General features: G+C 43.5%; 6 protein-coding genes and 3 non-coding genes across 13 annotated transcripts; 5 read left to right on the top strand and 4 right to left on the bottom strand.

The window, feature by feature from the left end:
- Positions 1-40,565: 40,565 nt before the first annotated feature.
- LOC133165806 (coiled-coil domain-containing protein 39-like) lies at positions 40,566-63,223 on the bottom strand. The gene is made up of 19 exons (XM_061295701.1): positions 63,158-63,223; positions 61,146-61,265; positions 60,913-61,059; positions 60,675-60,833; positions 60,514-60,606; positions 60,298-60,426; positions 59,459-59,650; positions 59,259-59,362; positions 59,039-59,171; positions 45,502-45,696; positions 45,253-45,420; positions 45,042-45,179; positions 44,537-44,745; positions 43,989-44,118; positions 43,765-43,924; positions 43,420-43,526; positions 42,909-43,070; positions 42,508-42,587; positions 40,566-42,292 (listed from the first exon to the last, which is right to left on the bottom strand). The coding sequence occupies exons 1-19, from the start codon at positions 63,221-63,223 to the stop codon at positions 42,202-42,204; spliced, it is 2,583 nt and encodes an 860-aa protein (XP_061151685.1). The 3' UTR covers positions 40,566-42,201.
- A 680-nt stretch (positions 63,224-63,903) lies between these two features.
- On the bottom strand, positions 63,904-68,011 carry dcun1d1 (DCN1, defective in cullin neddylation 1, domain containing 1 (S. cerevisiae)). The gene is made up of 8 exons (XM_061295411.1): positions 67,871-68,011; positions 67,468-67,510; positions 66,532-66,745; positions 66,224-66,392; positions 65,716-65,846; positions 65,541-65,623; positions 65,222-65,318; positions 63,904-64,777 (listed from the first exon to the last, which is right to left on the bottom strand). Exons 2-8 carry the CDS (start codon positions 67,468-67,470, stop codon positions 64,701-64,703), a joined length of 774 nt encoding a protein of 257 aa, XP_061151395.1. The 5' UTR covers positions 67,471-67,510; positions 67,871-68,011; the 3' UTR covers positions 63,904-64,700.
- On the top strand, positions 67,740-68,666 carry setd9 (SET domain containing 9). Its single transcript, XM_061295410.1, has one exon. It carries the CDS (start codon positions 67,807-67,809, stop codon positions 68,659-68,661), a length of 855 nt encoding a protein of 284 aa, XP_061151394.1. The 5' UTR covers positions 67,740-67,806; the 3' UTR covers positions 68,662-68,666.
- Positions 68,667-72,090: 3,424 nt separating this feature from the next.
- On the top strand, positions 72,091-78,977 carry eif4a2 (eukaryotic translation initiation factor 4A2). Its single transcript, XM_061295409.1, has 11 exons — positions 72,091-72,230; positions 73,128-73,173; positions 73,258-73,390; positions 73,739-73,878; positions 74,282-74,450; positions 74,661-74,770; positions 74,850-74,993; positions 75,280-75,417; positions 76,766-76,855; positions 77,355-77,434; positions 77,500-78,977. Exons 1-11 carry the CDS (start codon positions 72,202-72,204, stop codon positions 77,642-77,644), a joined length of 1,224 nt encoding a protein of 407 aa, XP_061151393.1. The 5' UTR covers positions 72,091-72,201; the 3' UTR covers positions 77,645-78,977.
- LOC133166307 (small nucleolar RNA SNORD2) lies at positions 73,436-73,513 on the top strand. The gene has a single exon (XR_009717777.1). It is a non-coding gene; the product is annotated as a small nucleolar RNA SNORD2 (small nucleolar RNA).
- On the top strand, positions 74,123-74,194 carry LOC133166306 (small nucleolar RNA SNORD2). Its single transcript, XR_009717776.1, has one exon. It is a non-coding gene; the product is annotated as a small nucleolar RNA SNORD2 (small nucleolar RNA).
- Positions 75,030-75,215, top strand: LOC133166305 (small nucleolar RNA SNORA81). Its single transcript, XR_009717775.1, has one exon. It is a non-coding gene; the product is annotated as a small nucleolar RNA SNORA81 (small nucleolar RNA).
- Positions 77,774-92,599, bottom strand: LOC133165612 (lactosylceramide 1,3-N-acetyl-beta-D-glucosaminyltransferase A-like). 4 transcript variants are annotated; one of them, XM_061295406.1, is made up of 3 exons: positions 82,345-88,082; positions 82,099-82,199; positions 77,774-81,363 (listed from the first exon to the last, which is right to left on the bottom strand). In XM_061295406.1, exon 3 carries the CDS (start codon positions 80,800-80,802, stop codon positions 79,672-79,674), a length of 1,131 nt encoding a protein of 376 aa, XP_061151390.1. In that variant the 5' UTR covers positions 80,803-81,363; positions 82,099-82,199; positions 82,345-88,082; the 3' UTR covers positions 77,774-79,671. The 4 variants fall into 4 exon arrangements, 1 of the variants encoding a protein (XP_061151390.1); XR_009717634.1 differs by having other exon boundaries at positions 80,841-81,363; positions 82,099-82,223; positions 82,345-92,599; XR_009717635.1 differs by having other exon boundaries at positions 80,841-80,990; positions 82,345-92,599.
- Positions 92,600-92,933: 334 nt separating this feature from the next.
- LOC133165613 (F-box-like/WD repeat-containing protein TBL1XR1) lies at positions 92,934-131,431 on the bottom strand. Of its 2 annotated transcripts, none has more exons than XM_061295407.1 (16): positions 131,215-131,431; positions 129,916-129,982; positions 125,660-125,763; positions 125,398-125,543; positions 125,022-125,244; positions 123,665-123,797; positions 120,660-120,801; positions 117,535-117,598; positions 117,352-117,449; positions 115,619-115,679; positions 96,967-97,088; positions 96,792-96,866; positions 96,570-96,697; positions 96,119-96,284; positions 95,907-96,008; positions 92,934-95,323 (listed from the first exon to the last, which is right to left on the bottom strand). In XM_061295407.1, exons 3-16 carry the CDS (start codon positions 125,715-125,717, stop codon positions 95,297-95,299), a joined length of 1,545 nt encoding a protein of 514 aa, XP_061151391.1. In that variant the 5' UTR covers positions 125,718-125,763; positions 129,916-129,982; positions 131,215-131,431; the 3' UTR covers positions 92,934-95,296. The 2 variants fall into 2 exon arrangements, with proteins under 2 accessions (XP_061151391.1, XP_061151392.1); XM_061295408.1 differs by lacking the exon at positions 131,215-131,431 and adding an exon at positions 130,811-131,014.
- Positions 131,432-143,363: the final 11,932 nt, after the last annotated feature.

Raw genomic sequence — 143,363 nt, 5'->3', positions numbered from 1 at the left:
ATTGAGTCTGTTCTACTGAAGTTGTGTTTCTTTGGATATAGAGCCAGTATAAACAGCGAGGGCTCCAAAGTAAGCTCTTTTGATATTATTTTCTCTATTTGATCCTTTACTTCTAACCAAAAACGTTTTATCTGACTGCATTCCCACATACAATGTATCAACGTTCCTTTTAAGCCACACTTTACACAGACATCCGGAATATCCTTATTGTATTTATTCAATTTAACCGGTGTCGTGTACACTCGCTGTAACCATTTAAATTGTATTACTCTTACTATTAATAGATATTTCTTGTGATTTTTTGCAAACTCTTCCCCATTCTTGCTCACTGATTTTAGTATTCAGATCATTGTTCCAGGATAATAATTTACTTCTTGAGTTTTCATTTGAATTTGTTTGTAGTAGGATGTAAAATTCTGAGATTATGCCTTTTCGTAATTTATTCTTCAACAGCAAGTTTTCCAGCCGTGTTAATGGGATCCGTCGTAGGTCACTTTGATACCCTTTTACAAAACTTCTCAGTTGCAGGTATTTAAAGTAGTGTTTTTTGTCAAGATTGAATTCAACCTCGAGTTCTCCAAAGGTCATAAAGTCATCAGACTGTGGAGGGTAGAGATTCCCAACTGTCCCCAGCCCCTTAGTCGCCCATATTTTGAAAGTGGCATCTGCTCTCCCAGGAGTAAACAACTGGTTACCCCATATCGGACTTAGTTGCGATAATGTTTGTGTATCTCTGAGATACTTTCTAACATCATACCATACTTGCACCATGTGTTTCAAAAGAGGATTTGTTATTTGTTTTAATAATCGTTTTTTTGTGTCAGAATAAAAAAACGTGTGCAGGGGTAATTTCAAATTTTGACCTTCCATTTCCACCCAATGCGGGTTATTGTTATCGTTATTGAAATAGAAAGTCATGGAGCGCAGTTGCGCAGCCCAGTAGTACCACAAGAAATTGGGACATCTTAACCCTCCCCCATCGAATGGCATGTATAAAAGAGAGAGACGAATCCTTGATCTTCCATTGTTCCATATCAAACTCAAAATAATTTTTCTTATCCAGGTAAACAAGTCAGTGGGAGGGGGCAAAGCAATATTTTGAAATAAGTATAACAATTTTGGCAATATAATCATTTTTAAAGTACTTATTCTTCCCATAATCGATAGAGGCAATGACTTCCATCGGTCCACAGATGTTCTGATTTCTTCTTTAAGCCTGCCATAATTAGCCTCAACCATTTTTTCTGTGTTTGGTAATATTAGAATTCCCAGATATTCGAATTGGTCTATCATTTTGAATCTGTAAGCTGTAATTTGGGCATTGGGATGCTTTCTTTCTATTGTGTTTAACAGTAACATTGAAGACTTTGTTTCATTTACTTTATATCCTGAGATAGTCCCAAATAATTTTATTACTTCCAAAACTGCCGGGATTGAGGACGTAAGTTTTGATAGAAATAGTATGACGTCATCGGCAAACAGTGCGATCTTATGTTCATGCTGGCCTATTTTTATTCCTGATATTTGCGGCTGAGAGCGTATTGCCGTTGCAAAAGGCTCTATCGCTAAGGAGAAAAGCAGGGGAGACAGAGGGCAGCCCTGACGACAGCCTCTTTTTATTTGAATTGGTTTTGAAAAATGTCTGTTAGTTAAAATTTCTGCTGTTGGATTTCTGTAAAGTATTTTTATCCACTTTGTAAAATTGCTTCCAAGGCCAAATCTATCTAAAATATTGAAAAGATAGGGCCATTCCACCCTATCGAAGGCCTTTTCTGCGTCAAGAGAAAGGAGTGCACAGTCTTTTTCCTCTTTCTTGTAATGCAGAACATTTATAACCCTCCTCACATTGTGAAAGCCTTGTCTTCCACTTATGAACCCATTTTGATCGTTACTTATTACCGTAGGGAGGATAGTCTGAAGCCGCCTTGCCAATATTTTACAGATTATCTTGAGGTCAGAGTTTAAAAGACTGATAGGTCTCAGGTTTTCACATTTCGTCGGGGGTTTACCGGGTTTTGGCAGTAGAACTATTGACGCTTCATTCAAGGACAGCGGGAGGCAATTTCTTTCAAATGCTTCTGTTATCATATCTAACAAAGGCGCCAGAAGTTTATCTTTAAATTTCCTGTAGATATCAATAGGAATGCCATCCGGGCCCGCCCGTTTACCTAACTTCATTGCGTCAATGGCACTTGCAATATCTTCTTTTGTTATTTCTAATTCCAGTACGTTTTTTTGTTCATCTGAGATAGTCGGAACATTTAACCTATCCAAGACTTCATCCATGGTCTGAATATTACAGTTTGTTTCTGTGTTGTACAAATTTTGATAGTATTCTTTAAACGCATCATTAATCTCTTTTGGGTTAACTATTGTTTGACCTCTATTTTCTAAAGTAGTAATTGCTGTTTTCGATTCAAGTTGCTTTATTTGCCACGCTAATAGCCTTCCAGCCCTGTCCCCTTGTTCGTAGAATGACTGCTTTAGCCGTAAGAGACTGGATGCAGCCTTAAGGCTGGATTGTTTTTCATATTCTGCTCTCAGGAGTAGAAGTTCTTTTGCCGCCACAGGATCGTTGTTCTGAAATACTCTCTCCTGGGCTTTGTTGATATTATTTTCCAGGAGTTTTAGTTCTTGTTTAGCTTTCTTAGCTTTTCGGCCAGTATAACTAATTATATGTCCTCTGAGGAATGCTTTAAAAGCGTCCCATCTGACTCCTGCAGATGTTTGATTCCCATTAAATAAAAAATACTCATCAATTTGATTTCCTATAAATTGTATGAATTCTTCATCTTGTAACCACTTGTGCTGAAACCTCCATCTCGGTGGATCACAGGTGATATCATCATCTCGATAAACTAGCTTACAAGGCGCATGATCTGATATAGCAATATTATCATATGCACAACTTTCAATTTTTGATACCAAATCTGCTGAAATTAAATAATAATCGATACGTGAATATGTTTGGAATGTTGCAGAATAACATGAATATGATTTACTTTGTGGATTCTGTGTTCTCCAAATATCTGTTAATTTCAGGTCCTTCATGAATTGCTTTATAGTCGATCTACAGTTATTATGAGACTGGTCCACTCCCGTTGAGCGGTCCCACCCTGGTTCTAACGTACAATTGTAGTCCCCTGCTATTATATGATGTCCCGACAGAGATGGAAGCATAAGAAACAAGTCTTCAAAGAAAGAGGAGTCATCAATATTAGGACCATACACATTTACTAAATTTATGCTTTCTGTTAATAGCGACCCCTGAATTATTAAGTATCGGCCCCTCTTATCTTTAATAACATTGTTTACCTGGAATGGAACAGTTTCATGAATGGGTATCATTACTCCCCTTGCGCGAGAGGTAAATGCAGATGTATATATATTACCCCGCCACCTTCTTCTGATCCTTTTTTCATCGCCCTCCATTAGATGAGTTTCTTGTAAAAACACCACTTTAGCATCCATATTTTTCAGTTTGCTCATGACCTGCTTAACCTTTTTATAACGTTGGAGCCCCCTGCAGTTCCAAGTTACAAAATTAAGATTTACACCTTGCGCCATGTTAACACTCTAAAAAGTTAGCCATAAAACAAAAGTATCAGCGCAACCTTCTTGTGAACAGTTGTTGCCAAATTACCAGTAAACATAAATAAGATTTTGAGAGAAGCATAACATTGAACACAACAAACCCGTGTATAACACCCCAAAACAAAATTACACCCCAACCCCCGCGCCCGTGGGCACCCCTCCCCCCTTGATGCAGCCTCCGTCATCGCCTGCGATTGATCCACACTGCGTGAGGAGCAGTCTAACCTTCCTCTTGTCCCAAAAACATATGCAAACCGCTGCTATATGCGCTTCTGTTCGTATTAGTATATCCCAGCTGCTGTCCTTTGGTTGTATTAAATGTAGAGCAGTGATAAAGTAGTCATTTAACTTAAAATAAGTAGCCAACCATGACACACTACTTATAAACTTAACAAATACTGATATAAATTACAACCCTACGCTTCTTCACCATTCTGGGTCTTACGTATGAATTTCCAAGCCTCCGCTGGCGTCTTGAAAGCAAAAGTCTTTCCATCTTGGGTCACCAGTAGCTTTGCCGGGTGTACTATTCCATGTCTCAGTCCCAATTTGCGCAACTCTTCTCGGACAGGATCAAACAGTTTGCGTTGCTGGTGTATCTCCGCGGCAAGATCAGGGTAGAAGCGTAATTGTTGCCCCTCGTAGTGAATGTTCCCTTTTGCTCTCGCTGCAGTAACTGTAGCCATCTTATCCCGACAGTTAAGGAATTTCATGATCAGAACACGGGGCAATTCGTTGTTATCTCGTCTCGGGCCAATCCTGTGGGCTCTCTCGATGATAAAGGGAGTAGCATAAATTCCACGACCAAATGTCTCCGGCAGCCATTTTTCCAAAAACTTACAGGGGTCTCGCCCTTCAGATCCTTCTGGCAGAAACGCGAGTCTTAAGTTGTTGCGCCTGGACCGCGATTCCAAGTCCAGCATCTTTTCCTCGAGCACTTTCTGTTTCGCTTCCATAGTAGATGTTTTAGCCCGCAGGATCTCCACTTCGTCTTCCGCGTTAGAAATGCGGGTTTCGGCTTCGTTGACTCTTTTGACACAATCCTTTATCTCCTCACGGATATTGTCCAAGTCTGTCTTGATAGTAGTGACAATATCAAGGATTTTATCCACCTTACCGTCCTGAGTTTTTCCCTCCGCGCCTGTAGCCCCAGCTAGCTGCGCAGTATTGCTGCTGTCGCCAGCCTTAGCTTTTACCTGGTCACGAAGAGTGTAGTCCATTAGCTTGGATTGTTTTGTCTTTTCGTTGGCATCCTGCGGAGTTTTTATTGCTTTTGGAGGCATCTTAAAGAGTTAGGAGTGGTAATGAATCACACTTTGCAGCTAAGGAAAACTTTTTGCATCAGAAATTAGCGCAAATAGCGGAGCGGCGAAAAAACACGTCTTCTCACATGGCCGCCATAACCGGAACCCTTAATAAGCATTTTTAATTTTATTGCTTAAATCGCATTTTCTCGGCGAGCTGAGCACTTTTTCTGAATTGTGCCGCTCCCGTCACTCTGGTTAGGTTGGCATCGAAAAAAACGCTCTCGGGTGCTTTAGAGTGCCGAGTTTATTACTGCGCATTAAGAAATGACCACCTCCAACGTTTGGTTTATGTTTTATAAGCATTTTTAATTTTATTGCTTAAATCGCATTTTCTCGGCGAGCTGAGCACTTTTTCTGAATTGTGCCGCTCCCGTCACTCTGGTTAGGTTGGCATAGAAAAAAACGCTCTCGGGTGCTTTAGAGTGCCGAGTTAATCACTGCGCATGAAGAAATGACCACCTCCAACGTTTGGTTTATGTTTTATAAGCATTTTTAATTTTATTGCTTAAATCGCATTTTCTCGGCGAGCTGAGCGCTTTTTCTGAATTGTGCCGCTCCCGTCACTCTGGTTAGGTTGGCATCGAAAAAAACGCACTCGGGTTCTTTAGAGTGCCGAGTTTATCACTGCGCACGAAGAAATGACCACCTCCAACGTTTGGTTTATGTTTTATAAGCATTTTTAATTTTATTGCTTAAATCGCATTTTCTCGGCGAGTTGAGCGCTTTTTCTGAATTGTGCCGCTCCCGTCACTCTGGTTAGGTTGGCATCGAAAAAAACGCTCTCGGGTGCTTTAGAGTGCCGAGTTTATCACTGCGCATGAAGAAATGACCACCTCCAACGTTTGGTTTATGTTTTATAAGCATTTTTATTTTTATTGCTTAAATCGCATTTTCTCGGCGAGCTGAGCACTTTTTCTGAATTGTGCCGCTCCCGTCACTCTGGTTAGGTTGGCATCGAAAAAAACGCTCTCGGGTGCTTTAGAGTGCCGAGTTTATCACTGCGCATGAAGAAATGACCACCTCCAACGTTTGGTTAATGTTTAATAAACATTTTTAATTTTATTGCTTAAATCGCATTTTCTCGGCGAGCTGAGCACTTTTTCTGAATTGTGCCGCTCCCGTCACTCTGGTTAGGTTGGCATCGAAAAAAACGCTCTCGGGTGCTTTAGAGTGCCGAGTTATTCACTGCGCATGAAGAAATGACCACGTTTAATAAGCATTTTTAATTTTATTGCTTAAATCGCATTTTCTCGGCGAGCTGAGCACTTTTTCTGAATTGTGCCGCTCCCGTCACTCTGGTTAGGTTGGCATCGAAAAAAACGCTCTCGGGTGCTTTAGAGTGCCGAGTTATTCACTGCGCATGAAGAAACGACCACCTCCAACGTTTGGTTTATGTTTTATAAGCATTTTTAATTTTATTGGTTAAATCGCATTTTCTCGGCGAGCTGAGCACTTTTTCTGAATTGTGCCGCTCCCGTCACTCTGGTTAGGTTGGCATCGAAAAAAACGCTCTCGGGTGCTTTAGAGTGCCGAGTTTATCACTGCGCATGAAGAAATGACCACCTCCAACGTTTGGTTTATGTTTTATAAGCATTTTTAATTTTATTGCTTAAATCGCATTTTCTCGGCGAGCTGAGCGCTTTTTCTGAATTGTGCCGCTCCCGTCACTCTGGTTAGGTTGGCATCGAAAAAAACGCTCTCGGGTGCTTTAGAGTGCCGAGTTTATCACTGCGCATGAAGAAATGACCACCTCCAACGTTTGGTTTATGTTTTATAAGCATTTTTAATTTTATTGCTTAAATCGCATTTTCTCGGCGAGCTGAGCGCTTTTTCTGAATTGTGCCGCTCCCGTCACTCTGGTTAGGTTGGCATCGAAAAAAACGCTCTCGGGTGCTTTAGAGTGCCGAGTTTATCACTGCGCATGAAGAAATGACCACCTCCAACGTTTGGTTTATGTTTTATAAGCATTTTTATTTTTATTGCTTAAATCGCATTTTCTCGGCGAGCTGAGCACTTTTTCTGAATTATGCCGCTCCCGTCACTCTGGTTAGGTTGGCATCGAAAAAAACGCTCTCGGGTGCTTTAGAGTGCCGAGTTTATCACTGCGCATGAAGAAATGACCACCTCCAACGTTTGGTTAATGTTTAATAAGCATTTTTAATTTTATTGCTTAAATCGCATTTTCTCGGCGAGCTGAGCACTTTTTCTGAATTGTGCCGCTCCCGTCACTCTGGTTAGGTTGGCATCGAAAAAAACGCTCTCGGGTGCTTTAGAGTGCCGAGTTATTCACTGCGCATGAAGAAATGACCACCTCCAACGTTTGGTTTATGTTTTATAAGCATTTTTAATTTTATTGCTTAAATCGCATTTTCTCGGCGAGCTGAGCACTTTTTCTGAATTGTGCCGCTCCCGTCACTCTGGTTAGGTTGGCATCGAAAAGAACGCTCTCGGGTGCTTTAGAGTGCCGAGTTTATCACTGCGCATGAAGAAATGACCACCTCCAACGTTTGGTTTATGTTTTATAAGCATTTTTAATTTTATTGCTTAAATCGCATTTTCTCGGCGAGCTGAGCACTTTTTCTGAATTGTGCCGCTCCCGTCACTCTGGTTAGGTTGGCATCGAAAAAAACGCTCTCGGGTGCTTTAGAGTGCCGAGTTATTCACTGCGCATGAAGAAATGACCACCTCCAACGTTTGGTTTATGTTTTATAAGCATTTTTAATTTTATTGCTTAAATCGCATTTTCTCGGCGAGCTGAGCACTTTTTCTGAATTGTGCCGCTCCCGTCACTCTGGTTAGGTTGGCATCGAAAAAAACGCTCTCGGGTGCTTTAGAGTGCCGAGTTATTCACTGCGCATGAAGAAATTACCACCTCCAACGTTTGGTTTATGTTTTATAAGCATTTTTAATTTTATTGCTTAAATCGCATTTTCTCGGCGAGCTGAGCACTTTTTCTGAATTGTGCCGCTCCCGTCACTCTGGTTAGGTTGGCATCGAAAAAAACGCTCTCGGGTGCTTTAGAGTGCCGAGTTTATCACTGCGCATGACGAAATGACCACCTCCAACGTTTGGTTTATGTTTTATAAGCATTTTTAATTTTATTGCTTAAATTGCATTTTCTCGGCGAGCTGAGCACTTTTTCTGAATTGTGCCGCTCCCGTCACTCTGGTTAGGTTGGCATCGAAAAAAACGCTCTTGGGTGCTTTAGAGTGCCGAGTTTATCACTGCGCATGAAGAAATGACCACCTCCAACGTTTGGTTTATGTTTAATAAGCATTTTTAATTTTATTGCTTTAATCGCATTTTCTCGGCGAGCTGAGCACTTTTTCTGAATTGTGCCGCTCCCGTCACTCTGGTTAGGTTGGCATCGAAAAAAACGCTCTCGGGTGCTTTAGAGTGCCGAGTTTATCACTGCGCATGAAGAAATGACCACCTCCAACGTTTGGTTTATGTTTTATAAGCATTTTTAATTTTATTGCTTAAATCGCATTTTCTCGGCGAGCTGAGCACTTTTTCTGAATTGTGCCGCTCCCGTCACTCTGGTTAGGTTGGCATCGAACAAAACGCTCTCGGGTGCTTTAGAGTGCCGAGTTTATTACTGCGCATTAAGAAATGACCACCTCCAACGTTTGGTTTATGTTTTATAAGCATTTTTAATTTTATTGCTTAAATCGCATTTTCTCGGCGAGCTGAGCACTTTTTCTGAATTGTGCCGCTCCCGTCACTCTGGTTAGGTTGGCATCGAAAAAAACGCTCTCGGGTGCTTTAGAGTGCCGAGTTATTCACTGCGCATGAAGAAATGACCACCTCCAACGTTTGGTTTATGTTTTATAAGCATTTTTAATTTTATTGCTTAAATCGCATTTTCTCGGCGAGCTGAGCACTTTTTCTGAATTGTGCCGCTCCCGTCACTCTGGTTAGGTTGGCATCGAAAAAAACGCTCTCGGGTGCTTTAGAGTGCCGAGTTTATCACTGCGCATGAAGAAATGACCACCTCCAACGTTTGGTTTATGTTTTATAAGCATTTTTAATTTTATTGCTTAAATCGCATTTTCTCGGCGAGCTGAGCGCTTTTTCTGAATTGTGCCGCTCCCGTCACTCTGGTTAGGTTGGCATCGAAAAAAACGCTCTCGGGTGCTTTAGAGTGCCGAGTTTATCACTGCGCATGAAGAAATGACCACCTCCAACGTTTGGTTTATGTTTTATAAGCATTTTTAATTTTATTGCTTAAATCGCATTTTCTCGGCGAGCTGAGCGCTTTTTCTGAATTGTGCCGCTCCCGTCACTCTGGTTAGGTTGGCATCGAAAAAAACGCTCTCGGGTGCTTTAGAGTGCCGAGTTTATCACTGCGCATGAAGAAATGACCACCTCCAACGTTTGGTTTATGTTTTATAAGCATTTTTAATTTTATTGCTTAAATCGCATTTTCTCGGCGAGCTGAGCGCTTTTTCTGAATTGTGCCGCTCCCGTCACTCTGGTTAGGTTGGCATCGAAAAAAACGCTCTCGGGTGCTTTAGAGTGCCGAGTTTATCACTGCGCATGAAGAAATGACCACCTCCAACGTTTGGTTTATGTTTTATAAGCATTTTTATTTTTATTGCTTAAATCGCATTTTCTCGGCGAGCTGAGCACTTTTTCTGAATTGTGCCGCTCCCGTCACTCTGGTTAGGTTGGCATCGAAAAAAACGCTCTCGGGTGCTTTAGAGTGCCGAGTTTATCACTGCGCATGAAGAAATGACCACCTCCAACGTTTGGTTAATGTTTAATAAGCATTTTTAATTTTATTGCTTAAATCGCATTTTCTCGGCGAGCTGAGCACTTTTTCTGAATTGTGCCGCTCCCGTCACTCTGGTTAGGTTGGCATCGAAAAAAACGCTCTCGGGTGCTTTAGAGTGCCGAGTTATTCACTGCGCATGAAGAAATGACCACGTTTAATAAGCATTTTTAATTTTATTGCTTAAATCGCATTTTCTCGGCGAGCTGAGCACTTTTTCTGAATTGTGCCGCTCCCGTCACTCTGGTTAGGTTGGCATCGAAAAAAACGCTCTCGGGTGCTTTAGAGTGCCGAGTTATTCACTGCGCATGAAGAAACGACCACCTCCAACGTTTGGTTTATGTTTTATAAGCATTTTTAATTTTATTGCTTAAATCGCATTTTCTCGGCGAGCTGAGCACTTTTTCTGAATTGTGCCGCTCCCGTCACTCTGGTTAGGTTGGCATCGAAAAAAACGCTCTCGGGTGCTTTAGAGTGCCGAGTTTATCACTGCGCATGAAGAAATGACCACCTCCAACGTTTGGTTTATGTTTTATAAGCATTTTTAATTTTATTGCTTAAATCGCATTTTCTCGGCGAGCTGAGCGCTTTTTCTGAATTGTGCCGCTCCCGTCACTCTGGTTAGGTTGGCATCGAAAAAAACGCTCTCGGGTGCTTTAGAGTGCCGAGTTTATCACTGCGCATGAAGAAATGACCACCTCCAACGTTTGGTTTATGTTTTATAAGCATTTTTAATTTTATTGCTTAAATCGCATTTTCTCGGCGAGCTGAGCGCTTTTTCTGAATTGTGCCGCTCCCGTCACTCTGGTTAGGTTGGCATCGAAAAAAACGCTCTCGGGTGCTTTAGAGTGCCGAGTTTATCACTGCGCATGAAGAAATGACCACCTCCAACGTTTGGTTTATGTTTTATAAGCATTTTTATTTTTATTGCTTAAATCGCATTTTCTCGGCGAGCTGAGCACTTTTTCTGAATTGTGCCGCTCCCGTCACTCTGGTTAGGTTGGCATCGAAAAAAACGCTCTCGGGTGCTTTAGAGTGCCGAGTTTATCACTGCGCATGAAGAAATGACCACCTCCAACGTTTGGTTAATGTTTAATAAGCATTTTTAATTTTATTGCTTAAATCGCATTTTCTCGGCGAGCTGAGCACTTTTTCTGAATTGTGCCGCTCCCGTCACTCTGGTTAGGTTGGCATCGAAAAAAACGCTCTCGGGTGCTTTAGAGTGCCGAGTTATTCACTGCGCATGAAGAAATGACCACCTCCAACGTTTGGTTTATGTTTTATAAGCATTTTTAATTTTATTGCTTAAATCGCATTTTCTCGGCGAGCTGAGCACTTTTTCTGAATTGTGCCGCTCCCGTCACTCTGGTTAGGTTGGCATCGAAAAGAACGCTCTCGGGTGCTTTAGAGTGCCGAGTTTATCACTGCGCATGAAGAAATGACCACCTCCAACGTTTGGTTTATGTTTTATAAGCATTTTTAATTTTATTGCTTAAATCGCATTTTCTCGGCGAGCTGAGCACTTTTTCTGAATTGTGCCGCTCCCGTCACTCTGGTTAGGTTGGCATCGAAAAAAACGCTCTCGGGTGCTTTAGAGTGCCGAGTTATTCACTGCGCATGAAGAAATGACCACCTCCAACGTTTGGTTTATGTTTTATAAGCATTTTTAATTTTATTGCTTAAATCGCATTTTCTCGGCGAGCTGAGCACTTTTTCTGAATTGTGCCGCTCCCGTCACTCTGGTTAGGTTGGCATCGAAAAAAACGCTCTCGGGTGCTTTAGAGTGCCGAGTTATTCACTGCGCATGAAGAAATGACCACCTCCAACGTTTGGTTTATGTTTTATAAGCATTTTTAATTTTATTGCTTAAATCGCATTTTCTCGGCGAGCTGAGCACTTTTTCTGAATTGTGCCGCTCCCGTCACTCTGGTTAGGTTGGCATCGAAAAAAACGCTCTCGGGTGCTTTAGAGTGCCGAGTTTATCACTGCGCATGACGAAATGACCACCTCCAACGTTTGGTTTATGTTTTATAAGCATTTTTAATTTTATTGCTTAAATTGCATTTTCTCGGCGAGCTGAGCACTTTTTCTGAATTGTGCCGCTCCCGTCACTCTGGTTAGGTTGGCATCGAAAAAAACGCTCTTGGGTGCTTTAGAGTGCCGAGTTTATCACTGCGCATGAAGAAATGACCACCTCCAACGTTTGGTTTATGTTTAATAAGCATTTTTAATTTTATTGCTTTAATCGCATTTTCTCGGCGAGCTGAGCACTTTTTCTGAATTGTGCCGCTCCCGTCACTCTGGTTAGGTTGGCATCGAAAAAAACGCTCTCGGGTGCTTTAGAGTGCCGAGTTTATCACTGCGCATGAAGAAATGACCACCTCCAACGTTTGGTTTATGTTTTATAAGCATTTTTAATTTTATTGCTTAAATCGCATTTTCTCGGCGAGCTGAGCACTTTTTCTGAATTGTGCGAGCTGAGCACTTTTTCTGAATTGTGCCGCTCCCGTCACTCTGGTTAGGTTGGCATAGAAAAAAACGCTCTCGGGTGCTTTAGAGTGCCGAGTTTATCACTGCGCATGAAGAAATGACCACCTCCAACGTTTGGTTTATGTTTTATAAGCATTTTTAATTTTATTGCTTAAATCGGATTTTCTCGGCGAGCTGAGCACTTTTTCTGAATTGTGCCGCTCCCGTCACTCTGGTTAGGTTGGCATAGAAAAAAACGCTCTCGGGTGCTTTAGAGTGCCGAGTTTATCACTGCGCATGAAGAAATGACCACCTCCAACGTTTGGTTTATGTTTTATAAGCATTTTTAATTTTATTGCTTAAATCGCATTTTCTCGGCGAGCTGAGCACTTTTTCTGAATTGTGCCGCTCCCGTCACTCTGGTTAGGTTGGCATAGAAAAAAACGCTCTCGGGTGCTTTAGAGTGCCGAGTTTATCACTGCGCATGAAGAAATGACCACCTCCAACGTTTGGTTTACTGTTTATAAGCATTTTCATTTTATTGCTTAAATCGCATTTTCTCGGCGAGCTGAGCACTTTTTCTGAATTGTGCCGCTCCCGTCACTCTGGTTAGGTTGGCATAGAAAAAAACGCTCTCGGGTGCTTTAGAGTGCCGAGTTTATCACTGCGCATGAAGAAATGACCACCTCCAACGTTTGGTTTATGTTTTATAAGCATTTTTAATTTTATTGCTTAAATCGCATTTTCTCGGCGAGCTGAGCACTTTTCTGAATTGTGCCGCTCCCGTCACTCTGGTTAGGTTGGCATAGAAAAAAACGCTCTCGGGTGCTTTAGAGTGCCGAGTTTATCACTGCGCATGAAGAAATGACCACCTCCAACGTTTGGTTTATGTTTTATAAGCATTTTTAATTTTATTGCTTAAATCGCATTTTCTCGGCGAGCTGAGCACTTTTTCTGAATTGTGCCGCTCCCGTCACTCTGGTTAGGTTGGCATGGAAAAAAACGCTCTCGGGTGCTTTAGAGTGCCGAGTTTATCACTGCGCATGAAGAAATGACCACCTCCAACGTTTGGTTTATGTTTTATAAGCATTTTTAATTCTATTGCTTAAATCGCATTTTCTCGGCGAGCTGAGCACTTTTTCTGAATTGTGCCGCTCCCGTCACTCTGGTTAGGTTGGCATGGAAAAAAACGCTCTCGGGTGCTTTAGAGTGCCGAGTTTATCACTGCGCATGAAGAAATGACCACCTCCAACGTTTGGTTTATGTTTTATAAGCATTTTTAATTTTATTGCTTAAATCGCATTTTCTCGGCGAGCTGAGCACTTTTTCTGAATTGTGCCGCTCCCGTCACTCTGGTTAGGTTGGCATAGAAAAAAACGCTCTCGGGTGCTTTAGAGTGCCGAGTTTAATCACTGCGCATGAAGAAATGACCACCTCCAACGTTTGGTTTATGTTTTATAAGCATTTTTAATTTTATTGCTTAAATCGCATTTCTCGGCGAGCTGAGCACTTTTTCTGAATTGTGCGCTCCCGTCACTCTGGTTAGGTTGGCATGGAAAAAAAACGCTCTCGGGTGCTTTAGAGTGCCGAGTTTATCACTGCGCATGAAGAAATGACCACCTCCAACGTTTGGTTTATGTTTTATAAGCATTTTTAATTTTATTGCTTAAATCGCATTTTCTCGGCGAGCTGAGCACTTTTTCTGAATTGTGCCGCTCCCGTCACTCTGGTTAGGTTGGCATGGGAAAAAACGCTCTCGGGTGCTTTAGAGTGCCGAGTTTATCACTGCGCATGAAGAAATGACCACCTCCAACGTTTGGTTTATGTTTTATAAGCATTTTTAATTTTATTGCTTAAATCGCATTTCTCGGCGAGCTGAGCACTTTTTCTGAATTGTGCCGCTCCCGTCACTCTGGTTAGGTTGGCATAGAAAAAAAACGCTCTCGGGTGCTTTAGAGTGCCGAGTTTATCACTGCGCATGAAGAAATGACCACCTCCAACGTTTGGTTTATGTTTTATAAGCATTTTTAATTTTATTGCTTAAATCGCATTTTCTCGGCGAGCTGAGCACTTTTTCTGATTGTGCCGCTCCCGTCACTCTGGTTAGGTTGGCATAGAAAAAAACGCTCTCGGTGCTTTAGAGTGCCGAGTTTATCACTGCGCATGAAGAAATGACCACCTCCAACGTTTGGTTTATGTTTTATAAGCATTTTTCATTTTATTGCTTAAATCGCATTTTCTCGGCGAGCTGAGCACTTTTTCTGAATTGTGCCGCTCCCGTCACTCTGGTTAGGTTGGCATAGAAAAAAACGCTCTCGGGTGCTTTAGAGTGCCGAGTTTATCACTGCGCATGAAGAAATGACCACCTCCAACGTTTGGTTTATGTTTTATAAGCATTTTTAATTTTATTGCTTAAATCGCATTTTCTCGGCGAGCTGAGCACTTTTTCTGAATTGTGCCGCTCCCGTCACTCTGGTTAGGTTGGCATAGAAAAAAACGCTCTCGGGTGCTTTAGAGTGCCGAGTTTATCACTGCGCATGAAGAAATGACCACCTCCAACGTTTGGTTTATGTTTTATAAGCATTTTTAATTTTATTGCTTAAATCGCATTTTCTCGGCGAGCTGAGCACTTTTTCTGAATTGTGCCGCTCCCGTCACTCTGGTTAGGTTGGCATGGAAAAAAACGCTCTCGGGTGCTTTAGAGTGCCGAGTTTATCACTGCGCATGAAGAAATGACCACCTCCAACGTTTGGTTTATGTTTTATAAGCATTTTTAATTCTATTGCTTAAATCGCATTTTCTCGGCGAGCTGAGCACTTTTTCTGAATTGTGCCGCTCCCGTCACTCTGGTTAGGTTGGCATGGAAAAAAACGCTCTCGGGTGCTTTAGAGTGCCGAGTTTATCACTGCGCATGAAGAAATGACCACCTCCAACGTTTGGTTTATGTTTTATAAGCATTTTTAATTTTATTGCTTAAATCGCATTTTCTCGGCGAGCTGAGCACTTTTTCTGAATTGTGCCGCTCCCGTCACTCTGGTTAGGTTGGCATAGAAAAAAACGCTCTCGGGTGCTTTAGAGTGCCGAGTTTATCACTGCGCATGAAGAAATGACCACCTCCAACGTTTGGTTTATGTTTTATAAGCATTTTTAATTTTATTGCTTAAATCGCATTTTCTCGGCGAGCTGAGCACTTTTTCTGAATTGTGCCGCTCCCGTCACTCTGGTTAGGTTGGCATGGAAAAAAACGCTCTCGGGTGCTTTAGAGTGCCGAGTTTATCACTGCGCATGAAGAAATGACCACCTCCAACGTTTGGTTTATGTTTTATAAGCATTTTTAATTTTATTGCTTAAATCGCATTTTCTCGGCGAGCTGAGCACTTTTTCTGAATTGTGCCGCTCCCGTCACTCTGGTTAGGTTGGCATGGGAAAAAACGCTCTCGGGTGCTTTAGAGTGCCGAGTTTATCACTGCGCATGAAGAAATGACCACCTCCAACGTTTGGTTTATGTTTTATAAGCATTTTTAATTTTATTGCTTAAATCGCATTTTCTCGGCGAGCTGAGCACTTTTTCTGAATTGTGCCGCTCCCGTCACTCTGGTTAGGTTGGCATAGAAAAAAACGCTCTCGGGTGCTTTAGAGTGCCGAGTTTATCACTGCGCATGAAGAAATGACCACCTCCAACGTTTGGTTTATGTTTTATAAGCATTTTTCATTTTATTGCTTAAATCGGATTTTCTCGGCGAGCTGAGCACTTTTTCTGAATTGTGCCGCTCCCGTCACTCTGGTTAGGTTGGCATAGAAAAAAACGCTCTCGGGTGCTTTAGAGTGCCGAGTTTATCACTGCGCATGAAGAAATGACCACCTCCAACGTTTGGTTTATGTTTTATAAGCATTTTTCATTTTATTGCTTAAATCGCATTTTCTCGGCGAGCTGAGCACTTTTTCTGAATTGTGCCGCTCCCGTCACTCTGGTTAGGTTGGCATAGAAAAAAACGCTCTCGGGTGCTTTAGAGTGCCGAGTTTATCACTGCGCATGAAGAAATGACCACCTCCAACGTTTGGTTTATGTTTTATAAGCATTTTTCATTTTATTGCTTAAATCGCATTTTCTCGGCGAGCTGAGCACTTTTTCTGAATTGTGCCGCTCCCGTCACTCTGGTTAGGTTGGCATAGAAAAAAACGCTCTCGGGTGCTTTAGAGTGCCGAGTTTATCACTGCGCATGAAGAAATGACCACCTCCAACGTTTGGTTTATGTTTTATAAGCATTTTTAATTTTATTGCTTAAATCGCATTTTCTCGGCGAGCTGAGCACTTTTTCTGAATTGTGCCGCTCCCGTCACTCTGGTTAGGTTGGCATAGAAAAAAACGCTCTCGGGTGCTTTAGAGTGCCGAGTTTATCACTGCGCATGAAGAAATGACCACCTCCAACGTTTGGTTTATGTTTTATAAGCATTTTTAATTTTATTGCTTAAATCGCATTTTCTCGGCGAGCTGAGCACTTTTTCTGAATTGTGCCGCTCCCGTCACTCTGGTTAGGTTGGCATGGAAAAAAACGCTCTCGGGTGCTTTAGAGTGCCGAGTTTATCACTGCGCATGAAGAAATGACCACCTCCAACGTTTGGTTTATGTTTTATAAGCATTTTTAATTCTATTGCTTAAATCGCATTTTCTCGGCGAGCTGAGCACTTTTTCTGAATTGTGCCGCTCCCGTCACTCTGGTTAGGTTGGCATGGAAAAAAACGCTCTCGGGTGCTTTAGAGTGCCGAGTTTATCACTGCGCATGAAGAAATGACCACCTCCAACGTTTGGTTTATGTTTTATAAGCATTTTTAATTTTATTGCTTAAATCGCATTTTCTCGGCGAGCTGAGCACTTTTTCTGAATTGTGCCGCTCCCGTCACTCTGGTTAGGTTGGCATAGAAAAAAACGCTCTCGGGTGCTTTAGAGTGCCGAGTTTATCACTGCGCATGAAGAAATGACCACCTCCAACGTTTGGTTTATGTTTTATAAGCATTTTTAATTTTATTGCTTAAATCGCATTTTCTCGGCGAGCTGAGCACTTTTTCTGAATTGTGCCGCTCCCGTCACTCTGGTTAGGTTGGCATGGAAAAAAACGCTCTCGGGTGCTTTAGAGTGCCGAGTTTATCACTGCGCATGAAGAAATGACCACCTCCAACGTTTGGTTTATGTTTTATAAGCATTTTTAATTTTATTGCTTAAATCGCATTTTCTCGGTGAGCTGAGCACTTTTTCTGAATTGTGCCGCTCCCGTCACTCTGGTTAGGTTGGCATAGAAAAAAACGCTCTCGGGTGCTTTAGAGTGCCGAGTTTATCACTGCGCATGAAGAAATGACCACCTCCAACGTTTGGTTTATGTTTTATAAGCATTTTTAATTTTGTTGCTTAAATCGCATTTTCTCGGCGAGCTGAGCACTTTTTCTGAATTGTGCCGCTCCCGTCACTCTGGTTAGGTTGGCATGGAAAAAAACGCTCTCGGGTGCTTTAGAGTGCCGAGTTTATCACTGCGCATGAAGAAATGACCACCTCCAACGTTTGGTTTATGTTTTATAAGCATTTTTAATTTTATTGCTTAAATTGCATTTTCTCGGCGAGCTGAGCACTTTTTCTGAATTGTGCCGCTCCCGTCACTCTGGTTAGGTTGGCATGGAAAAAAACGCTCTCGGGTGCTTTAGAGTGCCGAGTTTATCACTGCGCATGAAGAAATGACCACCTCCAACGTTTGGTTCATGTTTTATAAGCATTTTTAATTTTATTGCTTAAATCGCATTTTCTCGGCGAGCTGAGCACTTTTTCTGAATTGTACCGCTCCCGTCACTCTGGTTAGGTTGGCATGGAAAAAAACGCTCTCGGGTGCTTTAGAGTGCCGAGTTTATCACTGCGTATGAAGAAATGACCACCTCCAACGTTTGGTTTATGTTTTATAAGCATTTTTAATTTTATTGCTTAAATCGCATTTTCTCGGCGAGCTGAGCACTTTTTCTGAATTGTGCCGCTCCCGTCACTCTGGTTAGGTTGGCATAGAAAAAAACGCTCTCGGGTGCTTTAGAGTGCCGAGTTTATCACTGCGCATGAAGAAATGACCACCTCCAACGTTTGGTTTATGTTTTATAAGCATTTTTAATTTTATTGCTTAAATCGCATTTTCTCGGCGAGCTGAGCACTTTTTCTGAATTGTGCCGCTCCCGTCACTCTGGTTAGGTTGGCATGGAAAAAAACGCTCTCGGGTGCTTTAGAGTGCCGAGTTTATCACTGCGCATGAAGAAATGACCACCTCCAACGTTTGGTTTATGTTTTATAAGCATTTTTAATTTTATTGCTTAAATCGCATTTTCTCGGTGAGCTGAGCACTTTTTCTGAATTGTGCCGCTCCCGTCACTCTGGTTAGGTTGGCATAGAAAAAAACGCTCTCGGGTGCTTTAGAGTGCCGAGTTTATCACTGCGCATGAAGAAATGACCACCTCCAACGTTTGGTTTATGTTTTATAAGCATTTTTAATTTTATTGCTTAAATCGCATTTTCTCGGCGAGCTGAGCACTTTTTCTGAATTGTGCCGCTCCCGTCACTCTGGTTAGGTTGGCATCGAAAAAAACGCTCTCGGGTGCTTTAGAGTGCCGAGTTTATCACTGCGCATGAAGAAATGACCACCTCCAACGTTTGGTTTATGTTTTATAAGCATTTTTAATTTTATTGCTTAAATTGCATTTTCTCGGCGAGCTGAGCACTTTTTCTGAATTGTGACGCTCCCGTCAATCTGGTTAGGTTGGCATGGAAAAAAACGCTCTCGGGTGCTTTAGAGTGCCGAGTTTATCACTGCGCATGAAGAAATGACCACCTCCAACGTTTGGTTCATGTTTTATAAGCATTTTTAATTTTATTGCTTAAATCGCATTTTCTCGGCGAGCTGAGCACTTTTTCTGAATTGTACCGCTCCCGTCACTCTGGTTAGGTTGGCATGGAAAAAAACGCTCTCGGGTGCTTTAGAGTGCCGAGTTTATCACTGCGTATGAAGAAATGACCACCTCCAACGTTTGGTTTATGTTTTATAAGCATTTTTAATTTTATTGCTTAAATCGCATTTTCTCGGCGAGCTGAGCACTTTTTCTGAATTGTGCCGCTCCCGTCACTCTGGTTAGGTTGGCATGGAAAAAAACGCTCTCGGGTGCTTGAGAGTGCCGAGTTTATCACTGCGCATGAAGAAATGACCACCTCCAACGTTTGGTTTATGTTTTATAAGCATTTTTAATTTTATTGCTTAAATCGCATTTTCTCGGCGAGCTGAGCACTTTTTCTGAATTGTGCCGCTCCCGTCACTCTGGTTAGGTTGGCATGGAAAAAAACGCTCTCGGGTGCTTTAGAGTCTTGGCAACCTTGCTTCAAGCAGAAATCACCGGAAACAGATGTTTCCTGTTTTGCTCGTTCTTTACTTTTAGTATTAGCCCTTAAGTCTCCTCTCAACTTAATGCATTCAGGTATGGATGGAACACCAATGTTAAATACAGGTTGGACAAAACATTGCAACATGAATCACATATATCTTGTCTAATAAAGATCAATCTCAACACATAATAGTACTTAACACAATAATGGGTTCTTCCAACCTAAACACATATATTGATATTGCTCAAGCTGTTGCATCTTAAAATTATGGCACAGCAAATTCATATTCCAAAATTGTGCGTATCTACGTGTTTGAACAGGTCGTGTCCTCCCAATTGCTAACTATTTAATTTGTTAGATTTGTTCATTTCCATCAGGTCACCCCTATGTCAAGCTTTAACACCATCTCCTGGTGAAATTTTGAACTACTACATGTTTTGGGATAGCCAATGTGCCTGGGCCAAATTCACTACCAAAGTTTACACCATCTCGTACCACCATGTCACTTGACAACCCCTCCTTGAATTTCGGGACAGGCAACATAACCCCCCCACCACAGTTGGGAGCCACTTTGGCATCTCGTCCTCGGAAAAATAAATAAATAAAATTATATGTCCAACTTCTCCAGCAGAGGAATCAGGGAGTAGTTCGTCGGGCGGGCTGAGGCAGCCCTATCCTGCAAGCCCCTCCCGGGTCCGAAGCAAGCGCTCCACGCGGTCCTGAATGAACAGGCCGCCGTGACGGACGCTGATGTCGTCGTCGCTGCCGTTGCCATTGTTGTCGATGTTGTCGTTGACGTCGACGCCCCCCTCAGTGATGGCTTGAAGAAGAAGCCGTCACCGGACCAATGTCCGAGGCAAGGTCCTCCGCACCGAGGGGAGGGTCACACAGCCACGACAGGAGCAGCATCGGGTCCCTCTACTCGGGTGTAGAAGTCTTTGGACACAGGACGATGAGCCAGGCTAACAGCCACACACCGGCCACACCGCCAGTGGGACGTGAAGCATTGTGAACCGTCCAGGTGGCCCTAAGCCATGTGAACCAGAGGCCAGATGGTGCGACAGGATATCACTCTGTCTCAAAACGAGGACAACCCATGGTCTCGGTGGGCCGTGGGACGTCTCGAGTTGCGTTGCTGAAGTCATCAGGTCAGAGTAGCCACCCCATCTAAGGCGCTCCACTCAGCCTGCTCTCCTTGCTTGACATTAGGGGCAAGCCATTTAAAGACGGCGGGGATGGGGGAAAGCCACAGCTCACCACAACCTTCCGACCGTCCAGTCAAATTTCGACAGATTCAATCTACTAAGAATGCACCTGGGTGCATTCAAAACACGTACTTGTCTGAAACACATAGACGCACAAGTTTAGAACATAGAACGGTCAATCCCTCCGCATGGCAGAGGGACTGGCCAGCAGGTGTTTTGCTCACATTTGCTTCCAAAATAAAACACAAAAATAAAATGGAAGTTGCTATTACAAAACCTTTCTACATTATACTTTGACACTCTCTGACAAATGCTTTCCTAAACAGGCTTTTTGGAGCCCTGTTAAAAAGACGTTTACAATTTGAAAAGGAGGAAGTTATCATTACTAACTCCTTCAAAATTATAAAATCAGGACTTATTCTATCTAATTCTTTTTGACACTCTCCAATGCCTTCCTAGACAGGCTTTTTGGAGCCCTGTTAAGACGTTTACAATTTAAAAAAGGGGAGGAAGTTGGGGCCGGGGATTCAAATTCCTCCAGTATTTCCCTTTTAGTTTTTTGCTTTCTTCTCTCAATAATTGCTGAATTTAGTCTTGGGTAACGGGACACTAGGCATTGCTGTACCATTGTGCTTGACTCTCCCCATCCTGGAAGAGAGACTTCTTCGAACAAATTTATCCTCCACTTACATTTGCAAATCAAATATAATGTAAGATTAGCAAAGTTGGCCGGTGCGTTAAAACCAAATTTACCTGTCTAAATTTGCACCATTCTATATCACCGTTGCTGAGGAGTTACCCCATCAACTCAACATCGCTGGGACAGTAAGCCTACACACTCACTGGTCACCTATTTATCTTGCAAAACATCTGGAGACCCGGGGCCGCAGAGGCTCCGGGAGTCGCCAAAGGTCAGTCCACGTCACGTGTCTTGCCTCCGAAGCACCGATGTCGTCTTCCTCCTGAAGGCTTGGGTCTTTACTTCAGACTCCTTCCACTTGACGATGCTCACAAATGCTCACACGGTGTTTTGTCGTCCCTGTTCCAATAAAAAGAGTCACATCGCCTAGGGACACAGCCCCGTGTGGCTCTTCTAAGCAGGTCCAGGGCCCGACCGGCCATTTTTCCGTTCTGTTTTCTTCGTATGATAACCGCACCTTTGCATGTGGCCAAACACACCGAGGCGGGGACAGCTAAATTGTCAGCTGTAATCTGGTTCTTTTGGTTACATCTTAGCTCGAATCGGGTCAGCTGGCAATGGTTTCAACTGCTCACCCTCTGGATTTTATTTTTCAAGCGTCTTGATCACGCTCACGATTCCTGTTGGCGTCGGCTCTTCTCACCGCTTCCAGGCCTTCATGTCTTGACAAGGAGTCCACAAGCACACCTCTTGTGCTGTCAACTCATATGGGTCTAGCGACATACTGGCCCCCATGGCACAGTGCTTCAAAGTCAAACCGTCTGTTCGCTGTCCTCTACGACCTGTGCTGTACCTGTTACACAGTTCATGCAAGGCAGCGCGAATTGCACTTTCGAAAATCCAGAGCTCCAGCTTCTCCAACTCCTTTCCGTGTAAGCACGGCTCTTCCGTGCCCTATGGCTTCATGTACGGCCGTTACCACATTCTTCACGGACTCACATATGGGACCACTTTCCGCGAGGGGTCTTGTCCCATTTCTCAACTCCTACAACTATAATTATCCTTTTTTGGACGTTTCGATGAACCTTCATTCTTCCAGCAGGCCCCCTCTTAGGGCCCATCCGGTCTTCCTTTCACACCCCCGTAGTCATGTTCTTCCCAAATGTCCAGAACGTCTATGAGGGCTTCTTCACCATAACCGCTGTTGGTTATGACTCTCACGCTCCCTGCGTGTCTGTTCACAACCTCCAACAGTCTTTCCAGCACTGTGGGAGCAATTTCTCTTGCCTGTGCGTCACCGGGCGTTCTTCCCCAACGTCGGTAACCCCTCTTAGGGATGAAGCCCCAATGAGCTTTCAGGTCTCCATCCTTTCTTGATCCGTCTCTTTTCGCAGTGTCTGCTTCTGCGGGCCTGTCTGCAACTCGTTTCCTTTTGACATCTCATCAGTCTTGTGTGTGTTTGTGTGCTGGACACATGCATATAGCTTTCTTTTTGTGGCGATTAGACTGCCTCCACAACATTTTTTGCTGGCAAATCTTCTTCAGTCACTTTTCAATAATCTCCTGATTGTTCACAGCAAAAATGTTTACAATTTTGAAGAAAGAAAAAAAAAGAAAAACTTCAAAAATGTTCAGCTTCTTCTAAGTCAGCCAGCCTCAGAGGTCTTACTCAAGGCTGTCGACAGTTCCCTTTTTCGAGACAGCTGTTTCCTCTTTTTCCTCTCTCAAAGATTCTGATAACTCACTTCCCCAAAAAGAAAAGAAAATAGATTAAAAATAAAACGGCTGCCAATAGATTAATCAAAATTCTTGCTGCCTCAACTTTATATAACCTAATCTCTCTTATTTTCCTGTACAAAAACTTGTATAGTCTTGACGCAGCCAATCAACTAGTTCTCCTGACTTTAGGATTGTAATGTCTTTATTTCATAATTTTGCTTCAGCCTATTTCAGACAGAAAGCTCTCTGTCCTAAAAAAAAAAAAAGGGGGAAAAAAAAAAAATCAAAAATCCTATTAGGGCTAGACCAGTTCCTGTAAACAACTAATGCCGGGCACTTTTTAGCGAAGTGCCTCCGGCTCCCCAGTAACGGGTTCAATAAGCCGGGGCAAAGGGACTCGTCCGTAGCTGACCACCCGAGTTAAATTAATTCTACCAGAATCAATCTAACTTCTATACGACGCCAACCCCTTTCAAGTCATCCGACGCGCAAGCCGAGTAACTCAATTCGAGACAAGTCGCCGGTTTGACCGCACCGTAATGATGGCTCCCTTCGGTTGTTTGATGCTGGTATTACGTTACGGATATTTTTTAGATGCCTTTGTTAAGACCTCAAGGATTCGTTAATTCACTAGAGCGCCCTCGCCCTAGCTGAGCTCAAGATAACTACTTCGAACCAGATCTGACAATTCCTGATGTTAAGGATTAAAGCTGTCTTCACTTTAAAAAGAATTGAACGGATTTAAAGAATGACTATGATAGGGAAATAAAGACATTTTAAAGTTGTAATTACCGCATAAGTTTACACCATCTCGTACCACCATTTCACTTGACAGTTGGCATAGTAAAAATCGCTCTTGGGTCCTTCAAAATGCCGAATTTATCACTGCGCATGAAGAAATTACCACCTGCAACGTTTGGTTTATGTTTTATAAGCATTTTTAATTTTATGGCTCTAATCGCATTTTCTCGACGAACTGAGCATGTTTTCTGAATGGTGCCTCTCCTGTCACTCTGGTTAGGTTGGCATAGTAAAAAGCGCTCTTGGGTGCTTCAGAGTGCCGAGTTTATCACTGCGCATGAAGAAATGACCACCTGCAACATTTGGTTTATGTTTTATAAGCATTTTTAATTTTATTGCTCTAATCGCATTTTCTCGACGAGCTGAGCACGTTTTCTGAATGGTGCCTCTCCCGTCACTCTGGTTAGCTTGGCATAGTAAAAAGCGCTCTTGGGTGCTTCAGAGTACCGAGTTTATCACTGCGCATGAAAAAATGACCACCGGCAACGTTTGGTTTATGTTTTATAAGAATTTTTAATTTTATTGCTTAAATCGCATTTTCTCGACGAGCTGAGCACGTTTTCTGAATGGTGCCTCTCCCGTCACTCTGGTTAGGTTGGCATAGTAAAAATCGCTCTTGGGTGCTTCATAGTACCGAGTATATCACTGCGCATGAAGAAATGACCACCTGCAACGTTTGGCTTATGTTTTATAAGCATTATTAATTTTATTGCTTAAATCGCAGTTTCTCGATGAGCTGAGCACGTTTTCTGAATAGTGCCTCTCCTGTCACTCTGGTTGGGTTGGCATAGTAAAAAACGCTCTTCGGTGCTTCAGAGTGCAGAGTTTATCACTGCGCATGAACAAATGACCACCTGCACCGTTTGCTAACCAGCTGAACAAGTTCTACTGCAGGTTTGATCGGTCCTCCCACACAACGGGACTTCCTGTAGCACGATCTACATACTCACCTCTCCCCACAACTGCTCTGTCCATACCTCTATTATCGTTGTCACCAACTCTCTCTCTTGCAGAGGCCGCGCCCGCACTCCAGGTCCGCGAGGAGGAAGTGCGCCAGATGTTCCGGAGACAAAAGACCAGGAAGGCACCGGGTCCAGACGGCGTGTCACCTTCCTGCTTGAAAGTCTGCGCTGAACAGCTGGCGCCCACCTTTGCACGGATCTTCAACCGTTCTCTGGAGCGGTGTGAAGTGCCCTCGTGCTTCAAGAGCTCCACCATCGTTCCAGTGGCCAAGAAGCCCGCCATCACAGGTTTGAATGACTATAGACCCGTCGCACTGACATCTGTGGTCATGAAATCTTTCGAGAGGTTAGTGCTGAACCACCTGAAGGAGGTCACGGGCTTGACCCCCTCCAGTTTGCCTACCGGGCAAACAGGTCAGTGGATGATGGGGTCAATATGGGACTGCACTACATACTGCACCGCCTGGACACCCCAGGAACGTACGCCAGGATCCTGTTTGTGGACTTCAGCTCGGCGTTCAACACCAACGCTCCTGACATCCTCCAACAGAAGCTCATCCACCAATACTGGAGCCCCTCAGGGGTGCGTCCTCTCCCCACTGTTCTTCTCTCTCTACACCAATGATTTCTTCTCAGGTGACTCTCCTGTGAAGCTCCTGAAGTATGCAGACGACACCACTCTCATCGGACTGATCCAGGACGGTGATGAGACTGCGTACAGACAGGAGGTGGAGCGGCTGGTCCACTGGTGCAGTCAAAACCATCTGGATCTGAACCCGCTCAAGACCGTGGAGATGACAGTGGATTTCAGGCGAGACCCTTCACCACTTTTACCCCTCATTATCCGCAGTAATACTATTCTCTCATGAGACACCTTCAAGTTCCTGGGAACCACAATCTCTCGGGACCTGAAATGGACCGGCCACATAGACTCTGTCCGGAAGAAGGCCCAGCAGAGGCTGTACGTCCTGAGACAGCTCAAGAAGTTCAACCTGGCGCGAGAGCTTCTGAAGACCTTCTACACTGCCATCATCCAGTCTGTCCTCTGCACCTCCATCACTGTCTGGTTTGGATCGGCCTCCAAACAAGACAAGCACAGACTGCAACGGACAATCGGGACTACAGAAAAGATCATTGGAATCAACCTCCCATCTATCCAAGAATTGTACCTGTCCAGGACCAGGAAACGTGCAAGGAACATCTCTACAGACCTGTTAGGGTGGTGCTCACTCGAACTTATTTTGCAAGAACCACACTGGAGACAAGTTAGTCGTTTCAGACACCTGCAGGTGGAGAGTTCATTCGTCGCTGTGCTTACAGCGATGGTCAAATGAGATCTCTCTCAGGTCTCATCAGGTGCATATTTATTGAGAGAAACAGAGTGGGGTTGAAAGTGGGGGTGTGGGAAGGCAGGATGGGGTGAAGCAGCTTCCCTGCTGATCAAAGCATAGCAGGGGCCCTTTTACGACGTTGTGTAAACAAAGCAACTTTGATTGCTTCCTCTGCAGCTAGTCAATCAGTTGAAAAGACCTTAGCACTTTGTTCTACTACTTTTGTTAAGACAGGACAAGCTAGGTAAATTATTACAGGTTACATCCCAACATAATCATACGATGAAGATATTCTGCAAACCCTAACAAGACCCTTCTCACCCAGGTTGCAGTCTGTTTGAACTACTCCCCTCCGGATGGCGTTGCAGAGCTCGGTACGCCAAAACCAGCAGACACAGAGACAGCTTCTTCCCCTAGGCTGTTGCTCTGATGAACTCACACCACTCTTAGAGTCTCAGAGTCATTACTGTGCAATAACATCCTGCTCTCCACACCTTTTTTTAATTTGTCTACACTGTTTGTACTATGTGTCCTTTCTGCATCCATTGCAGCCTGGTCATCCTGGAAGAGGGACCTTCCCATCTGTGGTCTCTTCTCAAGGTTTCTCATTTCCCCTAGCTGGAGTTTTGAGTTTTTCCTTGCCCTTTTGGGAGTTTAAGATCAGGGGATGTTTGAAAATATTTGCCATTTTTCACATGTCCTGAGTGTTGTTAGTCACCTAAATGTTGACCAGAGGGTGTGATTTACCGAAGTCAAATTCCTTGTTTGGCACGCTCAAACTAAAAACTCTTGAATCTTGAATCTTCTCGGCGAGCTGAGCACGTTTTCTGAATGGGGCCTCTCCCTTCACTCTGGTTAGGTTGGCATAGTAAAAAGCGCTCTTGGGGACTTCAGAGTGCCGAGTTTATCACTGCGCATGAAGAAATGACCACCTGCAACGTTTGGTTTATGTTTTATAAGCATTTTGAATTGTATTGCTTAAATCGCATTTTCTCGACGAGCTGAGCACGTTTTCTGAATGGGGCCTCTCCCGTCACTCTGGTTAGGTTGGCATAGTAAAAAGCGCTCTTGGCTGCGCCAGAGTGCCGAGTTAATCACTGCATATGAAGAAATGACCACCTGCACCGTTTGGTTTATGTTTTAAAAACAGGGCTGTGGACTCGGTCGGATTTTTGCACCGAGTCCAGCCTCTTGACCACGAGTCCGAGTCCGGCTGTCCATTTTTTCTGTTAATTCATGTGACTGCTTAGTCTTTATTCAAGGCTAATTTAGATCAGAATTTAAATAATTACAACAATTTTGTGATGGCTTTGTCTTTATTAAACATATAAACGAATACAATAAACAGATACTTTCAAGTTTTAATCATTAATTACACCGTTATAGCTCAGACATTTATCTAAACACAAGTAATTTGTGACGACCCCACAATTATCGAAACACATCAATGATATAAGCTGGGTGACATAATCGTCCTTGACATTGTTACATAATGTAAACCTAAGCCTAAGTGCAACTCAACGTGGCCGCATTGATCAAAACTTACGCTCCGTTTCCCCCCCAAATCTAGAGGCAAAACATTGTTCTCTCGCTGCTCTGTTCTTCCATCTTGACTGCGCGCAGGGCATTGTGGGTCTTGTACGTGCATGCACGCAGGCAGGCAGGCGCGGGCGCGCACGCAACAACTAAATTTGTCTTCATAACAAGCAAGCAGGGCTGTGGACAGTATTCCTACGCGCATTCTCACCAGCATGATGAAAATAAAATTGAACGTATTTTTTTTTTTATTGTCGGACTCTGTGGACTCGGTCAAAATCAGCACCGAGTCCGAGTGCCGAGTTTATCACTGCGCATGAAAAAATGACCACCTGCAACGTTTGGTTTATGTTTCATAAGCATTTTTAATTTTATTGCTTAGATCGCATTTTCTCGACGAGCTGAGCACGTTTTCTCGTAAAAAGCGCTCGTGGGTGCTTCAGAGTGCCGAGTTTATCACTGCGCATGAAAAAATGACCACCTGCAACGTTTGGTTTATGTTTCATTTGCATTTTTAATTTTATTGCTTAGATCGCATTTTCTCGACGAGCTGAGCACGTTTTCTCGTAAAAAGCACTCGTGGGTGCTTCAGAGTGCAGAGTTTATCACTGCGCATGAAGAAATGACAACCTGCAACGTTTGGTTTATGTTTTATAAGCATTTTTAATTTTAAAATCGCATTTTCTCGACGAGCTGAGCACGTTTTCTAATAAAAAGCGCTCTCGGGTGCTTCAGAGTGGCGAGTTTATCACTGCGCATGAAGAAATGACCACCTGCAACGTTTGGTTTATGTTTTATAAGCATGAATAAGCATTCATTGAAGGTGCGCCTTATAGTCCGTAAAATACGGTACATGTATTTTTGACTGGCGATCTCATAAATTGATGAACACAGATCTAGAGATTCAGTCCCACTATATTCCAACCTCACGCGAGCATTTTAAACTGATGTTATGCGAGATAATTGAGGACAAGTCGTCTCCCTCCGTGGCTGCCGGCTACTGCCAAATTGAGTTTTTAACAGAAACACGAGTGGCATTTGTCACCCAGTAGAAACATATAGGGCAGTAGTTCTCAAACCTTTCATACCAAGTACGACCTCAAAATGTGCTTAGCTCTACAAGTACTCCTATAATGACCACAGATAAAGTATAGCAATTGTTTATCATGCTGAACATGCTTCTGTGTTTTTCAAGATAGCTGCCGGTATTGTTTGCTCCTAGTCTTGCCTGCAATTTAAGAGTGTTTTTAGTGTTTTTTTGAGAACTTTATAACCTTTTATCAAATGCAAGTGTACCACCATTGTAAAGGTTAGTTAGAAAACCAATTTTGTTTTATCTGTGGACTATTCTCTTTTATGGAGCATGTGCTCTGGTATGCTAGCAGCCTTGCTAGCACTAGCCAGCTTTGCTAGCCTTGCTACCTGTTAGCCGTGCTAGCCACTATCAGCCTACACAGCAGCCCACCTACCATCTGGCTACTGCAGCCTACAGTAGCTACCACCAGACTGCAGAGGCCCAGCTACCACCAGGCTACTGCAGCCTGCAGCCTATAGCTACCACCAGGCTACTGCAGCCTGCAGTAGCTACCACCAGACTACAGAAGCCCAGCTACCACCAAGGTGCTGTAGACTACAGTATTTAACTTCAGACTACAGAAGCCCTGCTACCACCAGTAGCCTACAGTAGCTACCCCCAGACTGCAGAGCCCACCAGGCTACTGCAGCCTACAGAAGGAGTGTCCTCAAATCTCTCCAACATGTCTCCAACGCCATCAAAACCGGTAAACTGCACAGAGTGTAAGCAACTGAATCAGAGGATATTCCAGCTTGAAACGCAGCTTGGAATACAGATTGAAACACTACATCAGATATGTGAAAATGACAAATTCACGGACTCGGTAGCAGCTGTGGAGCAGCTCATTGACGCTTATCATGTAGCCAAAGTAGCACCAAATGCTAACGGACAGACACAGATTGTTATAGACGGGGCTATCAACGTGGAGGCTCCCGCTACAGATCTGACCGACACACTTCCCTGGATATGTCCTAACACTACTGAACTAGTGGTGGAAACTCCCAGGATGCTCTCTGATGTTGTCCGTAACCCTGGATTAGCTGCAGAAGCTCCGACGACAACCGCTTACTGGCATCGCAATGGAGCCAGGCCAAAAACATCAACACCAGCTGTCAGCCCGAGAGGCAAACCGGGCAAGAGATTAGATATGAAAGCATCAACACTCACTCCTACACCTGATCTCCCACTACATAACAGGTATGAACTATTGGCAAGGGATGAAATGTTGGATAATAACTGTAATGAAGCCGCAGATACTAATCACAATGCTAGCGCTAAGGCTAATCACAACCCCAGGAACAGTCCCCAAGCCATGGACAGGCCGAGGGCCAGAAGAAACTTTGCTAACTCCAGAACTGAACCACACAATCTCTTGATTGGAGACTCAGTAACTAAATTTGTTAAAATGCCAAAGACTGAAAACATTAGCATGGATAAGACGACTGTATCTGAAATTGCAGAACTGATTCCAGTTATCTTAAATACATGCCCAAGAAATATGAGAATCATTATCCACACCGGGTCTTTTGACATTCTACAAAAGAAAACTGGGTCTGAGATTCTGAAAAAAGACTTGACCCTGTTGCTAAACATACTGGATGATCATCAGTCACAGTGTGTGTACATCTCTGGCCCCATTCCAACCTTAAACAAAGGAACGGAATCTTTCAGTAGACTTCTTGGCCTAAATACATGGCTGACATAGGAGTGCTTCAAACATGGAATACAGTTTATTGATAATTTCAATATCTTTTGGAATTGTAAAGACCGCTTCCAGCCGGATGGGATACATCCAAACATCTACGGATCCAGGCTACTCAGTGCCAACATTTGTTACGCCGTTGGGACACCATATCAAAGACATGGTGTCCTACCAAAGATAAGACAGCTGGCGATGCACAAAGGATAGCCCACCGAAGACGTCAGCACGCAATCACCCCCCCTCCCCCCTCACAGGATTCCTTTCCCCCCCTCCCACGTGGACCATCAAGGACAGCACACACTCCCTCTCCTGCACACCCCCCTCCATCACATCCCACCTCACCAGACCCACTGCTCCAGATCAGCCAAGGCAATCGAAGGATGTCTCTGTGCCTATTGAGGACCCGACGATCCCCCTGCCCCCCTCCCCCTCAATCACAAATCCCCCCCACACCACAATCACAAATTAAGGAACTGGTTAAAGCTGTCAGTCAAACTGATGGACTACTAAAAAGCAGCAACAACAGACGCTCAGGTATAAGACAAAGATGAGACAGACCCCATGCCACCTCTTTAAACATACCGGTAATATTAAACAGCCGGTGGTATGGTCAAACACATCGTAGTAACCATAGACCATCTGGTACTCGTCTCAGTAACCTTACATGTCTTAATGTCCAGCCAAAACCAGTCCCTGTTATTGAAACACAACAACTAAAATTAGCTCTTTTGAATGTTAGATCTTTGGTTAACAAATCTTTTTTGGTAAATGATCTGATCATTGAAAGGAATCTGCACTGTATGTGAATTGCCTATCTCTGACCATCACTGTGTTATAATGTAATGACCACTTGCAACGTCTGGTTTATGTTTTATAAGCATTTACAATTTTATTGGTTAAATCGCATTGTCTGGACGAGCTGAGCACGTTTTCTAACTGGTGGCTCTCCCGTCACTCTGGTTAGGTTGCTATAGTAAAAAGTAGGGGTGTAAATCGCGGGTTTTGTCACAATACGATATCATATCGATACAAAGATACACAATACGATATTTGCCGATATCTTAAAGCCTTCTACATCGCGATATAGTGCTCTACGATATATATATATATATATATATATATATATATATATATATATATATATATATATATATATATATATATATATATATATATTTTTTTTTAAATATAGAACAATATCCTGATTTATAACAATTCATACGCAAAATCAACAAGGTACTGCAAACTCTTTATTTAGAAAATTACAAGAGTATTGTAGTATACAAAGTGCTTATTTTAACACTGAACTTTGATGTCGTGTTTTTTCTTTAAATATAAATATAGAGATTTGTGGTCCCTGAATATTTGATCATCGCATGGCAGGATTTCCAAACTGCACGTGTCTTGCCCGTTTTCTTTGGAATCCAAAGTGCTTCCAAACGAATGACTTGAAGCCTAAAGGGGAGCAAATTTCCTCGTCTTTTTGGACACTAGCCATAGCACCAGGCCAGGAGCCGCATACTAGTTGTCGACTCCCCTTTCACGTGCCTGCTTTGCTCACAACACAACACGCCGCTCACCGCTCCCGGAAAGAGGAAGCAAGCAACAATGAACTGGATTTCAAAATAAAGTCGCGTCCGAGGTCAAACACGGCGATATAAATCGAAGTTTACGTTTAGTATCGATGCCAATAAATCGTAGAGCATTATATCGATTAATCGATGTGTATCGATGAATCAGAGTGCCGAGTTTATCACTGCGCATGAAGAAATGACCATCTGCAGCGTTTGGTTTAGGGCAGGGGTCACCAAACTACGGCCCACGGGACCGTTTAATCCGGCCCGCCAACCCTGAACAAATTGTATTATTAAACTTTTTTTTTTTTGGTCATTTTGCCTGCAATGACTGCGTTTCCCCAGTAGATGGGGAAGCGCTCGCCTGCGCATTTACTACCGGAAGCCGTGTCAGAAAGCTCGGTGCACACTTACAAGTGAGTGTACGTACATGGCGCACTCGCGCTCTATTTTTATCAGTCCCGAATTTAGAGCGTGGGGTGTGACGACAGCATTCTTGTAATTCGCGCGCTGAGCTTTCAGATGCAGTTTTGCGCTAAAGCCACCCACAAACCTTCCCCTGGAATCCTTCCATTAAAATGAGTCGCCCAAGGAAAAGCAAGGTGGACACAGTGCCGAGCGTTTAAAAGAGAGTGGCCAATTTGGCTCGACGTACGAGACGTGACGTTCAGCCACATGAACGTCAACATCAACCCGTCACAGATCGAGGTAAACGGACCAACACCTCGAATCTCGCCTAAGAATTGCCACAACAAATTTTACTCCAGACTATTACGCACTAGCAAACTTTAACAAAAAATACAGCGGTGTCTACAAGCCTACTGGAACCTACAAAAGGATTATAAGGAAGGAACACAAGAACTTTAAGAGACTGCTCATATGTGTCAGAGAGATTCTGCTCTGACAACTGAGCTGAACTTTTATCTGTTAACAGAAAGTTAATGCTCCATGGCTTTTTTTTCTATGAAGAACCCAGAGAGAGTTATTTAGTTATTATTTATTTCCTGTTTTTTCTGTGAAGAACTTAGAGAGGGTTATTTATTTCATTAATAGTGTTATTATTTGTTTCCTGACTTTTTTTCTGTAAAGAACCTGGAAAGGGTTATTAAATAACCGTTATTTGGTTATGTGTGGCTTTCTGGAAAACAATAAATTTTTTAAGCTCCCCTACGATCGTCACACTTTTTCTGGTACAAACTGACGCCGGCCCCCCCATCAGAGAAGGGAAAAGTTATCTGGCCCTCACAGGAAAAAGTTTGGGGACCCCTGGTTTAGGGTTTAGGTGCATTTTTAATTGTATTGCTTAAATCGAATTTTCTTGATGAGCTGAGCACGTTTTCTGAATTTTGCCTCTCTGGTTAGGTTGGCATAGTAAAAAGTGCTCTTGGAGGCTTTAGAGTGCCGAGTTGACCACAGCGCATGAAAAAAAGGCCAACTGCAACGTTTGGTTTAGGATTTTTGCGCTTTTTTATTTTTATTGCTTAAATCGCATTTTCTCTACGAGCTGAGCACGTTTTCTGAATTGTGCGCGTCCCGTCACTTTGGTTAGGTTGGCACAGTAAAAAGAGCTTTTGAGGGGCTTCAGAGTGCCGAGTTGACCACGTCGCATGAAGAAATGACAACCTGCAACGTTTGGTTTAGGTTTTATAAGCATTTTTAATTTTATTGCTTAAATCGCATTTTCTCGACGAGCTGAGCACGTTTTCTGAATTGTGCGCCTGCCATCACTTTGGTTAGTTTGGCAAAGTAAAAAAAGCTTTTGGGGGGCTTTAGAGTGCAGAGTTGACCACAGCACATGAAGAAATGACCATCTGCAGCGTTTGGTTTAGGATTTATATAGGTGCATTTTTAATTTTATTGCTTAAATCGCATTTTTTCGACGAGCTGAGCAAGTTTTCTGAATTGATCTTACTCGGTGAGTATATACAGCTGCTTATAGTTACAATGTCATCAGCCATATAATATTGGAAGCAGATTTCATAATGTGCATTTTGCCTGTGCATTTTTATGTCCCACCAAAATCAAAGACTTTAATAAAAGAACATTGTAAAACTTGTTTTTATCCATTTATGTGTGGCGGACTACGAGATGTCTGAAATAAATGAATTACGCGTCGTGTATCTTTCCAGAAATGTCCTTACTCCGTAACACAAAGTGCATCATGGGTGTGGCATGTCCGTTTTGTTCGATTGCAGCAGCTGCACACGGCGGACGATAGGTGCAAATATTCATACCCAAGAGCAAAAAAAGGCGAATCCTAAGTAATTAATTGAAATGCAAAACAAACATGTATTTTTGACTGACTGAATTACTGATTACAACTTCATGTGCTATATGCGCATTTCATAATGGCAAAATTTATTATTATCCATTTATGCATCACGGAATACGAGATGTTGACTGAATTAAATGAATTTTGCGTCGTGGATCATTCTAGAATTGTCATCACTCGGTGACTCAAAATACAAGCATCTTGAGTGTTGCGGTGTCCATTTTGTTCTTGTGCCATGGCTGGACACGCGGACGACTTATTTTCCCTCCCGCACACAGGCATTGGTCGAGAATTTTGAACGACCTTTATACGAGATATCCTGTTTCACGGATTAAACAATATAGCAGATTTAAAAGTGCACGCTTATGCTTGTTTTAGAATGTATTTTCGGATAATTTGTTCACGTTCATCAACTGATGGAATTATTCCATACTAAATTCACCAAGAAACAAGTCCCTAAAAGTCCGTCCTGAGGACAGGACAATATTTTTTTTATATGTACCGTTAATACGTAATAATATGTAATAGTACAGTAATTGAACTGTGATGATCTTAATTAACTTAAGTTTTAAGTGGGGAAGTGCTACTATCCACACTATCGCAACAATCCTGATTAAAGATTAAGCATATACTGATGTTTTTTTAATAAAGTTTTCAGAAAATCTCGGGTTGGGTGTGAGACGTCTGAAAAGCCACTACCTTTCTCGTCTTCAAGTTGATTGTAATGAGAGACAGTGCAACAATTATTCTCCACCCACTTTTCGGCGGCGCGAAACATCTGTGCGTGCGTAGTCTGAAAAGGAAGGGTAACTTTTTGTCATAGCGTCAAAACTTTATTAATTACACACAGAGCAAAAACACTGACAGCGGAACACATTGCTCTAAATTCATGTGAAATATGATTACACAATTGAGTGAAAATTTGCACATTGATATTTGTGTACTCAATGTTTTTATAACACCCCCTTAAAACGTGAAAAATGGTAGCGTCGACTTTAAGTAAAGACGGTAAAAAGAAAATAGTAAACACATCCCTGTAAATACCATATTTTCACGTTTATTAGACGCGGATAAGAGTCAAAATGTGCGGCGCGCCCTATCATGCTGTGGTCCCTATGTGTGTTGTTGTAAGGCGGACGTATTAAAGAGCGCCATGAGAACGTTTAAGGGAGAATTGTGGGCGTGGATTTGCAGTACGCCCCGCCCTGTGTGTGTGTTGTTGTTGTAAGGCGGACGTAGTAGAGAACGCCATGAGAACGTTAAAGGGGGAAGTGTGGGCGGTGGAAGTTTGGGGGCGTGGATTATACATAAAAGAACGGGTACATGCATGCGCCCTGACGTCAGCCTCGTCGTTATTGCACAGATCTTCTATATAACTACATATTGTAGCGTTAACAAAGTACAAGGAAAAACGTGGGTTTGGTAACGACTCTTTATTTAACAAAACAAACTTCCAGGCGTGTGGCGGCGTGGCCTTCCAGCCAAGGAGGTGGAAGAGAGATCCATAGAATAGGACCGGGCGTGCGTAAAACCCATGAATGAGCCCCATCCACCGTCCCCGGACAGCCACCCGACTGAGCGCCGGCCCCCGACTTCTATACACGGAGGTGAAAGAGAGCTCCGTAGAGCAGGACCGGGCATGCGTAAAAGCCATGTCCGAGCCCCATCCACCGTCCCTGGATAGCCACCCGGCCGAGCGCCGGCCCCCGACTTCAATCCACGGAGGTGAAAGAGAGCTCCGTAGAGTAGGACCGGGCATGTGTAAAAGCCATAATAGTTTTTCAAACCTTCTGTCACTCCAAATCCTTAGATCCTTCAAACTCTTCGTCCTCCGTGTCACTTAGAAACAAAGCCGCTAATGACGCCGGTAGTACGTGGGGCACTTCATCATCTTCGTCATCCCGTGATCAATCTTTGTCCTTTTTGTAAACAACCGCCGCGCCCGCGCTGCTGATGTCACTTGAAAAGCAAATTGCAGTAATCCCTTGCTACGTCACGGTTTCACTTTGTTTTTTTTTTGGAAAATCTTTGCAAAAATTCACATACAAGTCGCTCCTTATTATAAGTCGCACCCCCCACCCAAACTATGAAAAGAAACGCGATTTATAGTCCGAAAATTACGGTACATCCAGTATACCTCACAGATGAATGTTGATGTCAATAAAACAAAATTATGTACTTCCCACAAAGTGATCTGAGCAGATGTAAGAATGGATAGTTGGCTTCCAAAGCTTGGAGCTGTTGCAGCCATGTTCCGCCCTACGAAGCGCCGCCACCCAGCTATCCTTTCTGGTCTGGTTCGCAGGGAACCGATACAGCTTCTTGGTATCGCCTTTTTGGAAGCAATAGGCACATCCTACAGCACAACAACTCTTCACCATGGTCAAACTTGCACCGTAACAACTCTGCCACGATCTGCCACCGATAAAATGCTAAAAAAATTGCCCCAGTACACGTATCTCTAAAGCTCAATTCAGCCTTGGCCCTATTAGCGTCCGCCACTTTTTGCCACCCAAAAAAACCGTCAGCCTGTCTGTGACGTCACGTGCATATCCCCTCTATCTTGCAAAGTTCATTGCATTGAAGAAGGTTCCAGGAAAGAAGGACTGCCTTATGTGCATTAGCAAGGGGTCTCCAGTTCTCAGTAAGCAAACGTGGAAAGACGTGACGTTTTTTGTATACAACATTGTTAAAATAAAGAGAAAACTTGCTTTTAAATCACTAAAGCACACCAGAGGAAACAGTAAGAGGGTAATTTTTTCATTTCATGTTTCATAGGCATTGTTGTTCTGAAGATGCCATCAATATCTTGATATGCAGTAGGAGTGGAATGGTTCAGATGAGAGAATGACGATATATCAGGGTCATGGTTTAATTCCTCAACACATATCTTTTTGTTAATGAATGAGCAAATTTTCCCCAACCACTCCTTGGAACATAATTACGAATTTTAACTTAGAAATTTCAAGTAAATGTTACAATTAAAATTTACTCTATTTTTTTTTTCTGGAGTTAGTGACTGGTGTTGAGTAGGAACTGACAATTTGTTGCTTTTCAGGAAGTTGTCTCAAATATTTTATTTTGTATTGCTCTTGCTGATGTTCTTTAGTAAACTGCTGCATTCTAAAGAGGTGCAATATATTGCACTATAATGCAATCTAATGCACTTTGAATGAGTGTTTTGTATGTAGTTGGCAATAATGAATAATGAAAGAAAAATAATCAAGCATTTATCAGTTTGAGCTATCACTGTTCATCGTGGATTGAGTCTGCCATGTTTTTTCCACACAAGAACAGGAATGGCTTTCTGAAAAACAAGCATCAGTGTCAGAAGTTGACACTAAATACAAATTGTTGGTTTACAAATTCAAATATTAAATGTTTTTGTTGCCTGTAAAATCTAACTAATATTCTATGCTTTACCTTTTGACAGCTAAACCGCCTATAAAACGAACACTTGTCCTGACGAAACTAACCAAATTTTTTTTATTGAGTATTTTTAATGAATAAAACTGCCTTGTGATGGATTTGAGAGCATGTTTTACTAAGATCTTTCTCAAAAAAATTACATTATATAAAAAACATTTTACATTCAAGTTAACCTACTTAAATCATTAAAAAAGCTCCACTTTCCGGTCCTCATTCCTCTGGTGAAAAAAATTTCTTCAATCTTAGTGTTTTGTGTAATCTAAAGGGGTGTATTGACAAGGGCGCAACACCCTGAGTCCAGAAATGCTTTTCATTTGTTGCTATGTCAAGCAGAAAGGGTGGTCCTCACAATGTAGCATGTACAGGAACATCAGAATCGTGCAGTATTATATCACGCTTTAGTGCAGGGGTGGGCAAACATTTTGACTTGCGGGCCAAATTGGGTTCTAAATTTTGACCGGGGGGCCGAACCAGGAGCAGATGGATGTAGTGTTTGTGCGAAGTAATATAAATGACATGTAAAGGTCATTGCATAAAAGGTTTTTACTTTTAGTAGATACTAAAGCATGGATATTTAAAAAAAAGCTTTTGGAAAACAAATGCATTTATTAACAGCATAAAAAAATATTTCACGAAAAAACTACTATCAGTGATTCTTATTAAATACGACACTGTTATGATGAATAACATTTTCCATCACATCTGGAGCGGCTAGCGTGCTATCGGGCGGACCGGGCCATTGTACAAGGGGGAAAAATCTCGAGGAGGTGGAATATGCGTCTACATCCGTGACGAATGGTGCCGGGACTCTGCAGTGGTATGCAAGCACTGCTTGCCACTGGCGGAGTTTGTGATCATTAAGTGCCGTCCTTTTTACCTGCCAAGGGAATTTACCGCGGTTCTGCCAGTCGCGGTATACATCCCGCCTTCCAACGTTGAAGGCGACAGGATCGCGGCTCTTAGTGAACTGTACCAGGCTGTCAGTGAACAACAGACGGCGCACCCTGACGGTTTCAGCATCTTCGCTGGGGATTTTAATCATGCTAACCTGAAGTCGGTTTTTCCGAGGCTTCACCAGCATGTTAATTTTCCTACGCGTGGCGACAGCTTCCTGGACCTGGTCTACTCTTCCCATAAAGGAGCTTTCAAAGCCGCCCCCCTCCCCCATCTTGGACTTTCTGACCATATCACTGTTGTGCTTTTGCCCGCATACAGATAAATGGTGAGGGCATTCAGACCGGTTCGCAAGCGGGTACAGGTGTGGCCTGAGGGTGCCTCTGATGCGCTTCGTGACTGCTTTGGCACTACTGACTGGGACATGTTTAGGCGGGCTGCTACTTGCGACGATCGGACAGACATTGAGGTGTATACTGACTCTGTTTCCTCCTACATCACGAAGTGCATTGATGATGTGACTCACTCGTCACTCGGGCTAACCGGAAGCCATGGCTGACAGGGGCTGTCTTCAGGCTGCTGAGGGCCAGGGACAAAGCATTTAGAGCGGGGGATGAGGCTGGCTTGAGGACTGCGAGGGCCGACCTGTCCCGGGGCATCAAAGCAGCGAAGAGGGCTTTCTCTTGCAAAATTACCGCCCACTTCAGGGACAGCATGGACGCACAGAGCCTTTGGCAGGGCATTTAGACCATCACGGACTACAAGCCCGCGCCGCAGAGCTGTGAAGGCGACGTCCGTCTGCTAAATGATCTTAACCGCTTCTTTGCTCGCTTCGACGTTCAGAACAGCATTTGCCCGCTGAAGGCCACTCCCCCTTCACACGAGCAGCCCATGTGCCTCTCTGCCGACAGCGTGAGGAGGGCGCTTGCCGCTATGAACATCCGTAAGGGGGCGGGCCCTGACAACATCCCGGGTCGAGGGCTGAAGGACTGCGTTTGGGAGCTGACAGGTATCTTCACAGACATCTTTAACATTTCCTTGCAGCAGGCCATCGTCCCGTCGTGTTTCACGGCTGCCACCATCGTACCAGTGCCGAAGAAACCTGCTCCGTCCTGCTTCAACGACTACCGCCCCGTGGCACTTACGTCCATCATCATGAAGTGCTTTGAGCGGCTTGTCATGGAGCACATCCAATCCGTTCTCCCCCCCACCATAGACCCCTTCCAGTTTGCGTACCGAGCCAAACGGTCCTCTGAGGAGGCCATCTGCTCTGCCCTCCACTCGGCCCTCACCCACCTGGAGAGAAGGGACTCGTATGTGAGATTGCTGTTGGTGGACTTCAGTTCAGCCTTCAACACCATTGTGCCACGACGTCTCATCTGCAGACTTGACAAGCTGGGCCTCAGTACCTACCTCTGCAACTGGCTACTGGACTTCCTCTGTCAGAGGCCACAGGTGTACCACCAATGTGTTGGCGACAAAATCTCCGCCAGCATCACGCTGAGCACAAGGGCCCCCCAAGGCTGCGTGCTCAGTCCGCTGCTCTTCACCCTACTGACGCATGACTGCACTGCAACCTACAGCGACAACCGCATTGTGAAGTTTGCTGACGACACGACTCTGGTGGGTCTCATCACCAAGGGAGACAAGACTCACTACAGGTTGGAGGTTGACCTTCTGACCACGTGGTGCCGGGACAACAACCTCCTGCTGAACGTCGACAAGACCAAGGAGATTGTTGTTGACTTCCGGAAGGGTCACTGCCACTGACCATGGACGGTGCTGTGGTGGAGAGAGTGAGCAGCGCCAGGTTCCTGGGGGTGCACATCAGTGAGGATCTCTCCTGGTCCACCAACACCGCATCATTGGCGAAGAAGACCCAGCGCCGCCTGTACTTCCTGCGGAAACTCAGGCGAGCGAGCGCTCCTCCGGCCGTCATGACTACATTTTACCGTGGCACTATTGAGAGCGTCCTCTCCAGCTGTATTGCTGTTTGGGGTGGCAGCTGCACTGACTACAACTTGAAGGCCCTGCAGTGCATAGTGAACACGGCTGGTAAGATTATTGGTGCTTCACTCCCCTCCTTGAAGGAAATTTACACCTCCCAACTCACCCGCAAGGCGGCCGCGATTGTGAGTGATGTGAGTCACCCCGCTCACTCTTTGTTCGATCTTCTGCCTTCTGGGAAGAGGTACAGGAGCCTGCGCTCCCGCACCACCAGACTCACCAACAGCTTCATACTCCAGGCTATTAGGATCCTGAACTCGCTTCCCCTTTCTGCGTAGTGTCCTGTACTTTTGCACTATGCTTACTGTCTGCTGTATGCACACTTGCTCCGTTTTCCTCCTCTTATTTATTGGGTTATTTGTTTATTTATTATTTATTCATCACTCTTATTATTTATTGTTTGTGCCTTCTTGTTTTTATTTTGTGTCGTTTACTTGTATGTCTATCGTGTGCTATGTCTCGTCACCGTGGGATAGAGGAAATGTAATTTTGGTTTCTTTGTGTGTCTTAACATGTGGAGAGATTGACAATAAAGCAGACTTTGACTTTGACACTTCAGCGCCTGCAGGTCAGATTTATGAAATGTGTTTATCTAATGAGGCGAAATCACATCCAACGGCAAACATTCTGACCAAATACATCATCTTGAAGAATCAGTGAAAGAATACATCTAAATAAAGTAATAAAGAAATCAATAGTATTGTTGGTTTCCCTTTTTTGCTAGTGCATCATAGTCTGGAGTGAAATTTGTTGTGGCAATTCTTAGGATAGAGCCGAGGTGTCGGTCCGTTAACCTAGATCTGTGACGGGCTTTGTTGACGTTCATGTGGCTGAACGTCTTCTCACACACGTAGGTCGAGCCAAATTGTCTACTCTTTTTTAACATTTGGCACTCAGTGTCCACCTTTCTTTTCATTTGGGCCACTCATTTTAATGGAAGGATTCCAGGGGAAGGTTTGTGGGTGGCATTAGCGTAAATCTGTATCTGAAAACTCAGCGCGCGAATTACGAGAATATTGACGTCACAGCCTACACTGGAAATTCGGCACTGATAGATGAAATTACTATGTACTACTGAGTACGCACACGCACTTGTGAGTGTGCACCGAGCTGTCTGACACGGCTCCCGGGAGTAAATGCGCGGGCAGGCACTTCCCCGTCTACTGGGGAAACATAGTAATTGCAGGGAAAATAATTATAATAATTATTCAGGTTTGGCGGGCGGGATTAAACGGCCCCGTGGGCCAGATGTGGCCCGCGGGCCGTAGTTTCCCCATGTCTGCTTTAGTGAATGGCATGAATAAGCATAAAAACAAAATGTCCTGGCTAGTCCACCACAATTCTCGACCACTTAAGAAAATAATTTAACTATTGTCCTTTTTAAAAGGTAAGATGTAGTATATTTTTTCCCCAATAGTCTATTTTTCAGTCACATATGCAAGCGATCATCCAATTCAATCTCACAAGGAGGGGAAGTTCCTGAGCAATCAAATGTCACGAGGGCAAAAGCGTTACGGAAGATCCTGCCCCAGGATCACGGTCTTCATAGTGGGGTCCGGCTCATCAGAAGGCTTGTGGCTACTGGCTGAAAAGGCACCACACCTATTATGTCAAGGGAGAAATAGATCAACATGTGCAGAAACAGTTTTGACAATATTAAAAAAAAACAAAAAAAACACACACACACAAATGGTTTATAGAGAAAGGGATGACTCATAAGTCAAAGTACGACTGTACTCCAAAAATAAGATATTAATGTTTCATCCAAAACATGCATTAAAGTTTGTTTTTTTTAATTAAATAAACATGGATCTGACCTGACAGAGAGCGAGCTGCTGACAAGGTTGGACCTTCGACTTATGCCAGAGATAGCTGGAGATGGAAAAGACAGATTGGCCTGAAACAAGCACGCGCGTCAGCATGATTGACACATATTAGTTATATATATTTGAAAAATCTCGACACACAACAAAACAAAAAAATATATATAATCATAACCATCAAAACAGTCATCTCAATTTTCTCAACTAAATAGTGTGAAATGTTCCAACTGTACATCGCTGGCATATACGTGGATGAACATGGAAACATTATTTGTAGTCAATAAATAATTGTTTTCAGGCCAATTAGGTGGTTTGATCTACATGAATTTATCTCTTGAAATGTTTGCCGTGACTTCAATGATAACAAACCCGCAAAATGCCATTAAAAGCCCAACCTGCTGAAACTGCTGCTGCAGTGCCGATTTGAGTTGAGGTTTGAACTTGGTGGCAGTAAGGATCATCTCACTGACAGAATCATTAAAATCCATAAGTTGCATGACTTCTTTTTCCAAAGCCTGTTTGTCTTGTAGTTGAGTCTTCAAGGCATTGTTAATTGCCTCAGGAGAAAAAGGGTAATGAAAGTTAGGCACAAACAAACAAAAATTACAGTGTCAAAGTTACTGTTTTGCTTGACGCATTTCATTCCACAAAAAGCTTTTTTTTTCCTCCTCCACTTTTTGGTCAGAAACCAATGTATGCGATGAAACCAACCTATGTGAATGCTGATTCCAAAAGAATGAGAAAAGCAAAACTAACTTTTTTTTCTAGTGAAAGGAGAGGGTGCTTTTTCTTTAGATTTGTGATTAGATTTTTACAGAAGCCAACAACCCATTTCAAAAATGTTTTTATAATCCTCAAGATTTGTCTCACATGAGCAATCATAGTAACAACCGCGGCTCATAGTACCTGTAGATCCTCACGAAGCTTTTGAGCTAGTTGCTTTTTGGACACTAGCGTTGCCTTGGCTACCTGAAGCTGCTCTTCAAGCTTGAACTTTTCCTGATAATCCGGAGCTGACATGGAAATACAAATCTATAGTTAGTTTCAGTTTTCAGGAGATCCCAAAAAGCAGCATGTTGGTTCAGTCACTAACCCTAACTAAGCCACAGGTGCAGCCACTAACCCGTTATCAAAGAGAGCAAGCCATTTTTTACTTTAAGATTTGTCAATAATTTGTAAACAATAACACCCATATGTGTGGATTGCCCAATAGTATTGCAACTGATAAGAGTATAAATCAGATTTACTCACTGGCTTCTTTAGCTTTGATGACTGTTGTATGAAATCCAGTATTATTCATGCGAAATAACAGAGTTGTGTTTTCCAGAGCTTTATTTTCCTGCTCGGCCTTGCGGATTTTGCTATTTAGACACTCTCCCCGCTGCTTGAGTTCCGCTTTTTCTAGTGCGGCCTAGTGGAAGGGAGTCCCATTTTAATGACGATGCCTGACAAAATACATTCCTGATTGTGGTTACTTGGGCGATGTAGTGAGCTTGAGACTTGACCGCATTCTCGTCATCCTCTTGGACTGCCATGGCAAACGTCACAACCTCGTAATGCTTCTTGGAGACTTCAACCTTGGACAACTTTATATTCAGTTCCATGCTAGGGAGGACAGCAAGAAAATAAATTGCAATTCAATTGCAAATGCAAATCAGTGTTGACAATAAAGTCAAAGATTTTCCAGAGTCCTTTTGCAACAGGCTCCATGTAGACATAAGCAGTTCATAATGATGGCCCACTGGTGGAGCGAGAGGGAGGGCAGCGGGGGCACTGCCCCCCCCTGAAATATGGTTGGCGGCACAAGTGCCAGGTCAGATGATTGACTTTTGGACATTTTTTGATTTCCAAGAATCTTAACAACTTTTCAGCCCACACTATCAAAGGACAAGGACAGGTTTTCCTTGTTTGGCCAAGTTGTGTAAACCCTATCTGGCTTTCACAGTTGTAAGCTTCTAAGTTTTTTTTACCCTTGATGTAAGAGAAAGTAACATTCAGTTTCAACATTTAGTCATGTTTTTACCTGATTTTCTGTCTCTCCTGCTCTGTGGTCTTCAGCTGCTGAGTGAGCATTTGACTGTAGACTCTGATTTCCTCTTGCCGCTCATGAATTGCTTTCTTCACATTCAGCTGTCTTTTCTCCAAGGACACCACACTGTTGGCTTTGCTGAACAGCAGATCCCTCTTACGCCTCACCTCCAGCTTGGAGATGTTCTGCTCCACGATATGTTCCTGATAAAGGGCCACGGGGCAATTGCTTATTATGGACGCAGTTGATAAGAGCCATACAATAAAAAAAATGATCGTCATGACGACGGCCAGCCTTAGCTTGGTTCTGTCAAAAGAACTTTACTCAATATATGTAAAGCTTTTTTAAAAAAAAAAAAAATAAGGGCAATTTAAGTGACCCCGTTCTTTTACATAGTCCCTCACAAAAGTGAGTAGCAAAATTACTTTTTGCCATAATGTAAAGCTGATAGTTGTCAAGTCTAAATTCATATTGGTCAGTGGAAGTTCATTGTGGCTACCTGTTTCTTTTGCCCAAGTCTCTTCAGCTCCTTCTCAATATTATTATTGATCAGCTTCAGTTCCGCTACTTTGTTGTGCAGCTCTTTCTTCTGAGCTGCGGAATCCTCCCGCTCTTTCAGCAAAAAGCGAATGTCCTCCTGCCATACACAAAAGAGTATCCAGTAAAATGTCATCATGGGGATGGTCACGTGCTGATGTGCACTGTCTGACCTCAGACTCTTTGATTTTGATGACGATCTTACTGGATGTCTTCTTCTTCTCCTCGAGGGCATTTAGCAGCTCTGTGATCTTGACTTCCATCCCCAGCTTTTCATCTGAATCACCAACAACACCTTGCAATCGTGATAGTTTTTTATCTAAAATGATCAACTGGGAATCCTAATGTAGAAAAGTGGCATTATAATGGAATGTGAGTGAAAGCAAGCAGTCAGACTGTATTGTCGTTAACCGTATGCTTACCTTTTCATTCATGATCATCATCTGTTTGAGTAAGTACTCCTCTTGCTTCTTGAGCTGACATTCTAATGTGTTGATGGTGCATTTGCTCCGTAGTAAATGCGCCACATAATTCTTTTCCTTTGCCTTAGCGTCCTCTCCGTTCTGTTTGCACCGGACAAGCTCCTTGCCGCGGGCACGTAGCTGGACGTCCAGCTCCTGGTAAACAAAACAGTCTCGTAACTCAAATTGTCTTTCCCCATTAAAATGAATGTTTCATGCCATTATTCGGTTCTAGAGCCAAGGATGATTATGTAAAACTAAGTTCTTCCGTGACAGAAAGACAGGGGGTAACGTTAACTTCAGTTCAACTGATAACTACTTGAACATTAACTCAACTTCATGGCTCATGTGACTTCCTCCCCCTTTTGATGATTACCAACCTTTTTTTAACTGATTTGTACTGTACTTAGATTTAAGTACCGTAATTTCTGGACTATTAGCTGCTACTTTTTGCTGAAGTTTTAAACACTGCGGCTTGTAGTCCGGTGCGGCGTATATGGATTTCTTCGTGATTTTTGTGATGACTTGATCACTTTTATACACTCATAAAAATGCTGCGGATCGCTGTTGCTTGGCAGAGGGATATGTGACACGCTCACTGTCAGGGTTTTCCAAAACTATCTTGATCATATGATTATGTTGGAATGTATGTAACCAGTAATGAATAACCTTGGTAGATTAGTTTTATGCTTATGTTGGTGTGTAACCAGTAATAAATAACCTAGCTTGTTCCATCCTACACAATGTCGTAAAACATCCCCTGCCCTGCTAATCTAGAGGTCAAGGGCCTTTCTTACTTGTCTATTCAGTCTACGGTCACCCCCACCCTTTTTCTCTTAATAAAGATGGTCTTGTGGGAAGCGAGAGTCAGACGTCATTCGATCATTGTTGTACGCACAGTGACGAATGGACTCTCCGCCTGCAGGTGCCCAAAACGACTAACTTGTCTCCAAGTGGTTCTTGCAAAATAAGTTAGAGTGAGCACCACTCTAACATTTTGGTGCCGAAACCCGGGACCCTCATACCCACCATCTGACTGACGGAGGAAGACGTGCTGCATTGTCGACAAGCCAGCGTCCATTAGGAGGACCTGGAAAAGAAAGTCCTGGGAAGAGAACTTCTTCGCTGGGCCAGCATCTTAGGTCTGCCTTCGTCTGACAGAGGTGGTTGACGGGACCCGGAAATGCAACGAACCAGGGGTCAAGTGAGTTAAAGCCCTAAAGTTGTGTGATTGTGTTGTTGTAAGACGCGTAAAAAGTTAAAAAGGTGCACGAGATCTCAGCTTTGGTTTGTCCGAGCTATGAGATTCAGCTTTGGTTTGTCCGAGCTATGAGATTCAGCTTTGGTTCGTCCGAGCTATGAGATTCAGCTTTGGTTTGTCCGAGCTATGAGATTCAGCTTTGGTTTGTCCGAGCTATGAGATACAGTTTGGTTTTTCCAAGCTAAGAAACAGCTGGGATTCTAGTCCCAGTGGAAAGAACGGGCTAAGAAAAAAGTTTTTTTCTTAATTGAAGATTCATTTTTTTTGTCCGTTTTTTCCAAGCTGTTTGGAAGGGTTTTACACCCATCCTGGATAGGCCTAAGAATAAAAATAAAAAAGCGCTGGAGTTTGTGTGATTGAGAGTGACTGGTAGGATAAATTGACTAAATAGCAGTTCTAGCATTGATCCACGAAAATAATACAGGCTAGTAATTGTTCAAAGGTCAATTTAATCTTGCATTGAGGATCCTCAAAGAAAAAATAAATAAATAAATAAATAATAATAATAATAATAATAATAATAATAATAATAATAATTGTATAAACCTAAAATACCAAATTAAGATGGGAAATAAAAACAGTAGATCCCTAGCTCTTGATGGAGATGAGTTCATGGCGAGTAGATTTCTTGATTGTATGTAATACATGCTGAAGTGGAAAAAGAAAAGAGAGAGAGTTGAATTGTGCTAGACTGTGGTTGAAAGCTTCACAAGAGAGAAGAGAATAAATCCAAAAGACAAAAGACAGAAAGTTGAAAAGTGCTGCGACCATGTTTGTCAGGCCGGAAGACAATGAGGCCACAGTGCGCAGGCGCACTGTCCCGGCCACGGCTCCAGCCGCAGCTCAAGCAGAAGAGCAAGAGAGGCATTCCGCTCGTGTGCAAAACTTGTATACAACAACTATGCAGTGGGACAGGCATGCTGAAAAAGTTATCCAAAAAGGCAAATGTTCTGATGTATTTCATCTAGATGATGATAATGATCTAAATGAAGATACAACGATCTTCTCCCAAAGTTCCCAAAGGGGAGAGGAAGAGAGAGAGACCAACAAGGCCGAAGGCCACCATATAATTCAAAACCCCCATCAGATTCTGACAACTGTTGGAACTGTGGGAAACGTGGACACTGGTCAATAGAGTGTTTTAGAAGAAAAGAAAAAAAGCGGTGCCAGTCAAGGGGCAGAGGAAGAGGCAGAGGAAAAATTTAACATAAAAAATAAAACATTTACAGCATGACAAGCTTCCTCTCCTTTGACCCCTCATGCTAATACAGAGAAAGAAAGAATAGATGCCCATATGACAGCAAAACATGTCATTGTCAGATTATTGGAACATTTTCTGGATTATTAGAGCTCTTGTCCATGCAAGACGTATGACAATGCTGTTTGTATGCCCAATGACAAATGACCAGAGATCAAATTGTGTGTGTACACTAAAGATCAAATTTGCAAATCAAGTGGTAAATAAATGCAACTTGCTTCTAGAAGATAAATGAAAAATTAAAATGTACTGTCCTTGTGTGCGTGGGAGGGACTAGCTCATGATCGACCACAGGAAATGGCCAGCCTGTGACGAATCATTGGTGCTGGGACCTGCCCTACGCGCGCGAGAGCTGTGCATGTGTGTTAAAATGATGAAGATTGGCTAAACTTTCAGTTAAAGATATTTGTTAGACTGTGGTCTATCCAATTTGCACCGCAGAACAGAAACGATTTGGAAAGATAAAAATGAGAGGAAAAGAGAAAAATGTGTTTGCGAGCAGAAATTGATCCACACTAGTGCATGTTAAGTGTTGAGCCCTCATGAGAAATTTGAAAAAGAAACGACAGAACACGCTTTCAGGAATTGGAAGAAGCAAAATTGTGAATTTAAGACATTGCAATGCTACATTTAATAGGAATAATTGATTGATGGTGTTATAAAATTATACAAGCTGCTATATGCGAGCTAAATCTGAGAAATTGAGTTCGTTAAATCTAAAAGCAAAGAAAAATTCAGATTAATTTGCCAGTAGTTTTTTGAGTTGAGTTTTTTTTGGGATTGGTGGATTGTTCTATCAGGAACCTTGAGTTGAAAATGGTATATGAGTGTTGTGAGGTGAGCTTGGATGAGTTGAGACCAATGTGATGGAGAGACTCCTTTTTGGAGACTGTGTGTGAGATGCAAATGAGCATTGATGAATGATTGCCTTGAATGATGGGAAAATACAGGTTGAATGGTTGGAGCTGTTGGCGACTGCTATGGAGAATTGGTAGAGCGACTTTGCTGAAAGAGTGGTTTTGAGTAAGTTGAATGCTGGAATGAAAAACATAGCTTTTGGATTGATGATTGACTGGAGAAAAACTGGAGAACCAGTAACACATGCAGAAGATGTGTGAACTGGGAAATTGAGAAGCGTTTTGAAAAGGAAGTCAAATTAAATGATGGAATCATATGTAGTAAAGAACACATTCTCCCAAAAAGTTTGTCAGGGTGTGGGGCGTGGGCGTTGCCAAGCCTCAGGAGGAGGGAGTGAATAGGACAGATAGTGGAAGATAGTAATAATACAAACCTTTACGACATATAGATATTCGAATACATTTAGTGTCATACTGTGGTAAAATTCTATTCTGGTATCATGCAATGTATATCTCACTAGTAAGCCTAAGTGTGACCGCGTCATGTTTCGGGTCAGGTTCGTGCGGGATTGTTTGGGCCTTGGTCCATGATCTCATTGGCACGAGACATCTGGTTTCCATTAACAACTGACAAGATATGCACCCGAGTGAGGAAAGGGAGGCTAACTCATAAATAATGAGGAGATATTGGGAGTAATCTGTTGGTCCTTTCTTTAAGACCCTTCCTGGTGCAGATAGGTTAGCAACAAGAGAGATTTAGAGGTTCAACAGAAAGACAGTTAAAAGAAAACAACATTATTAATTTGGACAATTGCAGGCTAACAGGAGCATGAGAAAGAAGAGCTAAGAAGCGGGATCCAATTTGATCAGGGAGATTGGAAATTCACAACACCATATTCTAAGTCACATTTTTGAGCAAGCATGACACAGGTAATAACGTTTGAGAGGTCAAGACATAGATCAGGGCTAGATGTGGAACGCAGACCTCGTTGAGTTAATTTTAAATAATGATACCGAAGACAATGTACTGTCTCATTAAATAGGAACTATAGACGAAACGTAGCTCGATAATAGGATGAGTTGCAGGACTTACAATATAAAGACGAGATCGCTGTTACTAGGAGAATTTGAAGTTTGGTAAACAAACGTTACTAGCGAACTGATGGCAGCAGCTACATTTGGTTACAAGTTTGATGTCCCAGTCTGTCACTCTCAGTGCCAGGATCCCTGAAAACTCGATCCCGAGACTCTGCCTGCAACCATGGACGTCTACAAAACGGTGCCTGGCTTTGAGGCACCTTTGACCTTTGGAAAGGACAAAGAAAGACTGTTGTTGTGCTTGGAAGGGGCAAGTACACTCCGGAGAAAAGACGACATCTTCGGGGACGAGAAAAGACAGTGAGAAGTGGAGGAACTCACAATGTTGAAGAAAACTCACAATGTTGAAGAAAAAATGGACATTTGAACAATGGACTCATTCGAGAGTGATGGATGTGTTGACTCTGAAGCAACAACAAAAGAACACCATCTTGAGAGGGTGAGGTGCGGCAAAAGATATGGACTTGAAATGTCCAACGGCCAAATCGCACTCCGTGCTGAAACTTCGTGGGGCTTGGGGTAAAGTGGAAAGGAGCTTCATTGTGCACTGGGTTTGACAGAACTGAGGAGATTTGATAAAAAATTGAATAATGCGTAGAGCTACAGAGAAACGCATCATAATCGGAGACTGAACAGATTTGGATAGGACAAATAGGCTAAAACGGTAGGAAACAAGAGCGAGATCTGATGTTTTGGCTCATCAGGCATAAGAAGTAGAAATTGAGTTAGATAAATTTTAGAATAGGACACTTGGACTAAAGTGAATTCAGTCAAGAGGAAGCTAGGTTGCTCAATGTACCTACTCAATAAAATAGTAAGTTCGTTGCACCACAGTGGAGTTTGGGTGGTCAAAAAGTTGGATACGTTCAATTTTTGACTTTCACGCAATCATGCATAGGAGTCGCACAAGGCGACAGTTAACAAGACAATGACTGCAATAGGGATCACTTACGACTGCACCGACATGGAAAAGTAGAAGCAAGGGAGTTGAGTAAGGGATTATATGCAGAACAGTCCGCTATACAGTTACCAATAGGAGGTTCTATCAAAAGGTGCAATGATGGATACAGATAATATCCACCGCATCAATGACAAACCTGTTTTACCAAAATCACTTTTTAAGGCAGCGGCAATTGCGACCCATGGGCCTTGCCATGTGTCGACAGGAGGGATGAAGTCTATCATACATCAACAATTCACTACCTTTGGTTTAGATGCTTACTTAAAAAATTTTTGTAAAGCATGTCCTGTTTGCGTGAAACATAATCCACAAGGAAATATGAGACCTAAGAGAGGCTCATTTCCAAAACCGTCTTACCCATTTCAAATTATGCATATGGATTTTATTGAGCTCACACAAAGTGGACCTCACAAATACTGCTTAGTGATGATTGATGCATTTTCCAAATGGGTGGAAATAGTTCCATCTAAACGAGCAGATGCCTTAACAGTGGCAAAAGCCATCTGCAAAGCCATCATACCGACTCATGGCATCCCCCAAACCATTTACAGTGACAATGGTCCACACTGTGAACCAAGTTGTACAGAACATGGCTGTACACCTTGGGATAACATTAAAAAACCACTGCGCTTGGCATCCTGCGAGCGCTGGCCTGGTTGAACGAGCAAACTCCACTATCAAAAGCAGGTTGAAAAAATGCATGGAAACAACAGGCAGATCTTGGCCAGAGTGCTTAGACTTAGTGAAGCTCTATATGAGAATTACTCCCGCTTCAGAAGGACTGACACCTTTCGAAATCATCCATGGGAGACCATATAGACTACCTTTGTTCCCTGCAGATTTGCAAAAAGCTGATGAAGAGCAGTCCTTGGCAGACTATATGATAAGGACGCTCAAACTGAAAGATGTGTCAAATGCAAATTTACTGCCGCCTGATCTTTCCTCCTCACAGGTCGACAACCCCATCAATCCAGGAGACTGGGTCTACATCAAGGTCATCAAAAGAAGGAACTGGGCCAGCCATGGTGGGAGGGACCATTCCAAGTCTTGCTGACTACCCCCCTCCGCAGTGAAGATCGCTGAACGACCCAGCTGGAGTCACCTTAGCCAATACAAGCTACAAGGAGTGCTGGACCCCTCATTTCGGGACGGTGACAAAGTCTGCGAACAACGATCCCACCTCCGCTGGGCGGGGGGATGTCTCGGTGTTCCAGTCATCTTGGTAGCAACGGGGCTCCACATGCCAGGTGGATCCTCTGCTGCGTTGTGGTTGGAGCATGCTATAGTCTATGGACACATCTGAACAGACCAAGTGATAATGTTGACCGTGGGACACGATGGTCACACGATGAGAACTTTGAGGACTGGTCATGAGACCCCAGAAACCCATACGAAACCAACGCTTGGTACCGGTATGTGACGGTCACTGTGAGAGCGCACACACAGGAGGGATGTTATCTGTGTTTCCAAAAACTCCCCTTGCTCCACACAAGTTCACTTGGAGGCCAGAGCAATGAATGTCACTGAAGCAAAATGTATGGCATCCATGGGAGGAGATTGATATCAACACCGTACTGTCAGTCAGTGACGCTACCCCTACCGCCCTGGACTCGCAGGAATGAATCTGTGATCAAACTATTTTGGATTAATCCAAATGTGACTGTTGGAGGACGACAGATGCCACAAGTGGCCTAAACCAGGACGCTACCTGGAATGAACTACACGTGTTTCATCCAAGAAAACAAGACCCACGGATGCATCCACGACAACTGCTCTCCAGGAGGGAACTGGATGGGAGCTTTGGACATCACCGCTGTGTGCCAGGATGGGAGAGCCATTTCAAGGTGTAAGGGCTCTCCTGCCAACATGGCTGTACCATTGGACGGGTCCTACTTCATTCGGAACGGATCGTGACTTTATTTATATTTTCTTATTGATAGCATTCTGGTCGCCTAAGGCAGAGGGACCGTGTGAGACTTTTCCTGCGTATTAACATCGGCCAGCAGGTTTTTAGACCACACAATAAGTTTAATCTGGAGTATTGGGGAAAGTCCTCATCTTCACTGGAAGTTGTTGCTATCATTGTTTGTTGTTTTTGTCATGTTTCACCCTACACGCTCCCCAGCCCATTCGCTGTCATCTCAGTTTTTTTTATTGATTTTTTTTATTATTGTTTTTACTATTCTTCTTTGTATTTTCTTGCTTATGTTTTATTGATCTGGTTCACATAATCGTATGATGAAACAGGAGGGAGATGTCAGGGTTTTCCAAAACTATCTTGATCATATGATTATGTTGGAATGTATGTAACCAGTAATGAATAACCTTGGTAGATTAGTTTTATGCTTATGTTGGTGTGTAACCAGTAATAAATAACCTAGCTTGTTCCATCCTACACAATGTCGTAAAACATCCCCTGCCCTGCTAATCTAGAGGTCAAGGGCCTTTCTTACTTGTCTATTCAGTCTACGGTCACCCCCACCCTTTTTCTCTTAATAAAGATGGTCTTGTGGGAAGCGAGAGTCAGACGTCATTCGATCATTGTTGTACGCACAGTGACGAATGGACTCTCCGCCTGCAGGTGCCCAAAACGACTAACTTGTCTCCAAGTGGTTCTTGCAAAATAAGTTAGAGTGAGCACCACTCTAACACTCACTGGGGAGAAAAGTGGTGTGTTGATCGCATGTCCATCCGTCGGGCAAATAGTGCCATATAATTCACAAAAAGAAGAGACAGAACAAGATCTAGACAGACATTACTTAAGAAACGAAGTTTTTATACACAAATCGTCATTTGGGGAACAAAAGAAATGCATATGATGCATATGAACTTAAAAAAGTTAAAGGCAGTCGATTTGGGCTATTGTTGATGACATCGTGTTGCGTCACCCTTTTCTTTATTTATTTCCCGGTCACGTCAACTCTGGAGCTATACATGTAGCTCACTAGTTTAATGCAGTGCTTCTCAAATAGTGGGGCGCGCCCCCCTTGGGGGGCGCAGTGCTATTCCTGGGGGGGCGCGTGTGACCCTGGGGAACAGGCTTTTTTTTTGGCAGTACTAGAATAAAGTGTAATTGCGCGTTTACTACAGCAGGGGGCAGTGGCGCTCTCATTGTTACTTCTGTCACGTTTGCGACAGTGCAACATTTTACGATTTACAAGACAAGTTAGGATAGTCACGGTGGGGAGGGGGGGCGCGAATAGTTTTCTTCTTGCTAGGGGGGGGCATAACAGAAAATAAATGAGAAGCACTGGTTTAATGTAACTTAGCACTTCGTGCATGAATAAAATTGGCATGAACAGACCCTCAACATGGAAAATGCTAGAAGAAATGCATAAAAACGACAACGAAAGAGAGACTGAGAAAGTGTCTGGCGTAGGATATCTGACGCCATTCCGATCGAGGAGGACGACTTCGATGGTTTCAGTGCACAGGAGGAAGATGAAGACGGCTCTTTTACTGGGTCTTTTTTTTACTTTTACAGGTATGTTTTTTTAACCAGCCCTGTTAGTGCTGTGCTACCATGTTGCTGCTGTTACCGCCACGTCTCAGTGTACTGGTGCGTTTTTTTTATCCAGCCCTATTAGTGCTGTGTTACGTACTTCCGTGTTGCTGCAGTATTACTGCTGCGTCACAGGTAGTGTTTGGAAAAAATGTTTACCGTTTTTTTCCATGTATAATGCGCCCCCATGTATAATACGCACCCGAGCTCTCCGGAAAATCAAAGGGAGGTGGTCTCTGTTTCTATATTAATGAACGTTGGTGTACTGATGTCACGGTGTTGAAAGAGTTTTGCAACCCTCTCCTAGAAACACTTTTCATAAACTGCCGGCCGTTCTATTCACCACGGGAGTTCTCCTCGGTCGTCATGCCGGCTGTTTACATTCCACCACACGCCCGTGCGAGTGAAGCCACGCAGATGCTCGCTGACCAGGTAACAGACATGGAGAAACTTCTACCAAATTCACTAATCATTGTTCTGGGTGATCTTGGTTTACACCGAACCTCAGGAGGCTGCGCAAAGTAAAGTAGGAGGCCTACAGGAGCGGCGACCGCGACCTGTTCAGGCAGACCAGAAACACACTGAACCGAGAGGTCAGGAAAACCAGGATGATGCGGTCAACATGGGACTGCACTACATCCTGCACCACCTGGACACCCCAGGAACGTACGCCAGGATCCTGTCCGTGGACTTCAGCTCGGCGTTCAACACCATCGCTCCTGACATCCTCCAACAGAAGCTCATCCAGCTTGCGGTGACTGCCTCCACCTGTCAGTGGATCACCAGCTTCCTGACCAACAGACACAGCGTGTGAGGCTGGGGGGCATCACATCTGACACCCGGACCACCAATACTGGAGCCCCTCAGGGGTGCGTCCTCTCCCCACTGCTCTTCTCTCTCTACACCAATGATTTCTCCTCAGGTGACTCTCCTGTGAAGCTCCTGAAGTATGCAGACGACACCACTCTCATCGGACTGATCCAGGACGGTGATGAGACTGCGTACAGACAGGAGGTGGAGCGGCTGGTCCACTGGTGCAGCCAAAACCATCTGGAGCTGAACCCGCTCAAGACCGTGGAGATGACAGTGGATTTCAGGCGAGACCCTTCACCACTTTTACCCCTCACTATCCGCAGTAATACTATTCTCTCCACAGACACCTTCAAGTTCCTGGGAACCACAATCTCTCGGGACCTGAAATGGACCGGTCACATAGACTCTGTCCGGAAGAAGGCCCAGCAGAGGCTGTACTTCCTGAGACAGCTCAAGAAGTTCAACCTGCCGCGAGAGCTTCTGAAGACCTTCTACACTGCCATCATCCAGTCTGTCCTCTGCACCTCCATCACTGTCTGGTTTGGATCGGCCTCCAAACAAGACAAGCACAGACTGCAACGGACAATCAGGCCTGTACCCATGTATAATACGCACCCAAATTTTGACTCCTACTTTAAGTCCGTAAACATAAAATTATTTCAGAAAAAAGATCATCTTTGGGAACAACCGGATGTTATTCTGCCGGTCAGTATCACTGCGCATGCAGTAGCAAACTCGATAGCAAAGAAATATGTGAGACTCAACGGGATCACCAATATTTGAGTGATGTTCCAGTTATTTATCACAATTATTTATTATTATAATAATAATAATAATATACCGTTTTTTTCCGTGTATACTGCGCAAAATTTAACTAATTTATTGTCCTAAAATCTCGGGTGCGCATTATACATGGGTACAAAAAATTAAAAAAAAAAAAATTCTTAATTTTTTTTTTACATTTTTTTTTTTTTAAAGAAAGTCATGGTACAACAAAACCAACAACAGGACTGACCGACAAAGTCGTGGAACAAAAAGACAGGGTGACATTACCAAAGACAGGAACAGAAACCAAACAGACATCATGACAGTAACACATGCAATGATCCGACGGTGAGCGAGGGGCAGACAGGACTTAAATACAAAACACGTTACATCGATTGAGGTGACACAGGAAGAGAGGGCCGACGCGAACAGAAACTATGGCAACCTAGACACATAGCAAAACTGGGGACGAGACATGACAAATCTCCCTCGAAATAAAACTTGAAATCACCTTTCTTCTTGTTTGTTGTCAATCGCGCATCGCATTCAGCCATCCTGCCCAACACAGTAAAATTCATAATTGACGACACATCGTTTGATGCGATGGTGCAATCCTTGATGGTGTGTTATTGTCAAATATTGTTTGATTTTTAATCTCCATCGCGGACCGGACGTCATACGGAGGCCGCCATTACAGATGCGCAGAACGGATGCGCAAGACACGTCAGCTATATAAAGAGCGAGAGTTCAGTTCTCCACCTATTAGTTTCAATTCACAGTTTAATTTGCAGTTTCAATCAGCAAATAACAAAATGCGTATTACAGGTAATATTTTATTTCACAACACTTTGCCTTGTTCCTCTCGTCTCTGCTGTTCAGTTCAAACACGCTCCATACGACCGCAATGCTCTCGTATCAGACGCTTGCTCGATCACCTGCTCGTTTGCTGTCTGTCACAATGTACCCTACACAAATCCGAAACATTTGTTGCGACTCCGAGTCACGACGAGGGGCAAGTTTTGGTTTCCAAGGGTGTTTTTATTCGTCTTCAACGTCTCTCCCATACAGAGCCGCCTTTTTCACGTCTGCACGCGTTTTTCACATGCGCGCACGGAGCGCGGTGGTGCGTTTACGGGCAGTCGGCGAAATCAACGCCAACAAAAAAAATTACATCCAGCCTAGTTAAGACCATACCAAAGACTATAAAAATGGGACCCATTGCCTCCCTGCGTGTGTGACGATCATTGGGACTTAAAAAAAAATAAAAAAAATAAAAAAAATAAAAATTTTAAAAAATTCATAAAAATTGGGTGCGTATTATACATGGGTACAGGCTTTTTTCCAGCATCAGCATGCCATTTTTAGGGTGCGTATTATACATGGGGGCGCACTATACACGGAAAAAAAAACGGTATATAATATATAAAATAATTATTTATTTATTATTCACAATTGTCATGGTGATCTTTCTGGTGATTTCTTAACTAGGCTGGATGTATTTTTTTTGTTGGCGTTGATTTCTCCGACTGCCCAGAAAGGCACCACCACGATCAGTTAGGTCAGTGCTTCTCAAATAGTGGGGCGTGCTATACCTGGGGGGGCGCGTGTGACCCTGGGGAACAGGCTTTTTTTTTGGCAGTACTAGAATAAAGTGTAATTGCGCATTTAATACAGCAGGGGGCAGTGGCGCTCTCATTGTTACTTCTGTCACGTTTGCGACAGTGCAACATTTTACGACTTACAGGACAAGTTAGGATAGTCACGGTGGGGAGGGGGGGGCGCGAATAGTTTTCTTCTTGCTAGGGGGGGCGTAACAGAAAATAATTGAGAAGCACTGAGTTAGGTTAAAATGAAAAGAGAGGAAAGCGACGTGCGGACATGTGAAAAACGCACGTATGGGAGAGAAGTTGAAGAGGAATAAAAACACCCTTGGAAACCAAAACTTGCCCCTCATCGTGACTCGGAGCCGCAACAAATGTTTCGGATTTGTCTTGGGTACATTGTGACAGCAAACGAGCAGGTGATCAAGCAAGCGTCTGATACGAGAGCATTGTGTTCGTATGGAGCGTGTTTGAAGTGAACAGCAGAGAAGAAAGGAACAAGGCAAAGTGTTGTGAAATAAAATATTACCTGTAATACGCATTTAGGTAGAGAACTGAAGTCTCGCTCTTTATATAGCTGACGTTTCTTGCGCATCCGTTCTGCAGATCTGTAATGGCGGCCTCCGTATGATATCCGGTTTGGATGGAGATTAAAAAACAAACAATATTTGACAATAACACACCATCAAGGATTGCACCATCGCATCAAACGATGTGTCGTCAATTATGAATTTTACTGACTAAGTGTGTTGGGCAGGATGGCTGAATGCGATGCGCGATTGACGTGTCATGCGCATCCGTTCTGCGCATACTGTCATGGCGGCCTCCGTATGATATCCGGTCTGCGATGGAGATTAAAAAACAAACAATATTTGATAATAACACAACATCAAGGATTGCATCATCGCATCAAACGATGTGTCGTCAATTATGAATTTTACTGACTAAGTGTGTTGGGCAGGATGGCTGAATGCGATGCGCGATTGACAACAAACAAGAAGAAAGGTGATTTCAAGTTTTATTTCGAGGGAGATTTTCTTCTTGAATTGTTGTACCCATGTATAATACGCACCCAAGATTTTAGGACAATAAATTAGTTAAATTTTGCGCATTATACATGGAAAAGAACGGTATGTATGTTATTAAAACTTTAAAAAGGCTTTCTGTGTGACGTCTTTCTTTGTAAATAACTTGCGTGCACATGCGGCTTATAGTACGGTGGTGCGGCTTCTTTATGAAAAAAAAAATCCGTGATTTTCTGCTGGTGCTGCTTATAATCAGGTGCAGCTATTAGTCCGGAAATTACGGTAGATGTTTTACCCCCTAAAGCATTTTTTAACCTTATACTGTGTACTTTAATCTTACAGTGTACAACGTCCCACCTTGATAACTTGCTGCTCTTCCTTGAGGAAAGTTTCCATTTGGGCAGCTCTTTCTTTCTCACTCAGGGCGTTTTGTATCACAGAGTTCAGCTTTGCCTCAAGGGCAGCATTGTGGGCCTGCGCTTGTTTCAGTCTGCAATAAACAAAATATGGAATCATTATTTAGTGAAGTGCCAGAGTTGGTTTCGGCATAACACTGTTGCTGTTGAGCTGGACTGACTTTCCGTTGTTGTTCTCGATGGTTTCCTCCATCCTGTGTATGTGGGACCTCATTGAGTGCACATTGGAGGTTGTTCTATCCAATAAGGCTTTGCAACTTTTCAGCTGCAGATGCATGAGGAACAAAAAATAGATTTAAAAACAAACCAAAACCACTTATGCGCTGTTATATAGTTTAAAGTTCATACATTTTGTGATTACCTCATCCTGCATCTCAACGTAATTGCTCTCTCGCTGCTTGTAATCAAGTCGCAGTTTTGCAGTTTGTCGATTGGTCGTGGTTAATTTCTTCTCTTTGACTTTGTTGTCGATCACCTGCGAGTCCTGCAAGTCACTCAGTTCCGTCAAAGAGTCGTTCCTTTCTCTGATGATTTGGTGGGTCTCAGCCAGTTTCTAGATCGATGAAAGGATATGTTATGTTGGTGTGTGTTCAAAATGGTCTTGCTTCAATACAGTGACCATTTGCTATTTCAGTTTATCTTGTGCTGAACTTAGTTAATTACAGTATGTGGGAGGACTATTTGAAGTCATCGGTGATAAATTTTATGCTCTCATTTTTTTGTGTATTCACATATACAGTGTGCTTTAATAATATATAGTTTAACATGTTTTAATATGGACAGGTCAAATTTGACAGTAATAAAAATATGCTGAATGCCACAAAAGTACAAGATACATTTGACCCCGTCTACAAAAATTGATTTTAGGTTTACTGGTATCTGTAATATTAAGAAAATGAGCATGAGAACAATCATGAAAAAATAATTTGTGTTGATTTGTGTTTTCACACAGCAAATACAATGCACTTTTACTTTTCCCACTGATTAAGGATAATCGGTAAAGAGGCTATAAAAAGATCTGTAGTGCTTAATTTGATACAGACAAATATGACGTGGATATTATTTTCCTAACTCAGAACATATTTTTTCTCCATGGAAAATGAACAGATTTAAGGTTTAAACTCCTTTATTTTTATTTTTAATCGCAACTTAATTCTTGCAGTGAACATTGCAATGCAATGAATCATTGTGCATCATTACCAGAGCAGACTGATGCATCTCAGCATCTCTTTGCTTCATTTGTTGGATGGTGTTTTCCCACTGGTAGATGATCTGCTCAGTTTCTACGTGAGCCTGCTGCAAATTCGCCATTGTCTTGTCCAAAGCGATCTGAAAGGAAAAAACAAGACATACCACATGGTCATCAATTGTATCCTTCCTGTCCATTTCTGTACACATTTTTGAAGGATTCAGCACCTGTGCAGATAAAGTCTCTGTCATTTCTTTGTCAAGCCCTTTGCGCTTTTTATTGGCGTCCAATGTTGTCCTCTCGATGGCCAAAGAAAGTGACTGCGGGACGGACAATACTGTTTTAGTTGAGAATGATTCAGAAATGGGTAAAAAAATGCCATGCTAACCTTGATCCTCTGCTCATCCTGATGTGAATACTTCATGATGGCCATCATATCATCATCTTTTATTGTTGACTCCTCCAAAAAAGAATTCAGGGCTTGCTGGTCCCAATTCATTTTCTCCCGAAACTGCTCCAGCTTCTGTTTAGCCTTCGTGATGTTGTTCTGAGAAAATGGCCAAAAGGTTTCGTCAGAACATTTTATTTCCATATTTCAAATAAAATAAATGATGGCTCATATTCACCTTAAAATATTTGGCCTTTTCAGCCCACTGCTGAATTTCATTGTCCATCTTTGCATTTTCTTGCACCAGACGGCCGTTTTCTCTCTCAGCAACGGCGGCGAGGTCTATCTCCAAATCAATCTCTCTTTCTTTGGCCTTGCACAAAGCCTTTGCACAAACATCGTATCAAGTTATTGTTGAGCCGCTTCCCTAAAGACAGACATTTTCTCCAGACTCAAATCAATTAAACATACCTCTGTGATTTCCAGCTCCTTTCTAACATTTTTCAAGCAGTCGTTTCCTAATTGCTTTTTTTCTTGATTCTGCTCACGTTTGTTTCTCAGTTTCAACAGCGTCCTTTTAATCTCGCATATCTGTAAAAATCAGAGAACAAAGACTGTGTTACGAGATTCCCAATGCTTTGCATTTTTGATTGCTGTTCAGAATTCATTCAATAGTTCTTACCGTTTTTTTCCGTGTATAGTGCGCAAACTTTAACTAATTTATTGTCCTAAAATCTGGGGTGCGCATTATACATGGGTACAAAAAATGTTTTAATTTTTTTTTTTAATTTTTTTTTTGTTTTGTTTTTTTAAGTCCCAATGATCGTCACACACGCAGGAAGGCAATGGGTCCCATTTTTATAGTCTTTGGTATGGTCTTAACTAGGCTGGATGTAATTTTTTTTGTTGCCGTTGATTTCTCCGACTGCCCGTAAACGCACCACCGCGCTCCGTGCGGACGTGAAAAAGGCGGCTCTTTCGGTAAAGGTATGGGAGAGACGTTGAAGAGGAATAAAAACACCCTTGGAAACCAAAACTTGCCCCTCGTCGTGACTCGGAGCCGCAACAAATGTTTCGGATTTGTGTAGGGTACATTGTGACAGACAGCAAACGAGCAGGTGATCGAGCAAGCGTCTGATACGAGAGCATTGCGGTCGCATGGAGCGTGTTTGAAGTGAACAGCAGAGAAGAAAGGAACAAGGCAAAGTGTTGTGAAATAAAATATTACCTGTAATACGGATTTAGGTAGAGAACTGAACTCTCGCTCTTCATATAGCTGACGTGTCTTGCGCATCCGTTCTGCGCATCTGTAATGGCGGCCTCCGTATGATATCCGGTGGGCGTGTGTGCGCGTGTGTGCGAGAGCGAGAGAGAGCGAGAGAGAGAGTGCGAGAGAGAACGCTCAACCGTAGCGCGCCGCCGACCGCCCAACTGCACCGCGCTGGTTGCATTATTGTGACAGAGCCGTCGCTGAAATTTAAAAGATATTTTTAAAGTCCTGATGTACTTTCTAAAATTTAAGTGGACCTCAGTGCGCACTGCGCAGGGAGCTTAATTTGGTGCGGTCGCGCAACCGCAGCGCGCCGGGCGCTCACTGTCGCATTGCTTAAAGAGCGCCTTTGTGTTTTAGGATGAACAGCAGAGACGAAAGGAACAAGGCAAAGTGTTGTGAAATAAAATATTACCTGTAATACGCATTTTGTTATTTGCTGATTGAAACTGCTAATTAAACTGTGAATTGAAACTAATAGGAAGAAAACAACTCTCGCTCTTTATATAGCTGACGTGTCTTGCGCATCCGTTCTGTGCATTTTATTTCACAACACATTGCCTTGTTCCTTTCTTCTCTGCTGTTCACTTCAAACACGCTCCATGCGACCGCAATGCTCTCGTATCAGACGCTTGCTCGATGACCTGCTCGTTTGCTGTCTGTCACAATGTACCCTACACAAATCCGAAACATTTGTTGCGGCTCCGAGTCACGACGAGGGGCAAGTTTTGGTTTCCAAGGGTGTTTTTATTCCACTTCAACGTCTCTCCCATACAGAGCCGCCTTTTTCACGTCCGCACGGAGCGCGGTGGTGCGTTTACGGGCAGTCGGAGAAATCAACGCCAACAAAAAAAATTACATCCAGCCTAGTTAAGACCATACCAAAGACTATAAAAATGGGACCCATTGCCTCCCTGCGTGTGTGACGATCATTGGGACTTAAAAAAAAAAAAATTTTTTTAAAATTCATAAAAATTGGGTGCGTATTATACATGGGTACAGGCTTTTTTCCAGCATCAGCATGCCATTTTTAGGGTGCGTATTATACATGGGGGCGCACTATACACGGAAAAAAACGGTATTCTCTTAAGGGTCACAGGAAAGTTCTTAAAAAATTCCTCATTTAAAAAAAAAAAAATAATGCATTGAAGGTGACGAATGTAGTATATTTAATTTACCGGTAGTAGTGAGAATAAATCAGCACAATACTCACCTTGTCTATTAAACCCTTGTTTTCAGTGTTGAGTACCGGGAGGGCATAATGCTGCTCCCAGCCCATCTCTGATAAAACTCTCGCTGCAAATGCCGCCATATTTAGTTATTGCAGTTACCCTTTTATATTGATAGGGATTTCTTTTGGTGGTTGATGTGAGTGCAGCGTGAAGTTAAAAGTGCAAGTGGATACAATTGACTCATCACATCAAAACCGTAAAGTATTTTCCTCATTTCCCCGGAGTGATCAAGTATACGACATCGTGAGTTGGTGTCGTAGCCACTCTGATGATGTCACCACAGGGGATGCATCGTTTGAAAGACAACAATCGGGGGGAGCTTTATGACATGGTCTGGCGATGCTCCTAGCTACTGGGAATGACATCTCTTGTCACTTAGCAACCATAACGGGTGATGGGGGGGGGGTCAGTCAAGTGCAGAAATGGCTGAAGTACTGTACTTGTGCGGAAGATTCAAAATGTTAAATGTGACTCCTCACACAAATTCCACTATGTCTTTCCTTCCATTATTTTTACTTACACTCACAAGAAGACCCCCCCCCCCCAATTCCGTTATACACATTAAAGGTGGTCAGAATTTAGAACTTTCTTGCTTTCATTTTTTAGGGTTATTTTTTTTCAGCTATGAAATGACCAAAAATGCTAAACTTGGTTTGATGCAAAGCAGTGCTAAAAAACATTAAGTCATGCAAATAAAAACAAACAAAATATTGTTGAACTAAAGTAGTCATTTTAAACACCAATGTTTATTTTAGCTGTAATTTGCCATGAAAAACATTATATTTTCTCAGGTCTGCCTAATGTTTTGGCTGGCAAATGTACAATACTAAAAGTGATTCTAAATCATTGTCCATTCAAGTATGCCCTCACCAGAAGGGAGGAACTGCAAGACATCCAAAGATTGACCCCATTTAACCATCCCTTATGAGCCTGGAAGCATAACATTGTATTCATCACGCAGAGGCGGGCGGCTGCTTTGAGGCACACATGGGCTGGCAGCTTCAAAGATACCAAATTCAAACATTTATTTCAAGTTAAAAGAATGGAGCAGCATTGATCATGGAAAAAAAATGTGATTATACTTCATATGGAATAGTCACAGATGTATCATAAAATAAAAATCTGGATGCCACTCAGGAGTCAAATTAAAAACTATTTTTAGAAAAATGTTTACATGACAGTTGAAGAATGTGTGTGGACATTTGAGCAAAGCCCAAACATATCCCAAAACTGAGATGGTGCTGCTTCTTGCTTGGCTTCGGTACCCCCAGAAAATCCCAAATACTGTCGTTAAAAGCGCCCAAACCACCACAAGCTGACCAGCGAAGTGATATGCATTATTTTAACATATGTATTGTACATACACAAACATACACACACGCACACACACACGCACGTGTGTATATATAAAGTCTCTGCTGTGTAAAATATTTCAGTCCTGAGGATTGAAAAGGCAACATAGTTGTCAGCTCAGCGTGGGCCACGTGTTCTTTTCTCTTGCTTGTGTAGGCTGTTAAGAGGAGCCTAAACTGCAGTGCTTTTGGTCCCGATGTGCGGTCGTGCAAACTCCACAAAGTCATCAATGAGTACAGGCCAAGCTCCTGATGAAGGAAAACATTCATGTCGTGAGGACAGAATGATTCTCAGTGATAAGAAAAGGTAGTGATCTACATTCCTTCTCTTATGAAACGCACTAAGGAGAAAATGTTACCACCACCATGCTACATTTTTGATTGTGGCTAATTTTTTTTCTGAAGGCAAATTTCATCCCTATTCCTTGCCTTACAAATGACCCGACTTAAGAGTTTATCACATTTTTTCCTGAATACTCGCAAGGATTAAAAAGGGAAGAGAGAAGTGACTGTGTCAATCCTGTTTAGCACTAGAGCCAATTAATTTACATCAAAATAAAAAATAAAGACAATCACATGGAATTTTGCCAAACCATTAAGTCTGCTAGCTTAAAGCTAACATACAATGCAAAAACCATCGACTGACTCCCAAAACTACAGTAGACACATTCCAAATTTAAACAAAGTACTCACCTTCCTCATCATAATTGGACATGTCATCTGTTATCATTGTGCTGAAGTCTAGCAGCAGGTTCCAAGTGTCCTTGGGAATGGATTTTTTGTGGTGCTCCTGTGAACGTAAAATCACAGTCAAGTTGAAGAAACTGATGACAAGACTTTCCACAATACTCTAGTAGTTGCTGTAAATTCTCACTTGTTCAGAAAATATTTGTCATCGGCAAACAAAACAACACACAGACAAATTGACATTATTATTTGTTAGCGAGAACTTCAATTTTGGAATATGACACAATTGAAAACTGCCAATTGAGTGAGCACACTGTGTACTTACAACTAAAAATGTTTTCCATAGGTCGAGGAACTTGAATCTTCCATCCAATACTAAATTCCAATAAGCAATAGCCATTTCTAAATCTAGAAGAATAAAACAAAAGGAGGAATAAAGTGAAAAAATGGGGTTAAAAAAGGTTAGTCCCTCATTTAGTGTGTCACAGTTCATTGTTTACCTAAACCTTTCTGGCCAGGATTCTTTGCAAAATTAAATGTAAACTGGTAAAAGTCCTTAAATCTTCCTTGGTCTTTTAACTCCTGTTCCATCTTGGGTAGTTGAGCTTTTAGCTTGTCTATACTGTCGCATCTGAGGAAACATGAAGAAAGTTAATACATATTATGTCTCATACTTGCACCACAACGTCACAAGATAGCAGAAAGGCATAAAAGAAAATCTGACTCAGGCTCCCAATCTGTACATAAACTTTTACGACAATTTAACTAAAGCCAAATTTTGAGTTATAGGTGAATCTGACATAATTTGTTTTCACAATAAAAGACATTGCTCATCTTATGTATTTGTTTTTTTTGGCTTTGACCTGCGAGCAAGAATTTTGACATATGTGCGCACTTGTGGCAAAGCACTCAAGTCACTTCATAACAGGCTGTAGTTTGACATTTAGTGAACAACTCCAAATCACGAAAGTATAAGGTGAAGGAAGACACCCTTTTCTACAATCTCACCCTTGTTCCGCCATGCCATCTATGAACTCCTGTTTTGAGAACTCGCATTGTGTAGCAGCTCTGAACTTCCAAGCGATGAGGAGAACACTTATACTGGCGGGGTCCAAACCGAGATCGTCACAAAACTGCTGAATCCCCTCGATGCCAATCTTGTTGTCATCGTGAGGATCTGAGTGAAAAGTTCGGAAAATAATCAATGCCAATGATTACATTCACTGTTTTAGTGTAGCACCCCGTGATAAATCTTTCTGCCAGCCCACAACAGGATAAAAAAGTAATGTGCATGATATACATTTTAAAAGACATACCTCTATATCTGGTGTACAGTTGTTCAAGCTTCTTCTTGTCGAAAGCTCCTTTTAAACTGGAAATATAGAGCTCTGGATTTTGGAAAAACTTGTCCGTGGCAACCTCTAGTTTCCAGTCATGTTGTGACAGACAAACCAGTGCAGTCTTCTCATTGGCTTGGGTGAAAATCATGAACTGGCGAATTTTATCCTTCTGTGAGGACTTCAATTTGTTCTACAAAAAAGAAAAGAAGAACAAACTTTCAAACCAAACGTGGAATCAGATGTAGCTGGCACAATCTTATTCTTAGGCAGTGGTGAAAGTAACAAAGCTTCTGCCCTAAAATTGCAGCCTTAGCGATTTGAAAATTGCTCTCTACAGCAGTGGGATGATGATTTATATTTGATCCATTGGCTTGTTTCTACCAGTCTTATTTTTTTTGCATAGGTTTTTATTTCTACCTACGTAAAGAGTGCAAGTACTTTCAGCCCCTTTGTGCTTACATCCAGTGTAGAAAACAAAACAACTTAAACTTAAATCTGAAACACACTGCAAGACTGGCTTCATAGCTCCATCATCATCCACACAGACGCTCACGTTTCAATTATCAGACGCCAGAACTCTGACAGCTGTGCCAAACTGATTATCTGCAGGCCACAATTTGTTTATGGATGAAAACACCTCGCCAAAAGCTGGGCGACGATACCTCGGGGGTGTCATTTGCCAGGAGCATGCAACTCTGACAATTTGGCATCACAACCTTTTCGCAACTTGGCTAGCGAGTTGGCCTCAATACCTGCAGCTAGTTAGCTCATGCTAACGCGCTCATTTGCGTACTATGGGGATACAGAAGGGCTGTTCAAGGCAATTATAAGGTTTGTTTACCATAAGCATGAGTTTGTCGTGATTGATGATATTTACAGTAGCACACGAAGGTAAGACGTAACATTTCTTACCATGATTGTCTTTGCTTGGCTCTCTTTCCTCCCATTCAGCTGTCTAAAGTAAGTAACAATGTTACAGAAACAAATAAAGTTCCGGTTAGCCTTTTCGAAATAATAGTTTTTTTATTTTTACTCATTCAGAGAAAAAATATATAACAGTAATTTTAATGAATAACAAGAATATAAAAACGTTTTTATAATTTGCGATATTTAACCTGACAAAATATTTGGGTACCAATAGCCAGGCGCAAAGGATGCTTTTATTGTGAGGTACTATTGGCAGAAGTGATTGAGTAATTGTTGCAACAATCAATTTAGCTAAGTACAGTACTGAAGTTCTCGTCCCTCTGAATGTTTAGTAAAGTACTAGAGCGATTTCGGCTCAAATGGAAGTCATACCGACACCGATTTTTACCTTGGATTGTCCTAAACATGTCTAAAAATGAAAAAACACTTCGACAAGTCAAAGGACGTTGTGAGGACAAGTTGATCCCGGACGAAGCGGTGTCACGGAAACTCCTGCAACTCTTCCGAGTTCTCCACGGGGCGAATCATCGTGCAGAGCTCGGTAACTTCCGCTGCCAGGTAATGAGTGACAAAGGGCATTGTGTACATGATGCCATGTTCCAATCTCTTGGATTCTGCATCGACCGGAAGCCCAGCACACTTCCCCATGCAGGAACTGGAGTGTTTGTCACCAGGGGGTTGGTACCTAAGGGAGCAACAGTCGCCATGTATCCTGGCACCATCTACCAAGCATATGAGCCTATTCTCCTCCAATCCATCAGAAATCCATTTGTCTTTAGGTGCATAGATGGTGTCTTGGTTGATGGGAATGATAAAGGGATCTCCAAGATAGTGTACAATTCATGCAGTGGCAGAGACCAAATGGGCCCTTTCACAACGAATGATACCACTTGGCTAACATCCACTCCGCAGAATCCGCTGGCAGTGGGTCAGTATGTGAACAACTGCTCCAATGAGATGCCCGCCAATGTGTGCTACCAGGAGTTTGATGTTTCTGACACTTTTCCCATTGAGTTTCGGTACTATCTTCCCAATGTCAACTACAGCCCGCTCTCACAGAGACCTCTTCGTTGTGTAGTCCTTGTATCACTCAGAGACATTACAGAAGGAGAGGAGCTATTTTCCAATTACTACACTATTGTGCACTCGAAGCGACAAAATAAAGAAGTCCGGGAATAATAAAATTTGCCTCCACAACTGTGTGATTATTACACTAATTCAGCTAATCACTGAGTCCAAGAAACAATCAAGGAGTGGGAACTGGCCTTCCCTATGTGTCTGTACAATTTCCCCCGCCAGCAGCTGGACAAAAAAATATTGGCTCAGATTAATTCATCCACTTGACTGCAGTGTCGCTGTACTGTCCTCCAAATACTTTTCAATAAGTCTGCGTGTGTTTTCAGGCAAATGCAGGATAGACAGTTTTAGCATCCCTTCAGATGTAGAAAGTGCAGGAAGTACCGTTTTTTTCTGTGTATAATGCGCCCCATGTATAATACGCACCCTAAAAATGGCATGTTGAAGCTGGAAAAAAAGCCTGTACCCATGTATAATACGCACCCAATTTTTTATTTATTTTTTTTAAGTCCCAATGATCGTCACACACGCAGGGAGGCAATGGGTCCCATTTTTATAGTCTTTGGTATGGTCTTAACTAGGCTGGATGTATTTTTTTTGTTGGCGTTGATTTCTCCGACTGCCCGTAAAGGCCGCGATCAGTGCGGACATGTGAAAAAGGCGTGCAGGCGTGAAAAAGGCGGCTCTGTATGGGAGAGACGTTGAAGAGGAATAAAAACACCCTTGGAAACCAAAACTTGCCCCTCGTCATGACTCGGAGCCGCAACAAATGTTTCGGATTTGTGTAGGGTACATTGTGACAGCAAACGAGCAGGTGATCGAGCAATACGCATTTTGTTATTTGCTGATTGTATTAAACTATCACATTCATTGTCAGTCAAGAAAAGAAGAGGACTATTCGCATCGGATCCATAGTGCGCATGCGCAGTGATACTGCCTCGGTATGACGTCCAGTCCGCGATGGAGATAAGAAAACAAACAATATTTGACAATAACACACCATCAAGGATTGCACCATCGCATCAAATGATGTGTCGTCAATAGGGGTGTAAATCGCGGGTTTTGTCACGATACGATATAATATCGATATAAAGAACTACGATACGATATTTGCCGATATCTTAAAGCCTGCTGCGATTCATTCACGATATATCGCGATATAGTGCTCTACGATCCTTTTTTTTTTTTTTTTTAATAAAAAATATAGAACAATATCCTGATTTACAACAATTCATACGCAAAATCAACAAGGTACTGCAAACTCTTTATTTAGGAAATTACAAGAGTATTGTAGTATACAAATTGCTTACTTTAACACTGAACTTTGATGTCGTGTTTTTTCTTTAAATGTGCGGCGAGATTTGTGCTCCCTGAATATTTGATCACCGCATGGCAGGATTTACAAACTGCACGTGTCTTGTCCGTTGAGCCATCTTTTCTTTGGAATCCAAAGTGCTTCCAAACGAATGACTTGAAGCCTAAAGGGGAGCAAATTTCCTCGTCTTTTTGGACACTAGCCATAGCACCAGCCCAGGAGCCGCGTACTAGTTGTCGAATTCCCTTTCACGTGCAGCAACGCCGCGCACTGCTCCCTGCTCCCGGAAAGAGGAAGCAAGCAACAATGAACTGGATTTCAAAATAAAGTCGCGTCTAATGTCCGAGGTCAAACACGGCGATATAAATCGATGTTTACCTTTGGCATCGATGCCAATAAATCGTAGAGCATTATATCGATTAATCGATGTGTATCGATGTATCGTTACACCCCTAGTCGTCAATTATGAATTTTACTGACTAAGTGTGTTGGGCAGGACGGCTGAATGCGATGCGCGATTGACAACAAACAAGAAAGGTGATTTCAAGTTTTATTTCGAGGGAGATTTGTCATGTCTCGTCCCCAGTTTTGCTATGTGTCTAGGTTGCCATAGTTTCTGTTCGCGTTGCCCCTCCCTTCCTGTGTCACCTCAATCAATGTAACGTGTTTTGTATTTAAGTCCTGTCTGCCCCTCGCTCACCGTCGGATCATTGCATGTGTTACTGTCACAATGTCTGTTTGGTTTCTGTTCCTGTCTTTGGTAATGTCACTTTTTTTAAACTTTTTTAAAGTTCTTTTTGTTCCACGTCTTTGTCGGTCAGTCCTGTTGTTGGTTTTGTTGTACCATGATTTTCTTAAAAAAATAATAATAATAATAATAATTTGTACCCATGTATAATGCGCACCCCAGATTTTAGGACAATAAATTAGTTAAATTTCGCGCATTATACACAGAAAAAAACGGTATTTCATTCCCATTACTGGAATACTGTAAAATTAAACTACAAATTTCAATTGAATAAGATGGTCAGTCCAAAATCAAAAATATATTTGCATTCTCAGATGAGAGCCGAATTGTCAACAACTAAAGCATTCTGATTGAGATCGATTCAATGCCTGTAAGATATGACCTAAATGAGAATAGCCACAAAAACTAGTGAATCTGTATCAGAATGTAAACAGTGTTTTCCATGCGTTGTAGTCCCTATCCCTAAAGGTAAATCTGACTGGTGATTTCAAGTTTTATTTCGAGGGAGATTTGTCATGTCTCGTCCCCAGTTTTGCTATGTGTTTAGGTTGCCATAGTTTCTGTTCGCGTCGCCCCTCCCTTCCTGTGTCACCTCAATCAATGTAACGTGTTTTGTATTTAAGTCCTGTCTGCCCCTCGCTCACCGTCGGATCATTGCATGTGTTACTGTCACGATGTCTGTTTGGTTTCTGTTCCTGTCTTTGGTAATGTCACTTTTTTAAACTTTTTTAAATGTCTTTTTGTTCCACGTCTTTGTCGGTCAGTCCTGTTGTTGGTTTTGTTGTACCATGATTTTCTTAAAAAAATAAAAAAAATAATAGTAATTTGTACCCATGTATAATGCGCACCCCAGATTTTAGGACAATAAATTAGTTAAATTTCGCGCATTATACACGAAAAAAAACGGTATTTCATTCCCATTACTGGAATACTGTAAAATTAAACTACAAATTTCAATTGAATAAGATGGTCAGTCCAAAATCAAAAATATATTTGCATTCTCAGATGAGAGCCGAATTGTCAACAACTAAAGCATTCCGATTGAGATCGATTCAATGCCCGTAAGATATGACCTAAATGAGAATAGCCACAAACACTAGTGAATCTGTATCAGAATGTAAACAGTGTTTTCCATGCGTTGTAGTCCCTACCCCTAAAGGTAAATCTGACTGATTTAAATTGTTAAAAACAATTATCATGATAGCACAATGCACAGTTTCATTTAAACCACTCCTTTGACTCAATGACAACTTTATTACGCAACCTCGACCGCCAAACATTTGTCCACTTAGGAGCACCGTAGCTGCCGCAGCACTATTTATTACTGCAGAATCCTTCCGCTAATAAATATAGTAAGCTACGATTTAGGTTTGTTATTGATATATGTAGAAACTCTTTCAACTAACTGCTATCTGTTATATTTCAGTATGGTGTGGGTGAAAATCTGCAGCCATTATAAACAGTATTCCCGACGACAGTGAGTATTGCGTTAAACGGCGAAAGTAGTTCGGCTGCATAAAGCCGCTTGACGTCGCCATCAACGTTCTTTCCAGTCGCATGCTGAGTTTGGAGACGTATCATGTCTAACGATTCTGCTGATTACAACAGGTAATAAAAAAATCGCGCGTAAAGCTAAAAAGTGCAATAATGTGTCGCTTAGCAGCGTAGTTCAGTGAATAAATTTCCGCTTTATATTTCGTCGATTAACCAAATAGCCGAGGCCGACAGTGCTAACGGGAGGAGTAGCTAACGGTTGGCGCGGTATACGTTCGCAACGAGTTCTTATTCACTCAGTCAAATGTAACTAATAATACATTATTTTCATAAATATTTTAAGTTCTCTATGTATTAAGTTTGAACGTGACTTGGACGGACTACGTTACGATCGCACTGACTGCAGTACAATTATCCACTGACAGTACAGTACAGGCCCAACTGGCGGACATGTTGGCTCTGTGATGGAACCGCGGGGTCCATGTTGAAATTTTCCGCAAAATTCGTCCATAAGACAATCATTTACGGCGATCTGACCTCAATTTCCAAACCCAGGTCTAATACCTGCTCAGTTACGTAAGCGTCACACTTTTGAAATGTAATCAACCGAGCCCGGCCCCGCTCGTGAAATCTGACGAAAGGCGTTACTAATACTAATAGGCCAAGGTCACCCGATCATTGCAGACGAAGTAGACCTAATTTTTTTGCTAAATTATGTAACTATTTAATGTTCATCCAACACGACTGCGCCATAATTGCGATCTTCCCAGCACGTGGTCGCACCACGTGGTTGCAGGGGCTCCGTCATTTTGGGGGTTGGGGCAAGTCATGAGGCCCTCCACATCTGTACACTGAAAAGATCTTGAATAGTTATATATCACTTAATGTGAGAACATGTGCTCCCATTTATTTATATATATATATAAAATAAAGTACCTTGAGACAACTCTATTTATAAATTTGTGTAAATGTACTAGAATTTAATTGATGGATTCATTTTTGGCCCAACAGCGACCATGCGGGGCCCGATGGAATGGAGCCAGATGGTGTCATCGAGGTATGAACACTTTGCAACCAATTGATAATGTAAGATGTGAATATATATTGGAGATTTGTATGGGGTGTTTTTGTTTTTTTACAGAGCAACTGGAATGACATTACGGACAACTTTGATGATATGAACCTGAAGGAAACGCTTCTTCGGGGAATTTATGCATATGGTTTTGAGAAGCCTTCAGCCATTCAACAGAGGGCTATAATCCCTTGCATTAAAGGTACAGTTGTCTATGAAAAGCCCCAAGTAGCTCTGTGGTATATATGAGTGAAATGATGCTTTACCATCTTTCGGGACTTACCCAATAATGGGGATACCTTTTTTTTTATCTCACTGATCACTCAACATGTACTGATTTCCTAACCTTTAAGCCACGGTATATATTTTACATTAGAAAAATCTCACGGCGCACCACCAAACATCGACAAATATTATATTGCTGCTGCCTGGCAGAATTGTATCTAAACAAATGTTGCTGTGGTACAATGGTTGGGAAATCACTGACTTAAAAGTATAATGACAAATGTGTGTGGGACTACTGCATAATTCTGTGCCATTTTGCCATCAGGCTACGATGTCATTGCCCAAGCCCAGTCAGGCACTGGCAAGACGGCCACATTTGCCATCTCTATCTTGCAGCAGCTGGACATAGAGCAGAAGGAGACTCAAGCTCTGGTGTTGGCTCCCACCAGAGAGCTGGCTCAGCAGGTATGCTGTTCCTGAGGTCATGACTCATGAATACCTCATCAGTGTCTCAGACCTAGGCAGCACATTGAGGACACTGTTCAAATCTGAAAGGTACCGTTCTTTAAAGACTCGTGTAAACTCTGCAAAATTGAAATTTGCCCCTCTAAGATTTGGTGTAGTCCCAGTCCATGACTGCACTGGTCTAAAAGGTGATCTGGCTTAACTTCCTCTCTCCTCTTTGGGGAATTTGTGGCTGTGAATAACTGGGTGACGTGATGGCATACTATCTTTCGGGACTGACTCTTGGTGTTGAGAACTCTTGACACACTGATCACTTAACAGTTTGTCTTAATGTGCTGCCGCCGTTCTTCTGTGCAACTCTGTCTGAGCTGGCGTGCTTGTCTTGTGCACCCCTGCTCTTTAGATTCAGAAAGTCATTCTGGCCCTTGGCGACTACATGGGGGCAAGCTGCCACGCCTGTATTGGAGGGACCAATCTCCGCAGTGAGATCCAAAAGTTTCAGGCCGAGGCTCCCCACATAGTTGTGGGCACTCCGGGTCGAGTGTATGACATGCTCAACAGGAGACATCTGTGTGAGTGCTTTAGCTAATTCATACATTTTCTTTAAAGGCTGTCGTACCTTCATAATAGCCTAGCAGTGAATTGACGTACAAGGCGTCTGAAGCAACAGAGTACACAAAACATGATTTAACTGTATGTTGTTATTGGCTGCTTGTATGCATTAGTAGGGAACAGCAGTTCACCATAGCTGCCATTTCACACAACTCTACCTTCCTCTACAGCTCCCAAATGGATCAAAATGTTTGTTCTTGATGAGGCTGACGAGATGTTGAGTCGGGGTTTCAAAGATCAGATTTATGAGATCTTCCAGAAATTGAGTACAAATATTCAGGTAAGACTAATTCATAAGATGCCTTAACTGCAGTTTGTGCCGGCTTGCCATTCTAAGCTGCCTGCTCTGTTTTCTCTAGGTTGTCTTGCTCTCTGCCACCATGCCCACAGATGTGCTGGAGGTGACAAAGAAGTTTATGCGCGACCCCATCCGCATCCTGGTGAAGAAAGAAGAGCTCACCCTGGAGGGTATTAAGCAGTTCTACATCAATGTTGAGCGGGAGGTAGGTCTGTTAAGGCCAGTGTTCGTTTTGAGCCACACCTTCTCTCTAAAGCATCCTGCTCAAACTGCAGAAGCCGAGCCTCTCAAGGGCTAGGCCTATGTGGGTGTGTAAGCACGGGTACACTAGGGAAGGAGATGAAAGCCACAGGTTCGCAAACGAGGCGTAGAGGGACCTCTTTCTTAATGTCCGCTGTCCATTGTCTCAAGATACTGTGCTACATGGCTTTTTCATCAGGGACTTTGTTGCGACTGAATGTATTCAAGTCACTGAATGAATATATACTCAGGAGTGGAAGTTGGACACCCTGTGTGACCTCTACGAGACCCTGACCATCACCCAGGCTGTGATCTTTCTCAACACTAGAAGAAAAGTAGACTGGCTCACTGAGAAGATGCATGCTAGAGACTTCACGGTTTCTGCTCTGGTAAGATGAGTGACTCTTTATTACATGCGAGGGCAAAATACAGCCCATTATGTTAGAGTAGTTACTTCTATTATAGTATAAATTTTAGGGATGCACTGAAATAAAAATTCTTGGCCGAAACCAAAAATGAGGAAACAAAGGCCGAAACACCGAAAGAAATGATTGTCAGTTATTAGAACCACAGCATTTATGGCTACATGTGTACTAACCTCACTAAAATCAAGGCATTGCAATAAACCAGTTACAAAAGTATGAAAATATTTATTTAGCACTGACATTACAACAATGCACAATATAAATTAAAATCCAAAAATAAAAAGTTAAACTTTACCCCACTCATGTGTACATTAAATAATTTACAGGCTTATAACTGACTGGCCTGCTGAAAGACTGTAAAATTAAATATATTCTGCATATTGTGCATAAGTCAAGTGCCTTTTAAATTTTGTTCTGTGTGTACAACATAAAAGTGTATCAAAACAATGGTTACCATAGCCTTTATCAACAACAAATCCACCAAGAATTGTGGATGCACAAACTGGAAAACAAATATTTTAACACTAGACACATTCCCATTCTACTTCTTGAGGCAAAGTGGCAAGTTTTTCTTGATGAAGAGTAGCTTTTCTGCTTTGTCAGAGTGAAGTCTGTTCCACAGACGGAGTGGGCGCGCTCGGTGTCAGTTTCCTTTTTTGTGTCTCCTTCTCATATTCAGAATGGCGATCAGGATGTTTGGATTTGAGGTGATGAATTAAACCCGACGTGGAGAAACCTTTTGCAGATGCACCCCCTCTTGAAATTTCAGCATTGCATGTTTTGCAAATCGCTATCCGTGGGTCTTTCTCTGAGATAGTGAAATCAGTCCACACCGCAGACATGCTGGCTCTTATCCCGTTTTCCCGCGTGCTGGCTGCGCTGTTTGCTCACGTCATCACAAGTTACGGCTGTGTTGTTTCGGTGATTTAGCTCTTTCGGACAAAAACCGAAAATGAACTTTTGGGTCATTTTTGGCCGAAAATATTTGGTGGCCGAATTTTCGGTGCATCCCTAATAAATTTATTTATTAACTATCTTAGTGATCCTACGCTGCTGGTAACCCCATTTGGATGTCAATAACCTTAAATTCAAGTCTGCAGTATATATTGTAGAATAATTATTTTCTATATTTAAATACACATTTTAAAAGTTTCTACGTGCAATAAAACGTTTTTTTTTATTTTTTTAATAAACACATCAAGTTTCTTACTTGCATAACAATTGTTCAAATAATTTGTCTATTAAAAAAAAGATTGCTCACCACCTTTTCATAGCCACACTGACTGAACAGAAACTCACTTTCTCTCCCTAGCATGGTGATATGGACCAGAAGGAGCGTGATGTCATTATGAGGGAGTTTAGGTCTGGCTCAAGCAGAGTGTTGATCACTACTGATCTACTGGTTAGTATCAAATAGAGCAGTGTTTATGTATATAATAATCTCTTCTCAATTTACTTGGTGCGATACGTTAACCCCTCTAAGTTTAAGTTGTAATTCTGTTGTATGAATAGCAACAGCTGGATGGAAACACATGCCAATTGTTTATTGTGCCATCTAGTGGAAGAGCATTTAATTGTTGTCTGTCACAATGTGGCGTGAACATAGAAGTAATGTTATATATTTAAGTGAACCTGATAGCTGAAACTGTAAATTTGTTTTGGCATCTTTGAGGTAGCAGTTGTTTGTTTTAAAGCCCAAATTTTTCCAAAAAATCCTGTGAAAGTCACTCAATGACTTAGCAGTGTGAACATTTGGGAGAGCAGGACTTGGGCTCCACAATGGTTCCCTTTAATGTAGGGATCTGTTACTTTTACGCGAGTGACATTGAACCACGTCTCTCAAATGTTAAGTTTAAAAAAAAAAGTTGACATTTTGTATTAATTTGTGACCTGTCCCACAGGCTCGTGGAATTGACGTGCAACAAGTTTCCCTGGTCATCAACTATGACCTTCCTACAAATCGAGAAAACTATATTCACAGGTAAGTTGAGTTGCGGGGGAGTTCAACCTTCTCTTGACTTGAGTGACATGCTGTTTCTCCCCCAGAATTGGCCGTGGTGGCCGTTTTGGCAGAAAGGGAGTCGCCATTAACTTCGTCACCGAAGAGGACAAGAGGATTCTGCGCGACATTGAGACGTTTTACAATACTACGGTGGAGGAGATGCCTATGAATGTGGCGGACCTAATTTGAGCCTTTTGGTTTTCCTTTATAAAACGCAGTGATAGTTGCATTGTGCTTATTATTCCAGACGGTGGGGGAGGTTTAAACAAACAAAAAAATTGATGCCAAACCTTGGATCAGAATATTTTTACGAGGTGATTTCTATTATAGTCCCTCCTGGGCAGTTGTAGACTCCGAACCTCTGCGATTTTGGCTGGTTGGAGCTACTAAGCCATGGGCTCTGTTATTGTGGTCTTTTTCAGGCATTTCTTTCCATGTTCTATTATAATCCGTATATTCGATGTGCTCCACCATTTAGTAACCTACTTGTGGACTAAAAGGTACAAGTGCTGTATAAAGTCTGCAAATTCTGTTATGCTAACATGTGCGATGTGTTGTGGGCCTGCTTACTAGAGGCACTTGTTCATGGTATTCTATATATAAGTCGATTTGTATTTGCTTTTTGTGAATGTTTATTTAAATGCTTGTATTCATCCAACTTGCTGTCATTTTCATTTTGGCCATGATTTGCTGACGTCTTGCTCACAATAGAGCACAGGTCATCAAGTCTGGTTCTCCAGGGCACCAATCCAGTGTTTTTCCTTTTTTTGGATGCACCTCTACTGTAACACCTGATTCAAATCATCAGGAACGTTATAAGGCTTAATTAAGCCCGCTGATCATTTCAAGCAAATGTGGTTTAGTACTACTGCACCTGAAATGCGCCTGATTAGCACCCTTGAGGTCTGAAGTTGATGACCCCTGCATTAGAGTATACGTATTAGCATTTACACACACATTCACACACCTCCCCCTGCACTACTTTTCAGATCTCAAATTGTAAGACTACCTTAATAAATGAAAAATTACTGTTTACATTTTCTTATCCCATTTACATTACATTATTTTTGTGATATGGACTAATATGTTGCTGAAGCAGGAAGCCTTTAAGTAGACATGTTTATAAATCATTTTTTTCAGTGGCCTCCCTGTGTTGAAACAGATTGACAGATGTACTTTGACATGTTCAACTGTATTGCATCATACTAAGTTGGTGGTTGTTCGATACATTTATTGTTTTAATGGACATGCACGCTGCAATTTCTTTAAAATGAATCACAATAGAAGAGTTGGTCATTATGACATTTTATTTCAGTCCACAAACTGCTTGCGTTATCAGTCACATTCAATAGTTTCCTTCTCTGGAATTTTACACTAAGCCATGTAGATTATTTTGCACTCCTTTGGATTCATAACCGGATTTGCATTATGTAACCAAGTCAGTGGTTTCAAGAAGTCCTTTTATTTGACATCAGTCAAGCATCTGTATCTATGAAAATAAATATTGAATCAAGTACTCAGAGCTGATGTTCAATGACTCTTCTTCAGGAATTTGTTTTTTTAGTAGTTCTGCATATAAGTACTTTCTGCTCTTTACTTTGTCAAAATAGGCTTGTGTGTTTCAACTTCTGCAGAAAATTACTCGACTTAGAGGCCAATTTCATTAATGCATTCCCAGTCTAAAACCAACATTATTTTACTTGATTTAATAAATAAACAACATTGTACGGCATAGAAAAAAAAACGAGAATGTAAAGCGGGAAAAAAAGTGTAACTATTGTACATTGAGACAAACTGGAAGTCATAAGTGTGCCAGAGCGTTCTGCCTTAAAGGGGCGTGGTCTGGTGATGTCAGGAACAATGCTGGTACATACAAGGATTTGTCGAACTTTAGAGATTTCTTTTTTTAATCAGTAACAGAACCCACATAATGAGCAAACCAGGTATTTAAAAGTTTTGATCACATTGTTTGTGGCCTCCAATTATGTCAACACAGAGCACCACACAGACAAATTCTATTACACCACCGCTCAAGTATTAAGTTCTCTGACGCAGAAATCTCATGCAATCTCACAAACAACAAGAGAAGCAGATACTCGCGCCGATGCCTGCAGAGTGTTGCGGAGCAGGACCACAGGCGGAAGCGTTGAAAAAGGGCAAAGTCTTTCTTTCAAAAATATAGTCCATCAGCATTCTTGGATGGTCCTCATCCAATCTCAATAAAAGGCAGCTACGCAAGGGTAGCAGTTGAGATGGTACCGACAGAGCAGATAGATCTTCACAGCTGTGCAGTACAGCTTGCCGAGGAATCCAGACGTCCTCTCTTTCACTTGCGGGTGCGTGGCCGCATTCCACAAGCTTTGGAGGTCCTCCGTGTGGCCATGGGAGGTAATCATCTGGTTGTAGATACACAGATGGTCAGGTGTCTTCCCCTCCCCTGAGATATAGTAATGCTCCTGTGGCAAGACCCCAACTGCCTGGGCGCAGATGCCCATGAACACATCATCTATGTAGAGCGAGGCGTTCAGTGTCAGAGTGGCATGGTAGATCTTGTTTGCCACATCGCCGGACACCACGTAGCCCGCCCCGGGTGTGTAGTCCGGGTACGACATCCACTGGTACATCTCGAGAGGTACATAGTACTTACTGTCTTTACTCCGGTTCGGTGGTGCGCCCCTATGGACTCGGCCTACCCAGAAGTCCGTGACACCCCGATCTCTGACTTCCTGCAGGTACGCCACCAAGTTGGGAATGTGAACAAAGACGTCGTCGTCTGCCGTCATGAGGAAGTGAGCGTGTGCGCAACACCTGTGCATCCAGTGGAACTGCATGATCAGCTTCAGGGTTAAATTGTGGAAGGAATCCCAAAAGTCCTGCTGGATTAAATCTCCATGGAAACGGTCCTCTCGGAACAGCTGCCTTTGAATGATCGCATCCGTGCCGTTGGGTCCCCGGGGGGCTCCTAAGGCAAACACCACCTTCACCGTCACTCCCAGGGAATCCGAGATGAAGGTCTCATTGCCCCAAGTGGATCTGATGGACTCACGCCTGGCAGTGTTCATCGGGGATGTTTTGATGAAGAGCAGGAGGAGGACGTCCTGGCCGGCACATTTGTCTGGGTGATCCAACAGGTTGCGGAAGTTGTTGAAGCTCCTGGCCTGCTCTCGCGTGATGGTGAGGCTTTTAGTGATATCGCTAAAGCGGTTTACCAGGAGGCGGTACGAGTAGGACTTGACATGGTTCACCATGCCGCTGTCCCACCATACCGTGACCACAGACAGTACCAGACAGGTGGTTAGCAACCGGACACACAGCGTCTTCCACAAGCGGCGGACTCTCCAAAGCATCTTGTCACTTGGTTTGGGCAGTGAAGCGCCACAGTGGGTTAAACTTATGAAGACTCAGTGCAGTATTTATTGGGTCGTCCATTCTAGGCAGTGTTGATGGGTTTCACTGGGTCTGCTGCGAAACATAACCCATCGCTAAAGTATATCTCGCCCTTCAAGCCACTTAGCAGCCAGTCATTCATCTTCATCTGAGGAAGGAGAGCATATTGTGGTGACACGATTTTGGCTAAACACAAACTGAGTGTTGTTGGACATTTTGTGGCTTTGTGAAAACATAAAAACTGTGATTTGTAGGTGCATCTCAGCACCTCCGCAAATGATGACACGTTGAGCCAAGTGAAGCTCGAGAATAAAAATAGTCCTAATAAGGCCAACTGTGTTAAATTCCAGATGTCAAACTTTGAAAAATAGATGATTTGTCAAGCCATGTAGTTCGAGTCAAAGCCAAAGCCAAGTCGTTCCCAAGTTGTTGGCCAGTGATAAAAATAGCTCCTCGAGTCACGTCATATGACTCTTGTCCCCCATCTTGGGCCTTTTCGATAATGTTCAGGAATCTTTGCTCTAAGATTAGAAAAGAGAGGTAGTAAAAAAGGGTATGATTTGAATATTTCCATAAAACAGTATACAAATGACCAGAACTGCATTTTTTGTAACTATGTAGCTGCTTTCAGGTGTGCACATGGGAATCACTGATTTTAATTTGTTGGCGGTTGTCTTAATTAGTCTCGTTGTGCCGTGTGCTGAGAAGCGAAAGCGCGATTGTGTATGGCACAAACAAACAAAAAAACACAAAGATGGGGAGGTGTTAGCAGCAGCAGGAAGGGTGAACGGGGTCTTTGGTAGACATTGGGGTCTGAATGCAAAAAGCTAACACAGCAAATGATGCCAGGGGTAAGTGGATAGACGCCCCCGTGAAAGCGCTGAGAGCCGTGGAAAACCAAAAAGCGTGGGGGACACAATGGACGGCATCATAATAGCTGCGCTGCACAATGCAACGGGTGAGAATAGCCTGCTGCTTCCGGCACTTAAACCAGCAAGGGGGCCACATCATGATGGCGCCTGAGCGGCCCGAGACTCCAAAAGCACCCTGAGAGTTTTTTTAAACATCACCAGTGGACGCACGCGTGGTACTTGATGGGGGTCACTTGCTTTTTTTATTGAGTCTGACAAGACGCCCAACCAACCACCACATGAACATTATTTGCACTGTTCTGCGCTTTCCAATAATAACAATGAGACATCCATCAACAAACGTATGAACATAGTAGGCTACAGGACAAACGAAACCGCTCTTACCTCATCCACGCAGCACGGTTGACCAATCCTGCAAACAGACTTGTGGTTTCAGGCCGGCTCGACTGTTGACTGAGGGTGTTGCTGGGACCACTGTGGCTCAACTGTGTGTAGAAAATACATCGGCGCTACAAGCGGAAGTGTTTATACTGCATCTAAAACTAGCACAGGAACTTGCACCACACTACCAGCATACTTCCAAAGTCAGCATTTGTATAAATAGAAGGCACACCATCATTAAACACTCACCTGAAGAGTGGCTTTAAGCGTCCCATATTTTTTTCCATCTTACATAAAGTTCAAGTTTGTTAGTTTTCCTTCATATTTTGTTGTGACTTGCTCTCAGTCTGTCTGGAGCGTGTCAACTGAGTGATCTATAGTCTTGCCCGCCTCCCTCACTCTCAATTCTCTCATCCCTCTATGGGTGTGGATGGGGGTGGAGCTATTTAGTAGTTGATGTAGTGAGGGCAATTAAGTCCAATTCAGGGCTTTGCAAACTGTTTGGGTCAAGGGAGCCCCCTCTTTTCTTTTCTTTTTTCCCAGGATAAAAAAACAAACTCATATCCTACAAAAATAAAGTTGTGCTTTTCCAACATAATTCCATGATATTATGAATGATTCTAAATCTTAAAGAGAGGTGAAAGCAATAATTTAACTAGTGAATTAAAAAAATACAACTTTATTGTCCAATTATTATGCTTTTTATTGTAGAAAAAGATGTCTATTGTGTGAACGCAATGGCCCTCAAACATATGTTATTCTACACCATTCTCAACTATTATTAGTTATAATTCCAAAGGTTGTTACGCCGGGGGTGGTAGTGGGGATAAGCTCCCACTGCCTATAAAAAGCTCCCATAAGGCATGCGTCTCAAAGAGCCTCTGACAACCAAAGTCCAACTCCTGGCCTGCACGCGTGGCTTCGACTCAAAGCCCGACGGAACTGCTTCTACTAACAGGAGAAGGGGCGAAGGCGTGTGACTGGTGCCTCAAAACCAGTTGCTTCGGGTAGATGGAGCTCGTCAGCTTGGGAGGGCAATCCATCTAGGGGACGGAAAACCCTGATTCTCAAACCCCCACTGCCTTGTGTGTTACCTATTCTCGGGAAAGGCTTCGGGAGACAACCCTGAGGAAAAATTCGGAGTGGAGCCCCGAAGACGGTTAGATAGTCGACGTCGACATCTCTCCGGCAGCTCCTGCAGCTAAACCAGCTCCAAATGTAATGCGCAGCGTTCCCTTGGATCGAGTTGGTGCAGCCGAGAGTGGAGTCATGTTTAATGGGCAATGCATGATCTTCAAAAATTCTGCCCTGGCTAGCGCCCTGGAGAGGATAGTCCAGCCTCGCCGTCTGGTGAGAGCACAACACGGAGGGCAGCAGTTTACGAGTTATAAGTCCATGCTCAGTTGATGCAGAGTCGGACGCTACGGGTTGTCCTCGACGGTGGGAGAGACCATCGAAGTCTCACTGGTCAGCTATTGCCCGCCTAAAGCCGGGCAGCCCCCGGTCAGTAAGGTGCTGACCCATCACGGTCTACCTGCTTCAGAGGGTACCTGGAGCTAACAGTTAAGGCTCGACAAGTAGATTGTTAACTTTGTACATGTGAACAAGATAAACAACAGGATCTTACCAGCTCTCAAGCTGGGTACCTGGAATGTACGGACTATGAGACCCGGTCTGACTGAAGTTCTTCAAGCAGTACAAGACACTCGAAAGACGGCGGTGATTGATCGCGAACTGTGCAGGCTGAATATAGACATCGCTGCTTTACAGGAAACACGACTGTCTGGAAGTGGATCATTGAAAGAAAAGCACTATACCTTTTTCTGGCAAGAAAAAAATCATGATCAACCAAAGGAACATGGAGTGGGCTTCGCCGTGAAGAATCACTTAATCGAAATGATCGAACCACCTACCAATGGCACGGAAAGAACTCTCAAAATGCGTCTTTCAACAACCAAAGATCCAGCTAACATCATCTGTGTTTACGCCCCAACGCTACAGGCTACAGCAGAAACAAAAGACAGTTTCTATGAATCTTTAGATTCCATCCTGAGTGCAATCGCTGTATCTGAGCACCTTTATGTCCTAGGTTACTTCAATGCGAGGGTGGGTGCGGACCAGGTGTCACGGCGTTGGAAAGATGAATGAAAATGGTCAAAGGCTTCTAGAACTATGCTCTGTTCGCAACACTTACTTTCAAAACAAGGCATGTCGCAAAGTGTCTTGGAGACATCCGAGATCAAAACACTGGCATCAACTTGACCTTGTAGTCACTCGACGTAATTGTTTGAATAGCGTCTGCAACACGAGAGCTTACCACAGCGCAGACTGCGACACTTACCACTCATTGATTGTGAGCAAATTGAATCTTAAGCTCAAGAGGTTTCATCATTCGAAGTCGAAGTGTCAGCCACACATCAATATCGACAAGACAAACTGTGTAAACAAGAACGCCGAGTTTATTGCAAGACTGGAAAGCACGCTGTCAAATGATCATCGAGAGTGTGCTGAAGACAGGTGGAAGTTTATCCGCACTACCATTCAGACGGAAGCAACTCTGACCTGAGGTAAGAAGGAACGCAATAACACAGACTGGTGTGAGGCGAACATTGCCGAAATGGAGTCAGTCCTTGATGTCAAACGCAAAGCATTCTGCAAGTACAAGCAGCACCCATCTACCAAAAACTTGCAGGAACTGAAGTCTGCACGGGGTAACGTCCAGAGAACAGCCCGCCGCTGCCCGAACGACTACTGGCTCCAGCTGTCAGAAACCATTCAACATGCCTCAACTAATGGCAACGTCAGGGCAATGTACGAAGGCATCAAACAAGCTACTGGAAAATTTGTGAAGAAATATGCGCCCATAAAATCCAAGACTGGTGAAGTCATCATTGACAAAAGCAAACAGCTAATGAGATGGGTAGAATACTACCTCGACTTGTATGCCAATCCATCGCTAGTTTTGCAAGACGCAATCAGTACGTTAGAAGACCTTCCAGTGATGGACGAGTTAGACTATGGACCAACCAAGGCCATTGATGCTCTAGCATGTCGGAAGTCTCCTGGTGCGGATGGAATACCTCCCGAGATAATCAAGTGCGGAAAACCAGCGCTTCTGAAACCACTCCACAAACTCCTGTGATGGTGTTGGAGAGACGGCAAAGTACCACAGGATATGAAGGACGCCAAGATTGTTACACTGTACAAGAACAAGGGAGATCGTAGTAGTTGTGATAGTTACCGTGGTTTGAATTTCACATAATTCAACACATTCAAATGACATTGGGGACATTCCCAAACTTGCCAAATTCAAAAATTTCACGTTTTCATGTTTAAAATTTGCACAAATTATAATATTGTAAAATATTTCGCAAAATTTCGTTTTTCACTTCTAATTTCTACATACTTCAACCGATTCAACATGCCTACCTATTCCACACCTTCCCACTTAGCAAAGATTCCACTTTTTCAAATTTGAAATTCAACCAAATTCTCCTAAATTCCATTTTTCTTCTCTAATTTCAACATTTTTCAACCGATTCTACCCATTCCAATTTTCAACTGCTCATCTTTTGCCTACCTAATCCTCAACTTCCCACTTACCAAAAACTCCAAATTTGAAATTCAACCAACTTCTCCAAAATCTCGTTTTTCTACTCTAATTTCTACATTTTTCAACCGATTTAATCCATTCCAACTTTCAACTCTTCATCTTTTGCCTACTTATTCCACAACTTCCCATTTACCAAAAATTCCAAATTTGAAATTCAACCAGATTCTCCAAAATTTCGTTTTTCTTGTCTAATTTCTACATTTTTCAACCGATTCTACCCATTCCAATTTTAAACTGTTCATCTTTTGCCTACCTAATCCACAACTTCCCACTTACCAAAAATTCCAAATTTGGAATTCAATCAAATTCTCCAAAATTTCGTTTTTCTACTCTAATTTCTACATTTTTCAACCGATTCAATCCATTCCAATTTTCAACTGTTCATTTTTTGCCTACCTATTCCACAACTTGCCACTTACCAAAAATGCCAAACTTTCAAATTTGAAATTCAACCAAATTCTCCAAAATTTCGTTTTGCTACTTTAATTTCTACATTTTTCGACCGATTCAATCCATTCGAACTTTATTCACTTTGTTCACCTGATGCTTACCATATTCACCCCCATTCACCCCCACTTCCACTAAGCTTACACAATTCAACCCTTGACCCCCACTCCCAGTGTAGCGGCCATCTTAATAATAATAATAATAATAATTCATTAAATTTGTATAGCGCTTTTCAAGAACCCAAAGACGCTTACAGGGAACAAGGCAAGGACATACATGATCGGGAAGGAAACAATCGGATAAACCTAAGAAGAGGAAATCAGTTATGGATAGGGGAGGTCATAAGCTTGGGAGAAGAGGTAAGTTTTTAGACGGGACTTAAATATGGGGAGTGTGGGTGAGTCACAGACAGACTGGGGGAGAGAGTTCCAGAGTCGAGGTGATGTGCAGGAGAAGGCTCTGTCACCGAAGGATTTGAGTTTGGATTTTGGGACTGTCAGACGTGAAGTATTGGAGGATCGGAGGGGACGGTTGGGGCAGTAGGGGACAAGCAGGTCGGATAGGTAAGTGGGAGCCAGGCGGTGAAGGGCTTTGAAGGTGAGGAGGAGTATCTTGAAGATGATACGCTCCTTCATGAGCCAGTGAAGATAGTGGAGAACAGGAGTGATGTGTTCACGGGACCGGGTGTGGGTAAGGAGGCGGGCAGCAGAGTTTTGGACTAGTTGAAGTCTATGGAGTGAGTGAGCAGTGATTCCAGTGAGAAGGGAGTTGCAGTAGTCAAGCCGGGATGAGATGAAGGCGTGGATGAGAGATTCAGCGGCAGGGAGAGAAAGGCAGTGCCGGATTTTAGCGATGCGTCGGAGGTGGAAGTAGGAGGTCTTGACAACTGAGCTAACATGAGGTTGAAAGGACAGTGTGGGGTCGAAAATAACGCCAAGATTGCGTGCCAGAGGGGAAGGAGTGATGTTTGAGGAGTCAATGGTGAGTGTGATGGAGCCAGTTTTATTAAGGGAGGATTTAGTGCCTATGAGGAGGAGCTCTGTTTTGTCACTGTTGAGTTTGAGAAAGTTGTGGGTCAGCCATGCTTTTATTGTAGAGATGCAGGTTTCAAGATGGGTGAGGGAAGGGTTACTGGTTGGTGTCGTACGTATATAGATCTGGGTGTCATCAGCGTAGCAGTGGAAGTCCAGATTGAGTTTGCGGATGACAGTACCAAGGGGAAAGAGGTAACAGATGAATAGGAGGGGGCCAAGAACTGAGCCTTGGGGGACCCCTTGTGTAACTGGGGAGAGGATGGATGTGTGACCGGAGAGAGAGATGAACTGGTTTCTGTTGGTGAGGTAGGAGGTGAGCCAGTCGAGTGCAGTGCCCTCAACACCTAGTTGGCGCAACCTTTGGAGGAGAATGGAATGGTTCACAGTGTCAAAGGCTGCGCTCAGGTCAAGTAGTAGTAGGATGTTGAGGGCACCAGAGTCTGCAGAAATGAGGAGATCGTTGGTGACTTTAACTAGAGCTGTTTCAGTGCCGTGAAGTGGGCGGAATCCGGACTGGAAGGGTTCATAGAGGTTGTTGGACTGGAGATGGGTGTGGAGTTGGGCGGAGACAATGCGTTCAAGGGTTTTGGAAAGGAATGAAAGGTTGGAGATGTGACGGTAGTTGGAGAGGTTGAGTGGGTCCAAGGTGGGCCTTTTGAGGATGGGGGTGATGGCTGCAAGTTTATAGACAGTGGGAAAGTGGCCTAGGGATAAAGACTGATTAAAAAGAGTGGTGAGGTAGGGGAGGAGGACAGGGAGGCAGGCCTTAGTTAAGGTCGTTGGAAGAGGGTCAAGAGAGCAGGTGGTTGTCTTGGATGAGGTAATGATGTCTAGGATAGTGGAGGAGTCAACAAGAGAGAAGGCAGTGAGAGAGGGAAAGGGTGGGAGGTCAGGAAGGGGGGGGGGGCAGGAGGGCAGGGGAGGAGGAGTTATTGATGGTGTCGGTCAGAGAACTGTTGATTTGGGCGATTTTGTTGTTAAAGTTGACAAGGAAGGAGTTACAGAGGGCAGGTGAGGAGGGTGGCTTAGTGACCGGTGGCTGGAGCAATTTGTTGATGGTGGAGAACAGTATGCGGGGGTTTCGGTTGGTGTTATTAATGAGAGATGAGAAGTAAGCAGATTTGGCAGCAAGAAGAGCATCACGATAGGAGGAGATGTGTTGTTTCAAGGTTTCGGAATGGACGGTGAGGCGGGTTCTTTTGTAGAGGCGTTCGAGTTGACGGCCAGTTTGTTTCATGGTGCGGAGTTCCGGTGTGTACCAAGGGGCAGAGTTAGTGAATGTAACAGAGGAGGTTTTCCAGGGGGCTAGGGAATCAAGGGAGTCAGAAAGGATGTTGTTGAGCGTGGTGGCAAGGTCATCAGGGGAGGAAGAAGTGGGGTCGGAGGGAAGAGCAGAGGATAAGACCTGGCAAAGCGTGATTGGGTTTACAGTCTTGATGTTGCGGTAGGAGATGGTGCGCTTTGTGGATTTATGAGGCGAGGGCAGAGGGGCGGAGAAGAGGATGCAGAGATGATCTGACAGTGGAAAGGTGAGAGGACGGGGGTTGGATGTGAGTGGAAAGGAGGAGCATACTATATCCAGAGTGTGGCCTTTGGTGTGGGTGGGGAAGTTGATGTGCTGGGTGAGATGAAAGCAGTCCAGAACGGAGATGAAGTCAGACGTCAGTGGAGCAGTTGGCTGGTCGATGTGGATATTGAAGTCACCGATTAGTAGGAGGCAATAGGAGACTGAGGATACGATGGTGAGAAGTTCAGAGAGTTCAGAGAGAAAAGACGGATGTGACTTGGGGGGGCGGTAGATAAGAACAGCAGTAGTAGAGTTGGGGAGGGAAAAAGCGAGATATTCAAAGGATGAAATAGATGGGAGGTTGAGGTCCAATTCAGTGATTGATAGGGACCGCTTATGGATGACAGCAATACCACCTCCTCGCCCAGAGAGGCGGGGTTTTGCGATGTAGCTGTAGTTAGACGGAGTGGCTTGGTTGAGAGAAAAATAGTCCAGGGGCTGTTGCCATGTTTCACAGAGAAGGAGCAGATCCAAATTATTGTCCAATATTAGTTCGAAAATAACTAGTGATTTGTTGGAGAGGGAGCGACAGTTCAGCAGTGCAAGGGTGATGGATGAAGGAGCGGGGGTGGGGGAACGGAGATTGTTGAAGTTCACAGTACGGAAGGTGGGGGTGACGGGGGGGCGAGAGTAAGTCCAGAAAGAGGGGATGGGTGAGCCATCAGGGAAATGTCGTTTAAAAGATAGTCCGGAGCTACGGTGGATGTAGCGGCGACGGTGGAGGATCCCAGCCTTGCTGGCAGCTGAGGCAGCAGCAGCAGGGAGACGGTGATTATTGTAGAAATGATGAAGATCAGCAGCAGTGTAGACAAATGGACGAGAAGTTAGTGGAATGGAAGCCTGGAGTAGCAGAAGTGATAGTTCATGCAGGAGATGAGACGTGACAGCAGCAGGGAATAATCCAGATAAGATGGTAGAAATGGCTAGTAGCTGGTTAACTAGAAGTTGGTAGGCAGTGAAATGCATGGAAGCAGCAGTGGACCGAGTCGTGATGTTGATGGAGTGGGTGGTGGTGTTGGTCAATCCCGACTGTACCCGTGCAAACGGCACGCCCAAGTGTGTCATGGCGGCACACCGCCGAGCCACGACCGGCGAGCTCGCAGCGAGCGGGTGCTCCCCCCCCGAGGACGCCGGCCAAGTGGCCAGCAAGTTGGGTTGGAGCCGTTTGCCGAGCCAAGAGCAAGCAGCTACAGGCTCAGAGCCGGGAGGTAGGAGGGTCCGGTGGTGGGTTGGCTAGCTGGCTAGCGTAGCTCGTAGTCAGAGGGAGCGGGATCGGAGAGGTGCGAGCAGAGCTCCAGAGATACGCGGTGGGCAGGAGAAAAGGCGAGAAAATAAAAGAAAAAACGGGCACACTTAAAACGGGAAACACAAAACAGACGGGGGACAAACAAGTAGCGGACACGGTACGGGGTAGAAGCGGCAGTTAACAGTCCAGACGCCAGCGTTGCTCTAACCCGGAAGACAAGAAAAGGGGGGCGGGGCCCTCTTTCCGGGAGCAGTGAGCGGTGTGTTGTGTTGTGAGCAGAGCAGGCACGTGAAAGGGGAGTCGACAACTAGTACGCGGCTCCTGGGCTGGTGCTATGGCTAGTGTCCAAAAAGACGAGGATATTTGCTCCCCTTTAGGCTTCAAGTCGTTCGTTTGGAAGCACTTCGGATTCCAAAGAAAAGATGGCTCAACGGGCAAGACACGTGCAGTTTGTAAATCCTGCCATGCGGTGATCAAATATTCAGGGACCACAAATCTTGCCGCACATTTAAAGAAAAAACACGACGTCAAAGTTCAGTGTTAAAATAAGCACTTTGTATACTGCAATACTCTTGTAATTTCCTAAATGAAGAGTTTGCAGTACCTTGTTGATTTTGCGTATGAATTGTTATAAATCAGGATATTGTTCTATATTTTTTATAAAAAAAATATATATATCGATCGTAGAGCACTATATCGCGATATATCGTGAATGAATCGCAGCAGGCTTTAAGATATCGGCAAATATCGTATCGTAGTTCTTTCTCGGACATTAGACGCGCCTTTATTTGAAATCCAGTTCATTGTTGCTTGCTTCCTCTTTCCGGGAGCAGTGTGCGCCGCGGCGTTGTGTTGTGAGCAGAGCAGGCACGTGAAAGGGGAGTCGACAACTAGTACGCGGCTCCTGGGCTGGTGCTATGGCTAGTGTCCAAAAAGACGAGGAGATTTGCTCCCCTTTAGGCTTCAAGTCATTCGTTTGGAAGCACTTTGGATTCCAAAGAAAAGATGGCTCAACGGGCAAGACACGTGCCATCCTTAGAATCCTGCCATGCGGTGATCAAATATTCAGGGAGTACAAATCTCGCCGCACATTTAAAGAAAAAACACGACGTCAAAGTTCAGTGTTAAAATAAGCACTTTGTATACTGCAATACTCTTGTAATTTCTTAAATAAAGAGTTTGCAGTACCTTGTTGATTTTGCGTATGAATTGTTATAAATCAGGATATTGTTCTATATTTTTTATAAAAAAATATATATATATCGATCGTAGAGCACTATATCGTGATATATCGTGAATGAATCGCAGCAGGCTTTAAGATATCGGCAAATATCGTATCGTAGTTCTTTCTCGGACATTAGACGCGACTTTATTTGAAATCCAGTTCATTGTTGCTTGCTTCCTCTTTCCGGGAGCAGTGTGCGCCGCGGCGTTGTGTTGTGAGCAGAGCAGGCACGTGAAAGGGGAGTCGACAACTAGTACGCGGCTCCTGGGCTGGTGCTATGGCTAGTGTCCAAAAAGACGAGGAGATTTGCTCCCCTTTAGGCTTCAAGTCATTCGTTTGGAAGCACTTTGGATTCCAAAGAAAAGATGGCTCAACGGGCAAGACACGTGCCATCCTTAGAATCCTGCCATGCGGTGATCAAATATTCAGGGTCCACAAATCTCTATATTTATATTTAAAGAAAAAACACAACATCAAAGTTCAGTGTTAAAATAAGCACTTTGTATACTACAATACTCTTGTAATTTCCTAAATACAGTTTGCAGTACCTTGTTGATTTTGCGTATGAATTGTTATAAATCAGGATATTGTTCTATATTTTTTATATATAAAAAATATATATCGATCGTAGAGTACTATATCGCGATGTATCGTGAATGAATCACAGCAGGTTTTAAGATATCGGCAAATATCGTATCGTGGTTCTTTGTATTGAGGTAAATTTTGGATTCTATGCGTCACTGTATGTCACCTTAAATGGCGACCTTGCAGCAGTGAGAAGACCCTAAGCTATTTTTGCGGTACAGAGAAGCTCTAGTTTCAGTAATGTGTAGGTACTTAGAATATGGAAGGGCTATTTGTCCGTGACCAAGAAGACCTTTGTCCATGCCCTTTTACGGGCATCGGAAGTAACCAGTAGAGTGAGACTCGGACCGCAGCTGTTGTCTTACGAGGTACAAATGATGGGGGAGAACAGATAGAGAGGAACGGGAGCGCGAAGCGCAAGAAGCGCAGAAGGCGCGCAGAGGGCGAAGGACAAGAGCAGGGGCGCAAGGGGCGCAAGGGGCAAGAGCAAGAAGCGCGAGGGCCTTTTTGGGGCGAACATCTGTGCTGTCGAGAGCTGAAACATCTTTGCTCCTGGGGCCACTTTGACATCGGTTGAATAAATCTTTTCCCAATCAGCCGTGTGTCACCGAAGTGCTTCCTTACCCGGACCAGCCATCGTCCACTGAGTGTTTTTTTTGGGGACCAGCGAAACAACAAAGACCATTCACCACAGTATCGATATATCGTATCGTGACAAAACCCGCGATTTACACCCCTAGTATTAATTACTCTTGACTTATCTTGACTGGCTACATTCGTTGTACCTTATCTGACCTTACCTTATTCTGAAACAACTGTTGGGAGGAGCCTCACTGTTGAGTTTATCAACTTGGTCAGATGAGCAGTTTACAGCACTGTGGCAACCTTCAGCCACGCAGCACCTGAACCATAAAGTAGATAAGGGCATATCTAGTTTAGCAAGGAGAAGAGTTTCATTTTTTCTTATGCAGTAATTCTCCCAAGAAAAAAAAACAAGCGTTGTTCAGTTGTATTTAACTTCGAAGTTGGATACATTTCATTTAATTTGTAAAAACTGTTGTAAAACGTGTGTAAAGCTTTCTGTTGATACAAGCGGAAGCGTGGAAAAATAAAACCAAGTGTTATTATCAAAATAGACTTTATTCTAGACCTTGAAATTTGACTGCTATTCCAACAGTCAGACTGCAACCATGTGAGTGAGATAATACAACGCAAGTGAGGGCAAAGACATCACCAAAAACAAAAGAGAAAAAAAAAGATTTGCAAACTGTTATTTACATTTTCTGTGATACATCAACAGTTTTCCAGATTTTTCTCTTTTTGTTCATTTTTGAGTACATAGCTACAAATCAATCTGAATTACAAAAGTTTGGAGGAATACAAAACCTTCAAGGGCTCTCAAACATAGCAAAGATAGAATAATCATTGTTATTATATATAGATTTTTTTTAATCGATAGGAACAAAAAGAAAAAAGCTACCACTTGAATGCAGTGTAAAAAGCTTCTCTAAAACAAACATTAAAAAATACCATTCCACTGTCATGGACCTCAGTTTGAAATTGTGTAATTGTAGTACAGCTCAGTCACCATCGACACCACTGAAGCAAACTTCAAAATAGTACAAAACGTTTCAAACAAGTAACATTCTGACCAAGCTCCTGTGTTTTTCTCGATTTGTATTGAGCTGATGTTATGGCTGTGAGATGACAACTGGAATGCAGAGATTGGCTTAGACCAGGGGTGTCAGGATCCAGTCCTCGGGGGCCGAATCCCTACATGTTTTCCAAGTTTCCCTCGTTAAACACACCTGATTCAATTAATCAGGCTCCTGCTGAAAGTGAGGACGAACTGGACATTTGAATCAGGTGTGTTTAACAAGGGAAACTTGGAAAACATGTAGGAGTTTGACACCCCTGGAGACATTTAAACGGACTCGGACGAAATGTGATGAAAACCCTTTGAATCTCTAGAACCCTTTTTTTTATTTAATTTTTTACTTTTTTCAAATTTTCCTTTTTTTTTTTTTTTTAGATGTGTTTGACTTGAATAAACACACCTCCCTGTTTCTCCATCTTACTCTAAAGTGCAGGAAAAGAAAACCCTTTCAAAGGGCAGCTAGTTCATCTTTTCAATGACTGTCAAATGGTATTTATCACAAAAAAAGCATAAGCAAATAAAAAAAAAGGAAACTAGTCTTCATTGTCACGGGCCCTGGTCATGCCCAAGAACATCACATATTGTATTTCAAACATGAAAATGTACTTGACTCTACTCCATGCGCTCGGGAGGCACACAATCGTGTGCAGTTTAACCAACTGGCAATTGAACATGACAAAAAAAAAAAAAATCAAATAAACGCGCAGTCCATCTGTGCGTAGGCTCAAATGGAGCCAGGTCTCTAGAACGTTTGCTCGAAACGAGGGAGCCCAACGCGAACGATTCGGGCAAAAGTTGGTAAGGAGTTCAAAACTCGCGGTGCACAAATAAGAAGGAATTAGTCTGATTATCATTTAGCATTACTTTGCCTTGAATTGAGGATGCAAACACAATGACATTTAGAACTGATGCAAAGTTTCGGCTTCACACCCCTTTTGCTCTCGCTTTGCTCACAGATCCCAGTTGCTGCAAACGGCCCTGCCAAACTCCTTCTCTATGACAAAAAGAGGTCAGATCCGGGCCTGAGGCATATGTTGCGAGGCCAACGTAAAGTATAGAGAATCTCTCTAAGCCTTGATGATTTTTTTTTCCTTTCATCTTTTTAAAACAGCTCGACATTCACCCAGATGGATTATGAACACCTGGAAAAACAAATCTGGGCCAGACGCAAACAAAGGACATTTGGATTGTTTGGATTACTTGTTTTATAATTTGTTTACAATGGCAAAAAAAAGCAGCAAGTGGATAAAAATGATGGATGACGTAAGCAATACATCTGCATGTTTGTAGAGTGCCAAGAAGTGATGCCCTGTTGAACAGTGGACATCCATTTTGAACACTAAAAACTCTCCATCCTCTTGCCCATTTCTCTCTCCCAGTATGATATAAAACTTACAGTAAAATCTAATTTAAAAACAATGTCCACAGGACACCAAATGCTGACATATGCAATATGCACACACCAACAGAGAACAAAAACCCCCCAAAAAATCTTTAGAATTCTGGTACAAAGGGTTAGAAGTAGGGAAAAACAAGGAATTCTGGTGATTTGATTTGCACGTATTGGGTCTGAACTGGGTTGGACAGAAAGAAACGCCTTCATCTTGACATCTCTCACACATGCTGAAAAGCAGATGTGATGAAAATGTGGTCCTTGAATGAGTGTTTGAAGGCGGGAAGGGTGGGGGGGCAGCGTTCTGTTTGGCGGTAATGGCAGGCCATGGCATCTGGCGGGGACTACAGCAGTGTGGCGGACAGGCAGGGACAGGTCAGTCATTTTGGCTATGTACACATTCGTAGTCGGTCCATGGTTCCCCCGCGCGACTGTCATTTCCTCAGGTCTAATACACAAACCTGCAGATGGCAAAAGGACGTCAGCAGTGAACACAACTGACAGTTTACAGGCCGGAAGCCACAAGGGCCACAGTTCCTCAAATTAATAAAACTGAATTCAAATTGTTGAATTGTTCCATTGTTCTCTTCTTTAAATAATTCAAATGCATTGTTCTCCACTTTAAATAACTAAATGAAATAATGTTATGAATAAAAGGTGATTCGTTAGGTTTGATTAATGATAAAGTTATTTTTTTAGGAAGAGGATGAGTGTCAAACTTTCTACTTCATGTTGCGAGCCTAAATTTGAGGTACGTGAGCAAGGTTCTTATATGCAGCTGCTTGAGTGAAGTAGGAAAAAAAACTAAATTGCCGAAAACTTGCATCCATTCTTTTACTGGGCCAATAACTCAAAGACAATTACGAAATGATTATTATTTTTATTTTTTTAACGGTGTCATCATAATTGGCCTTCCCCTTTGGCCAACAGACTCTGAATTTCAGGTGGGAATGTGGCACTCTAATCTAAGCTGTATTTAGTCAGTCTTCTCAACAGGAGTGGCGAATGAGGTAAGCAACAGAGGTCAGGCAGAGAGGTACTTACAGATCCATCAGATGCGCTGGCTCCTACTTTATCGCCGGTGGCATTCCAGCAGACCTCAAAGATCCCTCCTGTCCCTCTGTAGCTGTGGACTAAAGCACCCGTCTGAAGACACACAAACTGAAGTTAGACACAGCTCTGTGTGTGTGTGTGTGTGTGTGTGTGTGTGCGCGCGCGTGCGTGCATGTGTGCTTGCGTGTCAGAATGAGACAGACCTGAGTGTTCCAGATGTGGACACACTTGTCGAAAGAGCCGCTGGCTAGGTGTCTGCCGTCAGGACTGAAAGCCACACTGTACACGGGCTCCTGGTGGCGGGTCAGTGTGTGGATACACACCCCGCGCTCCACGTCCCACAGACGTACCGTGGAGTCAAATGATGCACTGCGAGGGAGCAGGGCAGAGTTGCAGTACATTTAATTGAACTTTAAACAACCAGCACCATACAACTGGAACAGTACAGAATGTTTTTCCCCCCATGTTGACGTGTATGCAAGCGCAAATGCACATTGAGAGGACCATTTTGATCAACTATATCACATTATCTGATCTCACCTGCGCCTTTTGACAAATTTTGTTGTACTGTGCTGTACGGTACAATTTGGTTTGCCATTGTTCTGCTCAGTCATGTCGCTCGGTGTGTGGTGACCCTCAACATCCAGGACTCACCTGGCCAGCATCAGATTGGCATTAGGGTTGTTGGTCCCAGGGCCTGTTGGACTCCACTTGATGGTGTAAATTTCTTTACTGTGGGCTTGAAGGTCATGTACACATATGTCCTGTTTCATGCTCCATATCTACAAAGAATCCCACAAGAGACCAGGAAGTTAGTTCCGAGAACACATTTCTGCGTGGCGGTGTAGTGACCAAACGACACATGTATGAACTGACCTTGAGAGTCATGTCATCAGAACAGGAAGCCAGCAAACTGCCAGTGGGATCCCACTTGATTGCATTGACCTCATTCTACAGCAGGTAACAAAAGGTTAGTGGTGGGAGGGCGGTAGTTGTTTGTAAGACTACAAGGACAAACTAACTTTGCTACAATGACTTAAGTTTGACTTACTGTGTGTCCCTGGAAGGTTTTGACGGGTCGGTCCTGACTCAGTTTACAGACGTGAATGCACATGTCCGTACTACAGGAGGCAAATGTGGTATTATTCTGCCAGTCAACGTCCAGAGCAGGCGCTGCGGAGAGGAAGAGAATAAATGCAAATGATTGTCTATCTCGGTCTACTGGCCCTCGCACTTTGGTCATAGGTGACTCCATTACCCAAAATATTACGCTTAAAAATCCAGCCACGGTAATGTGTATTCCTGGGGACAGAGCACCCGACATAGAAGCTAATCTTAGGGAGCTGACTCGCAATAGGTCTATTCAACAGCGTAGTTCCAACAACACTAGCTACTCGGACATAGTGATAAACAATGATGTTAGGATGAGACAATCAGAGATCACAAAGAAAAACATAGCGAGGACTTGTGATCTCGCCAGAAAGATGAGTCGGTGAGTATTTGTCTCTGGCCCCCTGCCTGGGAGAGGCACTGACGAGAGGTTTAATAGATTAGTCTCCCTTAATCAATGGATGGCTGGGTTCTGTAAAAAGCAGGGACTGTATTTTACAGATAACTGGTCCTCCTTCTGGGGCCGGCCCGACCTGCTGAGGAAGGACGGCCTTCACCCTAACCGTGAAGGCGCCTTCACTCTTTCTAGGAATATAGATTACTGTTTGAGCCACTCATGACAGGTCACTTTAGAGCAGGCCTAGAGAACACAATCTTACTCGCATCTCGTTTAAAAATCCTTCGATAGATACGCACCCTGATCGACCGATTACACTTAAACTTGGTTTTAGGAATATTAGATTGCTTCATACGAAAGCAGTTCTCGTTAATGACCTCATCACGGAACATACCGTACTTTTCGGACTATAAGTCGCGTTTTTTATCATAGTTTGGGTGGGGGGGCGATTTATACTCCGGAGCGATTTATATGTTTTTTTTTTTCAAACATTTTCAAAAAAAAAGTGAAACCGCGATTTACACCCCTAGTTATATAGTAGATCTGTGGAATAACGACGAGGCTGACGTCAGGGTGCACCCGCAGCGATATTGACAAAGGACGAGGAATTTGATCGATGGATTTAATGATTTAGAGTGCACAGATGGTTTGATAACATTATTGCTTATATAATAGTTATTTGATAGGGGTGTAAATCGCGGGTTTTGTCACGATACGATATATCGATACAAAGAACTACGATACGATATTTGCCGATATCTTAAAGCCTGCTGCGATTCATTCACGATATATCACGATATAGTGCTCTACGATCGATATATATCTTTTTTTAAATAAAAAATATAGAACAATATCCTGATTTATAACAATTCATACGCAAAATCAACAAGGTACTGCAAACTCTATTTAGGAAATTACAAGAGTATTGTAGTATACAAAGTGCTTATTTTAACACTGAACTTTGATGTTGTGTTTTTTCTTTAAATATAAATATAGAGATTTGTGGACCCTGAATATTTGATCACCGCATGGCAGGATTCTAAGGATGGCACGTGTCTTGCCCGTTGAGCCATCTTTTCTTTGGAATCCAAAGTGCTTCCAAACGAATGACTTGAAGCCTAAAGGGGAGCAAATGTCCTCGTCTTTTTGGACACTAGCCATAGCACCAGCCCAGGAGCCGAGTACTAGTTGTCGACTCCCCTTTCACATGCCTGCTCCGCTCACAACACAACAACGCCGCGGCGCGCACTGCTCCCGGAAAGAGGAAGCAAGCAACAATGAACTGGATTTCAAAATAAAGTCGCGTCTAATGTCCGAGGTCAAACACGGCGATATAAATCGATGTTTACCTTTAGCATCGATGCCAATAAATCGTCGAGCATTATATCGATTAATCGATGTGTATCGATGAATCGTTACACCCCTATTATTTGATATATATACTAGGGGTGTAAATCGCGGGTTTTGTCACGATACGATATAATATCGATACAAAGAACTACGATACGATATTTGCCGATATCTTAAAGCCTGCTGCGATTCATTCACGATATATCGCGATATAGTGCTCTACGATCGATATTTTTTTTTTTTTTTTATAAAAAATATAGAACAATATCCTGATTTATAACAATTCATACGCAAAATCAACAAGGTACTGCAAACTCTTTATTTAAGAAATTACAAGAGTATTGCAGTATACAAAGTGCTTATTTTAACACTGAACTTTGACGTCGTGTTTTTTCTTTAAATGTGCGGCGAGATTTGTACTCCCTGAATATTTGATCACCGCATGGCAGGATTTACAAACTGCAGGTGTCTTGTCGGTTGAGCCATCTTTTCTTTGGAATCCAAAGTGCTTCCAAACGAATGACTTGAAGCCTAAAGGGGAGCAAATTTCCTCGTCTTTTTAGACACTAGCCATAGCACCAGCCCAGGAGCCGCGTACTAGTTGTCGACTCCCCTTTCACGTGCCTGCTCTGCTCACAACACAATGCCGCGCACTGCTCCCTGCTCCCGGAAAGAGGAAGCAAGCAACAATGAACTGGATTTCAAAATAAAGTCGCGTCTAATGTCCGAAGTCAAACACGGCGATATAAATCGATGTTTACGTTTAGCATCGATGCCAATAAATCGTAGATCATTATATCGATTAATCGATGTATATCGATGTATCGTTACACCCCTAATGTTTACGTTTAGCATCGATGCCAATAAATCGTAGAGCATTATATCGATTAATCGATGTGTATTGATTAGGGGTGTAACGATACATCGATACACATCGATTAATCGATATAATGCTCTACGATTTATTGGCATCGATGCTAAAGGTAAACATCGATTTATATTGCCGTGTTTGACCTCGGACATTAGACGCGACTTTATTTTGAAATCCAGTTCATTGTTGCTTGCTTCTTCTTTCCGGGAGCAGGGAGCAGTGCGCGGCGTTACTGCACGTGAAAGGGGAGTCGACAACTAGTACGCTGCTCCTGGGCTGGTGCTATGGCTAGTGTCCAAAAAGACGAGGAAATTTGCTCCCCTTTAGGCTTCAAGTCATTCGTTTGGAAGCACTTTGGATTCCAAAGAAAAGATGGCTCAACGGACAAGACACGTGCACTTTGTAAATCCTGCCATGCGGTGATCAAATATTCAGGGAGCACAAATCTCGCCGCACATTTAAAGAAAAAACACGACATCAAAGTTCAGTGTTAAAGTAAGCAATTTGTATACTACAATACTCTTGTCATTTCCTAAATAAAGAGTTTGCAGTACCTTGTTGATTTTGCGTATGAATTGTTATAAATCAGGATATTGTTCTATATTTTTTATTTAAAAAAAGATATATATCGCAGCAGGCTTTAAGATATCGGCAAATATCGTATCGTAGTTCTTTGTATCGATATGATATCGTATCGTGACAAAACCCGCGATTTACACCCCTATCAAATAACTATTATATAAGCAATAATGTTATCAAACCATCGTGAAAAAACCCGCGATTTACACCCCTAGTATTGATGTATCGTTACACCCCTAATATATACCGTTTTTTTCCGTGTATAATGCGCCCCCATGTATAATACGCACCCTAAAAATGGCATGTTGATGCTGGAAAAAAGCCTGTACCCACGTATAATACGCACCCAATTTTTTTCTTTTTTTAATTCTTTTAAGTCTCAATGATCGTCACACACACAGGGAGGCAATGGGTCCCATTTTTATAGTCTTTGGTATGGTCTTAACTAGGCTGGATGTAATTTTTTTTGTTGGCGTTGATTTCTCCGACTGCCCGTAAAGACACCACCGCGATCGGTGCGGACATGTGAAAAAGGCGTGCGGACGTGAAAAAGGCGGCTCTGTATGGGAGAGACGTTGAAGAGGAATAAAAACACCCTTGGAAACCAAAATTTGCCCCTCGTCGTGACTCGGAGCCGCAACAAATGTTTCGGATTTGTGTAGGGTACATTGTGACAGCAAACGAGCAGGTGATCGAGCAAGCGTCTGATACGAGAGCATTGTGGTTGTATGGAGCGTGTTTGAAGTGAACAGCAGAGACGAAAGGAACAAGGCAAAGTGTTGTGAAATAAAATATTACCTGTAATACGCGTTTTGTTTTTTGCTGATTGTATTAAACTATCACATTCATTGTCAGTCAAGAAGAGAAGAGGACTATTCGCATCGGATCCATAGTGCGCATGCGCAGTGATACTGCCTCGGTATGACGTCCGGTCCGTGATGAAGATTAAAAAACAAACAATATTTGGCAATAACGCACCATCAAGGATTGCACCATTGCATCAAACTATGTGTCGTCAATTATGAATTTTACTGACTAAGTCTGTTGGGCAGGATGGCTGAATGCGATGCGCGATTGACAACAAACAAGAAGAAAGGTGATTTCAAGTTTTATTTCGAGGTAGATTTGTCATGTCTCGTCCCCAGTTTTGCTATGTGTCTAGGTTGCTATAGTTTCTGTTTGCGTCGCCCCTCCCTTCCTGTGTCACCTCAATCAATGTAACGTGTTTTGTATTTAAGTCCTGTCTGCCCCTCGCTCACCGTCGGATCATTGCATGTTCAAAGTTCATTACGCATTGTTGACAAAGGACGATTGATGGATTTAATGAATTGGAGTGACGCAGATGGTTTTATTAACGTGTTATTTATATAATAGTTTTTTGAATAAATCTGAATTTTACGTCAGGCCGTTCTCAGCTCTTAGTCTGTGTTTATGTCACGTTAGCATACCTATCGTTTAGCCTATTGTTGCTCGTTCATGACTGTTCTTGGTGTTGGATTTTGTCAAATAAATTGCCCTCCAAAATGAGACTTCTACTCCGGAGCGACTTACATATGGTTTTTTTTCGCTTTTTTGGGCATTTTATGGCTGGTGCGATTTATACTCCGGTGCGACTTATCAAAGTCAAAGTCTGCTTTATTGTCAATCCCTGCATATGTCAAGACACACAAACAAACCGAAATTCCGTTTCCTCTATCCCACAGTGACGAGACATAGTTCACGATAGACATACAAGTAGATGACACAAAATAAAAACAAGGCACAAACAATAAATAATAAATAAATACGAGTGAATTAATAATAAACAAATAACACAATAAATAAGAGGAGCAAAACTGAGCCAGTGTGCATACAGCAGACAGTAAGCATAGCGCAAAGTACAGGACGCTACGCAGAAAGGGGGAGAGAGTTCAGGATCCTAACAGGCTCCTGTACCTCTTCCCAGAGGACAGAAGATCAAACAAAGAGTGAGCGGGATGACTCACATCACTCACAATCGTGGTCACCTTACGGGTGAGATGGGAGGTGTAAATGTCTTTCAAGGAGGGGAGTGAAGCACCAATACCGTTTTTTTCCATGTATAATGCGCCCCCATGTATAATACGCACCCTAAAAATGGCATGTCGATGCTGGAAAAAAGCCTGTACACATGTATAACACGCACCCAAATTTTGACTCCTACTTAAGTCCGTGAACGTAAAATTATTTTAGAAAAAAGATCATCTTTGGGAACAACCGGATGTTATTCTGCCGGTCAGTATCACTGCGCATGCGCTAGCATACCCAATAGCGAAGAAATGTTTCGGATTTGTGTAAGGTACATTGTGACAGCAAACAAGCAGGTGATCTAGCAAGCGTCTGATACGAGAGCATTGTGTTCGTATGGAGCGTGTTTGAAGTGAACAGCAGAGAAGAAAGCGCATCTGTAATGGCGGCCTCCGTATCATATCCGGATTTAAAAAAATAAAAATATATTTTTTTTTTTGTACCCATGTATAATGCGCACCCCAGATTTTAGGACAATAAATTAGTTAAATTTTGCGCATTATACATGAAAAAAAAACCGGTAATCTTACCAGCCGTGTTCACTATGCGCTGCAGGGCCTTCATGTTGTAGTCAGTGCAGCTACCACCCCAAACAGCAATACAGCTGGAGAGGACGCTCTCAATGGTGCCGCGGTAAAATGTAGTCATGACGGCTGGAGGAGCGCTCGCTCGCCTGAGTTTCCACAGGAAGTACAGGCGGCGCTGGGCCTTCTTCGCCAGAGATCGCGGTGTTGGTGGACCAGGAGAGATCCTCACTGATGTGCACCCCCAGGAACCTGGCGCTGCTCACTCTCTCCACCACAGCACCGTCGACGATCAGCGGCAGGTGTTAGGTGTGACCCTTCCGGAAGTCAACAACAAGCTCCTTTGTCTTGTCGACGTTCAGCAGGAGGTTGTTGTCCCTGCACTACGTGGTCAGAAGGTCAACCTCCAACCTGTAATGAGTCTCGTCTCCCTTGGTGATGAGACCCACCAGAGTCGTGTCGTCAGCAAATTTCACATTGCGGTTGTAGCTGTAGGTTGCAGTGCAGTCATGCGTCAGCAGGGTGAAGAGCAGCGGACTGAGCACGCAGCCTTGGGGGGCCCCTGTGCTCAGCGTGATGCTGGCGGATACTTTGTCGCCAACACGTACCACCTGTGGCCTCTGACAAAGGAAGTCCAGTAGCCAGTTGCAGAGGTAGGTATTGAGGCCCAGCTTGTCGAGTTTGCTGATGAGACGTTGTGGCACAATGGTGTTGAAGGCAGAACTGAAGTTCACAAACAGCAATCTCACATACGAGTCTCTTCTCTCCAGGTGGGTGAGGGCCGAGTGGAGGGCAGAGCAGATGGCATCCTCAGAGGACCGTTTGGCACGGTACGCAAACTGGAAGGGGTCTATGGTGGGGGGGAGAATGGATCGGATGTGCTGCATGACAAGCCGCTTAAAGCACTTCATGATGATGGGCGTAAGTGCCACGGGGCGGTAGTCATTGAAGCAGGACGGAGCAGGTTTCTTCGGCACAGGTACGATGGTGGCAGCCTTGAAACACGACGGGACGACGGCCTGCTGCAGGGAAATGTTAAAGATGTCCGTGAAGACACCAGTCAGCTCCCCAGCGCAGTCCTTCAGCGCTCGACCCGGGATGTTGTCAGGGCCCGCCGCCTTACGAATGTTGATAGCGGCAAGCGCCCTCCTCACGCTGTCGGCAGAGAGGCACAGGGGCAGCTTGTGTGAAGGAGCAGTGGCCTTCAGCGGGCAAGTGCTGTTCTGAGCGTCGAAGCGAGCAAAGAAGCGGTTAAGGTCATTGCAGGGCTCGAAGCTTATTTTTTGCCCAAGTTGCCCTCGGGCAAGTTAGAGAAAATTTTACTTGCCCGAAACAAAATTTTACTTGCCCGAATTTTTTTGGAGTGGATTTTTACTTGCCCGACACATTTTTGCAATAAAAAAGACAACACTATAAGTTTTGCCTTCATATGCCTTCGTATCCGCCAACCGGAAACAAGCTCTGCTGGTGCGCAGGCGCAGAAGAGCCAGGGACGGGTAAGGGAGCATGCATTTAATTACGAAGCGCTTTGCCGTTATCAATGTATTGCAGACTTACACGAGAAACTAACCGCTCCCTAGAAAACAAAATGTCGGACCAGAAGCGGCAGATGTTGCGAGAAATTATGCACAAAATCGTCTTTTTACAGCTTGAAAACATGGTATTATGGCAGGGCAAGTTCGGGCAAGTGAGGAAAAAATTCTACTTGCCCGTCTGCCATCGCTACTTGCCCCGGGCAATCGGGCAATCGTTAGTTTCGAGCCCTGCATTGAGCAGACGGATGTCGCCTTCACAGCTCTGCGGCGCGGGCTTGTAGTCCGTGATGGTCTGAATGCCCTGCCAAAGGCTCCGTGCGTCCTTGCTGTCCTTGAAGTGGGCGGTAATTTTGCAAGAGAACGCTCTCTTCGCTTCCTTGATGCCCCGGGGCAGGTCGGCCCTCGCAGTCCTCAAGCCAGCCTCATCTCCCGCTCTAAAGGCTTTTTCCCTGGCCCTCAGCAGCCTGAAGATGGCCCCTGTCAGCCATGGTTTCCGGTTACCCCGAGTGACGATGGATTTTGAGTGACTCACATCATCAATGCACTTCGTGATGTAGGAGGAAACAGAGTCAGTATACTCCTCAATATCTGTCCGATCGTCGCAAGTGGCAGCCCTCCTAAACATGTCCCAGTCAGTAGTGCCAAAGCAGTCACGAAGTGCATCAGAGGCACCCTCAGGCCACACCCGTACCCGCTTGCGAACCGGTCTGGATGCTCTCACCATTTGTCTGTATGCGGGCAAAAGCATAACAGTGATATGGTCAGAAAGTCCTAGATGGGGGAGGGGGCGGCTTTGAAGGCTCCTTTATGCGAAGAGTAGACCAGGTCTAGGAAGCTGTCGCCACGTGTCGGAAAATTAACATGCTGGTGAATCCTCGGAAAAACAGACTTCAGGTTAGCATGATTAAAATCCCCAGCGAAGATGGTGAAACCGTCAGGGTGCGCTGTCTGTTGTTCACTGACAGCCTGGTACAGTTCACTAAGAGCCGCGATCCTGTCGCCTTCGATGTTGGAAGGCGGGATGTAAACCACGACCAGCAGAATCGCGGTAAATTCCCTTGGCAGGTGAAAAGGACGGCACTTAATGATCTCAAACTCCGCCAGTGGCGAGCAGTGCTGGCATACCACTACTGAGTCCCGGCACCATTCGTCACGGATGTAGACGCATATCCCACCTCCTCGAGATTTTCCCCCTTGTACAATGGCCCGGTCCGCCCGATAGCACGCTAGCCGCTCCGGATGTACAGCAGAGTCCGGAATGTTGACGGTCAACCAAGTCTCAGTGAACACGAGCACACAGCAGTTACGCACTGTCCGGTTTGGAGATCTCAGCAGGCGAATGTAATCCATTTTGTTGTCCGGCAATCGAACATTCGCCAGAACAATGGAAGGCACAGCCGGGCGAGCTGGGCTACGCTTCCCAACCGGGGGGGGAATAGCAGACGAGTCCAGCGACGCTTCAGGACGTAGCAGTCCGAGCTCCTTTAATGTCCCCGCATCAATGTCCGGAACTCCACAAAACTCGCTTTCGCCGATGTCGAGCAGAACCTGCCTGCTGTACTTGTAGCACGACTCAGTACAACGAGACGAACACATAAAACTGCCGGACAAACACTCATTAAACGAACGAAACACCGTTTGGGCGGGACAGAGAGAGGTCGCTGCGTATCTTATAGTCCGAAAATTACGGTAATCTAAACGTTTTTGGTCTTTGCCAGACCTGGTTAAAACCTAATGAACTGCTGCCGCTTAATGAGGCGTCGCATCCAAATTTTGTGAGCTCGACTGTGGCGCGTCCTCGAAAAAAAGGTGGGGGTGTCGCCCTCATCTCAAATTTAGGCCTCGTTCGATTAACGTATTTAAAACATTTGAAGTTCTCACTGTCCGATCCACCGCTTTACCGTCATTTTATCTTGCTGTTATTTACCGTCCACCCGGGGCTTACTCTGGCTTCCTGGATGAATATTCAGAATTCGTGGCTGATCTAGTGACAAATGCGGATAATATAATTATCATGGGCGATTTCAACATCCACATGAATTTACCGTCAGAGCCACTTACTTCGGCGTTTCAGACTTTAACTGATACGTTTGGTTTTACGCAAACCGTACAAGCAGCAACGCATAAGAATGGAAATACCTTAGATCTGGTATTATACTGCCATACACTACAGTTTTGTCTGATCATTACTTAATAAAATTTGAAATTTTAGTTCCTTGTCAAAGACAAGAGAGCAATCAGAATTATAGCAGCCGTAATTTTAACTCCATGACTGCAAATGCGCTATCTGAGTTACTGTCGCTGGCAACCGCCATATTTCCCGCATACATTGGCTCTATTGATAATCTTACAAATGAATTCAATGCGACATTGTTAAATGCCATCGACACTGTGGCGCCGCTACGTCTGAAACCTCGCCGTAGATTGCCTACTCCGTGGTTCACAGATGAAACACGTACGCTTAAGCAATTATGTAGAAAGCATTAGCACAGATGGCGTTTAACCAAACTTGAGGTTTTCCATCAGGCATGGCAGGACAGCCTCCTGAAAGATAAAGATGCGCTTATCTTAGCAAAAACTCGTTATTTTTTGCAAGTCATTAATCTCAATAAAACCAATCTATTTGATACAGTGGCAAAGGTAACACTACGCCAGCCGACCCCCGATAGCTCCTTCCACTCAGCTGACGAGTTCATGAAATTTTTTGCTCAAAAGATTCAATCCATTAGGGACGAGATCAAGAATACCATTCCAATCGCTCAGTCGAGACCGTCGTTTACCAGCCCTGATGATCATGCAATAACCCTCTCAAATTTTAAAAGCGTGCCCCTTGAAAGGCTTACACAATTGGTTAGCGCGGCTAAACAAACAACATGTTTACTCGACCTGCTTCCAGTCAAACTACTTAAAGAATTATTCCAAATTTTAGGACCGTCCGTCTTAAATATAATCAAATTGTCTGTCTCCTCTGGGATAGTGCCAACAGCCTTTAAAACCGCTATCATTAAACCGTTACTTAAGCGACCAAATCTTGACCCGGACTGTCTCAGTAATTATAGGGCAGTTTCAAACCTCCTATTCATAGCAAAACTTCTTGAAAAAGTAGTAGCGCAGCAGCTTATTGATTACATGGTCGTCAATAATCGATATGACTCTTTTCAGTCTGGTTTTAGAGCTAATCATTCCACTGAGATAGCACTTGCTAAAGTGACTAATGAACTTCTCATAGCTATGGATTCAAACACTTCATCTGTATTGTTACTACTCGATCTTAGTGCTGCCTTCGACACTGTAGACTTTGATATTTTATTAGGGCGTCTTAAAAGTTGTGTTGGTATTTCAGGGTCAGCACTAGACTGGTTTTATTCCTATCTATCAGACAGGATGCACCGAGCGGTCCATGGCAATACGTCCTCTGAGCTCTATAATGTTAAATGTGGTGTCCCACAGGGATCGGTACTCAGACCAATTCTATTTACCGTTTTTTTCCCGTGTACGTATAATGCGCCCCCATGTATAATACGCACCCTAAAAATTGCATGTTGATGCTGGAAAAAAGCCTGTACCCATGTATAATACGCACTCAATTTTTATGAATTTAAATTTTTATTTTTTTTTTTAAGTCCCAATGATCGTCACACACGCAGGGAGGCAATTGGTCCAAATTTTATAGTCTTTGGTATGGTCTTAACTAGGCTGGATGTAATGTTTTTGTTGGCGTTGATTTCTCCGACTGCCCGTAAAGGCACCACCGTGATCAGTTGCGGACATGTGGAAAAGGCGTGCGGACGTGAAAAAGGCGGCTCTGTATGGGAGAGACGTTGAAGAGGAATAAAAACACCCTTGGAAACCAAACCTTGCCCCTCGTCGTGACTCGGAGCCGCAACAAATGTTTCGGATTTGTGTAGGGTACATTGTGACAGCAAACGAGCAGGTGATCGAGCAAGCGTCTGATACGAGAGCATTGCGGTCGTATGGAGCGTGTTTGAAGTGAACAGCAGAGACGAAAGGAACAAGGCAAAGTGTTGTCAGGGCTCGAAACTAACGATTGCCCGATTGCCCGGGGCAAGTAGCGATGGCAGACGGGCAAGTAGAATTTTTTCCTCACTTGCCCTGCCATAATACCATGTTTTCAAGCTGTAAAAAGACGATTTTGTGCATAATTTCTCGCAACATCTGCCGCTTCTGGTCCGACATTTTGTTTTCTAGGGAGCGGTTAGTTTCTCGTGTAAGTCTGCAATACATTGATAACGGCAAAGCGCTTCGTAATTAAATGCATGCTCCCTTACCCGTCCCTGGCTCTTCTGCGCCTGCGCACCAGCAGAGCTTGTTTCCGGTTGGCGGATACGAAGGCATATGAAGGCAAAACTTATAGTGTTGTCTTTTTTATTGCAAAAATGTGTCGGGCAAGTAAAAATCCAGTCCAAAAAAATTCGGGCAAGTAAAATTTTGTTTCGGGCAAGTAAAATTTTCTCTAACTTGCCCGAGGGCAACTTGGGCAAAAAATAAGCTTCGAGCCCTGGTTGTGAAATAAAATATTACCTGTAATACGCATTTTGTTATTTGCTGATTGAAACTGCTAATTAAACTGTGAATTGAAACTAATAGGGAGAGAACTGAAGTCTTGCTCTTTATATAGCTGACGTGTCTTGCGCATCCGTTCTGCGCATCTGTAATGGCGGCCTCCGTATGACGTCCGGTCCGCGATGGAGATTAAAAAACAAACAATATTTGACAATAACACACCATCAAGGATTGCACCATCGCATCAAACGATGTGTCGTCAATTATGAATTTTACCGACTGTGTTGGGCAGGATGGCTGAATGCGATGCGCGATTGACAACAAACAGGAAGAAAGGTGATTTCAAGTTTTATTTCGAGGGAGATTTGTCATGTCTCGTCCCCAGTTTTGCTAGGTTGCCATAGTTTCTGTTCACGTCACCCCTCCCTTCCTGTGTCACCTCAATCAATGTAACGTGTTTTGTATTTAAGTCCTGTCTGCCCCTCACTCACCGTTGGATCATTGCATGTGTTACTGTCATGATGTCTGTTTGGTTTCTGTTCCTGTCTTTGGTAATGTCCCCCTGTCTTTTTGTTCCACGTCTTTGTCGGTCAGTCCTGTTGTTGGTTTTGTTGTACCATGATTTTCTTAAAAAAATAAATAAAAAAATTAAAAAAAATTAAAAAAATTGTAACCATGTATAATGCGCACCCCAGATTTTAAGACAATAAATTACCGTTTTTTTCCGTGTATAATGCGCCCCCATGTATAATACGCACCCTAAAAATGGCATGTTGATGCTGGAAAAAAGCCTGTACCCATGTATAATACGCACCCAATTTTTATGATTTTTTTAAATTATTTATTTATTTATTTTAAGTCCCAATGATCGTCACACACGCAGGGAGGCAATGGGTCCCATTTTTATAGTCTTTGGTATGGTCTTAACTAGGCTGGATGTAATTTTTTTTGTTGCCGATGATTTCTCCGACTGCCCGTAAAGGCACCACCGCGATCAGTTGCGGACATGTGAAAAAGGCGTGCGGACGTGAAAAAGGCGGGGGAGAGACGTTGAAGAGGAATAAAAACACCCTTGGAAACCAAAACCTGCCCCTCGTCGTGACTCGGAGCCGCAACAAATGTTTCGGATTTGTGTAGGGTACATTGTGACAGCAAACGAGCAGGTGATCGAGCAAGCGTCTGATACGAGAGCATTGCGGTCGTATGGAGCGTGTTTGAAGTGAACAGCAGAGACGAAAGGAACAAGGCAAAGTGTTGTGAAATAAAATATTACCTGTAATACGCATTTTGTTATTTGCTGATTGAAACTGCTAATTAAACTGTGAATTGAAACTAATAGGAAGAAAACAACTCTCGCTCTTTATATGGCAGACGTGTCTTGCGCATCCGTTCTGCGCATCGGATCCATAGTGCGCATGCGCAGTCATACTGCCTCCGTATGACGTCCGGTCCGCGATGGAGGTTAAAAAACAAACAATATTTGACAATAACACACCATCAAGGATTGCACCATCGCATCAAACGATGTGACGTCAGTTATGGATTTTACTGACTAAGTGTGTTGGGCAGGATGGCTGAATGCGATGCGCGATTGACAACAAACAAGAAGAAAGGTGATTTCAAGTTTTATTTCGAGGGAGATTTGTCATGTCTCGTCCCCAGTTTTGCTATGTGTCTAGGTTGCCATAGTTTCTGTTCGCGTCGCCCCTCCCTTCCTGTGTCACCTCAATCAATGTAACGTGTTTTGTATTTAAGTCCTGTCTGCCCCTCGCTCACCGTCGGATCATTGCATGTGTTACTGTCATGATGTCTGTTTGGTTTCTGTTCCTGTCTTTTTGTTCCACGTCTTTGTCGGTCAGTCCTGTTGTTGGTTTTGTTGTACCATGATTTTCTTAAAAAAAATAAATAAAAAAATTGTACCCATGTATAATGCGCACCCCAGATTTTAGGACAATAAATTAGTTAAATTTCGCGCATTATACACGGAAAAAAACGGTAGTTAAAGTTCGCGCATTATACAAGGAAAAAAACGGTAATATTTATATGATTCCGCTTGGGGATATAATACGTAAATATAATATTAGTTTTCAATGCTACGCGGATGACACCCAACCATATATGCCGTTATCGAGGACAGATCCGCGGGATTGTTGTAATCTTGAGGCGTGCTTTGCGGAGATCAGAATGCGGATGTCTCTCAACTTCCTTCGTCTTTACCCAGATAAAACTGAGATGTTGATAATTGGTCCAACTTGTTATCAACACTTAGTAGATAACCGTACTATCACTCAGAGCGATACTGTAACTAATCTCGGGGTAATATTTGACCAAACGCTCTCCTTTCAAAAGCACATTAAGAATATAACCAGAATTGCGTTTTTTCACCTTTGTAATATTGCTAAGATTCGTCCGATCCTCTCGACCGGTGATGCAGAAACTATTATACATGCGTTCGTCACGTCGCGCCTGGACTACTGTAATGTATTATTCTCTGGTCTTCCTAAATCCCGCACCAAAAGTCTACAGTCTCTCACGGACAAGAAAATTTGATAGCGTTACCCCAATATTAGCCAACTTGCATTGGCTCCCGGTCCATTTAAGATGTGACTTCAAGGTTCTTCTATTAACCTATAAATCACTGCATGGCTTAGCGCCTTCATATCTTGTCGACCTAGTTGTTCCTTATGTTCCGTCTCGTAACCTTCGTTCGCAAAACGCTAGTCTTTTAGTGACATCAAGGGCCAAGAAAATGTCTGCAGGGTCTAGAGCAGACATGTGCAAACTACGGCCCGCGGGCCACGTTCGCCCATGGGGCCGTTTAATCCGGCCCGCCAAACTTGAATAAATTGTATTCATTTTTTTGGGTCATTTTCCCTGCAATTATTATGTTTCCCCAGTAGATGGGGAAGCGCCCGCCGGCGCATTAATCCCGGGAGCCGTGTCAGAAAGCTCGGTGCACACTCACAAGTGCGTGTGCATACTCAGTAGTACGTAGTAATTTCATCTATCAGTGCCGAATTTCCAGTGTAGGCTGTGACGTCAATATTCTCGTAATTCGCGCGCTGAGTTTTCAGATACAGTGTTACGCTAATGCCCCCCACAAACCTTCCCCTGGAATCCTTCCATTAAAATGAGTGGCCCGAAGAAAAGAAAGGTGGACACTGGGTGCCGAATTTTAAAAAAAGAGTGGACAATTTGGCTCGACCTACGTGTGTGAGAAGACGTTCAGCCACATGAACGTCAACAAAGCCGGTCACAGATCTAGGTTAACGGACCGACACCTCGGCTCTATCCTAAGAATTACCACAACAAATTTTACTCCAGACTATGATGCACTAGCAAAAAAGGGAAAACAACAATACTATTGATTTCTTTATTACTTTATTTAGATGGATTCTTTCACTGATTCTTCAAGATGATGTATTTGGTCAGAATGTTTGCCGTTGGATGTGATTTCGCCTCATTAGATAAACATATTTTATAAATCTGACCTGCATGCGCTGAAGTGATGGAAAATGTTATTCATCATAACAGTGTCGTATTTAATAAGAATCACTGATAGTAGTTTTTTGGTGAAATATTTTTTTTAATGCTGTTCATAAATGCATTTGTTTTCAAAAAGCTTTTTTTAATATCCATGCCTTAGTATCTACTAAAAGTAAAAACCTTTTATGCAATGACTTTTACATGTCATTTATATTACTTCACACAAACACTACATCCATCTGCTCCTGGTTCGGCCCCCCGGTCAAAATTTAGAACCTAATTCGGCCCGCAAGTCAAAAGGTTTGCCCACCCCTGGTCTAGAGCATTTTCTATTCTGGCTCCAGAGCTTTGGAATGCCCTACCAATGGATATTAGAACTGCTACCTCAGTAGAAACATTTAAGACACGTTTAAAGTAGTGGCCGATTCGGCTGGAGTTTGTTTTCGCTCCCTCTCCCCACCCCCCTCCCCGGCTGGGGAGGTGGTTAGGTGGTACACAAGCTGACAGCGGCTATCTGGATTCTCGTGGACCAATTCAGGATGAGGGAACTGCAGCTCAACCTCCTCAAAGACACTGCCAGGACAATCGAGGGCACCTCCGGCAGCTCTTCGCTTTGACTTGGAAATCCACTTTTTCATTGATTTTCATATTATGTATTATTTGTGCCCTCTCTGCATCCATGCAGCCTGGTGATCCTAAAAGGGGGATCCTTCCATCTATGGTCCCTTCTCAAGATTTCTCATTTTCCCCTGGTAGTTTTTTTGTTGTTGTTTTTCCTTGCCCTTTTGGGAGCTTAAGATCAGGGGATGCTTTGAGAATAATTGTCAATTTTTGTCTATGTGAAGCCCTTTGAGACTGCTTGTGATTCAGGGCTATACAAATAAACTTGACTTGACTTGAATCCATCCATCCATCTTTTTCCGCTTATCCGGGGTCGGGTCGCGGGGTCAGCAGCTTTAGGAGGGACTCCCAGACTTCCTATCCCCAGCCACTTCATCCAGCTCATCCCGGGGGATCCCAAGGCGTTCCCGGGCCAGCTGAGAGACATAACCTCTCCAGCGCGTCCGGGGTCTCCTACCGGTGGGACACCTCCCCAGGGAGGCGTCCAGGAGACATCCTGATGAGATGCCCGAGCCACCTCATCTGGCTCCTCTCAACGTGGAGGAGCAGCGGCCCTACTCAGAGTCTCTCCCGGATGACCGAGCTTCTCACCCTATCTCTAAGGGAAAGCCCGGACACCCTGCGGAGGAAACTCTTTTCGGCCGATCTCGTTCTTTCGGTCACGAGCCATAGCTCATGACCATAGGTGAGGGTAGGAGCATAGATCGACCGGTAAATCGAGACTTTTGCCTTTTGGCTCAGCTCTCTTCACCACGACGGACCGGTACAGAGTCTGCATTACTGCCGATGCTGAACCGATCCGCCTATCTATCTCACGCTCCATCCTACCCTCACTCGTGAACAAGACCCCAAGATACTTGAACTCCTCCACTTGGGGCAGGATCTCATCCCCGATCCGGAGAGGGCATTCCACCCTTTTCCGACCAAGGACCATGGACTCAGATTTGGAAGTGCTGACCCTCATACCGACCGCTTCACACTCGGCTGTGAACCGCTCCAGTGAAAGCTGGAGATCTTGGCCTGAAGCCAACACCGCCACGTCGTCTGCAAAAAGCAGAGACGCGATGCTGAGGTCCCCAAACCGGACCCCCTTAACGCCTCGGCTGCGCCTTGAAATTCTGTCCATAAAAAGTATTAACAGAATCGGTGACAAAAGGCGGTCTTGGCGGAGTCCAACCCTCACTGGGAGCGAATCCGACTTAATGCCGGAAATGCGGACCAAACTCTGGCATCGGTGATACAGGGACCAAACCGCCCTTATCAGTTGGCTCGGCACCCCGTACTCCCGAAGCACCCTCCACAGAACCTCCCAAGGGACACGGTCGAACGCCTTCTCCAAGACCACAAAACACACGTGGACTGGTTGGGCAAACTCCGATGCTCCCTCGAGGATCCTGCCGAGGGTGTAGAGCTGGTCCACTGTTCCACGGCCAGGACAAAAGCCACACTGAATCCGAGGTTCGACCTCCCAACGGACACTCCTCTCCAGCAACCCTGAATAGACCTTACCAGGGAGGCTGAGTAGTGTGACTCCCCTGTAATTGGAACACGCCCTCCGGTCCCCCTTCTTAAAGAGGGGAACCACCACTCTAGTCTGCCAATTTAGAGGCACCGTCCCCGATGTCCACGCAATGTTGTAGAGGCGTGTCAGCCATGACAGCCCCACAACATCCAGAGCCTTTAAGAACTCCGGGCGGATCTCATCCACCCCCGGGGCCCTGCCACCGAGGAGTTTACGTGACTTGTGACTCAGTGACTTCGACCCCGGAGATTGGAGAGTCCGCCTCAGAGTCTCCAGGCCCTGCTTTCACAATGGAAGGCGTGTAGATGGAATTGAGGAGGTCTTTGAAGTATTCTTCCCATGGACTCACGACGTCCCGAGTCGAGGTTAGCAGCACGCCATCCCCACTGTATAAACAGTTTTGACGGTGCACTGCTTCACCCTTCTGAGACGCCAGATGGTGGACCAGAATTTCCTCGAAGCCGTACGGAAGTCATTCTATATGGCCTTGCCAAACTCCTCCCACGCCTGGGTTTTTGCCTCAGCAACCGCCGAAGCCGCGTTCCGCTTGGCTATCCGGTACCTGTCAGCTGCCTCCGGAGTCCCGCAGGCCAAAACGGCCCGTTAGGACTCCTTCTTCAGCTTGACGGCATTCCTTACCGCCGGTGTCCACCAGCGGGTTCGGTGATTGCCGCCACGACAGGCACCAACGAACTTTATGGGCACAGCTCCGGTCGGCTGCCTCAACAATGGAGGCGCAGAACATGGTCCACTCTGACTCAATGTCCCCCGCCTCCCCCGGGACGTGGTAAAAGCTCTGCCGGAGGTAGGAGTTTAAGTTCTTCCTAACAGGGGATTCTACCAGACTTTCCCAGCAGACCCTCACAGAGCGTTTGGGTCTGCCAGGTGGGACCGGCATCTTCCCCCACCATCGGAGCCAACCCACCACCAGGTGGTGATCAGTTGACAGCTCCGCCCCTCTCTTCACCCGAGTGTCCAAAACATTTGCGGCAAATGATTGTAGGACACGTTAATGGAGGAAATAGTTTCAAACTATTTTCTCGGTCTCATTTGTACTATCACAAAAATCTGACATTCTCTCTGGGGTGTATCAATGTTCTATTGTATACATCAACAATGAACTTAGTTTCAAACTCACCTGAGTGAAAAGGAAACTGCTGCTTCGCCTCTCCTGTGTGAGCGTCCCATATAATTGTAGTCTGGGTAAAAGACAGTGTTTTGTATTTCTAGCAACAATGAACAAGAAAAACTGGCATATCTTGCTTTTGGCAAAAATTCAGGCAGCAGTCATCAACTAAAACATATAATAAAATATACAATATACCATTAAGTTTTTAAAAACAGTTTGAGTCTCATCCATGAATTCACGGGTTGTGTTGTCAAAAATACGTTATTATTTGAGTTAGCCCAAAATACACAACATCTCTTCCCCTCTTACAATGAACGTGCTATATGCACCTATAACTTGACATCTTCAAGATCTATCAATAACTACCATTAAACAATTATCATATATGGTCCAGACAATTATGACAATAATATTTTCATGAAACCTTAACTTTGGGTGAGTGTGGACTACGTCGAATTATAGCGAAAAACCGATGTCGTACGGCGTCAGCACTATGTTGTTTTCAATAAAAACATGAAGTACTCACGTTTGCGTCAGTCAATTTTAATTTTTATAAAGGATTATTCTCATTTGATATCTTTAAATTCATCCGCGTTCTGCCATGAAGCGGGGTGCATTCAAAAACCAGTCGTACAGACGGAAACGTTTTGTGATCAAATCTTTCATAACGAGAATGATTTGAGTGAATTGATTTGAATGAATAATTGAGACGAAATTTCAGTTCTGAAGGCTCCTTTTGTCCCAAGCAAAGTGACAGATGGTGGGGAGGGGGGATACAATTTGTAAAATCAATTCACTCAAATCATTCTTGTTATGAAAGATTTGATCACAAAACGTGTGTGGCTTTTTCTTAAATGAACACGTTTGACATTGCTATCGTGTCAGTTTTTAATTATATTGCGCTGTCATGTTAAAGCAAATTAATAAATGCAACAATATTAATTTGCTTTGAAAATACCTGAGTAATAAAATAAAATGGATGGATGGATGAATGATGATCACAATTAAGTATAAAGTCTCTTTTGTAATATATACTCCTTGTAGCCTGTATCCAAAAAGAGGAGTTTCTTTGCATCGAGGTTTATGCAAAGAGCTCACGTAATTATATTGTTGCGTTTTGGTGAAGTGAATGAGTGTTCCGTCTGTACGACTGGTCTTTGAATGCACCCCGCTTCAATGGCAGAACGCGGATGGCATCAAATGAGAATAATCCTTTATAAAAATGAAAATTGACTGACGCAAACGTGAATTCTTTATGGTTTTATTGAAAACAACAGTGCTGACGCCGTACGACATGGGTTTTTCGCTTTCCAAATAAGGGGTCGTCACTAATTATTTGTGTTTAGATAAATGTCTGAGCTACAATGGTGTAATTAATGATTAAAACTTGAAAGTATCTGTTTATTGTATTCGTTTATATGTTTAATAAAGACAAAGCCATCACAAAACTGTTGTAATTATTTAGATTTTGATCTAAATTAGCCTTGAATAAAGACTAAGCAGTCACATAAATTAACAGAAAAAATGGACAGCCGGACTCGGACACGGACTCATGGCCAAGAGGCCGGACTCGGACTCGGTGCAAAAATCCGACCGAGTCCACAGCCCTGGTTTATAACAGTGCACAGCTAACTTGAAACAGGTAAATATTGTAAACACCGAAAATACATTACAGAAAATATCTGCACACACTTTTCTGCCAGCAGTGTATGTTAGAGCCCAAACCACCAATAATGACTTACCTTGTCTACCCCAGCACTAAGTATGAAGTTTCCTTTCTTATTCCACTTAAGTGCAAATATGGGACCTTTGTGCTGACCTAAAGTACTGGCCAGGTTACCTGTAAGAAAAAAAACAACACACATTTGTTTGTGACCAATAATGCAGTAATATTAAACTACAAAATAAAAATAGTGCGAGATTACCGTCTTTTGTCCATATTCTGGCAAAGCCATCATAGGAGCCTGTTGCTAGGAGCGTGCCCTCACTCTGAAAGACAAATATTTTTCATCCATCCATCTTCTTCCGCTTATCCGGGGTTGGGTCGCGGAGGAAACTCGTTTTGGCCGCTTGTATCCTGGATCTCGTTCTTTCGGTCACGACCCATAGCTTGTGACCATAGGTGAGGGTAGGAGCTTTGATCGACCGGTAAATTGAGAGCTTTGCGTTTTGGCTCAGCTCTCTCTTCACCACGACGGACCGGTACAGAGTCTGCATTACTGCCGATGCTGCACCGATCCGCCTGTCTATCTCACGCTCCATCCTGCCCTCACTCGTGAACAAGAGCCCAAGATACTTGAACTCCTCCACTTGGGGCAGGATCTCATCCCCGATCCGGCGAGGGCATTCCACCTTTTTCCGACCGAGGACCATGGACTCGGATTTGGAGGTGCTGACCCCCATCCCGACTGCTTCACACTCGGCTGCGAACCGCTCCAGTGAGAGCTAGATATCACGGCTTGAAGAAGCCAACAGCACCACGTCGTCTGCGAAAAGCAGAGACGCGATGCTGAGGTCCCCAAACCGGACACCCTCAACGCCTCGGCTGCGCCTAGAAATTCTGTCCATAAAAATTATGAACAGAATCGGTGACAAAGGGCAGTCTTGGCGGAGTCCAACCTTCACTGGGAACGAATCCGACTTAATGCCGGAAATGCAGACCAAACTCTGGCATCGGTGATACAGAGACCGAACAGCCCTTATCAGTTGGCTCGGCACCCCGTACTCCCGAAGCACCCTCCACAGAACCTCCCAAGGGACACGGTCGAACGCCTTCTCCAAGACTACAAAACACATGTGGACTGGTTGGGCAAACTCCCATGCACCCTTGAGGATCCTGCCGAGGGTGTAGAGCTGGTCCACTGTTCCACGGCCAGGACGAAAGCCACACTGCTCCTCCTGAATCCGAGGTTCGACCTCCCGACGGACCCTCCGCTCCAGCACAACTGAATAGACCTTACCAGGGAGGCTGAGGAGTGTGATTCCCCTGTAATTGGAACACACCCTTCGGTCCCCCTTCTTAAAGAGGGGAAACACTACCCCAGTCTGCCAATCCAGAGGCACTGTCCCCGATGTCCACGCAATGTTGTAGAGGCGTGTCAGCCATGACAGCTCCACAACATCTAGAGCCTTTAAGAACTCTGGGCTGATCTCATCCACCCCCGGGGCCCTGCCACCGAGGAGTTTAACTACCTCAGTGACTTCGGCTCCAGAGATTGGAGAGTCCGCCTCAGAGTCTCAAGACCCTGCTTCCACAATGGAAGGCGTGTAGGTGGAATTGAGGAGGTCTTCAAAGTATTCTCCCCACCGACTCACGACGTCCCTAGTCGAGGTCAGCAGCACGCCATCCCCACTGTAAACAGTGTTGACGGTCCACTGCTTCCCCCTTCTGAGACGCCGCATGGTGGACCAGAATTTCCTCGAAGCCGTCCGGAAGTCATTCTCCATGACCTCGCCAAACTCCTCCCACGCCTGGGTTTTTGCCTCAGCAACCGCCAAAGCCGCGTTCCGCTTGGCCATCCGGTACCTCTCAGCTGCCTCTGGAGTCCCGCAGGCCAAAACGGCCCGTTCGGACTCCTTCTTCAGCTTGACGGCATTCCTTACCGCCGGTATCCACCAGCGGGTTCGGTGATTGCCGCCACGACAGGCACCAACGAACCTTATGGCCACAGCTCCGGTCGGCTGCCTCAACAATGGAGGCGCAGAACATGGTCCACTCGGACTCAATGTCCCCCGCCTCCCCCGGGACGTGGTCAAAACTCTGCCGGAGGTGGGAGTTGAAGCTCTTCCTGACAGGGGACTCTGCCAGACGTTCCCAGCAGACCCTCACAGAGCGTTTGGGTCTGCCACGTCGGACCGGCATCTTCCCCCACCATCGGAGCCAACTCACCAGCAAGTGGTGATCAGTTGACAACTTCGCCCCTCTCTTCACCTGAGTGTCCAAATCATGCGGCCGCAAATCCGATGACACGACTACAAAGTCGATCATCAAACTGCGGTCTAGGGTGTCCTCGTGCGAAGTGCACACATGGACACCGCTCAGATTGATGGGGGGAGGGGGGCTGTTCCTCCTAATCACGCCGTTCCAGGTCTCACTGTCATTGCCCACGTGAGCATTGGAGTCACCTAGTAGAATGATGGAGTCCCCAGAAGGAACGTTCTCCAGCAATTCATCCAGGGACTCCAAGAAGGGTGGGAGCTGCCGTTTGGTGCATAGACACAAACAACAGTCAGGACCCCGTCCCCTCACCCGAAGGCGGAGGGAGGCTACCGCTCGTTTACCGGGGTGAACCCCAATGTGCAGGCGCCCAGCCAGGGGGCAATAAGTATGCCCACGCCTCCTCGACGCCTCTCACCGTGGGCAACTCCAGAGTGGAAGAGAGTCTAGCCCCTCTCGAGAGGGCTTGTACCAGAGCCCAAACTATGCGTGGAGGCAAGTCCAACTATGTCTAGTCGGAACTTTTCTGCCTCACACACCAGCTCGGGCTCCTTTCCAGCCAGAGAGGTGACATTCCATGTCCCAAGAGCCAGCCTCTGCAGCCGGGGATGGGACCTCCCCTTTGGCCGCCGGCCAGCTCACTTTGCACCTGACCCCTTTGGCCCCTCCTTCAGGTGGTGAGCCCATGGGAAGGGGGACCCACATTTTCTTTTCGGGCTATCTCCAGCCGGGCCCCATGGGCGAAGGCCCGGCCACCAGGCGCTCGCCTTCGAGCCCCACCTCCAGGCATGGCTCCAGAGGGGGGCCAAAGGAAGTCCGTTTGTGCTTTTTGTCATAAGGGGCTTGGGCGAGCCGTGCTATGTCTGGCCCCTCACCGAGGACCCTCTTGCCATGGGTGACCTAACCAGCGGCATAAAGCCCCAGACAACATGGCTCCTAGGATCATAGGGGTACGCAAACCCCTCCACCACAATAAGGTGATGACTCACGGAAGATTTTTCATCATAAAAAACAAAAAAAAGAGATAAACTACCACCGAAGAAAGTGATCACAGGCTCGTGCACTCAATTTAACGCGACCAAGCATACGGCGGTGAGGTGAACTCCTACTCACATTCCAGTCTAGTGAGGTGACGTCTTTGTTACTGGGTACGTCCTGGCCCCCTTCCCGTATGCAGTGCCTCAAAACCAGCTGGGTGGACCCACCTGAGCTGTTCTCACTCAAGTTCCAGATTCGAGCCGTGGAATCGCCAGACCTGTCGAAGATTTACAAAATTTATGAGTGGATCAATTCAATTTCAAAATGTTATGAACAGGACGCAAATTTAACAGATTTTGAAGACTTCAATTCACAGGATTTGATCATAATGTTTCTCATGATAAAAGGCGCTTCAATCATTCAGACGAGCAACCAGGGGAAAAGAAATTACCGTATTGGCCCAAATATAAGACTACCCCACTTATAAGACGACCCGCTCTTTTTCAAGACTCAAGTTTGAAAAAAAGACTTTTTGAACACCAAATTTAATTTTTATAATTACAGTTCATCTAAAACAAATGATTATAACAAAATATTCGAGAGAAAAAGCATGTTATTTTGCCTCATTCAAATCATGCAAAAACTGTCTATCACATATTAACATCTGAACTAGAGATGCACCGATCCGATATCTGGATCGGATATCGGCCCCGATATCAACAAAATAGATGGATCGGGTATCGGAAAATACAGCCGATCTGTGAGCCGATACTTTCCTTAATCTATTGGGACGCGGGCTACGTCATACGTCAGCAGCACGTGTGCCGCATGCCACGAGAGTTTTCTAAACAAACGCAAACATGGAGCGAACGTTCGCTTCTCTTCCCCGGGTTGCTAAGCGGACGTCAAACCCTGCGCGTTCGCGTCTCTTCGGGTTGCTAATGGGACGTCAAAGGCTGCGCGTTCGCTTCTCTCCCTACTGGGGGGGGGGGGGGGCGGAGGCTAATCGGATGTCAAACGCTGCGTGTTCGCTTCTCTTCCGGGGGGGTGTTAATGGGACGTCAAACGCTTTGTGTGGCGGGCTCCATCTAGTGTGGAAACTGAGAAGCTGAGCTCAAGCTTCTTGTGCGGGCCATATTCAATTATGTTTTCAGAATTTGCTGCGGGCCAATAAAAACTGGACCGTTAGTTTGGACACCCCTAATTTAGAGCAAAGAACGGTGTAGTCTGCCTGATGCCATTGCCTTTGGTCTTTTCTGTTCCACATGTAGAGTTATGTAGCTTGTTAAGTCAACCATAATATCGGATCGGTATCGGGTATCGACCGATACGCAAAGCCACGGCATCGGTATCGGTATCGGAACTGAAAAAGTCGGAACGGTGCATCTCTAATCTGAACATTTAAATATGTTAACTAAAATGCAATCACATTTGTAAATGAATGGCTTCTGGTTTTTGAAATGTAAATAAACCAATATGCTGTGATAAAACAACAAAATTGCAATAACTGCATTAACCATCAAAGTGAAGTCTAACTGTAGTCTTGAAACAAATCTGAATAAGGAAAAACATTGCAATAAAATAATGCAAACCGCTACCGCTATTGTTGGGGAGCCTGAGGACTGTATAGGGCAGGGGTAGGCAATTACGGTCCTCGAGGGCCAGTGTCCAGCATGTTTTCTACGTCACCCTGTTGCAACACACCTGATTCAAATGATCAGGATTGTTATCCAGCTTCTGCAGACCTTGCCAATTATCTGACCATTTGAATCAGGTGTGTTGCAACAGGGTGACATAGAAAACATGCAGGACACCGGCCCTCGAGGACTGGAATTGCCTACCTTTGGTATAGGGGGTTGGCTCGGATGGTTATGCTCTTTTCGCCTCCGGGTGTCGGTCAGAACACAGGAGGGAAGACGCGGTTCAGTTTTGATTGCTTTACTGAATTATTGGCAAAAAAGTAACAGGCACTGTGACTCACAGGGGCATACAGGCAAACTGGCAAAGGGGTATTGTGTGAAGCGTGTGAAGGGTGTGTGTGGTATGTGTGTGTGTGGTTCTCCAACAGACAGAAATACAGCACGTCAATGCTCAACTTCTGACGTCACACAACACTCGTACACGGCACACATTACATAACTAACTGCACGGTTCCGCTATACTAAATAACCATAAATGAAATAGTCTCTGCTATACTAAATAAGCATAAATGAAATACTCTCTGCAACACAACAAACACAAGTCATCGAGACAACAAATACATTTGCTGGTGACCGTTAGTCGCCGTGCCGCTGCGTAAAGCCTACTCGTACAATGCGAGGCAAACTTAAAGGAGTGCGCTGGAGCTGTCAATCAAACGGTGCGCACACGAAGCAAACCGCAATCGGACAAACGGCACAACAGTTGACACTAGTAACAATGAAATGTATATACTCACTTTGTGTCAAAGACGCACACGATCACAGCAACATACTCAGCCGATACCAGCAACCTTTAACTTACCGCTGCGCACAAGTAAATAGGTATAATGTCTAGACTCCGAATGTAAGACGACCCCCACTTTTTCAGTCTTATTTCAATGCAAAAAAACATCGCCTTATATTCGGGCCAATACGGTATTTCACGAGCTTTTTCCATCTGTGGGTTATTAGAAGAGGAAACTGGGGTAGTGCTGATGGAACATTGTGAGTTTGCCTGCACGTTACATAACATTGTAGATTAAAAGAAGTTTCACAATACAGCGTTGCTTTGCCTTACAAGTTCAATTCATTCTATGTCCAGCCTAGTAACACTTCTGAACGTAGTTGAATGTTACTCCACAGTGCAATAATTTCACTTGTCAATAGTTTTCCAAATGGGCAGACCAATCATATTATAGTCAGAGATAACCAAACAGACTATTTGTAAAAGTGAATAAGTATCGCAGGGGTCTCAAACTCCAGTCCTCGGGGGCCGCATTCCTACATGTTTTCCAAGTTTCCCTTGTTAAACAGACCTGATTCAAATGATCAGTTCATCCTCACGTTCTGCAGGAGCCTGATAATTGAATCAGGTGTGTTTAACGAGGGAAACTTGGAAAACGTGTAGGGATGCGGCCCCCGAGGACTGGAGTTTGAGACCCCTGATCTAGAGGCACTGACCCAGATGCCAGCAAGTCGTTGACTGGATTCCAGGCACATATAAAAACCTCAGATTCATGACCTCTGAGGACCATGGCTTTACTCTGGGGTATTTCTACGTCCCGATCCACCTCCATCATCTCTGAGTGGTGATCTACAACAAGGAGCAGATCAGAGCAAATCAGACAAAAACACAAGTGGAAGAAGAACAATAAATATGGTTTTTCCCCAAACTTTTCAGAGAATTTTTTTTCTTTTTACACAATCTGGAATTTTAAAAATCGCAGAAATAGCCCAACTGGGGTCCAGTGCCGGCTCTACGCAGGGGCAAGAGAGGGCAACGCCCCCTCAAGCAAATGTCCTGCCCCCTTGAATCAAACTTTTAGAAGTGAAAAATCCGCTGATAGAAACACACTTTAATCAGCCCCCTCTCTTCTCTCATGTCGGTACAGTGTGTCCTCACATAGCCTGCTGTCAGGACTCCGCGCCCCTCCGTAAACATCCAATCACTGTGAGTATGCAAATGAGGCAAGACGCCGCCAGAGAGTGTCAAGTTACAGTCAGCGCGGTAGGAGTTGGAAGAAGCAGTAAAAACTTACCAAACTCGTCGTAATAACCCGCGTGGGATATAACTAATGATTAACGACAACTCAAATAGTTAATATAACATTTATATTATATGTTCCCTCCCTGAGAGATTGCCACCTTATTGTGGTCAGGGGGTTTGCGTGCCTCAGTGACCCTAAGAGCAATACCAGCAGAAGCTTTAATCTTCAGGTGGGACACCCAAGCTGGACAGGTCTTAGTGTAGAGCAGTGCTTCTCAAATAGTGGGGCGCGCCCCCCAAGGTGCTATTCCTGGGGGGGCGCGTGTGACCCTGGGGAACAGGCTTTTTTTTTGGCAGTACTAGAATAAAGTGTAATTGCGGGTTTACTACAGCAGGGGGCAGTGGCGCTCTCATTGTTACTTCTGTCACGTTTGCGACAGTGCAACATTTTACGACTTACAAGACAAGTTAGGATAGTCAGGGTGGGGAGGGGGGGGGGGGCGCGAATAGATTTCTTCTTGCTAGGGGGGGGCGTAACAGAAAATAATTGAGAAGCACTGGTGTAGAGGCCTGACAGAGTGCAATCCACTTCTCCAGGTTGAGATCTGGACACACAGCTAACAACTGCCGTGAAGAAAACACTAACAGTGTTAAAAATGTGTTAAATAAATTTAAAAAAAAAAAAACAAAAAAAAAAACATGCCCCCTTCACATTTCTGACTGCCCCCTCTTATGTGCATTCCTAGAACCGGCCCTGCTGGGGGTCCAACTCCTCTAACAAGAGAATACAAAGCGGTTTAATAGTTTGTTTACAACCATGAGCTTGCTTACTGGCTAAGGCATGAGATCCATTTTCCTCCCCATTGGCTGCACCCTCTCCGTTCTTGGTGCTACACTGGGGCCCAGTGCTACTGCCACTGCCTGCTGCCGCTTGCTGTTGCTGCTGGGCCAACTTGTCCCTGTAGGCCTGCTGCCTCGTTTGGACTACATCGGGCATCACTGCATCGATCAGTGACAGTGACTCAATGGGGCGCCCGTCAAATAAGGTCCCATCCTGCAAGTACAACACACCAACCAACCAACCAAACAAACAAACAAACAAAAAGGAAGGACATTAGAGAAATGTGTTGTTCAAGATGTTTTGACAACAGATTAATGCTGGAGCGGCAAAATGAAGCCGCGTGTCGATGTACAGATGACGACTGACTTCATTGATGCTGACTTCAGCCTCCACGTACTGCAGGCCCTTCTGGATGATGGAGATAAGGGCAGCAGGGGGCACCAGGGCTCCATTGATGTTGGACTGGCTGATGTGGCTCTCTATGCCAAAGGTGAATGCTGAGTGTGAGAAGCCTGGATAAGAACATGACATTAAGAGAAGGAAATGGTTCAAAGGTAAAAACAACTGTGGAACAGAACAAAAAGTCTCTAAGTTGAATGACTTCAATTCACATCACATCTGGGTTTACCTGACTCTTGCAGGTATCTGTAGACCAGGAAATTAACCTCATCACTGCTTATGCTCATTTTTAGTCCTGGTCATTAAACCATTTGGTCAGCACATTATAGGATCCTGGGGAAGTCAAAACAAAAAAAGAGATTTGCTTATTGACAGTCCAGAGCAAAACACTACGTAGTAGGGGTCTAACGATTCATCGATACACATCGATTAATCGATATAATACGATTTATTGGCATCGATGCTAAACGTAAACATCGATTTATATCGCCGTGTTTGACCTCAGACATTAGACGCGACTTTATTTTGAAATTCAGTTCATTGTTGCTTGCTTCCTCTTTCCGGGAGCAGTGAGCGGCGTGTTGTGTTGTGAGCAGAGCAGGCACGTGAAAGGGGAGTCGACAACTAGTACGCGGCTCCTGGGCTGGTGCTATGGCTAGTGTCCAAAAAGACGAGGAAATTTGCTCCCCTTTAGGCTTCAAGTCGTTCGTTTGGAAGCACTTCGGATTCCAAAGAAAAGATGGCTCAACGGGCAAGACACGTGCAGTTTGTAAATCCTGCCATGCGGTGATCAAATATTCAGGGACCACAAATCTCTATATTTATATTTAAAGAAAAAACACATCAAAGTTCAGTGTTAAAATAAGCACTTTGTATACTACAATACTCTTGTAATTTCCTAAATAAAGAGTTTGCAGTACCTTGTTGATTTTGCGTATGAATTGTTATAAATCAGGATATTGTTCTATATTTTTTTATTTAAAAAAATAAAAAAAAATCGATTGTAGAGCACTATATCGCGATGTATCGTGAATGAATCACAGCAGGCTTTAAGATATCGGCAAATATCGTACCGTGTATCTTTGTATCGATATGATATCGTATCGTGACAAAACCCGCGATTTACACCCCTACTTTTTACTATGGCAACGTAACCAGAGTGACGGGAGAGCCACCATTTAGAAAACGTGCTCAAATATTCAGGGACCACAAATCTCTATATTTATATTTAAAGAAAAAACACAACATCAAAGTTCAGTGTTAAAATAAGCACTTTGTATACTACAATACTCTTGTAATTTCCTAATTAAAGAGTTTGCAGTACCTTGTTGATTTTGCGTATGAATTGTTATAAATCAGGATATTGTTCTATATTTTTTATTTAAAAAAAATGTATATATCGATCGTAGAGCACTATATCGCAATGTATCGTGAATGAATCACAGCACGCTTCAAGATATCGGCAAATATCGTATCGTGGTTCTTTGTATCGATATGATATCGTATCGTGACAAAACCCGCGATTTACACCCCTACTACGTAGGGTCCACGCACCATAAAAACACAGAGGATGGCATTTCACATAATAAACAAGTACCACTGAATGGAATTACGCTGAAATTTGAGAGGGGGGGCCACACAAGTGATCTTTCATTTGATGAAGAAATTAAGGTTTTTCTCCAAGCTTGGGCACGAAAATGGTTTCCATTCATTAACCTACGACTGGAGATAATTACAGTCAAACCTTGGTTTTCGGCCACAATCCATTCCAGAAGGCGGGTCGAGAAGTGAATCAGTCGAATTCCGAATCTATTTTTCCCACTACAAATAATGGAAAAAAAATTACTCCATTCCAAAACAAAAACAAACGCCTTTTTTAAGCATTTTTTCATTTGCGCATTTTTGTCCGATCGCGCAACTGCAGCGCACTGCCGAACGGGCAACCGTAGCGCACCGCGCAACTGCACCGCGCTGGTCGCTTTATTGTGACTCTGTCTGAAATCTAAAAAATATTTTTAAAGTCCTGATGTTTAATTTGGTCCGGTCGCGCAACCGCAGCGCGCCGGGCGCTCACTGTCGCATTGCATCAAGAGCGTCTTTGTGTTTTAGGATGGCTTTACTGCTCCCACTTGCTTTCTTTGGAGGCATGATTAGGGGTTAATACAATTCTCAAAGTAACGAAAATACAATAACGGACGGAGTCAGTCAGCATCCGGGCCGCGCGGTCGGGTTTTCTCGGCTCATCTCGCGAGGTTCGACCTCCGAATTGTGTTCGACAACCGAAGCAAAAAAATCTCGAATTCCGATTTGTTCGAGAACCGGGACGTTCGAAAACCGAGGTTTGACTTTAGTAGTTAATCTCAGGCAGCCATTACAGGGTATTTCGAAATACGTCTGGAAAATATCTCATAATAACTTCCTTGTCTTCTGGAATCCAGTTTCTTGCAGAACTAGCACAGTTTAAATGCGAGTGTGGAAATAAACATGGGGTCTGGACAAGGGAATCTTATTTTCATATGCTATCTGGCTAAAGGCCTTTCTGAGAAGTTTCTAAGACAAAAACGGAAATCCATATTATCACATGTCCAGACGTAAAAATAAATGCAAGTGAACCACAAATATATATGAAAGACTTGACAAGGAAATGGTACATGGTGAGGAAGCAGCAGAGAAAAATAATTTGTCACACATTCCAAATTATGCAAGTGATCTTCTCAGATTTTTATCAATAGTCTGGCACCCATCATAATTATCCTCGTAAAAATAAAAACATGAAACAACTTATTTCTTAATTGATAGTAGCTTTGTAAATGTTACATGCATTGAACGTGAGAGTTTTTTGGTCAGCCTCTGATCAAATTTCTTGCTAGGGTGTCAGAATAGCCTGCAGCGTAGATGTGAACTGCCTCTATGGCAAAACCAGCACAGAGAAGAAAATGAGGATTCTGTAATTACTGGCGTGCCCCGAGCTCCGTGACATGGTTAAAAATAAAGTGCTCATCCTTAAGAACACCTCAAAGGGCAAGTCATGGAGCCATAACCCTGGACAAGCCTGCCATTCCATGACAATTTTCTATTTTTAGCTGATGTTCGTGTCCTCCCTCATCCTTGTAATTATAAGCAAACCAGAGCCTTTTTTGTTCAAACGGTGAAAAATTCATACTGCCAAACTGCGGCCAACTCTGCATCAATAGGATGTTAGGTCGCTTTGCGGCACCAAATATGGGCAGGATTGCTTCGTGTCATCATTCCATCCAGTTGTTATGCTTGACATAATTGCACATGATTAGATGAACAATTTAGAACACAAGTCTGTACTTCAGTTTTACAGAAGCATTTTCAAGCTTTTAGATGGATATGGCAACACTTTGTTGTCGAATTGATTAGGGATGCACTGCTACTGACACTGACTAATTTACGACTGTACGGTACTCAAACTCGTGCAAATGGACAGATGCTACACAAAGAGTCAAGTCAGTTGCATGGAAATACTTTAAAATAAATATGAGTGACAACGATTTTTGCTGACTGGAAGTTATACTCTGCCTGTGCCCCAAGCATCGAGTTTAGACGCTAGCCACTAGCCAAAACGCTGGCAACAGGTGCCGTATTATGCAATGTCTGAATAAGTGCATTTTTTTACCATTCCTAATTAGCGATTGAAAATGGGCCCAGGGCGACATGTTGATGTTGGTGGCAACAGTTTGTGTGTCAATATAAACTGGCCTGACTACAGTTGGGAAGACAAGTCAGCTGCCAGGTCTGTCATTGCCTTTTTTTTAAAATATATTTTACGCTTAATTTCTTCCGAAACTTCCTCATCTTCTGCTGACCATCTGTCTTTGAGGCGCACATGAGCAAAAGCGGTAATCTGGGTCATCCATGATGTAAAAAAAAATCACGATTACATTTAGATTAATTGCCTGGCTCCTCGTGATATTCCCGATTAGTCATTATATAACAAATCAGTGCAGTGCAGAGCAGTGTAGTCAGTGCAATCTGATTTTCCATATTTTAAACCTCAACGGGAATTTCGCTCTATTTTCTATCACTGCATTTTCTGTCGTGACTATGATCAGCCAGGATCCAAATTTAACCATCATCAACCAGAGTACCGGCAACAAACAACTGCAAGCACATGACAGCTGCTGCCAACCTCCCTCTCTTAACTGTTGTCATGTTTCCACTGGAAACAATGGTGACAGTCGCGGATTTAATGTGACTAGGTGTGGATGAATAGATGTGCCTCCTACACTAATGGGTTAATAGTTTATGTAGTTCATGTAATTCATGAACGCCATCGTCACACTAGTTCAGGGGTCACCAACTCCGGTCCTCAAGGGCGCCAATCCATCTTGTTTTAGGTGCAGCCCTAACACAACACACCTGATTCAAATGATCAACTCATCAGCAAGCTCTATTAAGGCTGATAGTGATCCTGATTATTTGAATCAGGTGTATTGTTGTAGGTGAAAAATGTCTTACCCATGTGATCAGGATGTCTTTATGCATGCACCATTGCTTTGTTGTCCTCAAAAAGAAGGGTCAACCCCTAAAAGACACAAAACAAACAAGATTTGTCATAGAAGCATTTATGTTACATCACTGAACAATGCCTTTTACTCCCAGATTCAGCGTATTGCTTTGTCCCTTCGTTATATTTGTTAGTTTCCCTCGCGTGTGTGCAAAAGCGTGTCAACATGCTTATCTGTCGGGAGGCTAAATTAGCAGGATAGCGTGGCGTGCTAGCCATTTGCGGAAATACGTCGCCCATCCCCCAACAGATCGGCGCTGAATGGGCTCGACTTAATAAAACAGTGTTGATTTACACCGATGCACTTCGTCAACTAATGGAGACATATTTGATCGCTTAATTGACTAATAATGCATTTGGGTTAGCAGTAAGCAATGTCATCAGTTAACCATCAAGCGTACATTATTGAAGCCCCTTGCATTGTAGGTGAATGCATGACAAAAGGCAACGGCACATCACCTCATTTAAATATGTTACAAACCGCAATTGAAGCATATTTAGTGCAATTTAATTACAATTGTTTATCCACTTTCTGGTTATCATTTACACACAGTACAGCGACGCCCCAGCCGGCAATGCTTTTCTAAAGGCGGTCGCCACACAAGGTGCTTTTAATTGGAATTAATCTTGTTGCGATACAACAGTGTGTATTGCTGATACTTCGTAGATGTCTTCATCACAACACCACAAATATATTACAATTAGCTTCTTTTCAAGGGGACTGATATGAGTACTGAACAAGGGCATAGCTAGTTGGCTCCAAGCTAGCCTAGCTCCTCCGTGCTAAAGCTGCTAACAAGCTTGCTAAATGCTAGCGTACTAGTGTCGCTATAATCTGGTACCTACTTGATTTAAAAACCTTTTCAAATACGACGATATCTCCCGACACTTCTCGTGTACAACTTGGAGCGTGTCATGTGTGTTATCGATTATCGTTTTTTTTGTTGTTATTGTTGCAAATGTTAATATCAATCGTTAGGTTGAAATACTAAAGCTAAAGCCAGGCGGTAAGAAGCCTGCAACGCTTTCAGACGATCGACATAGTGGGTTGACCCAGCAAGCAAAAATTAGGTGCCTGTAACTACTGTTATTATCAAAGCGCCGCGCTCATTTCATATGTACACTCCCACCATGTTTATGGTTATCTAAAATAATTATTGAAGACACCTCAATCGGTAACACACATTCATTCTTTAGAGCACAAACAACCAGTAGTCGCAGTAGCAAAGATCGCGACAACGGTGACTAACCTATTTTCCGAAAAGCAAGAAACACCCGGTGATATTTCCCTTCTTGTTTTGCTGATAAGCTCCGGTTATGTTGGACGGCTTCGTGGTAAAACGGACTCGCATATCCTTGCTGAGCGATGAGCGGAAAATGTAAAATACCAAGGCCTTGGAAGTTGGTCCTGCAGCCAAGTACCAGTCATAACAACAGAGTGAGCACCCATCCCCCACTACACAGCTCATTTGTGCATGTGTGGTCACCACTAGCGAGGATTAATGACACCCCCTATCCTCACCCCCTATTCTTCAGCCATTCAGACTGGGAAAGTCAACAACAAGTTTACATCATCGTTGCAATTTATGTTCTACACACATTTTTGTGTTTGTCACTCGATACCTAATCCATAATCACATTATTTCATACAGTGTCCCTAAATACAATACGTATGCTGATTGCTCACTGATAAACTTACACAATTCATTACTATTCGTTTATATAATAATTTTTCCACATCATCTATTTATTATCTCCGGTTTATCCGGAGTCGGGTCAGTGGCCTAATTGAGAAATCAGGGAATCCCAGACTTGCCTCCCCCTGCTACTTTGTCCAGCACTTTTCAGGGTACTTCGAGGTGTTCCCATGCTGACCAAGTGACATCTCCAGTGTCCCCAGAGTACCCTGGGTCTTCTCCAGGGTCTCCTTTTTAGTCACACGTTTGTAACAACTGAAAATAGAGGCGGCCACGAGGCATCCTAACCAGATACCCAAGCCACCTTATTTGTGTCTCTACTCCAAGCTCCTCCTGGATGACCAAGCTTCTCACCCTATCTCAGAGGCCTCAATGCAGGAACCTTATTTTGGCCAATTGCAATGGTGATCTTGTGCTTTCAGTCATGACCAGAGCTTGTGACTTACTGGGAATGTGGATTTATCAGTGGGTCAAGAGCTTTGCCTCCTTCCATTGGGACGGGCGCCCATGGGGCATCTGTTTTGGATGCCTCATTGATAGTCACATTGATATCAGTTCAGTTCGGCTGACGGACATTCCCACCCTGCCTCAGGCTTCTCTTATGTTGGATGACGACATACTATGAAATCCATCTTTTACAGGGCTTTCAATTGCAGTGTTGCACCTGAAGCAAACATTTTCGGAGCATCCTTTGATTGTTGTCACATGGTTCATACTGTCTTCTTGCTAAGAAGCAACAGAAAAGAAAAGCTTAATTCACCTTAGGTGTTTCGTCAAACTACTGTCGCATTCATCAAAATTGTTCATTATTCATGCAGATCATGGAGTAGGTTAACATTTACAGTATTTGTAGCTTAGATACGGTACAGTACGCTAGGTGTGTTATTTATTGAGGGATTTGGTTGAAGCAGAAATACTGCAGTTAAAGCCTCTGAGCCGTCTGATCCTTCCTCCTACTCAATTATTGCAGAACTCATCGTTTTTTTCCCCCCTTTTTTTGTCACATCCACAGAAACCATATCCTCAGAAATAATTCCGGACGATCTCAGTACATCCTCATTTTTTCGCACAGGGGTAAAAACTGTAAACAGTCTTTATGGCATCGATTTTGACAATCCTAGATTTGGATATATAATATCTAAAGACTGCATTCCAGATTGATTACTGTTAGGGTTTGCAGAATATCTTTATCGTATGATTATGTTGGAATGTAACCTGTAATAATTTAGCCAGCTTGTCCTGTTTTAACAAAAGTAGTAGACCAAAGTGCTAAGATCTTTTCAACTTATTGACTAGCTGCAGAGGAAGTAATCAAAGTTGCTTTGTTTACAGAACGTCGTAAAAGGTCCCCTGCTATGCTTTGATCAGCAGGGGACCGACTTCACCTCATCCTGTGTTCCCACACCCCCACTTTTAACCCCACTCTGTTTCTCTCAATAAATGTGCACCTGAAAAGGCCTGAGTCAGACCTCCATTCGACCATCGCTGTAAGCACAGCTATGAATGGACTCTCCGCCTGCAGGTGTTTAAAATGACTTCCTTTCTTCTGGCGAACGTTCGATCGCTGGGCATCAACATGCCTGCTGAGATCTACGAACCGGACAGTGCGTAACTGCTGTGCATCTGGAGCGGCTAGCGTGCTATCGGGCGGACCGGGCCATTGTACGAGGAGGAACATCGCGAGGAGGTGGAATGCGCGTCTACATCCGTGACGAATGGTGCTGGGACTCTGTGATGGGATGCAAGAACTGCTCGCCTCTGGCGAAGTTTGTGATCTCCAGGCTTTTGGGGTCCTGAACTCTCTCCCCCGTTGTTTACTTGTATGTTACTCGTGTACTGTGTCTCGTCACCGTGGGATGGAGGAAACGTGATTTCGATTTCTTTGTGTGTCTTGGCATGAAGGAATTGACAATAAAGCTGACTCTGACTCTGAATGTATATAACCAGTAATAAATAACCTAGCTTGTCCCATCCTACACAATGTCGTAAAACATCCCTTGCTATGTTTTGACTAGAGGTCAAAGGTTTCTTTTTTATTCAGTCCACTTCCCACATGTTCTTATCAGTATGTAACACCTGGTGATTTCTTGCTTACGAGGCAAAGCCCACGTGCTTTTTTTAGGGGCCTTGTCTACGATTGTGGGTAGGGCAAATCCAAATAAAAAGAGCGGGAGTGCATACAGATATTTAGTGTAGTGAGATTGTTGTAAGCTATCTGTACTGCACTCCTCGCGAGAAAAGACTTAATATTCTGTCTCACTTGTGGTTTGTTTGCTGTTGCTCTTCTCTTAATAGTTATTCAGTCAGCGAATTAAACCTGACAGAAATTGGGGGCTCGTCCGGGATCTCGACACACCTGGCGGGTTCAGCGGACTCTTCGACGCAGGCGAAAATCCTCGGCTGAGGTAAACAAAAGCCCTTTGACGGGACTGTCTCGATCAGTCCGGCTGGACACCGGGAGGGTTGACGAGATCTTCCGAGGAGGAGAATCAGCAGACCGTGAGTAGGCATATTAATTCTACTAAAAAGGAATGAATGAGCTGTGACAAGAGGTCACTTAATACGAGCAGTGACAAGAGGTCACTTAAAAAATGAATGAGCGAGGACGAGGTCACTTAAAACGAGCAGTGACAAGAGGTCACTTAAAGACCTTGAGAATTCTAGACACTATTAAGTGCAATTAGAAACAGTTAAATTCCGCAGGGGCGGTGTGGAGCCCCCTAACTTTTTACGTTAGTTAAATTCCGCAGCAGGAGTGCGGACTCCTCTGTTTTTAAAAAACGCGCGTGGTATGCTTGTGTACGGTTTGACTGAGAGTGATGTCATTTGAGCGCTCCTCTATATAAACACACAGGATTGTAAACAGTGGCTTTGTGTGGGTGCAGAGGCAAGAACTTTCCGCTCCCTTTGGGGAGGTGAAAGGAGACTTACCACATATCGAATTATTAACCACTGTCCTGTGAATAAAGTTGGTTTTAGGACACTGTAGGTGCCATTCAAACTACCAACTACAAAATTTAGAAAAATAAACCATGGGAAACTTAAATAGTAAGCAAAAATCTCTACCCCGACATGAACTAAAATGCAAAGATTGGAAAATAATTGAAAAGCAGGATCCCGACCGACTTAAAAAAGATTTCGATAAATGGGTTAAAAAATATAGATTTGAGGGAGAACTAGAAGAAGTACAAGAGCGGGAAGAGAAAACACATGCTACAAATTCAAAACTAAAGATCATAGCGAAGTTTTATCCGCAAATACATGACACACACAAAATTGAGGAATCACCTCCTCCTTATGGGTTGATGGACAGAGTCACTCGGCAGAAAAGCCCGCTAGAAATGGATTGGTCAAAGGAAATCAGAGCAAATTATACAGAAATAGGGAGAACAAAGCAAAATGATAATGAAACCTTTGATGAGTATCGAGTGCGCATGACAAAAGTGTTTAAAACACACAGTGAACTGATGGAAAATAATGCGCCTCAAGGTGCTTATCAACGGCAATTAAAAAATGACATCCACGCAGGGTCCAGACCAGCAATACAAGGCTGGGTGATCAAACATTATATAGGCATGAACACCGGAACTTTGGAGGAATACATAAATCATGCCCTCCATGCGGAAAAAGTAGTAATAGACAAACAAAAACGAAAATAAATGAAAGCTACAAAAGACACTTTTCTGGTAGACCAGTATAGTGACACTTTTTACCAAAATGCAGGCAGAGGACAGAAAGGCCAGAGGAGGCTTTAGAGGCCGAGGAAGAGGAGTTGTGCAACCTCCAATAGAATGCTGGAATTGCGGAGAAAACGGTCACATGGCACGTGACTGCACAAATTAACAAAGACATTTATGACTAGGCCAAAATCAAATCAAATCAGGTTTCCATGTAATGAAGTGGGAACCTGGCTGCCAAAATTAAGGAGAAATTAGCTTAAATATACAGGAGATATTTATGTTAAAAGGATAAAATAAGATAAAGAAACACTGAAGTTAAAATTTGCTAAATAAATGGAAAAGAATTACAAATAGCTTATAAAAGTGAAATAGAGAATAAATCAGAAAAATAAGACGAACAAAAAGGTGTGTTAGTGGGATCGATGTGTGTTCTATATGTTGTGCATCATCCTTTTGTGCTGGTGTATGTGCGTGTGCGCGCAGAGGATCCTCATGAATGTGTGTGTGTGTATGAGTGCAAGTGAGATGTGTGTCCTATGGAAGAAATCAGTCATGGAGAATGTTCAGGGGGCTGTTGAAGCAATAATAGGGAAATTGAGAAGAGGAAGATGATGTGTTTAAGTTGCTTGGAGAAACTGAGATGAGCAGTGTGTGGCAGTAGAGAAAATAAGACGTGTGTGGCAGGAAGTGACTAGAACGGTGGCTTTATAGGACGAGAATAAGAGACAGCAAATGTTTTGTAGAAGACAGTGAAAGATGTTGAATGTAGGGGTGTAACGATACATCGATACACATTGATTAATCGATATAATGCTCTACGATTTATTGGCATCGATGCTAAACGTAAACATCGATTTATATCGCCGTGTTTGACCTCGGACATTAGACGCGACTTTGTTTTGAAATCCAGTTCATTGTTGCTTGCTTCCTCTTTCCGGGAGCGCACTGCGCGTGTTGTGTCGTGAGCAGAGCACGCACGTGAAAGGGGAGTCGACAACTAGTACGCGGCTCCTGGGCTGGTGCTATGGCTAGTGTCTAAAAAGACGAGGAAATTTGCTCCCCTTTAGGCTTCAAGTCATTCGTGTGGAAGCACTTTGGATTCCAACGAAAATATGGCTCAACGGACAAGACACGTGCAGTTTGTAAATCCTGCCATGCGGTGATCAAATATTCAGGGAGCACAAATCTCGCCGCATATTTAAAGAAAAAACACGACATCAAAGTTCAGTGTTAAAATAATCACTTTGTATACTGCAATACTCTTGTAATTTCCTAAATAAAGAGTTTGCAGTACCTTGTTGATTTTGCGTATGAATTGTTATAAATCAGGATATTGTTCTATATTATTTCTATTTTTTATTTCAAAGAAAATATCGATCGTAGAGCACTATATCGCAATATATCGTGAATGAATCGCAGCAGGCTTTAAGATATCGGCAAATATCGTATCGTAGTTCTTTGTATCGATATTATATCGTATCGTGACAAAACCCGCGATTTACACCCCTAGTTGAATGTGATAATGATGAAGGGTGCAACAGCAAAGTTGGCCTGCCCTTTGAGAAGGTGGGACTGATAAGCGTGCCTGCGCTCGCGCGTTGTCGCGGGGCGGGGCTGTGCGCGTGGGCCTTTGCTATGCTCGTGTGGGCGGTGGGCCGGCATCATGGTTGTTGCAGGAAATGGCCAGCCTGTGACCAATCAACATTGATGCTGCGCCCCCCCTCGCACGAGGGGTGCTATGGCTACGGGCGAAGCAGGGAAAGTGTGAGTTTCTCAGAGAATGTTTGAATATTTGAAGCAGGGTGATGATTAAGGAAGATGTGACAATATTTGCATGAAGGATAATAAGCACTGATAAGAAAAAAAAAGTATAACCAAAACGTCAAAACAGAGGATGACGTTTGCGCAGCGTTGTTTGTTGGTATTGTTTGTGAGCTGTGTCTCTGCTGTTTTTGTGTTGTCTGTGTGCTGTAAGTGTTATGTGTTAAAAGGATGAAATTGGCTAATGTAGGTGCACAAAAGAATTTGCTAGACTATAGTCTATCTGATTTGCACCGCAAAACAAAAGCAATTTTGTGAAAATAAGAAGAAAAGAAAGGCAAGCATTTTTTTATGGGCAGAAACTGGTCCACACTGCATTAATAACTAGCCCTGATGAAACAAAATTTAAGAGATGGAAAGAACTTGCTTTCTGGAATTGGATGAAGCAAAATTATGAAATAACAACATTTCAAAGCTAAATAGTTGATTGGTTGTGTCAAGACTACACAAGTTTTTACATTTGAGACTAAGCGAGTGATTGAGTTACCGTTTTTTTCCGTGTATAATGCGCAAAATTTAACTAATTTATTGTCCTAAAATCTGGGGTGCGCATTATACATGGGTACAAATCTTTTTAAATTTTTTTAAAAGTTTTTTTTTCTTTTTTTTAAGAAAATCATGGTACAACAAAACCAACAACAGGACTGACCGACAAAGACAGGGTGACATTACCAAAGACAGGAACAGAAACCAAACAGACATAATGACAGTAACACATTTGAGCGGCTTGTCTTGGAGCACATCCGATCCGTTCTCCCCCCCACCATTGACCCCTTCCAGTTTGCGTACCGAGCCAAACGGTCCTCTGAGGATGCCATCTGCTCTGCCCTCCACTCGGCCCTCACCCACCTGGAGAGAAGGGACTCGTATGTGAGATTACTGTTTGTGGACTTCAGTTCTGCCTTCAACACCATTGTGCCACAACGCCTCATCAGCAAACTTGACACGCTGGACCTCAGTACCTACCTCTGCAACTGGCTACTGGACTTCCTCTGTCAGAGGCCACAGGTGGTACGTGTTGGCGACAAGATCTCCGCCAGCATCACACTGAGCACAGGGGCCCCCAAGGCTGCGTGCTCAGTCCGCTGCTCTTCACCCTCCTGACGCATGACTGCATTGCAACCCACAGCGACAACCGCATAGTGAAGTTTGCTGACGACACGACTCTGGTGGGTCTCATCACCAAGGGAGACGAGACTCAGTACAGGCTGGAGGTTGACCTTCTGACCACGTGGTGCAGGGACAACAACCTCCTGCTGAACGTCGACAAGACCAAGGAGGTTGTTGTTGACTTCCGGAAGGGTCACACCCAACACCTGCCGCTGACCATCGGCGGTGCTGTGGTGGAGAGAGTGAGCAGCGCCAGGTTCCTGGGGGTGCACATCAGTGAGGATCTCTCCTGGTCCACCAACACCGCGTCACTGGCGAAGAAGGCCCAGCGCCGCCTGTACTTCCTGTGGAAACTCAGGCGAGCGAGCGCTCCTCCAGCCGTCATGACTACATTTTACCGCGGCACCATTGAGAGCGTCCTCTCCAGCTGTATTGCTGTTTGGGGTGGCGGCTGCACTGACTACAACTTGAAGGCCCTGCAGCGCATAGTGAACACGGCTGGTAAGATTTTTGGTGCTTCACTCCCCTCCTTGAAAGACATTTACATCTCCCATCTCACCCGCAAGGCGACCACGATTGTGAGTGAGGTGAGTCACCCCGCTCACTCTTTGTTTGAGCTTCTGCCCTCTGGGAAGAGGTATAGGAGCCTGCGCTCCCACACCACCAGACTCAACAACAGCTTCATACTCCAGGCTGTTAGGATCCTCAACTCTCTCCCCCCTTCTGCGTAGCGTCCTGTACTTTTGCGCTATATTCTGACTGTCTGCTGCATGCACACTTGCCCCGTTTTGCTCCTCTTATTTATTTATTTATTGTGTTATTTGTTTATTTATTATTTATTCATTCTTATTATTTATTGTTTGCGCCTTCTTGGTTTTATATTGTGTCGTTTACTTGGATGTCTATCGTGTAATATGTCTCGTCACCGTGGGATAGAGAAAACGTAATTTCGGTTTCTTTGTGTGTCTTGACATGTGAAGAGATTGACAATAAAGCTGACTTTGACTTTGACTTTGAGTGACAAAACACTTATATTGATCACTCCAAAAAAAATTATGCTGCATTGTAGCAATTTAAAAGATGATCTGCTGTGTCAGATCTGGACTGCCATGAAAGTATGATGTTATATGTGTACTGCTGTAGATGTTAAAGAATGGGATAAATATATCTAAAATGTATGTGGATAATTTGTTTCAGGTAACTAGTGTAAGAGTAACTGAAAAACGAAACAATTGATTGCTAATGCAAAACAAGCTGCAAAGACAGAAACAAAAATTGAATATGTCTTATGTATGGGTTTGCGACCATTGCTTTATGTTGTACCGTCACCATTGACCAAAGATTGTGTGAAATCTATCACGTCTACTGGGTTGTGAAATCTGTGACAGAGCATTCTATATAGTAATATCCATTGAAGAAAGAAAAAAGAAGCCATTGCTTTCAGAGAATGTAGTCAAGCTAAATTGTATATGTATCAACATCCCAAGATCTGAAAAAGAAAAAGCTGGTAAAAAACAAAATATCTTTGAATTTGAGAGGGGACGATGATCTGACCGAAATTGTGTTCCCAGAGGAGTACCGGATAAGTGTAGGCTGCTGAATCAGATAGCAGCTGGTTTTGAATCCACCCTGTGTTGGTGGTGTACTCTTAACAAAAATGTCGACAGGATCAACTACATCCATTACAAGGTGCAGAGGCTTGGAAATTGGACCGAGTCGGGTTTCAAGGCGGTCTACTCCCAACTGGCCGCTACTTCCCTCATGGCTTTCCAGAACAGAATGGCCCTTGACATGCTACTCTCAAAAGAGGGCGGTGTCTGAGCCATGTTTGGTGATTTGGTCATTGCTGTCTTGCATCCCAGATGAACCTCCAAGTGACCATTAAAGTCAGGGTTTTTCCTAACTACCGTTTTTTTCCGTGTATAATGCGCCCCCATGTATAATACGCACCCTAAAAATGGCATGTTGATGCTGGAAAAAAGCCTGTACCCATGTATAATACGCACCCAGATTTTGACTCCTACTTAAGTCCGTGAATGTAAAATTATTTCAGAAAAAAGATCATCTTTGGGAACAACCGGATGTTCTGCCGGTCAGTATCACTGCGCATGCGCTAGCATACTCAATAGCGAAGAAATGTTTCGGATTTGTGTAGGGTACATTGTGACAGCAAACGAGCAGGTGATCTAGCAAGCGTCTGATACGAGACCATTGTGTTCGTATGGAGTGTGTTTGAAGTGAACAGCAGAGAAGAAAGCACATCTGTAATGGCGGCCTCCGTATGATATCCGGATTTAAAAAAAAAAAAAAGAATTTGAGAAAAAGTTTTTTTTTTTTTTTTGCACCCATGTATAATGCGCACCCCAGATTTTAGGACAATAAATTAGCTAAATTTTGCGCATTATACATGAAAAAAAAAACGGTATCTTGATCGTAGGATTAGGTTGGAATGTATATAACCAGTAATAAATAACCTGGCTTGTCCCATCCTACACAATGTCGTAAAACATCCCTTGCTATGTTTTGACTAGAGGTCAAAGGTTTCTTTTCTATTCACTCCACTTCCCACATGTTCTTATCAGTATGTAACACCTGGTGATTTTTTGCTTACGAGGCAAAGCCCACGTGCTTTTTTTAGGGGCCTTGTCTTACGATTGTGGGTAGGGCAAATCCAAATAAAAAGAGCGGGAGTGCATACAGATATTTAGTGTAGTGAGATTGTTGTAAGATATCTGTACTGCACTCCTCACGAGAAAAGACTTAATATTCTGTCTCACTTGTGGTTTGTTTGCTGTTGCTCTTCTCTTAATAGTTATTCAGTCAGCAAATTAAACCTGACAATAATTGTGGCTAAAAGTAGATTGTTGTTTGTCAAGAAATAGCAACTGAGATAAGTAGGAATACAGGCACCTATTGATAAACAGAATGGCGGTGCGATTGAATACATTTATAATATTAATCCTTGCATTATTGACAGTTTGCAGATTTTTCTTTTTAATTTCAAGACGCACTGAGATAGTGAAACTAAAGACAAATAGGAAAATTGAGCAGTAAAAGGAACTGCACGCTGTCTTTAGTGTCTGCTCAGCAAGAGCTATTTTTAGATCTTGCAAAACAAAGACAGAATTGCCTTTCTTCCCCTTTAATCTAATTCCACCTCCAAATGTAGTGTTGGATTTGGTCCATAAATTAGGGAACGCGCTATCTGCGCCTCACGGCAAAAGCCATTGCCAATCACCTGTTATCCAATTTACTCACTGCATGCTCGTTTGATTTCTTCAGATTTAGGAAAATGCTAAGCGGAAATTAAACTTACACAGGTTGGTTGAGTTCAATCACAATTCTTGTTAAGAAAGTTCTGTTTTCAGGAAAGAAGGTGCGCCTTATTCCCCGGTGCGCCTAATAGGGCGCAAAATACGGTACTCACTGCATGCTCGTTTGATTTCTTCAGATTTAGGAAAATGCTAAGACACTGAAGCAGAAATTAGACTTACACAGGTTGGTTGAGTTCAATCACAATTCTTGTTAAGAAAGCTCTGTTTCCAGGAAAGTACAATACAGCGCTGGGCCCTTCAAGAGCAGAAAGTCTCCATTCAGAAAAGGCAACGTTCAAGGTTCTTTGGTCCGCTTATATTCAGTTGCACATGCCGGTGTGGGCCGAGTGTGATGGGTGAGGAGTCTTTGGGGTGGGTCAAGTTCGCAGTAGAGTTTGATTCAATGGGAGTGGGTGCTGATTATGGGAGAGTCTGTGGGTGTGGGGGGGCTGCCGTCTTCCATCCTGTCTTTCGGCCTTGGTGATCATCTTTGGCCGAGTCCTTGGCTGTCTCCCTCTGGCACTTGCCGGTTTTATCTCCAAGTGACTTTCCTGTAAACATTCTGCTCCATTCTTACACCCACACTGTCGCACCTCATCCATTCGTCATTCTTTCAATTTTGTCATTTTGTACGAAATTATGTGAGCTTTTTGGCTGACATCATTAATCTATTACTGTTCCCTGACTATGCAAAGTTTGTTCTTTTGATACTCCATGTCTTTGCTTACATCATTATATTCTTAGTTTAATCATGCTTCCAACCGTATCTTTTCTTTGTTAGACATAATATTTCCCTTTGTGCAGAGCGTTCAGTGGTAATCGAAAAGCTGGTGTCTCGCATTAGGCGACATATGACGTTCAGTCAAAACACATAGTCAAAACACAAGATATAATCAAGTACTGAACGGTCAAGACGACTCTGGCCGTGTCCATGATTTAGAGAAAAAACATCAGGCATGCATTACACAGTTCCTTAAGGGTCATTAAGCTATTTAGGCAATATATCCAAAAACATTTGTTATTTCAAAGTGCTCAGGAATATACATCAGATCATAAAGTTATAAAAACCTTTGTCATTACCACCTATCAAAAATGTTTAGGTATGTCTTCTTTATTGATTTGGTGTGTAGGTACAATTATATGCTTAAAATGTTTCTTTTATTGATTTAATATGTGAATATACTTTTCTGTTTATGTACTTTATTCAATGAGGTTTGAGCATATCTGTTTTTGTAGCTAGGCAGGACTTTTTGTATTTCGACCCCATTCCTTCACTCCCTCTGTTGACCTCAGTTTCACTGAGGTCACCAAAACCATTGATACCACCAGGGTCTCTCTTTTGGCACACCACGTCCCTATGTGGAGCCGCTTCAAATCCCTCTGTGGGGCCGCCAATGAGTGAGAAAAATAAATATAGATAAAATTCATACCCAGACATTTGTAAAAGATGAAGAGGGGAAAGGCAATTGGCCTGGACAACATTCCAGTGACAGCATGGAACTATCAAGGAGAGATGGCAGGGGAGATTCTTAAAAAGCAAGAAGATTCCCGAAAGACGTGGAAGATGAGAAAGAAAATGTGAGAGAAAAATACATAAACAAATAACGAAATACATGCATACATATATACATGCATATAGACAGACAGACATCGAACGATCGCCCATTCGGTCACTCAGTCATTTGGTCTCAGTCATTCTGTCGCTCGGTCACTCAGTCATTCAATCAATCAATCAATCAATCAATCAATCAATCAATCAATCAATCAATCAATCAAT

This window comes from Syngnathus typhle, linkage group LG13, assembly GCF_033458585.1.
Source record: "Syngnathus typhle isolate RoL2023-S1 ecotype Sweden linkage group LG13, RoL_Styp_1.0, whole genome shotgun sequence".
Classification (NCBI taxonomy): Eukaryota; Metazoa; Chordata; class Actinopteri; order Syngnathiformes; family Syngnathidae; genus Syngnathus; species Syngnathus typhle.
The sequence above is the reverse complement of the archived record's forward strand: the minus strand, read 5'-3'. Positions and strand labels throughout refer to the sequence as shown.

Excerpts from the sequence above, each read along its gene's own strand:
- LOC133165806 (XM_061295701.1), bottom strand. The coding sequence starts at position 63,223 with ATGGGCTGGGAGCAGCATTATGCCCTCCCGGTACTCAACACTGAAAAC. Across the intron at positions 60,427-60,513 it reads CAGAGACTTTATCTGCACAG|ATCGCTTTGGACAAGACAAT; the intron begins GTGCTGAATCCT and ends TTTTCCTTTCAG. Across the intron at positions 44,119-44,536 it reads CAGGAGAGACAGAAAATCAG|CATGGAACTGAATATAAAGT; the intron begins GTAAAAACATGA and ends TGTCCTCCCTAG.
- dcun1d1 (XM_061295411.1), bottom strand. Across the intron at positions 66,393-66,531 it reads ACTGTACACCAGATATAGAG|ATCCTCACGATGACAACAAG; the intron begins GTATGTCTTTTA and ends CTTTTCACTCAG. Across the intron at positions 65,319-65,540 it reads TATGGAAAACATTTTTAGTT|GAGCACCACAAAAAATCCAT; the intron begins GTAAGTACACAG and ends TTACGTTCACAG.
- setd9 (XM_061295410.1), top strand. The coding sequence starts at position 67,807 with ATGTTTAGTAAAGTACTAGAGCGATTTCGGCTCAAATGGAAGTCATAC.
- eif4a2 (XM_061295409.1), top strand. The coding sequence starts at position 72,202 with ATGTCTAACGATTCTGCTGATTACAACAG. Across the intron at positions 74,771-74,849 it reads AATTGAGTACAAATATTCAG|GTTGTCTTGCTCTCTGCCAC; the intron begins GTAAGACTAATT and ends TGTTTTCTCTAG. Across the intron at positions 75,418-76,765 it reads ACTTCACGGTTTCTGCTCTG|CATGGTGATATGGACCAGAA; the intron begins GTAAGATGAGTG and ends TTCTCTCCCTAG.
- LOC133165612 (XM_061295406.1), bottom strand. The coding sequence starts at position 80,802 with ATGCTTTGGAGAGTCCGCCGCTTGTGGAAGACGCTGTGTGTCCGGTTG.
- LOC133165613 (XM_061295407.1), bottom strand. The coding sequence starts at position 125,717 with ATGAGCATAAGCAGTGATGAGGTTAATTTCCTGGTCTACAGATACCTG. Across the intron at positions 96,698-96,791 it reads CTGATGACATGACTCTCAAG|ATATGGAGCATGAAACAGGA; the intron begins GTCAGTTCATAC and ends GATTCTTTGTAG. Across the intron at positions 96,285-96,569 it reads GCCAATCTGATGCTGGCCAG|TGCATCATTTGACTCCACGG; the intron begins GTGAGTCCTGGA and ends GCTCCCTCGCAG.